Source organism: Coturnix japonica, chromosome 4 (genome assembly GCF_001577835.2).
Source record: "Coturnix japonica isolate 7356 chromosome 4, Coturnix japonica 2.1, whole genome shotgun sequence".
Lineage (NCBI taxonomy): Eukaryota > Metazoa > Chordata > Aves > Galliformes > Phasianidae > Coturnix > Coturnix japonica.
In genome coordinates this window covers 18,351,312-18,473,207 of record NC_029519.1, presented here as the reverse complement: position 1 = coordinate 18,473,207, position 121,896 = coordinate 18,351,312, and the positions used below count along the sequence as shown (strand labels likewise).

General features: G+C 37.3%; 2 protein-coding genes and 1 long non-coding RNA gene across 4 annotated transcripts; all 3 read right to left on the bottom strand.

The window, feature by feature from the left end:
• Positions 1–357: 357 nt before the first annotated feature.
• GUCY1B1 (guanylate cyclase 1 soluble subunit beta 1) lies at positions 358–33,765 on the bottom strand. Its single transcript, XM_015860954.2, has 14 exons — positions 33,660–33,765; positions 33,300–33,373; positions 24,651–24,751; positions 23,630–23,748; positions 18,739–18,936; positions 11,199–11,429; positions 10,279–10,395; positions 9,356–9,489; positions 8,364–8,561; positions 7,624–7,861; positions 6,579–6,719; positions 5,361–5,515; positions 4,924–5,050; positions 358–1,863 (listed from the first exon to the last, which is right to left on the bottom strand). Exons 1-14 carry the CDS (start codon positions 33,660–33,662, stop codon positions 1,840–1,842), a joined length of 1,860 nt encoding a protein of 619 aa, XP_015716440.1. The 5' UTR covers positions 33,663–33,765; the 3' UTR covers positions 358–1,839.
• A 4,461-nt stretch (positions 33,766–38,226) lies between these two features.
• Positions 38,227–66,247, bottom strand: GUCY1A1 (guanylate cyclase 1 soluble subunit alpha 1). Of its 2 annotated transcripts, XM_015860978.2 has the most exons (9): positions 66,086–66,239; positions 48,251–48,660; positions 47,423–47,484; positions 46,069–46,127; positions 44,318–45,027; positions 43,460–43,945; positions 42,775–42,918; positions 40,730–40,884; positions 38,227–39,426 (listed from the first exon to the last, which is right to left on the bottom strand). In XM_015860978.2, the coding sequence occupies exons 2-9, from the start codon at positions 48,497–48,499 to the stop codon at positions 39,225–39,227; spliced, it is 2,067 nt and encodes a 688-aa protein (XP_015716464.1). In that variant the 5' UTR covers positions 48,500–48,660; positions 66,086–66,239; the 3' UTR covers positions 38,227–39,224. The 2 variants fall into 2 exon arrangements, with proteins under 2 accessions (XP_015716464.1, XP_015716465.1); XM_015860979.2 differs by lacking the exon at positions 42,775–42,918 and having other exon boundaries at positions 66,086–66,247.
• Positions 66,248–72,879: 6,632 nt separating this feature from the next.
• On the bottom strand, positions 72,880–108,844 carry LOC116653423. The gene is made up of 4 exons (XR_004307236.1): positions 108,698–108,844; positions 95,440–95,568; positions 86,509–86,574; positions 72,880–74,920 (listed from the first exon to the last, which is right to left on the bottom strand). It is a non-coding gene; the product is annotated as an uncharacterized LOC116653423 (long non-coding RNA).
• Positions 108,845–121,896: the final 13,052 nt, after the last annotated feature.

The following is a 121,896-nucleotide window of genomic DNA, read 5'->3' as shown; positions in this document are numbered from 1 at the left end:
CTTCACAGTCTTCTGCAACAATTATTTCTATGCCATACAACCATATTTCTATACTGTTCTGTATTATTTCCATACAACCACAGATGTCACAAATCTCAAGTCCAGGGATCAGCATTAAAGTTTTGGTAGGCTTGATCTGCATGAAGGACAAAGAGCTGATGTGTAGACAGCAGAGCTTGGGCAATCTCTCATAGAGTGCTAGGATGTGCTTCTGATGCATAGTGAGTGATGCAAAAGGATGTATGCAGCTCTTGCTCTTCATTACCCATTCTTAAAGCTTTGCTTGGTAATGTACATCCTGATCAGAGTGGATACCCAATCATTTTTGACTGTTAAGTATTTCTGTGATCTCTTCTACTGTTTTTGGAGTATTACCCCACGCATTTTGAACACCACTTTAAACTGAGGATTTGATCCAGGAATCAGAACATGGGAGACACACTGAAACAAGGACTCAAGAAATCATTTAAACGCAAACCTAGAATTGCAGAATGAGGAATGTGCTTCTTTTGTATCAAATGCAACACTAAAACACAACTTTCATTGAAAATAAAACCCCAGAATTTCTAAAAATCAGTGAAAAAAATAATTTATTGCAATATCTCACATTAACATGAAACATTTATACACATATATTCTGTGCTGATAATGCATACTAGGTATAGACAACTTTTATACACAAAGTAATTGCACTATTATAATTTATAATGCAAATATTCAGAAAATGACAGACATAAGAATGGATATTATTCACACAAAAATGCACTGTATATTAAAACTGTGAAGCATCTGCAATCTCATCTTATTTTACTATGTCTGCATATGACAACCCCTAATTACCACAATGCCATGAATACAATCAGGTTCTCCCAAGGAATAAAATAAAGTCATTTCTGAAATTTAGAGACCAAAACAAAATGCAACCATGACAATCATGTCCTGGCAGCATGCCTGTCAATTCTGAAGGCTCTATCAGAAAAGAATTAGAGCACTACTGATGGCCTGAAATTGTCTGGCCATCTATTATTAACATGACAACTTCATTTAGTTAATATAAATCAATGCAAAATAGATTGAAAATGAAAAGCATTTCAGTAAAAGTACATTGGCACAAGCTTCAGATGGCAGCGTTGGACAAACAACTGCCTCCTTTCAATACAGAAAATGTTTACACAGCATCTACAAAGCCAAAATGCTGGATGACATAAAAGTACCATTTTTTTTTCTAAACAGAAGTCAACAGCTCATCAAGTGTTATTCACAATAAGAACAGGAAGCATGGTCATAGCAGAAGTAAATCTGATTAACAAGTTTTATGTAGTAGTTTCCATAATGATGCTTCATGTACTACTTTTTACAAACAGTTCTTTAAGTTCTTTGTTCTGCCAAGAAATTGAAATGCCTCCTGTCTTTCCAAAAAAGTCACTGATTTATGCAACCACTGTACTGCAGAGATGAAGATGAAGATGTGAAGCATCAGATCAAAGTGGTTGTGGCATGCATACTATAAAATTTTATTCAGTACTAACTGGTGGTAGGAAGGGCCACAGGACTGACATGCAAAAATAATACTTAAAAAAAAAAAAAAAAAAAAAGAGCCTGAAATACATGCCCATAGCAGAGAGAATACCGAATACCAAACACTATGGAAAAAGTAGCAAGCATGCCTGGAAGAAAATGGTGAGTATCATTTCAGGACAAGAGCAAAAGACAATGGTACTGCACATAACAATGGGAGATATGAAGTAAAGTAACATTCGTAACTCATCCTTACTGCCTGGCTCCCTATTTGGAGACAGTATTGCACCCTGTTCAGGATCCTTTTCTTCTTCCCTCAGCTCAGAATGTATCTTGCTTTGTTTCCTTGAATGCATGCAAGTAGAATTTGAAAAGTAAGGGATTTTCTTTGAAGCAACAACATAGTGGATCAATGCAGTGACAAAATATGTTTGACAACTTGCAACCAGTATTAGTAAATAACAGAGCAGAGCATAGGTAACACACACTTCCTTTGCACGTAGGAATGTAACAACTCCTACATTCCCTGATGGAACTACCCGAGATATTTTGACTTGCTCCCATAAGTAATTTGGGAGAAGAGAAACATATTTGGAAGTGGGGACAGATAGAAACCACAGTCAGGCATCTGAGGTTCTCTGCATGTTTTATGATTTATAACAAATCTGTTCCTCCTGAGAGAAGCTGCAGGTGAACCTCTGTTCATGCAAGCAAGCAGACAAGTCACGGTTGCTTTGGTTCTATGTACATTTCTGATGCGGTTCTGAATATTGCTGGAATGGTATTATGGAATAGAGTTCTTAAGAGGGAAAAATAGAGATGCCAACTTAGGAACACAGTCTGAAGTATGCTGAGTTGCTCCAACCTGATGATATTCTACAGGCCCAGTGAAGACACAGCATATTTTAAGCACTGGTTTTATATCTCTGTGCCAGTCATAAGCATTTTGTCCACTTCCCCTATCATATATTGATCACTGGGCTTCAGTATCTGTTATGCTAACAGATATGCAAAAGATAAGCTTGCCATTCTCTTAGGTATAACAGACAAAGGGAGAGTACCACTGATACGAACCACTTCTAGATTTAAACATTGTGGAGATATAAAACAATAGAAGAACAATCAGAGGAACTGTCTTCAAAGAGATTTAAGAAATATTTTCAGGAAGTGACCATTCAAGGCATTTATTTACCACATGGATTCATAACATATTAACAAGCCATATTAATTGTTACGAATGGCTCCAACTGAAATTAATCACACTGCAAATGAAAATAATCATAAGAATGCACGTGTGTTTGAAAGGCCAGATAGAATAAATATCTGAAAAGAAAACCAAAACTGTACCTTTGCAAAGTAATTACAATAAGGTAATCAAACATTAGAAGTTATTCATATGATTTCTGCTTTTGTATTACTACTATTATATGCAGTCTATAAAGTAACAGAAATAACAACAATTCAGAATATCTTAAAGGAAGAAACCTTAGTGTATCGTTTTGTTTGTGAATGGATGAAATGGTGCAGGGAGTGAAAAAGAATGAAAAGATCATAGAAGATTATCTTCTTTCAGTTTTCAAAATCACCTCTGAAAAAAATGGTTATCAGTGTCATACACTACATGAACTTATCCTTCTAGTCTCCTATTCTCCAGAACATATTATACCAAAAAAGAGATACCTGTGATGGGAGAAGTCATTAAGTGTATGAGAAATATATGTACGTCTAAATTTAGGAATATATAAAAAAAAAAGCCTAACAAAAATTAAGAGAGACTTTTCAAGTGTGCTTAAACTGTGACTACTATGTACTCCTGAAAACCAGACTGACAGTGTTTTTCTACCATGTTTACTACTGTCCCAATGTTCCCCTCTACAAAGCTGAATTATTAGGCAATAGTAACAGCAAGTATCTGTCAGGGCTGTTCTCATGATAAAGAAAACCAGCTGTTTTACAAGCTCTCTAAAATGAAGCTACAATATTTAAAATTATAAGCTTCTAGAACCCTAAACACATGTGAAGCTGAACTAAGGAAAATATGCACCTGACTCAACAGTCTTCTGAAGCTTTACATTTAACATTATAATATTCCCTGATACAAATGATAGGACATCATTTATAATGCAGAAAGAATAAGCCTAAGGTTCTCACTTATATGTATTTCATATAAAAGTGTGGATTTGAAAGAATAGTAGCCATGTGAAGTTACATTTAACCTTCATATAAAACAATATCATAAAAGTACGATCAAAAGTGGCAGCCAGAATGTTAGCGCAACTAATATAGACTAAAATACAGACTTCAGCGGGGTTAAAATACAGGCTATTCCCTGAAGTTTAATAGCGAGAGTTAATATTGAGGGTTACCATTAAACAGTCAATATTCATACACTTGGCTACCAGTTGTAGTAGATCTTTTCTAAAGGGCCATAATGATTTAACAGTCTAAATTTCATTTTCAAAGACACACAAGAATTCAGAAGTGCAATTAAGTCCCTGTGATGTGTATGTTAAGTGAAAGAACTGCTGACTTACACTATTCAAATCAGGTATATCTTAAATTAAATACATTAGCTTAAAACTTTTTGTATTTTTTTTGCATATTACTTTCACACTTTTTTTTCTCCGTTTGCAATAGGTGGAATGTATACACCTGCTAGGCTGGCATAAAGCAACGTGATTAAATGTAAAACTTCATAGTCCATTTCTGAGTCTAAATCTCATTGGCTTTCAATAAGATTCTGGTTACTACATGTGCAAACTTCTGAAACTGTCACATAAGCTCAAAGACCACTTAGTGTTTGAAGAGCTTTGCCCTACTGTCACATTCTGACAACAAGATTTAGTTCCATATGTCATTCAGAAGATATATTCTTTATTCCATTTATTTCTGAGGTAAGACCTTTACCACACAACAATTTCTGAGCAAGAAGATCCATCTGAGGTTAACAGAACACCCCATACATCAGGTGCGAACCTGCCTGTGTGCATTTGTTGGACTGTTGCCTAAATATCTGAAGGCACATTTATTCACTCACAGAAACGGTAAATTTCAAAGTGCTGATAACCAGACATTGGTTAAACATTATATTATGGCCTTTGTATTGCAAAATCTAGCACAGTGGAGAAATCTGTACATAAAGAGATATTTATATTTAAACACTGGCATTCCCTCAAGGACCTCTTAAAATATTCCTTCTGGGACTGCACAAACGCCACAGACAAATAATCAAGGATTTCAATCTGCTGTCAAGGTAGAAAATGCATTAACAAAAGTGTAGTAGAAAACCATTCATTTCTTTCAGGGAACATTTTGTTTGCAAATGTAATGGATCTCAGTGGTTTAGATTAAATTTGTCACATGTATAACTTGTTTAAAAGAAAAATACACTTTGGTTAGTCATACCTCTGTCTCTGTACTCTTTCGGGACAAAAACCAAACCTGCATTGGTTCTTTTTTACCCTTCATAGAAACCGGACCCCTGTATTCCAGGTGGAACTGAGGATCTGAATTTTCTGGTGTCATAAGACACCTGAAAATAGAAAAAGAAACATGTAAGTGTATGCATACAAACCATACACAACTTGAACTATTAAACATGTGCATGTGTGAGCAAGTTAATAGAAGCATCAAGTCTATCTCTAGATCATTTTTATATTTACAAACCATATAATACACATCATAATACAGTCTGCCATACAGTTTCATCAGAACTCATGCACTTAACTAACGCTGTGTTAACAATGCCTCATCACTATCTATTCCAAAGGCACATTGATTTTACATTGAAGAAGTGATTTCTTTTGAAATCTCAGCACCAGTTAAAATAGTGAATCACCCACCTGTACGTATACTCAGAGACATTGATCTTTCCCTTTTCTCCAGTAGTTTCTGTCCTGCTTGTTAAATTGACAGTATTGCCAAACAGGCAGTAACGTGGCATCCTTTGGCCTATGACACCTGTGACTACCTCACCGGTATGGATTCCTATTGTTATCTTTAGAGAAAAAAAAAAATCAGGTTTCAATATTCAAAATAAATGTAGTTAATCTCATGCTTCCAAATAAATACAGGTATCATGCAGTTTCTGTCTACCAGTTTCATTTCCAGTGCCTTGCATTTTGTATTGTGCTTTTTTGTTGTTGTTCTCAGTGGGTTTTTTTATTCTGTTTTTATTTTTTATTTTTATTGTAGTGCCATGACTCTGCTTGCGACACAAAAGAACAAACCTCATATTTTTCCAAGACGCACCAAACCACGCTACTATTATATGTCATGAAGTAAAAGAAAAGTGGAGAGAGAGGAATTAACTGTAGGTCTGAGTTCAATGAACGCTCAGAAGTTGCAGAAAATGATGGTTTAGGCTAAGAAAAGACAACTTCTCAGAAGAAAGGCCCCATAGGAAACCTCGCTTCCTTGCTCACTGACAAGGTGAAATAGACAGACCTAAGCCGGGTCTTTGAGCAATAGATTTCAGACAAATAACAGTATGTATCACAACTAGTTATTTTGTCCTCAGAGCTTTTTGATAAAGAGCGGTCAATGCAGTCTCATCAACTCTGTATTAATGTGACAGCATATTTAAAAAGCTCATAGTAACAACACAACTTGAATTAACATACACTGTTGTTGGAATCACTGCCATAACAACCTATGGAAACGTACTTTTCTATTTAATGCAATGTATTCCCATGCTGATGGGATCACGAGCTTGGCTGAAAATGTCAGTGAGGGAATACTACTGTTCTATTCCCTGAGATGAAGAAGACTCATTTAATTGTACTTGATGCATAATGCAAATTTGTTGAATAGATTCAAATAGATCAGAAAACAAACATACATGATGAGGATCTAATTATTTTAATAATTAAACAACTGTCTTTGAGGGTCTGGGGAACTGCCAATACCACATCTACATGAGATTCTTCATATCATTTATAGAGATCTATCTCAAAATAATAAAGTCTACGTGGAAAGGGATTTTAGTATTATCATATTTCAAAACATTATGATCATATTAAAAAAATGGGTTCTTCATTCAAGCACACACATTTACTAACCTGTACAGGCTCCCCATCTACTTGAACTTGGCCTGCTATTTCCATCATATCCAATGCTAGGTGGCAGATAGATCGCGCATGATGAATGCAAGGCTCTGGAAGACCACTCACAGTCATATACTTGTCCCCAACTGTTTCCACCTAGCAAGGTACATATTGTTCCATTTATTATCATGGATTTCAGAATACAATACACTTCCATGCCAGGCATCACTTTGCAGATTGTCCTTCTGCTGCATTCTGTCACATGGCATTAACACGTAACACAATGTTGGCAGAAACATTCAACCTGTACTGCCATACACAGAATCACAGAATCACAGAATTACCCGGGTTGGAAGGGACCTCAAGGATCATGTAGTTCCAACCCCCCTGCCTGGCAGGGCCACCAAACATACACCTTTACTAGATCAGGTTGCCCAGGGCCCCGTCCAACCTGGCCTTGAACACCTCCAAGAACGGGGCATCCACAACCTCACTGGGCAGCCTGTTCCAGGACCTAACCACCCTTCTAGTAAAGAACTTTCCCCTAACATCCAACCTAAATCTTCCCTCCAGCATCCATCTCTGATGTCATGGGCCAACATAATAAATAGAAGGCATTCCTTCTATTTGTAGCCCTCGTATATGTGGGCTACACACATATCTTACCTATCTCCTACTAGCCACATCTGCAACTAAACCTCACTACTGAAGGACGAAACCTAAATAACTGAATAATAAACCATAGCTTACAGCTAGGTTGGCCCAGGTTTATGACTTAAAGCATACTGCTTAAATAAATTTTTCCATCTTCTAAATATGAAAGCAAATTAATGTACCCAACTAACAAGTGACTATGCACAAACACTGCAAAAAAACTATGCGCTTTGAGTTCTTTCACACAGAGTTAAACAACAGACTCATCATTAACTATGTAGTATCAGGCAATGCGGTTCAAAGTCTGGTAAAAGCCTACATTCCAATGGATGGAAAAGAGCAACATGACAGTAAATTATTGATTTGAAAAATCATAGGTTAAACTGCTTGAAAATCTACTGCTTACCTTGTAAACAAATGGATTCCTTCGTGAATCAGTTAGAATATCAAATCTCGTATAAAGATCATTTAAAAGATTAACAATCTTCATAGCTCCCTCTCCAGAGGCATGCTTGCTACAGAAGGCATTGAATCCAACAATGCCACTGAAGAGAATGGTGACATTGTCGTATCGCTTAGCTGGAACAGGACGCTTGTGTCTCAGCTCATTTGCCACCGATGGTGGTAGAACAGAGTACAGTAATCTAAATTAGACAAGACAGAAAGGCACAGACAAAATAGAAATAATTTTGAGTAAGGTCTTTACATAACATAAACATATTATTAATTCTTCTAGCAAGATCTGTTAATAGTGTCTTGGATCATTTTTGCTTACTGCTTGAGCATTTCTGCCATATCTATTAAGTAGATGGCAGGTAAGAAAGTTTGCAAAACTATTTTAGATTAATTATCAAAGTAAAAAGGATTGCCGTTTCACTTCTCTAGTGTACTTATAAGGGAAGGATCCATCAAAACACCTATTTTGATGTAGGCAGCAGCCTACGCAGCAGATGACATATGACAATCTAAATTAAGAATAAAACCCTTTAAGGAACTGAAGTGAAAGGTTCTTTCTTGACTTCAAAATTACTGGCATTGAATATTTTTTTATGTTCTTCCAAGATTCTTTTATTTTATGAAGATGGTACCTATAAATAATATATTGCTGTGACTGTTTCAGCTCAAAAATCTGGATTTGTATCTTACGTGTCTGTCTTCTTCTTTTCATCTTCGAGTGCACGCAGTGTGTGCTGCAGCCTGTCAGTGAGGATCTCCAGCTCTTGAGTCAGTTTATATTCCTCTCTGAACTGCTCTCCCAAAAGAACCAGATCACGGGTAGCGTCATGCAATGGAATATCACTCAGATATAACCCTCTTCTAGTTAAATCATCCAAGTTCATAACACTGCAATGTGAAGAAATAGACAGACATGAGTAGGTAGACAGGGGTATAATTAAGCCTGCCAAAGAAGCAATTAAACCTCAGATGAACAGCAGAGAATATGAAATAGGAGAAAAAAAAATTGCTTCTAAAAATCTGATGAACTGTATAAAATATTCCTTCTGTAAAATCCTTGGAGTTCACTTGTGTTAAAACATAGCTCTTATTTTGCATTTAAATACAAAATTCTCATGAGTTCCATAAACATATTCAATGCACCTTCTTCAGTGCGCAACTAAAAGTTAGATTATGTTATGGTAGCATCTTTCTGTCTTCATCCCCTCTCTACATCACTTTAATACACAAGATTAATGTGCAAGTCTAGTATGTTAGCTCAATGAGCATTCAGCTGAAGCTCTCCATTCAATCCCAGATTCCAAACACTCTCTTCATAAACACCACTGCTCTATTACACTAAAATTACTAAAAAAAATATATATGAATCCACACAAGAAACCAAATCAGTGACATCTCTCAGCATTCTCAGAATAAGAAACAACATCGAGACTTGCTGAATAGAGGAATTTTCACTTGTCCAAACTAAGCCAGAGCATCCCAGTGCTTATACTGAATTATTTCATAATCATCCAAGTTCCAGTGTTCAAATGCTCCTCCCTCTTTTGGTATAAACACAACAAAATCAATTAAATCCATACCCGAGCCAATTAATCCCTGTAAAATTACTTGCATAGATATTCATAAAATCAGTAACTGTAAAATGAAAAGCAGTATTGTACAACTCTTATTGTTTAGAGTACCTTGGTGAACAAAGAAAGAGAATGCTATCTGCTTCAGGCAAGTAGATCATTTGCCCTTTCAGGCGTAAGCAACTGATTTCTGTGCCAGTCAACTCATCTTCACACTCCAGCTTCTCTACATCCAACAGCCCCTCCTGGTGAAAAAAAAAAAAATTACAATTATTTTATCATTGCATTGGTACATGTGTTACTTCGCAACATCTGTGTGAATACCTTCGCTAAGAAGGTCATTGTGATGTCTGAAACAGTTACACCTTATCTTAAAACCCAATTATCATTTGAACACCAAACACTGTCCTCACTTCAACACTGATTTTCTGCCTCAGAGATACAAATCAATGGCATCTTTCCTAATTTCAAGTTCAGAACTTCTTGTTTTCTTCAATAGTTTGACAAAAGGATTGTCTATTCTATGAACTTCATAGAATTCCTAAGAAGTATTGCTGGCTTCTCTCAGGAAGTTCTTTGGCATAGTAGGTGCAACTCTACATTCCACATTCATTGTTTCATACTGCCTGCATTCCCTCTCATGTTTTCTCAAAAGAAGAGGACATAGAACTGTGTATGAATATATCAGCCCAAATGGTAACACATTTCATATTTGCCTCCCTTGTCAGAATGAAGTAAAACTAAGTGCAAATGCCCTTCCTTTCCTTCAGTAAAATGCCACATATGAGTTTGGCCTCTTGCCAGGGAAGCCTCAGATGAGACATAAATGTACTTCACCATTCCAGTTTAGTAGTTAAGTCAATTTAACATGCTGAATTCAGACATGTGATTTTTTTCTTGGCTCAAGACTGATAAGGAATCAAGCTTACTACTATGCAAGAATGTTCTCTGAAGTCTTCTGCTTTTTCTACACTTCTTTTTCTCTCCAAAGCCTACTTAATTATAGAAATGCCAAGTGAATATTTTCCAGTTACCTTGGTCCTCAGTACAAAGACTGTATTGATGTGTGAGAGGATCCCATGGAAACTAATATCAATATGAGGCCTGACCAAGGAGAACACTGACAGAAGACTACAATTTCCTGGTTGCAGCTGAAATATAAAGAGCAAACGCAAAAAGAAAGAAACAATTGAATTATAATAAAAGTATACATGGAATAATTACATTCAATTTGCTTAAATTACAGTACTGAAAGGAAGAAAATATATACTTTATGCATTTCTTCAATAGAACACAAGGTTTTTAAATTAAGGATTTTACATCAGAAGTATCAATGACTTCAAAATGCAATTCTAGCCTGCAAGATGACTTTGTAAAATTGTGTTAGCTTGTTCCATATTCATTATCTGCAAAAGTATTCCCACCATAAAAACAGTAAAAAAGCTATTCGGTGTTTTCATAAATACTGTCCCTCAAACATTCTTTTCAACAATAAACCATTTTCTCTAAAGAGCTGTCTGGTCATAGAGATCCTGATAGCCACCCTCAGTAGGCTAAACAGTTATAGCTGTTCAGTGAATGACCTTGAGAAGAATTTACTAAGCTTTTCTTCCATTTTTTTTTCCTGCAAATCCAGAAGGAAATCACACACACATGAAAAAGGCAAGAAAAGTATTCACAGCTCAAGCATATTCCTCGGTCTGTTACTTCACATTACAGACATGATCTTTAAGGAACAGAGCTGTTGCAGGTTAAGGGTTATTTTTCGAAGTTCTTTTTCAAACAGCAGGAGCACAATACAAGAAATATTATACATGGGGATGTTCTCTAGACTAAAAATCCTAAACATGTTTTATTAATCTTCAGGGGAAAAGAAAAACAATTGCCAAAAAACCACCTGCACGATCTCGTATAAGAACTTTCCATTACTATTTATGCGTAAGAATCATCTAACCTGCGGAAGGACTCTGTATATTGCATTGCCACACTGTGTGACCACCAGATCTCTGTCAAATATTATGTGGAAAGGAAAAGCCTTGCAGAAAGTATATGGACTGATGCGAGACTCTTGGGTACCATTTTCTTCAAATCTGTCAAGGTCTTCATAGTAGTCCTCTTCTTTAGATTCTTTCTCTTCAATTAAAAATTGAATGTGGTCACATTCCTCATTCCGCTGTTGAATAACCTAGGAAAAAAAAGAAGGAAAAGTTGAGACTAAAAACCTTGCTTTTCAATATTAACCAGAATGCTACTATGAAGAAAGAGATGCATTTAGACCTGAAAGAAATCTAAGAACAGCATTTGTACCTTGAAAAATTTTGTATTCTAATAAGTATGTCTGTTTTAGAAAGTCTTTTTAATTCTAGGGGAAGAATTATTCCTTTGCTTAGCTGCAGTTGCTCTTTGCACGAACAATACATCACTGACATCTGTGTTGCCTGAGTGAAATGCACATCCTGAAATGGGGATTCAGGCTCAGGTTATGCTTGCTTTCATTGGTATGTGTCACACAATAAGATTCTTCCTCTCCATGAATGGGTCTGTTGCAAGTCTTGAATTTCACAAGGCACTTTAATTCTTATTTTAATGAAAGCTGTTTGCAAGGCCTGCAATGTAAGGGCAAACATTGCTTGACCAGAGGGTGGGCATGTGATAGCCAGCCAGAAGAGTAGCAAAGGGAGCAGAGGTCTGTACATACAGCCCTTGCCCAAGCAAGCAGTGCTGACCACAAGACCATGCTCAAAAAAAAAAACTAGAAGCAATTACAGTCTTCTCTGAGTTACACTCTGTATTAAATTCCAGGAAAATTTACATCAGCAAAATCATAAATAAAGGTCTTGAATACAGCATTTAGCTTCTGTAATTTTATTAAGGTTAGTCAAAAAGACAAAATTAAAAGGGATTATTTCGTTTCCAGGGAGTCGTAAGCTGTAGTATAATTAAAGCTAATAATAAACAGAATAGCACAATTTATCTTGAGAGGCCAAACTCACCTCTTCTCAAGTCTAATTAGGTTTAATGACTGGAACAGAACAATTCTATTTATACAGTACTGTTAAACAGCAACTTTTTGGAACACACTGCACCTTATTCTACTTCCATCTAAAGTCTGATCCTAAACCTACTGAAGCAAGGGGGAAAAAAAAAAAAAAAAAAAAAAGGACTTCTTAAAATCCCTAATGCATCCTAATTCTGCCTTTTACACATTATCTAGTCACAGACAATAACAGTTCTAATAAAATAAATAAATAAATAAAAAGTAGGTATGCACAAACACTGATGTTTAGACTTTCAAACACTTCCCCTCCACAGCTGTCAGCCATGTTAGCATGGGGAGTGATGACACTTTATTTCTTCCTATTCACATGCAGCAGCATAAAGCAACACAACAATATTTTATTGCTAAATGAGGCTTAATTTAAGAAGGTGGTGTTCCTTAATCCCCTATTCGAATATAGATTTGCTCTTCTGGAGGGAAAATGGGAGTAGGAACCTAATTTAAGTGCTCTATATAATTTGATGCACTAATTTTCCTATTGAGCATGTAACTTAGAGAAAGATCGGCCTACCATTTACCAACCAATGCAGGTACCTGAAGCTGGATGTAAGAACAAGTTCAAATGTTAATGATGATAATGCTTACTTTCTTTTAAAAATTCTGCTCTGATGGTAATCCATGTGGCAATGTGTAGCAAAGAGAAATGGGAAATTATTAGTTAATAAGGGGTAAGCCTCAGGAAGAGTATACAGTGGTCATTTGAAGAAAATAAATTACATGGGTTTATCTAGTAAAGCAGAACACAGTAGATAGTATCCTAAGTTTCTTCTGAATTCACAGCTTAAGGGTCTTCCATGTCCTCCTCTTCATTTAAATCATTATCCCTGAAATTGAGAGAGACTGTGGCCATACTGAGGATTGATAAAATGCAGTTAACATCTTAGTTCTTATTTTCCCCTCACTCATTAGTACACTTACAGGTTTTATTTCATTATTACTATTATTATAGCCAAGGGATAGCTGAGATTATATACAGTAACCTTTCTCAAATTCTGTAGAACTATCGCTAAAACTGATTTATGTTTACAGATGATTTCTAGTCTTAGGTCTTACTTCACAGAGTTGTTCTTAACAGTAAAAACTTCATAATTTGGATAAAAAAAGCTTCACCATCCAGCAATGGTGAAGTTAAGTATAAGTTCTAAAAATCCATTACTTTTCAGGAAATATTGACAATACGTGAAATATTGACATTCAGAGAAATTAACATCATCACCTAATGACCATATTAGTCAGTGCATACTAGTACTCTGTTATCATGCTGCACCTTTCCTTACAGTTCTTTTACTGCTACCATGCAGTACAAAAAGTAATTTTCCATTTCTACTTTTATTTTTTTCTTAGAATGAATAATACATCAATAAACAGAACTCTAGTGTTAGTTTAAAAACAAACAAGCAAACAAGAAACAACATTAAATTAGGCCAGCTACAAGCTTTAAGACATGCCTCGATATGACCCTCTGAAGTTATTGCAGCTTTCATGGGGTTGAAGACAGTCACCACCCAGGATATACTATTTGCCTAACCCGTATGGATAAAGGTTGCTGTCACTGTGTCAGTAACAGTAACAAAGTTGCAAGTCTCCCAGGGATTTTCAAGTTCATCTGCAACACTGTAGACTCCTAGGCATCAAGATAAGCTCATAGAATGAATGACAGAATGTCCCAAGTTAAAAAGGAACTTAACGATCATCCAGTTTCAACCCACCTGCCAAAGGCAGGTTTGCCAACCACATCCAGCCTGGCCTTGAATGCATCCAGGGATGGGGCACCCACAACCTCTCTGGGCAACCTGTTCCAGTGTGTCATCACCCTCTGGATGAAAAATTTTCTCCTAATAGCTAACCTATATCTCCCCTGTCTGTTTTAAACCATTCCCCTTTGTCCTATCACTATCTACCCTTGTAAACAGCCGTTTCCCCTCCTGTTTATAAATTCCCTTCAAGCACTGGAAGGCCACAATGAGATCTCCCTAGAGCCTTCTCTTCTCCAAGCTAAACAAGCCCAGTTCCCTCAACCATCCTCATAGGAGAGATGCTTCAGTCCTCTGATCATCTTAATGGGCCTCCTCTGGAATTGTTCCAAGAGCTCTGCATCTTTCTTGTACTGGGGGCCTCAGTCTGGACATAGGACTCCGGGCAGGGCTTCACAAGAGCTGAGCAGAGGGGAACAATCACCTCCCTCATCCTGCTGGCCATCCCGTACGTATTTTGCCATCCTAGAAGATGGAAGCCGTCCTAAATGCGGTAAGGAGAAAATAAATAGAATAACCCAGACTATCTACTCAGAAATACCACATCCTCTGAGCATATTCTTGACTTATCGTGACATCCACAGTAACTAAATTCTAGTCATGTTGCCTTGAATAGCTGGAACTTATATTTGTCAGGAAGTTTAAAATCAGCGCTTCTGGCCATAATTTAACACATTACATTTTTTTCCTTTCACTTCTTTAAGTCCAACCTATTTCATCAGATACTTACTTGGTCTAATGACCTGCCCTACAATCTATGAAATAAGCTTAACTAGGATGGAACTCTCCCATTGTCTCATTACGCCAGCCTAGTTTGCAAGCCACAGAATTTCAGCATCACTTACATAGTACTAAGGAAGCCTCTATTAAATGTCTGACAAATGAATGTTCAGTGACAGAACTGACAAAGCCAGGAATCAAGCCTATTTCTTTTTCCCTTCATCTCTGGTCTTAGCTGAAGTGACATCAGCTCACCACGTATAAGAGCACAGTCACCACAGTAACAGCAGTTAAAAACCGAGGGGAAAAAAATCTCTTTGCTGTTTTCATAGAGAATATCTTTCTGGTTATCCACCTGTGCTTTTCAGAAGATGTATTTTCATAATTTTTTTGTGTGTAGCCAAGTGAAAAGTCACTCAAATATTTCAGAGGAACGATTCAAGCAGCAGTTCTTTTAAAAATGACTCTGTGGTTTATTTGGTGACCTTCACACAAGATATTTAATAAAGTAGGACCATTGTGTTACAACATGTATACTGAACACTTGCTATCTGTTAGAACTTCCATTGATAGTCCTGCAAGAAATGACTCAGTTACAAGCAGATCCACAATATAGTCTTGTATTGCAGCATCAGGGAGAGACAGAATGTTCTTGGACAGGAGGCTTTTCCTTTGCACTGTAAAACAGGTTTTTGCCATTTAACACTGAATGCAGGATGAAATTCTTGATCCCTTCTAATCAGAACTGACCATGCAATGCCACTTGATCAGTTTCACTGCAGCTGTCCCAGGGAGGTCCTGAGGCAAATCAGTTTAGTGTGGAAGCGGCACCACTGTTAGCTTTGCACATCTGAGGTGAAAACTGAAGGGATGTCTGCAGCTGGCAGTTGGTTTCGAGGCGCAGACTGTCTCACTCCACTGAACCTCTGCATCTTGAGCTGGTGAACTTTCCAGGTGCCCTTGCATCATAATTAGCGGCTGATTATGCTCTGTGATTTCCTTATCTTCATACATAGGTACCCTTTTAATATATGACTAAGTATTGCTTGTTCTCAATGACAAGTACCCAACCAGGTTTTAGGTCAGCTCCCCAGCAAGTCACATCCTGGCTTTGCTTTTTGGATTGTCGCTAGTAATGACAGTTAGAAATTACCACCTTGACAAGAATTTTCTCTGGCTCCCTTTCATTTGCTACTGTAAACCATTTTTTCCTGACAGTCTGCAGAAGTCCATTTTCCCAGCATATTCTTTTGGCTTTGTAAGATTTTCCAGCATTCCTCATCGTCCTGTATCATTTGTAGCCCTGAGAGAATCTCTGCCTTGACTTCACCTTCACCTTTATACATGAACAAGCTCTGACAAGTGAAGCAAGAGAAGGTACAGCCAGAAGGCTGCTAATAGAGATCTTATGTGAATGTCAGCAACCAGCAACATGAAGACTTCTAGTTCTTATACTGAGACAGGCATAATACGAATATTTTTCATGCATTCTCAAAGTCAGGAACAATTCTTAGGACAGTGCTTACTGCAAAAAATTATATTCTTAACTCTATTTAGCTAAAATGGATTACCATATAGGGGAAGATAAAGCAAACTGGATTTAAATTAATCAGTTGACTATTGTCAAGCTCGGCTTCCCTAGTCTATTGTGTTGCAACTGTGAATCCAAGTTCAAAATCTCCTTTTCGTACTAACAGAGTTTAACAGGGAAAAAATCAAGACCTTTTTTCTTCCTTGCCTTTAGCATACACATACCTCAGATGTTAAAAGGCACCTTTCCTTAAGGATGTCATTCTGGAAGAAGAGCTACTGTCTACCACAAGAACATGCGTTTCTATGTATGCATGTCTACCGAAAATAGCTCTGGGTAAAACTGCAGAAGGAGGGTAAAATTAAACGTTCTTTTTTTTCTACTTGGTGTATTTGGCTATTTCTCCAACCAAATAAATAATCTAGGAAACAAAAGGCACAATGTATTCTTCCTCAATATTTATTTTGCTTCATGTGACCATGTAATTACTTAGTTTCTTATTGCACCCCATACAGCAGATACTGAAAATACCTACAAATTCATTCCAGGGTTGTAGAATATCTGAAAAACAAGCAAACAGAATAGGATTGGGCTGCCACGTACCCCAGGGATCAATACAGGATCCAATCCCATTCAACTTATTCATTAATATTCTGGATGATGGGTCTAGGCTGCTGATGACATAAAGTGGGGAAGAGTATCTGATATGCCAGACGGTCACACTGCCACGCAGAGAGACTGAACTCACTGATAGAAACTTAAATTATGTGCAACAAATGAAAGTACAAACTCTACACCTGGGAAGAAGTAACCTTATGTACCTGCATATATTGAGGACTGCCCAGCTGTTTGTTTGAAGAAAAGGTCCTCATGAACACCAAGCTGAGCATTAGCATTGGTTTTTTTCCAATACAGCATTCCCAAGAAAGTAACATTCAGACTGAGGACACAATTTGTCAAAAGTTTGTTCTGGTAGACGTTTTGCATAACCTGGATTTATCCCCTGCCCCACTGATCACTTTTGTCTCTGTACAACCCTGCGATTATGCTGGCAGAACTCTCTGTGATACATAAGAAAACCAAATACCATAAGGGAACAGACACAGGTAAAAATAACCCAGAAAAAAACAAATGTTATTTTGAACTTAGTTCACTTCCTCCATCTAGTTTATTTTATAGCTGCATAACAGCTGAAGGAACACAGGAGAAGAAGCTGGAATAAACAAAAATCTACAAAGAGGATTGTTTTAACTTTGCTGCATCCTTCCCTGACTACTAACACCTGCTGTAAATATGGATTTTTACCAAGCAGAATTTAAATAAAGGATGTAAGTATCTCATCATCACCGAATAGCAAAAGCTATTCACTATAAACCTGAGTTAGCTTATAACAAGAAACTTGAAAGGCAAATACTCCAGGATAGCAGTAATAACTACCATTGTCATGGGAGACTTTGTAAATCTCTTGCATAAGCAAGAAAATAATTAAACAAAAATACTTTACTGTAATGACTGAATGAACATTACATTGAAGCATTCTTTTGATTTTAGGCTTTAGCCAGATTAATGTTAAAACAAAACATTATTACTTAACTAAATTATATGACATAACTCTGCTAGAAAAGTAGAATACTTAGAGATAGCTGAAACAGAAAAGAAAGCTTGTTTTAAGCATTTAGATTCTTTTCTACTTCATGTAAAGTATTTAATGAGTTGTTATATTTCTAATGCCAAGAAGTGTTTATATTGTTGGTTTCAGCCATTATACCTGAAGCTAACCATGTGTTAGATCACACTCTGCTTTCATACAGTAAAGCATGCGAGGCCTGATGAATTAAATCTGTTTGTTACTCTGCATCAACTCAAAACAGGAGTCTCCCATTTCACAAGTGACTTATTACACACACATCACATAAACTGCATGACTGAGGAACATTTTTCCACTTCTGGGGCTGTAGTTGCCTATCCAGCCACATCATCACCCTGTGGTAGTATAGGAACCACAAACACATATTTGCCTGGGAAAGACCTGGAATGCAGGCCAGAAGGAGAACTCCGCCCTCCAGCATGGCATAATAATCACTGTATACCCACCTTGCAATAAGAAATACAAGCCACATTTAAAATAAAGTGGAAAAAGCATCCCTAGTAACTCAGTGCCTAGTTTCTGTATGTCATCTCCTTTGAACAATGGGAAATTGTTTTGAATTGTCCCTGACTGGGTCTGCCTGCAAATTAATGCTGGCCTTCTCAGCACATGACTGACCTGTCCTTAAAGCAGCTCAAACAACAGTGGCTCTTCTTGATTCAGTACTTAAAGTCATAATTTCATAGAGGACAGCAACAATTACAGTGACCATTTGCTATCACTTTTCTTGACTTTTATCTAATGACATAAACATTTAAATGTGAACAACTCTTCAGGCATTACCTTCATATCTATTTCTGTACCATGGATCTGCTGAGCTACTGTTTTGATGATTCCAATGACAATATCCTGTAGACCTTCCCTTTCTGAATAGTAATGCAGAATGAGTCCTTTCCCCTTCTCCGCATCAGTGCATCTGAAAGAAGGGGCTCGCATACCTGGGTAAATAGTAGCAAGATGGTCATGCAGAGCATCCAGGTTCTAGAAGAAGAAATTTAAAACATGATTATAAGACATTCACATATTATCTTTGAACAAAATAAGTACATTTCTTGCCTAATCTGACTCCATCCCTTCTCCTGTTGGTCACACTCTGGGCATTTGTACTACTTCTAAAACAGCCCTCAGCATTTCAGGTAGCTCAAGGTGTTCTTTTCATCTACTGTGAAAACATTTGGACACAAACAGCAGGACACAAATAGCAGCAAAACTAGCACTATAAAAATTACTCTAAGTACTAAGAATCCAAGCTCAACTATGCTGTATTTCAAAACTCTGTTGATTAAAGACTGTATGTATTTCTAAAATCCAAAGCCCATACATTTGCATCCCTTCCAAATTCAAGCCCCTATAATTTCTTTAAATTAAGGCATCAAATACAAATAAGCGTGTTTTTATAAACATCAGTCTTTCCTCTGTTGTCAGTGAAACAACAGGCTATTTCTATTATTGTAACAGTCAGCCCAAGTTTACAGGGCCTGACCTCAAATACAAACTATGTTTAAAAATAAGGAGAAAGATAAAACAGAAACAGGACTCATGGAACTTGGCTACTGTAAAAATGTTTCAGAAAATGTCTAGAAAGGGAAAAAAGGTATTTTTATTTTCAACTGATGTCTTTGACATCTTAAGTATTTTACTTTTAAATTTTAACAAGTCAAATTGACATCTGGAGAGGAAAAATAAATGTGAAATTGAGAGGCATATCTAATGAGGATAACAAAGAGAACAAAGAGATCAAAACCACACTAAGAATACAGTGACAGCTCTGACTTTGTTTAGGAAGCAATTACCATGGCTCCAGCTTGCCGTTTACTGTAAAGTGTTCAATACACAAAAAGCAATCTGGTTTGCTAAACAGTGTTCTTAAATAATTATTTATCTGTTGTAAAACATACACACTTCCTTTACATCCTAAGCCCAGATCATTACCATATATTTCAAACGTAGTTCTCCCAGTCCCTCAAACAACTGCTATCACCAGATTCTGCATATTTTCTTCTAGCACAATGGAAAGTAAGGTGAAAATATTTTCAGTGTGCTGGCTGGCCCATTTTCCACCTTTCAGGAGCATCTGTCAATCATCAAATCTATGGAACCATACGGAACTTGTTTTCATGTGAGCTGTGAAGCACTTAAACAGCTGCTTCTTCTCCTGGAAGGCTTCCAGAGGAAATGGGCTCATAGAAATGAATTCTGGAGGATGTACCCAGACTGGAACTTCCTCCTTCAGTTTTTTAGTTTGTTTCAAACTCATGTTTTTGTTGCTATATCAACACTTGCAAACTAAAACTTGAAGAGTCAACAGTGAGGGAGTCAATTTCTTCCAGCTGTTAATGAGTATTCAGATGCAAAAAGCAGAAAAATGTTTGAAGGCAAATTCTGATCATTACAGGGTTTAAGACAATTAAGTTGGAAGAGAGGCTGTGAGAGAGTCTGGATGAGAAAAGAGTGAGAGCTGACTCCAAGGAAGTGCTCATGAATCTCCTTAATTGCATTAAGAACTGTGTTTTTGATAAACAAACTAAAGAACCAGCTGAGAATTATTTTGGAAACAAGACTCTTCAGGAGATATATGGAAATAGAGGGTAAACTATCAAGCTCTACAGTCATCAACATGCTTCCAGAAGAAGTTAAGAACAGTATTTTTTGGTATGGCTGTCTCATTATAAACATTTAAGTCTGGCACAAGCATTGCTAACAATTGATGGTAGCCTTACTGTGATTGATTACTTTGCCACCCTACTACCTCACCATCACTGACTTTATTCAAGAAACATCAAAGGTGAATCCATGTAATTTGCTCCTGAAACTCCAATCATCTTGAACTGGGGACCTGTCCAGAATGTATTGCAGCAGCTTTCAAGTATCCACTGCATCTTTTCTCCCCCACGCATACAGACTACAGAGTGAGCAAAGTACTTATTATATGCAGTCGAGAAGCAGTAGAGATGTGCATCCAGATGCAGGCATCAAAATTACTCCTACATCCTGTCATTTAGATATCACATCACTGTCATTTCCAACAACAACCCCATTTTTTCTTGTGTTTGACCTATCCTAAAGTGAATGGCCTAGAAGACCATGTCTTTTTTTCCTAGATTGTCCACCTGCTGTAGGCCAGAGGAGTGCTTAGATAGAGGTAACAATTAGTGAAGTTTTCTACCTGAATTCTTGGTTACCAGATTACTTGGATGAATTCCAGAGCATGTGCTGCTACCAGAGACACTAACTCTAGAGCTTGTTCACCCCATTGTGAAACATGAAAGGATCTCCAAGCAGGAATGAGCATGGACAGTAATAATAAATCAGATAGATCCTAGATGGTCTTAAAGAGTTATGACTGGCACCTGATATAAAAGACAGCTCAGCACTGTGCTGCACAGAGCATGTGGAAAGTACTGTATGAGAGGAATTAATCCCCTTAAATTTAAAGCATTGAAAAGACAAACAAATAAATCACCACACCTTCTACATGAGACAGAACTAATCGCTTCTCCAGTGTTTGATTTTCTTATAGTAGAAAGCTACTGGATATAACAAAAACACACTTTTAGTTGCTTAGGAAGTTTTATCTTTTCACATTGCTCCCTCTCAGTACAGTGTCTTCTTTCAATATGATTTGCAATTCTTCCAGCCCTATGTTTTTCTACAAAGTATAAATATTAGATTTAGTTGTGCTGTCTTCTTCCTCTTTCTTGAAGCCTGAAGTGCCTGTGTTTCATTTATGAATAAACTAAATTCTCTCCGAAATGTCAAGGAAAATAGAATATAAACATGAAATTTATTTTCACACACTTAAAAAACCTGCAGCCCTCTATAATTTTCAAACAATCCTGGGCTTAATACAGGTTTCAAAAAGTTCTTTCGGCACCACATGATATATTTTAAGAATCTGACAAGAAGTCAGCATATCAAATTCAATCTGCACCTATTTTAGTAAGCATATAAATAAGCTTCCTGACCTAATGTGTCTCTTAGAAGCTGCAAAAACAACAAATCATGGATAATGTTGATTTTCCATAACAATTAAAAGTTGGAAAGTACACTGTGGGCACAATTACTAATACATCTGTCTTGTTAGAATTTACAGGAGTACATAATAACTAACATCATCTTCTAGCACTGAAATGCAAGCAAAACAGCCTAAAATACTCTAATTACAAGAATATAAACGTATGCACTTTGCACTTTTACAGGGGTTTGGTATGTACTACAAACGCGTCCATCATTATTCATATTAAGGAAGAGGAAAGGACTAACAAAGTGTACTCAAAGTGATGGAGGAACTGGATAGCTGTATCTCTTTTTCATGTCTTCTATTCTTGCTCAACCCTAACCATAATTTCAGTACATCTTTAAAAATTACACTGATCCATATGCTTCCTTTGAGGGCAGCCTGTGGATGGAGATATATTGAGCTATATACATATTATGGATGTCCAAACCCACAGACAGACAATGGTATACAGACCACACATTTGGTATGCATCAGATGGAGCATAGACATAATTTGTCTTTTTGCCCAGCAATTACAGTTTGTGGGATTTGTTAAAGAAGTCTGTTAAATATGTTCATGATGCTCTGCAGTACTACAGGTTTCAGAGCAAGTAATGAGATACACAAGTAAATACCTCAGTATTTCAGCAAAACAGGCACTTTGCTCTTTTCACATTCTATTACTGGAGAGAATTTTAAGGGAAAAGATGACAAAATGCTGCTAAATTTCCAGTGAAAATCAATACAGGTTTGACACAGCTATTGGGCAATCTCCTGCGAAACCTTCATCAGTTCAATGTTTTAAAACTCATTACAGAACACAGTTCACCCTTAGAGTGATCTATATAACAAATATGAAACTGTATTTAAAGTGAATAACTTTTAAGTGACAAAAAACAGAAGCCCATCTTTGCTATGCTTGGAAATCACACTTCAGAGAGTTCATTACATTTCTTCCATGCTACTGAAAAATTACTTCCAGTTTGTCTTGGTTTACAGCACAATGTCACAATGTTCTGAAGTTAGGAAAGCACAAAAAAAGGACAGCTGCTCTATCCCATCCTCAGCTGACATACAAAAACAATTTCCTGTCTTAGAAACAAGCTGTGTACGAGCCCTAGCTCTGTACATAATGTACAATTATAAATAACATCTGTAAACTTTGGATGAGAAATATCCTACAGGTCTGAAGACCACATTTTCTATTAATATGACCAACATAAAGCCCTTTTAATTAACATGTATATGCAGTCTGGTGTTTTTTTCTTGTCTTTTGTACTCCATACTTTTGCTGTGAAAACTCCTGTTTAACTTTTAATTTGAAGCTACAAAGAAAATTTCAGATGTATGAATGCTTCCATGAATGCCAGCTTACCTGCCCTCTCAACTCACTGTACATCAAACAAAGAAGACTGTTCAAAGGCAAAAATAGTACTTGAACAGGTATCTGAAGATTATATTAACCAAGAGGGATACAGAACAGCAATGCCAAAAATGCTAGGCAGAAAAAAGCTCTAAATACAAATACCAAGGCATATATCTTTCATATACCTCTACACAAATAACTGTAAAGCTACACAGTACAACTTTTATTTCAACATTCCATTCTAACCTGTTGGCTAGAGCATACTTCTGTCTGGTCCCCTGTACCTACAGTTTGGCATAGAAGTCTTACCTGCAAAAATTCTCTGACATTTGAGCCCAGAACACGCAGAATTGTATCATAGCCAGATTCTTGACAAAACACAAAAAACATCTTCCCAAACATCTGAAGAATTTCGCCAGCGTTCAGATCTAGCAAAAACAGGAAAATGTGATTTAGTTCACACATTAGCAGTACCTAAACTGTACCCAGATCCAGAAGGCCAAGAATATGAGGACAACAAGAGTCAGAGTGCATAAACAAGCAATGCATAGTAAATACAGGAATTTCAGGAGGATTTACAGATTACCTTTATGCATTTTGTTTACGTGCAGCAGTTTCGATTTTGATACAGATAAGGAAGCAGTACTTGCAAATAATGGAACTCAGCAACACCTTACTCTGGGGAGCTACTTCTGGTTTACAACAGCATGAAAGTATATCAGCTGCATCAATTCAACATGACAACTAGTTTGGGTCTGCAGATAAAAGAAAGCTGATGGGAATAATCATACCTTTTAAACCACAGGACAGCGTTGCAATTACTGAAAATGAATGCTACCCAAATAAACAGCAGATATTAAATAAGATGTGTCATAAATCATTTCATAACTCCACATCTTTGCTCAGCAGAGGCTCAGAAGGATGCAGAAGGCCGTGGACTGCTGCCACAGCAGCTGTTGAAATCTGGGCACAGTAGCAAGGTTGTTACAGTGATGCATTGTTACTTCCTGACCACTTTGTAACACTGATGATGCTTTGTGGATTAGATACATTAATACAATTTAAGATGTATCTATGACTTAGAATATTACTTGAAAGTAATACGGATCACTTAAAGAAATAAAAGGAATAAGAATATTTAACATAAATAAATAACAATAAAATCCTTTCTTCTGCTATTTTATTTTTTTTTTTAATCTCCGACCATCATTATGTTTTCACATCCTCTCTGCTAAGTCCTGTTTCTCTATGCTGTATGCACTTTCCTGTTGTTGGTGTTTTTCAATCTTATATATAATGAGTGGTCAAATAAGATATCCATATTACTCACTAAGAACCTTGCTTGCAGCTGCAACCAGGTCATAGGTTTTGGAATCATCATATATTATTCTGACAAGAAACTGTCCTTCTTCATCCAGCTGTGCTTCCTTCCTATAAAAAAAAAAAAACACTTTTGGTTGAGGGAGAAACACTAAATCTGTAAACTGGTTATACATTGTTTGGTATTACTCTTCTAAATAATGCAAATCTGCTAGTTATACACTTAGGAAATTACATAATAAGCAAAGCTAAAAATACATCTGCTTCACACCTCAGGGTAATTAAGATACAGCACCACTATCTTATGACCGTTTGTGCTTCGAAAATACTAATTAGCTATGATAAAATAAACATAACTTTTTGGTACAGAGTCTCACAACAAAGTTGAGGAACTAATAAAGATAGAATTTGTATTTTAAAAAGGGAAATATCCAGGAATAGAAAAGCCATCAAAAAAAGATCTAATTTTTTAAACAAAACTAGGCATGCCGTATGAATCAAGATACTCAACAATTCACCCTTGAAATAATTATTTCTCCAATAATCAAACAAATCACAAAGAACATTTATTAGTACCGTGATAATGAAGGGCTCTTACCACAATAAGACAGAAATGCATCTCAAGACAGATTGGAAACATACTGCTTAACAGCCAATATTCTAAATGCTCTAAACCTGTAACAATCACCAGAAGAATTTTAAACCTTTAAAAAGTGGATTTTTAACCTACTATCTAAAATCCTACAACATCTTTTACAATGAAATCTTTGTCTCTACCATCTACCCATTCATCAACTGGAACAAAATTCTTTAACTGATACTTCTAGTTTTATAGATGTTAGACAGCATTACTTATTTCAAAAATGAAATCATACAAACAAATAATGTCCACACAACAATTCAAGTTTACTGTTTCACTTGAATAACCCATCCATACAAATACAGAAATATTCTCAGCATTACTCAACAGAGAGAAGACTGAGGATTAACTGTTCTGATTCATGTTAAAACTGATAGATAACAAATTATACCGTGGATAAGGCCCGATTCCAATTTATTATGATATTACTCTATTGATCTAAATGAAATTAATGGTCAGTTAACCCTCCAGATAATAATTATAAGTCTTTGACAATCTGTCCACTATCAATAAAAGTCAAGAATGCACTATTTTCAAATCCTTTATTTGCTTCATTCTCTCACTTTAATCATGCCCATTCCATTCTTACCACTGACCAAAAACTTAGTATTAGATTGTTTTTGTATTTAAAGTATCTGTCTGAAGCAACTTTCCCAAAGCAGCAAAACGAGGCTGCAGTGTTTAGGTGAGACTAAAATTCCTATAGAATGGATGCAAAAGGAAAAACTTTTGTTAGTAATGGCATGAAAAAATATTAATAATCTCAAGGTGTTGTTCACAAAAGGAATGAAAGAACAGACACAAAAAAGATAAAGCATGGTATTATTTTTTATGAATAATTATTGAAATGATTTATTCATTATGTCAATAAATAGTGCATGAATAAAAAAGCAAGAAAAATGGTTTGTATACACACAGTCCCCTATGACTCTTATTTTCATATTTCATTCTTCTGATCCTCTCCTTCAGCCATTCTCTAAGGACTTTAAATCAGCCCGCAGGCTATCAAGTCCCACTGATTCCTGAAAACAGATGATACAACACAGATTTCATCTTTCCCTAAGAAGGAAGAGAGCTAAGGCTATTAGCACGCAACGTTGTCCTGAAATATATGAGATCAGTCAAAAACGAAAAAGTGAAGTTTATATTTTCTAACTACTGAACTGAAATAGTAGGAGAAAAAATCTTGGTTCTTTGATTCTCCTAACACGGAATGCAACTGGAAGTCAAATGCAGTTTAGGGAGAAGTTTGCACAAGGGTGAGCAAACTTTCCCACGTCCCGGATGCACACTGTGCCTTCACTTAGTCTCTCTGTTCCCAGTCAAACCACAAAGAAAAACATACACATCTGAAAAAGCAATGAACATCCTCTAAAGCACTGCATACTTGTAAAAGCCACTGGATGAAGTTTTTCTGCGTGAGAAATTTCTCCATTGAAAACTGAACCACTTTGATCATTCTGGTGCCTCCTTCAAAAAGCTTCCATCTCCTTTCAGTTATATTGGTTGGAACACTTCCTGCCTCTTAGTGCCAAGTCACACTTCGTATTTTACTGCAGTTACTGGGGGGGAAATACTCCAAACTGTCCTGCAGGATCTTCTTAAAACTCCTTCAAGGAGGTAATGTTGCCAATCCCCCCTCCAAAACCTTCTCAAGTCCCTCTAGGAAGCAGTGGGTGAAAACAGAGGTTTGAGGGAGGGCCCATCTTGAAAGGTAACATGCCAGAAAGCCCAGCTGAAGTGTCTTTACACTAATGGATGCAGCATGGGAAATAAGCAGGGAAATTTGGAAACCATGATAGGCTTGGAAAATTATGATCTGGTTGCTATAGTGAGAACATGGTGAGATGAATCTCACTACTGGCATACTGTGATTGAGGGCTATATGCTCTTCAGAAAGGATAGACAGTAGAGGAGAAGCGGAATTGCCCTCTATGTTAGGAAGAGGATAGATTGCAAAGAGCTGTGTCTAGTAACAGCCATGACCAGGTTGAAGGCTTACGGGTGAAAATCAGGGGTTGATTGACAATGCATGATGTAAACCTGTCAAAAGACAAACAGCTTGTTCATCCTCCCAGGATGACTCCATCACAGTTCTCATGCCAATACATGCCAATCATTTAGCCAGAAGATGAGATGACGTTTAATTCACCAAAGTATTTGTTTTACCAGCTTGTTGGGCTGTTATGTGTGTGGGGCTTTTTTTGTTTTTTTTTGTTTTTTGCTAGATGGGTTACCCAATCTGCTCCCTTATCAGTTCACAAAAGCTGCTGTGCACCTAGAACAACAGGCACTTCGGTGACATCAGCTGAAGCCTTGTCCCCTGTCCCCAGTGCAATCAACTGGATTTCTAAAGCCTTTCTTCTTCCCTTGGTAACCTGACAGCCACAAGAACTTGATGAAGTCTTTCTCTCAGAAATATTTGATTATCCTTAATGCTTCACATGATAAAGAAATGCTGCTGTACATTTATCACCAATGGCCAATGCAACATGACAACACTCATTTTTACAGAGGCATTTGTTCTTCAGCAAAATTGCAGGTCCTTTAATAGCACTGTTAGGCAGCGGAGCATCACAGCTATCAGCACTAGAGAGAGTAAACACAATGTGAATGCTAGCAGCCTAGGAAACAGGACAAAGCCATTCAAACATTCATTTAGGCAACGGGGCGACTACCAGATGGTTTCCCCATGACTGTAGTTTTCTCACCCAATTGCCTGAGCCCTATCTGATCTATTAGACCTGTCTGCATTCACACCTAAGAGCTGCTTCTATGGCAAGAGTGATATGAAGAAATACGATAACTGTAACAACATACTGTCAAGCAGGGATTAGAACAGGAATAATAAATGGCCACCTTCCATGTACAGAATTCCCATTTGCTTGGCTGTATTTCATACAAAACTTCATAATTCACATCCTTATGAAAAAATTGTAGCACCTCCCTTGAAACATTCTACTGCAGTATTTACTCTCAGATGTTTTTTGTTTTGTTTTGTTTTTTACCAGACAATCTCTGCAGACTGTTGTGCTTGATCACAGAATTATTAGCAGCAGTAATGTGGTAAATTTCTTAAGGGCTCAACTGGAAATGAACCAAAAGCAACAAGTCCTGGCAAATTCCCAATTCCTTTTCTTACTAATTCTTTAATGAGGCAGCAGAACTACAGTAGCAAGCTTTTAACTTTCTCACGTCCTTCCTTTCAAAATAATTTCTAAGTAAAATAAAGCATGATTTACAATTAATGTCTCATTTCCATTTCTAGAGGCAAAAGAAGGGTGTGCTTTGCTACCCAATACGTATATGCTCAAAAACACAAAAAATCCCAGTGGCCTGATGCTCTTGCCTGAATTGACTTCTGTTGTTAGCACACCAGATCTGCTATTTCATGGTTCAAAATTTACATCCCACATTATCTGTCCTACCAGCTACGCTCTGGAAGTCCTTTTATTCCCTCTGGGCTAATTTTGAATGATTACACAGAGCTATCCCAATTGCGGGAAACAGACTCCAGCCTCAGCTTTCCTAAAGTGTGTTTTCCTCCAGAATATTTCCATTAGCCATGTTAATCTGTGGAAAACTTGGGGGAAAACAATCTTAACCAACGCACCACAGCAAACAACACAGTTATTTGAGGACATTTCCTACGTACAGGTTTGACGTTGACATCATTCAAACCCACAGAAAAATTACTACAGAGCTGATCAAAGCAGGATCAAGTCCTGAAGGAGCTTTTCCTCTATCAGTCATGCTAACACACCCAAATTGCTGCTCTATCAGCATGGAACAGTGGCACGGGCAATCCTACATGCGTACAACTGGCCCTTTGAAAGTTTTTTCCATTGTGAAGCTAGTTTAGCATTTGAAAAATCACTACTAATGTTAATAATTCACAGAGATGAATGAGATGAGAAGTGCTAACAAATATTCAGGCTAAAACTGTTGTTTAAACAAGAACAGATCTTGCACTACAAATTGTTGAACCAGAGGTTGCACATTTTTCTTTTACTCATGGTCTTCAAACTGAAAAAACAATCCTCAAAAAGGCATGGTCTGGAAAAAAACCCATTTCTCTAATTACAGGTATTTTTAATTTGAATGCATAGGAAAAGACTTGCTATTAGCACTGATCTTTAAGTTCCTGGAAACACTTTCTGGTTTTAGTTGTTTTAAGACTCTCCTTCTGCTCTCGAGAGATCTTACAGGCAACAAAGTAAGACAAGATGCCATCTCAGCTTGGTCCCAGGTACATATTTTACTCATGTAGTAAACTTTTCACAAAGTGGATTTTCATGTATTTCTGATGTCAGAATATAGCAATTAAAAGTAATTTGAATCTGTCATTACCAAGTAGAAGGTTGCTGATTCCAGAACTTTAGAATTCATGCAATTTGCTATTCTACCTCTGTAGTTAGTCATAAAGCTGGAACTTAAAATAACAACACTAACACAATTTTTACACAACTATTTCATCATACAACTTTACACACAGTAAATATTGATAAAATGCAATGGATACTAACAAGACAGCGTGATGATTTGAGACAAGGCAGAATACTTGGTATTCTGAAGATATACCAAGCTTCTCCGACATCTATACTACCATTTAGAAAGCACTGGCATCACTTTCAGAAATCAGAATTGTAACTGGAATTCTTCCTATCAAACTCTGGCCCTAAAAGCATGTTCTGGGTGTGTCACCTTCAACACATCACAACAGCCACTTTGAAGACCACCTCTAGGACTTCTTCCATGATAGGCACTTTTTTTTTCTGGGACTTATGCCACCATTGTGCTTAACTATTCCTGGCATACCATGGATGGAAAAAGTGCCCATTAATTTGAAGAGACCAGTCAAAACAACCTTAATGACAAAATAACACTTCTGCACTTAGAAACCTAGCGTGATTCTGATCTCACTGATAAGAGTTTGTTGAGCTTAACTGCAATCCAAGAGAAACACTGTGAAACAGAATTACGTGTGTCAGAGCTAAAGAAGGTATTGGTGAAACCACAATCATCACCTTTGCACCTCTTTTACATTAAGATTACAAACTCACCACTCATTACATAACTTAACGTGGTTTGTGTTTTCAAAACGCTTACCCTTTTCCATGTGTTTCACAAAGATGCTTTGCTTAATGTATTTAAAATATTGATTCAATATTCCCAGTCTTCTCAATTAAAAAAAAAAATAAAATAGACTTGTACATGCTATGCACGGTCCAAAGATATTTTAAACAGCCAACTGGGAAAAACATAAATTATATTAAGTTACAAGATTAGGGGGGAAAAAAAAATGGGAATCTGTCCAGGAAAATGACGTCCTGGGTAAAGTAAATAGGTATATTTATAGACTTCAGAGCTCTGAGCTATTTCCCAGTTTTACAGGCTGGAGATGAGAATGTTTAATGTAGGTTTTCAAAACAAGATAATCCTAGAAGATACAGATAACAAACGTCCAAATTTTTTGTTACTAATACAAATACTAAAAATATTATGAAAAACACAAAGCTAGAAACATTTTGCTTCCTTTTCCATAAGTGGACTAAAAGGAATGGTATTTACAATACCATTTCTTCTAAAAAATTCATTTATAAGAGTGAGTGATATGTTTCTAACACCTGGTATCCTGACAGATCTAAAAGTAATTCGCCATTCTGGGAAAGCTGCTAAGTACCTGAAGAGATACTGCCTGCATACTTACATCATATTCCATAGTATGGCACTATTTTTTAGCCAGGCCTTTCCCACATTAATTATAGAACTGCATCTGCACAGTTAAAAATCCTGACCTCCATCCAGGTCTGTCTGCTGTGGGGAACTGAAGGAGCAGCACATGCAGTGAACAGACTGTACAAATGCTGTGAATCATAACCTTCAGGCCCAATGAGAATCATCTATTCTTTGTAATAAATTCGTTGTGGATTTGGAAAGGCAAATACAGAGGAAGCTCACTGCAGCTCAACAATGCAGGAGAGAAGATTCACGTGAAGTCACTGTGATAAACACTGTGATATATAGTTATATATGTCTACATGGTAAAATCCATAACCTGCTTGAAAGGAACCTGGACTTCTTCTACAGTTCTTGGATGAGAAGTGCATAAGAAAGGAATAGGAAATATAGCAATTAGATGGGAAAAATCCCAAAGGCATTGAAATGATAAAACAACAAAGATTAAGTCCTAGGCACATCCAAATCTACACTTGAGATGTCTAAAAGAAGTTTAGCAGCAAGCTTCTGTTGCAAATTAACCCTTGCTAAGAAACACTACCAAAAATAAATGGAAGGCCTATCTAACACTTCAACTGTATGTGATACCTAAGTATGGTTCATAGTAACATGAGTGAAGATCACTCAGAGAATGGTGACACACTGGAACAGGTTGCCCAAGGGGGTTGCGGATGCTCCATCCCCGGAGGCATTCAAGGCCAGGCTGGATGTGGCTCTGGGCAGCCTGGCCTAGTAGTTGGCAACCTCCCACTCAGCAGGCAGGTTGAAATTATGGCATTGCTACATAGCAGAAAGTAATTATATGTAACAAACAAAATGGTCAAAAGGTTTCATGAATTCTGGATGCCCAGTTTAAGACAGGTACTGTTCTTTTAAGGTACTCAGCACTTCAATGACCAAAACACAGCTCTCACAGCCTTTACATGCCACCATGATAGTATGGTTTTTTTAAAGGAAAATGACAGATATGCCATTAACTTTGCTACCTTAAGTTTAATGGTTTTTCTATCACGGCAGCTGAACCCAAGCTGAATTTAGGAGATAAGATTTCTGCTTACATTATTCAAAGATAACTATGTCATGATAATTACCCAGCTCCCTGTGTTTCACTGTTTTAACCATAACAGGACAGTTATAGCACATTCTGATGAGTGAACAAGCTTAGATGCTTGGTAGCTGACAATGCACAAGGTTTTGAACATAACAAAATTTTCTTTCCTGGAAGTACAAGTGATTGCCTTTTGCTCTCCACAGTGCTCACTACCACTCATTGAACTCATGTAAATACTTCACTACCCAGCTGGCTCCCTTGTTACAATACTGTTCTTTCCTTAAAGCCACCTTCTCTTTGAGTTAAGAGCAGAGCCTGCCTACTGAACACTACAAGACAAGGCTTCCCAACTGAAAGACAGAAGCATGACCCGTCAGCTTCCTGTACTCACACATTCACTCACAGTCAAACATTTTATACCTTTTCATTACATTCTTCCAAAACAATGCCTGAGTAATGCTGACCATAGGCTTTAGCTGATCTTCAGCACCACAGTAAGCATATGCAAAAATGAGAAGTAGGATGTGTGAAGACATCCATGCAGTACACAGAACTACATTTGCAAAGTACAGTTTATAGATCAACAGACTTGGATCCCTGGAGCGGAACAGTGGCTACCTGCTGAACCAGAACTATGGAGTCTCTATCTCTGATGGTTAGACAACCTCCACATGCCCCTTCCAACCAATGTTTTGTGATGCTCTGATAAGATTAATCCATTTCAATGAATGGATTCATGAAAAAAAGCCAACCATTGCGGTCAAAAAAACCTCCCACTCAAGGGCACCCAAAAAACTGTGTCAGATCAATAAGACAGCTGTGTTGACAATTAAAACTGGCCCAGAATAAACAGGATAAAACAGTATAGAAAACATTCAACTGGAAGAAGGCTGCCTTCTCCAAGTTAGATAATCTGCTTCTCCCTTAAAACGTACAATATCAAAAGACCACATGAAGCTATGTAATCTAACTATGTAGTAAATTGAGGCCTTACAATATTAGCGTAACCACTTGTCTTTTTAAAATATATTTTATACTTGTGGCTATGTATCAGTACTACTTATTTATGGTAAATAAACGAATAGCACAAACAACAGTCTCAGCATGAGGATGCACGAAATCCCAGTCCCATCATTTATCATTACTTAAAAATGAAGACAGCCATTGCTGTATCTCATGGGTTGTACCCAGGACCCAGAGAAGGCAGGCAAGCAAACAGACAGACTTACTTGATGTCCTCCCAGACAGCGGGCCCGTAGTTCCGGATGACGAGCAGCTCCAGGGCGTGATTGACGAACCCGTACTGCAGGCAGGGCAAGACGGCAGCACGGTCAGACACCGGACGGACCCCTTACACCACCGCCCCAACGAGCCCACCCCAGCGCCCCTCACTGCCGAGGGAAGCGGCCACTCCGCCGTGCCACCCCCGCCCCAAACCCAAAACGGCTGGGGCCCAGCCGCCCTCCCGCTTCAACCCCCACAGGCTGCGTCAGACCATTCTCGCCACGAGCCAGGCTGGGCCCGATCCGACCAGTCCCAGCCACCCCCTGCCGATGCCCGGCTCCCGGACAGGGATCCTCGGAGCTCACCATGATGCCGTCGCCGCTGCCGCCGAGCAGAACAGAGATGCCGACAGCCTCGCCACCTCCCCTGCAGCCGGCCCGACTGGCACCCCCCGACAGCCAATGGGGAGCGCGGCCGTCACCCTAATAGCCAATGGCGAGTGCGGCAGCCGTGATTTCCTCTAATCGGAGGCAGAGGCGGGACGAGAGGCGGCTGCGGGATGTGGCTGCGGGGAGAGAGCTGGGGATGGGAGGGTCGGCATTCGCCGTCGCTTGTAATTAACCAGCGGCTGCTTCTCGTTAACGATCGCCTCCAGCTGACAACCGCCCCGCCGCCATCCCCGACAAGGGAAGGCTTGTGTGAGCAGGATGCTGCCGAACTGTTGCTAACGCGATGCCTGCGAAACATGCGAACATGCATGTTGTTTTTTTTTTGTTGCTCCCGATGCTCTTTCCTCAGGGAACCGTCGAAATCTCTGCCCGACAGCGATTAATTTCATTGCAATTTCATTACAGTTTAATTGCAGTTTCATTGCAATCCCTTTTTAAAAGCTGGGAAGACGTTGAATTAAAAAATTCAATCGAGTGATTTGCTGAGTAGGGTCATTTCCCATTCCAGGTGCCTGCTGAGTCAAGGCTGTGTGATAAGTCTTCAGGTAACATTTGGTTTCACCCAGGGGTTGACATGCTTTAAATCAACATGTTGGACAAGTTGGAATACTGGGCTGCATTTTCAAAGTCCAGCCCTACCAGTTGTTAGGCATTAGGACGCATGTGTTATACTTATCAAACAACTCGTATTTGGGCTGTGCGAGATGCACTTCCCTAAAGGTTGCTGTCCATGTACTGTGGCATGCGATCTCATTCCTATTTGGGGACCCTTATGCATTTGGTTTGTGACTTGCTGCCTAGCTACATCTTGGTATTAAAAAGCAGGAGACTGTGGTACTGACCACAGCGGTGGAATGCTGGCATGAAACGCCTTCTAGAAAGAGCTCTCATAATAACAATTCCAAGAAGGCATCTTCTCCCCTTTGTGTCCCATTGAAGCCTTGTGAACTTAACATGAGTCTTCCATGTTGGCCACTAGAAAGGCCAGGAGAGATGCAATGCACAGGACAAAAGCTGCTGCACCTTTCAAGTGGTACATGCATTTTTGACTGATGTGACATGCTGACTTCATCTGGGAATTGTTGAGATCCAGGAAAGTAAAAAGTAACATAGGATCCTTTTATTCTGTATACAAGGCTAGTTGCTGAGACAATAGCTTTGGGAGAGCCACTAGCTGGCCAAAAACTTTTACACTTATTTCAATGTGGTTTGTGTTAATATACAACCAATGTAAGCCACAGCATTTTATTATTAAGTTGCATTTTTTTCTTTTTTACTTCAGATTTTGCTCTTAACATTTATATCATTACTGTCAAATTGAATTAGAAAACCCTTTATATGGTATTGTTGGATTTCAGTTAGGGAAATGGACTTCACTGACAACAATCTGAATTCCCTTTGTCTGTTTCAAATCATAATGATCTGAGAATAGGCATTTGGGATTTTCATCATGTACTTGTGTTGTGCAGAAATATGAATCCATTTATTTTTAAGATTCCTTCAGCAATATTATTTTTACTCCAAAGAGCGTATCTTTAAACTGCTGAGTCTAGATGTAGAACAGGTTCCAGAACTACTGATTATCACCCTTCTTCTACTTGTGCTTCAGTATCAATTGCTGCTGAGTGACAGAAGACTGTGAGTTCTATTCTCTCCTTTTACAGAAAAGGATTGCCAAAGAACTCATGCAGATGAGATTGGGAAAATAAACCAAACAAACAAACAAACAAACAAAGTCTTATACCTGATGATGAGCACTGGAACAGGCTGCACAGATGGGTTGTGGAGTCTCCTCTGGAGATATTCAAGACCTGCCTGGATGCCTACCCATGTGACCTGGTGTAGGGAACCTGCTTTGGCAGGGGGGTTGGAGTAGATGATCTCTGGAGGTCCCTTCCAACGATTCTGTGATTCAGTAGATTCTTATACCAGAAATGTTGTTAGAGGCTTCTAAAGCATTTTGTGGCCCACATCTTGAAGATTCCATAAGTGGAAAATCCAAGCTTTTATTTCAGAAAAAGCTTCAAAGTTCATTTTAGTTTGTGCCAAGCTGACTTCTGATAAAGCTGAAGCACAGCTTTGAAAGCAACATAGTCCTTGTATGTTATGTGGCAAATAGCCACAAAAATTACTGCTGTTCCAGGAAGCCAAAACTCCCCTTTCACTGCTTTTGCAGAACAATGAACAGACTTAAAAAAATGGCAGCAGTTACAGTAGCTGCTAGGTTATAGGATGGGTGGGGTTTGAAAGTAGGTCCCCTTGCCAAGATTCAAGAGAAATTCCCCTTAGTTCTGATGGCTTTCAGCTGGAAGTACTGATTTTCCCTCTGTACTTGTTCCTGTTTCTGCAGAGAATGCAAAACAAAGGAATGGGAGAAGTAAACTGCATATGAGGAGGTCTGAATTTTTCGGTTACAGCATTTCACAGGCAAGTAGACCTGGCCTCAGGCTCAGTGATCTGTGTACTTCCATGTTTTGCCACTTTCTGTGAGTTCACAAGGTTTGTTTTTGCACAGTAGCTCAGGGCAGAAGGAAATCACCACTCCACACTAATTGCACTTCCTCTGACACCAGCTATTAGGAAAAAATTTCCAACATTTCTCTAAAACCATATCAGGTCTCTTTTACCTTAGCTATATTCAGAGGACCCAATTCTCACTTATTCCATGAGCTTCTTGCCTAAGGAATTATGATACAATCACACAATGTAAACGTGAGCAGGATTCAGCTTTTCAGCTGATGAGCTAGTGAAATAATTCACATAATAACAGAACTGTTTCTGGACATAATACTAAAAGATTCACTTTTTTATATCAGTAGCATTATGTAGATATGTAGGCTTTCTTTAGAACAGATATGGACATAAGCATGTTATAAAATACCTTCCCAAATCGTTTTCTAAATAATGTCCCTGAATTGTATTTATCTCACTGAGATTAAAGCACAAGGAACTTGTGGCACTTCATGTTTTAATGGTTATGGTAGTGATGCATTAACAGTTGGACACAATCTCAGAGGTCTCTTCCAAGCTTAGCCTCTATGATTCATTCATATAGGTTAATGTGTATCCTTAAGCATCTTATCAGGACACTTCTGGGAACTAAGGCTGAAATAGACATAAGAATGTTCTGACTTCTTCATAGAAGTTCAAGAAACAAAAAGAATTTCACAGCAATTTTATCCTAGCTGATAGTGTTGCCTGGGGTATATTTAAAAAGAGTTATAAGAAGTGACATAGGAAGGTGAATTAAATCGGTAGTAAGATCTTTGGTGTAGGGGACACTGTATTTTACAGAGCTATGCATAGGGAGGGGTCAGAAGCAACTAAGATGAACATCCTACAGAATAACAGATGTATATGGAATCTGGCTTTCAGAATGGCCATCCTCCAGAACAGCAGTAGTTCTCCCTGTGGGACAAAAGGAAATTTGCTCCTAAGAGTTCTTCCTAATTATAAATAAAGAGAAAGACATTACTTTTGTTTAGTCAATAATACAATTCTTCCACACTTTTAATTCCAGGAACACCCGTATAGGACTGCTACCAGTCACTGGGTATTGCAATGATCAGTCACCAAGATCTGCAGACATCTTGTTTCCTTGAAATGCTGCTGTTAAAATTTACAAATATAAATGGATATATATTTATCACATACATATAGTCTTTCAAGGATGGTTTTTTTCAGTGTGAGAATTATTTCTAAGCATCTTAGATAGATGTAGAACATCTCAAGAAACAGCAGGATGGAATGCTTCAAGTGTTGGTCAAATGATACTTGCAGGAAATAGGAATAAAAACATGCTTTTAAAATGATTGTAACGCTAGTCCCATCGATTCTTGGGTTTCTGATAGGATATACTCTGTACAAGTTTCTACTGCAAAACAGTGGGATTAGAAATATATCTTCAGAATGAAGCACTCAGACTCAGAAAATGAATAGTCTAATTGAATTGTTCCCTGTAAATACTCAGAGAGTAAAATCTGATTCAGTGAGAGGTACCTTGAAAAAGAATTCATTCATGGTTTGATATGCCAAAACTCAAGAGTATAAGAGGTCAGAACAATAACAAGTATTATTTGATACTACTGGAAATATTTGTGTGTGTAAGCAATGCAGCTCTCCAGCCTGCAGCTGGGACCAAACTGTACAGCACAGACATTTCTGTGCAGATGAATCTGCTACTTACAGAGGCAGAATCCTAAGCCCAGGACACCGTCACTGTATCCTGCCTTTTCCCAGAGGCAGACCCTTGAGAGCTCTTCATTCCTGTTCCATCATTCACTATAGAAAGGCCTTCACTGTAGGAATACTAACACATTTCTTTTCATGTATTTTAAAGCATTTCTGTTTACCTGTAGGTCCTTCTTACATCTTTAAAGTGAGTGTAGCTTATGTGTTTCACTTAACATGTCATATCCACACTGGCTTTAAACCAGTGTACTTTTGTTCCATGTCATACAGTCCGATTGGAATTTCTTATGAGTTAACACTCCAAAGCACATTTTATTGCACTCTTTTTAAAATATTTCAAATTTAAATGACAACAACAACAAAGAAAAACATTTATTGCTCTAATACATAATAGCAAGTTGATATTATTTTTATAAAGTATTTTAAAAACCCCATGAACTAAAATACTGTTTGATGATTACAGAAACTTTAGTACGTGATTATACAGTGATTATACAGAATCTATATTCATTTTATACACAGAAGAAAGTTCAGGAAACAGTAAGCAGGAAACTCTGCTATGTATATGTGTATTAGCTACAATTAACAGCCCTATCCAGAAGATGCTGAGCACACTCAACAAGTTGACTTCAGCAAGTGTTAGAAGATGGTCAGCAACTGTAAGGATGGAGCCCAAAAGATGTTCTTGAATGAGTATGTGGTAGCAGGGATGATATTTTTAAGACAATTTTTCTTATGGAATCACTAATAAAATAAATTTTTAATGGTCACTGATAAGCACCAGCTCACAACACTGCATGTGGCTGCATCACTTGCACATTACATTTCCTGACACGCTGCATATACAATACACCTAGAACTCTCAGTGCAGAGAGAACTGAGAGGGTTGTTATGTAGCACTCACAAATTACCACAGGGAACATGTACTTTTCAGTGGCATTTGAAACAGTGAAGTTGCAATATTATTTTAGTGACTACATTCCTTAGAATCATAGAAACATAGAATCACTCAGGCTGGAAAAGACCTTAAAGATCATCAAGTCCAACCACAACATAACCACACTACCCTAACTAACAACCCTCCGCTAAATCATGTATCCTTACGTAAAGGAAAAACATAAAGGAGTCAGTTACATACTTCCTGGCATTTTAATACTGGCTTTCAGGTGTTCTCAAACTAAAGTGCTTTCATGTTTCATATATTTTTAACATTTTTCAATTTCTACAAAAAAAAAAAAATCCAGAATATGTATACATTTATTCTATATGCTTGTGAATGCAGTAGATGATTTAGTCTATTCTTGTTTCCTCACCCAAAAAATTGGCATTGCCATCTCCCAGATCTTTCTTTTGAAACCAAGTCTGTGAGTTTGTTCCTTGAATGTAAGCATCCAGAAAATAGCAAATTCCAGGGATATCACTGGGAAAATTTGGAGGAAGTTCTTCTCTTGAGCGCGACGTAAACACAAAACCTGGATACTCCTTTAACAATCTATAACAAAAAAAATGAATTGCCTCAGTTAAAAAGGAATCAATCACTAATTGTTACTATACATTAATACATTCAATAATTATTCTTTACAAAATGGGTCAGAATTTACTTTAATTTCTATGATTTTTACTGAAAAGTTGAAAAAAACTATTTGGTAACCTTGATGATTCATTAAGTCAGACCCCAGTACAAAAAGGAGTGTCACCTCTCTTTTTTGTCTTGTCAGTGCTTTGAATATAGGTGCTGCATTTGTTGTAAGTTCATAGTTGATTCACTGCAACCTATTCATTCATCTTCCCTAATCAAAAGAGAATGGGGATCTGTAAAGTGATGCTTAGCAATTGTTTGATTAGTTTGTTATTTTCAAGGGCATCTGCCTAAGTTTGGTATCCATGAAAATAAGTTAGATTAACTGTTATGTGCCTTCATGAGATGCTGAATCGGCAGCTACAGATCTGACCTTGATAATCCAGGTTTTGGCTGCCAATAACAGACGCTTTTCTACAGACTCAGTGCAGACAGTGGGTCTCCTGTTTCTCTAAATAACATTGTTAGCTATCCTATCTCTGGAATGCAAGGTAGCAGGCTCAAACAGTGAAACCACAAATTAATGGAGAAGCTGTGGACTGGTGAACAGAGCTGTAGCTGACAAGACTACTGGACAGAGCAAGTCAAACATCCTCCAAATTGAAAGTACACAGCAAAAAAGACATCTGGCCTTCCTCAAAAGACCACCAGAGGAACACTGAGAGATAGCGTAAGAGAACTAAGACTTGGAGCGGGGAAAAAATGTCAGTCATTTTGGGGACTTATTGTAACAACCCAACCTTTTCTTGGAAATCTAATGCATATGTAAGCAGCTTGTTCTTTATGTATGTGCCTTTCTTGCTCTCTGGTGTGGAGGCTTGGAGGGATTACCCATCTGCACCTGGCATGTGCGCAGCACTGATTAAACATACCTGCTTTATAACTACTCTGTGGTTATAGAGTTTGATTTCCACACATCATCCACTTTACAGTGAAAGCCACCAACCTCAAAAAATAAGCTAATTTTATGAGAAGCAAAAAAAGGCAAGAGATGTATAGTTTCAGGGCAAGAAGCAACATTGCCTCAAGTCCTCCATTTATTTCAATCGTAACATCTAAAAAATAAATATCAGCTGTTCCATTTCACTCTGTTGCTGCTGCTGGCTGCATTCTGAGTAAAAATATCCATTGTGCAACCATGAGCGGTCAAGACAATGAATGACTTTTACATTAACTACTTCAAGTGGAAATTTTACTGATATATAAAGCACTGTACCTGTAAGTCGTTGGGCTGACATTTATTCTTCGAGGTACACTGCAAGATTCAAACTTGTTGGCAAGGGTTACATTGTTTCCAAAGAGACAATAACGAGGCATTTTAACTCCAACAACTCCAGCAAAGACAGATCCAGAATGAAGGCCAATACGCATCTTTAAAGAAAAGGGAGAAAATATCACAATTAGGTAAGACAAATAAAATGGTTAAAGTTTTAAAATTCTTCCTTTTTAAAAAAAAAAAATTATGAGCTGCTAATAAGAGTTAGTACAGACTCCTTAATATGTCTGTATTCTGGTCATTACTGTTTGTAGAGTGGAAAGTAGCCCAAGTATACCTTGCATTGCATAGTAAATCACTCTTCATCTGATATGACTGAAATAAAGTTGGTCTTTCTGGCAGTAAATTGATCTAGAATCACCATCAGGAGTTACTACGACACTTGAATGTTTTCCTAGGAGGAACTGTGTGGCACAATGTTAGACTGATGTAAGTTATTAAATTGAAATTGTAATTGCTTTGCTGTTAAAGTCAGAAGACAAGCCCTAGGGAACAGTGAAGAAAATATGTATATGCTGTTCATCAGTAGAAACATTTTGATACATCCTATTCACATTCAGAGTTTGAATTTTCAGTTTTGTTTAGTTGGTGCTGCTTTCTGTGGTCCTTTAAAAAAATCTTCTGTTCATTATAAAATATATAGACTTTAGAGTCTACATATAAGTATGTTTTCATCAGAGCAGCACTCTGACAGAACAATGGCAGAATGTTGAGAAATCCACATATCTACCATGTGTGCTACTCTTCACATATACAGAGAATACCATAACATTAAGAAGTCACAGCTCTAGTTTTGAGTGAAAAAGCAGAAAAACCTGCAAGAAAAGCAAAATCCACCCTCACAGCAAAGATGACGAGAATATATACAATGATATAGAAGTCTGATTTAAAGTAGCAGTTTGCATTCATGGCTTTTTGTTTGACAACTAGTATTTGAAATCACAGTGGACTGTGACCTACTTCTTGCTTTGCTAAACAGTCAGTTCTTTTGTGAGGCATCTCATTAAAAAATGCATACTTTCATTAAAAATAGACTCATTTTTCCTCTAAGAAGCATCTAGAAGTTGTTTATTTTTTCTCCCTACTTTAAAATTACTTTCAGAATGTAATAACATTCATCATTCAAAACTATACAAGTATCAGTTGCGTGGAAATTATTAACATTATAATATGTCCTAAATATATTTCCATATCTTCAGGCATAATTTAATTTCATATTGTGAAATACAAATATAGTGGTATTTATTTCCACCATTTTTAATACTGCTGTTCTCTATGATAAATGTGGAGTCTCTAATCCTTATAAAAAAAAACCCATTTTCTTGGCCTTAGAATACAAATTTTCCCTAAGCCAAAATCTAAGGAGTCTGAAGTTCCTTTTTGAAAGGGGCAAATGACCAAGCAAGTATTAAAAATAAGCAGTGAAAGACATAATTAATCAAGACACCTGTATTAAAAATAACAAGACCACATTTCAGGTGGAAAGTTCAGTACATGCTTATGTCTCCACTGAAAGGAGGTCATAAATGTAACTAGCACTGAATCTAACAGTGGCCTTGCCAGCATTAGCACCATTCTTACAGTGACCAGCACCAGAATCATTTAAAGTCGTGTGGATTACTGCAATTAGAGCATGTCTTTGATGATTCATGTTAATAACTGTTGCCTCAGAACACTTTTATGTTCTCCTAGATTCCTAATTAGAAAATAAGAAAACTGATTGCTAAGGAGACAAAAACAGCAGCATATCAATGTGCACCTATTAATTTAGCAGCATTTGGGTTGATTTTAAGACCTCTGCTTCATCTTTACTTATCCTCAACACTCATATTCATAGAAATAAAATGGTCAGCCTCTCCACCTATACACACTTGATTCCCCAACTTGTCTGAGTTAATGCAAATTTTCCTTGGAACAACTACCCCTAAACCAATCAAAAATTTCCCTTTTTACCGTATAAAATATTATAAAATAAAATATATGACCTTGATAGGCTCCCCATGGGGAGACACCACCTCGTCTGACAGCTCCATCATCTTTAGGGCCATCAATGCTATTTGGACAGCATGAGTTTCACTTTCTTTGTGTAGACCTCCAGCGACACAGTAGGCATCTCCAATAGTCTCAACCTAAAACAGGTATATTTGTTCCTTAATATTACAGTACTTGACATATAAAAGTATAGTCTGTGGCTTCAATCTGCTATCTGCATATTGACTGAGTCCTATTTGTCCTGCTAAATTATTTAAGTCTAAGTTTTAAGAATAAATCCTGTGGTAACCTTTAAAAGACAAAAATGCACAACTAATATGTATTGCTGGGCACAACAATAGAATATTTTTCCTTGCTCTCCTACTGTCAGACACCTGTAGTTACATTAAACACACTGATTTACCCCAGATTCATAGCACTGTAACTGAAATCCACTTTAGAAATGACCTCTTAGATTTTGATGGGTTTCACGCTTGGCTGCATATATTTCTCACTTTGTTTATATACTCTCTTTTTTTTTTTTTTTTTGCTTATGTTTTATGATTGATAGTAATATTTTTTTCTTATAATGAAGTTTTAAGGCAAAATATTCTTTGTACTTCTATTATTCTTTGTCCTATTTTGTCTTTATTTCCTTTCCTGCCCCATGGCCCCATACAAAAGCAAAAAATATTGTACCTTGTAGACATCTAACTCTCCACATTGGTAATCAAAGCGAGTATAAAGCTCATTAAGCATGGTTATAACCTGCATAGGGGAGCACTGGGAACAGATGGCAGTGAATCCAACAATGTCAGAGAAAAGCATTGTGACATTATTAAACTTCTTGGCTTGCACCACTTGTCCCTGCCACAGCTGCTGAGCAACTTCTCCAGGAAAAATAGAAAACAGAAGATCTACTGTCTTCTTCTTTTCCTCTTCAAGTGCTTGATGGGCCTGTTCAAGGGTCGCTTTCAGCTTTCCTAACCTCTTCTTCAGTCCATCCTGAGCTCTGGCTTGCTCTCCAATCAGAACAACATCTCTCAGTGCATTGTGAATAGGAATATCTGAAAGGTATAATCCACGTCCTGTAAAATCTTCTAGCCTATCCACACATGGAGATCCCAAGAACAGGATTGCACTGGATTCAAGAATATAGATCATTTGGCCTTTAAGATCCATTACCTGAAACAGTTAAAGAAACAAGAATTCATGCACACCATGCAAGGCAAGTATTTAGAAAAAAGAAACACATTTTGCTGAAGCACAGGAGAAGTTTCCCTCCATATTTCCAATGACTCTTTTTTAAAATCAAATTAATAGTCAAATTTTATTTGTGTTGTAGTTCAAGAGGACAATTTTCACTGGATGTTGGTTTCAAAATCTAAATTACCTTACATAATAGGCCATCATTATCAATTTGTATTAGAGGTCAAAAGATAAGTGATGTAAAATATGACATTTTGTTTTATGGCTTTTTAACTCCATCTATCTTGCATGTTTCCAGAGAAGAAAACAAATTACTCATTGAAGTAAAGGTTATAAAAAGACTCTTACCATAGATGATTTCAGTTCAGTATTATCCCATCTTCTCACTCGTACTGTAAACTGCATATTTAACATTGTCATTATTCCACTAAATGTGCAGCTTATTTTAGGGGTAAGAATTTCAAAATATTCTTCAAAATTAGGCTTAGCTTGAAATTCTCTTCTGGTCAAAAGTCTTCTTATCCCATTTCCAACTTGTAGAACGGACATATCCTTGTCAAACATAAAATGAAATGGGAAAATCTTACAGAACACAGAGGCAGGTATCACAAGTGAAGACTGAGGTTTACATGGAGATAAAGATGGTTTTGCACTCTTAACTTGTATAGAGTACAGCAAATAGGGCTGATTAACAAACTCAGCGCAGTCATTGTGGAAACAAGAAGGCATGAGCATGACTTCCACCTCAGTTTCATACAAAATGTGAGCTGCTGCTTTAATAATGCCAGATAGAATAAGACTTGTGATTTTCTTGGGAAAGAAATAATACACATTTAAGAAGTCCTGATCTTTCTCCAGGCATAATATGGACACTTCTTCAAGTCTGTCCTTTTTTCCTGCTTCCTGACTGTGGCTACTTTGCTTCAGCAGAGTAGTGAAACTGTTCAAGAAGTCCTTAAGGGTTCCTCCAATAACCCCCAGTATGTGTTCATCCTCTTCATAGCATATTTTGAATAGCTCTTCACCAAGAGATTCTCTTAGAGACTCCACAGGAACACCTGAATGGAACCACATTTAAATCAGAACTATACTCGTCATCCTGAATTTTGGGCTAGCCTCTAATTTTTTCATCCTAAACCTAATTAAATCAGCAATATCCTTCACTGATCCAGCACAGACAACTGAGGGTCTTCTTACTTAGGAGTCCTGCCATGACCAACTAAGGTTGTACTACGTGGTGCCTGAAAAACATGGAGAATGGCTTGTAGTCTGGAATGATCCAGACTCATTACTCTGGGGTAGGAATGTAGACAGAATGAATACAGATTTTGGAGCATGACTTAAACCAGTTGCCTTAGCTTGATATAAAGAAATAAACTAAGAATGAAAAATAATAATAATAAAAAGAAAGAATAAAATCAGATCAGTGCAGATATACATACTATGCTAAATCCAGTAATTCAAATGTCTCTAGGAATATTCCAGGGCTCTGAGACTAGTCAGCACAGAACAGCTCACATCTTCACAGCAAATTCAGTTTAAAAGGATAGCTGCATGCAAACTGATTGCTGGGAACATCCTAGCTCCCCAGCTGTTATGAGGTATCATTTTGAAAAGGGTTATCTGCCACATGGCCAGCTTTACTGTTTAAGGTTACAGAGGACAGTGTTTCACTTCGAGGAAATGTTAATTTACTAGCTTCAATAAGTACTAGCTACTACAGATGTAGCCAGTTCCCATATTCCAAATTAAAGCGGTTGTCATCCCATAGACTAGAATCCTTCAGAGGATGTGAAGGATCAAACCTCGTCTCACCAGTATAACACCATAACATATTACTAAAAGTATGTTACAACTCTCTCTAGATGTTGGATGCTGGGGGTCAGCTCAGACTTGCTAAATGTTTTAACTCAAATTCTGACACTCTGAGCTGTTTGTTGGCCAGAAACAATTTACTCTATGTGATGCTGGCATTACTTCAGCCATCACGAGGAGGAATTTATCAGTAACAAGCCAAATTTATATACGAATATATATATCATTTTAAATAAATATTTGTACACGTAATATATGTGTACTATTAAACAAGCATACATTACCTGCTGCAATAGCGTGATCACTGATTATTTTTTCAAAATCTTCTCTTTCACCAATTTTTCTGCAAAGATCATAAAAATACAAATAAAACTCCTGACAAATGAGGACAAACGGGATAGAAATAGTATGCAATAGAAATTACCCGCTCTGTATTTGCTCTGGAAAGATCAAGTTTTGCAAATCAAATAGGCAGGTTTGCTTCTTTTCTCTTGATCTAAGATCTAAGATCTTAGATTATCCTGTGTGCTCGTGATAAATTTAAGATTTAGTTGGATAACAACTTATGGATTGAGGTCAAATGCTGCAGTCTGTCATTGAGTAGAGCCTCTTACACTGCAACAACCCTATTTTTTGTTTCACTAGTGTTTTGCTATTTGTAGTTGTAAGTGTATTTCATGTTCACAGATAAGATATACAACATATAATAAGTATTATATATATATATATAATACATATACAAACAAATAGATAATTTAAGTATACAGTCAAGCATTTCCTGGAATTACATCCAGTTAAAGAGAGGTAATAAAGTATTTGTTTTTGATAGAAAATACCAATCAACTCTATTTACTTCAAAATTACTTTTCCATTGGTAGAAATCTCAATTTTTGTGTTACAAAACAGCAGCCCTACAAGTTCAGTGAGGTTGATAAATATCGACCTGAATGTCAGACACAAAATGATGAGATGTAGCTTAGATTGACCTTTGTACAAGCTGTGAGCCTTTGATACAGGTTATCTGAATTTCCTTACTTGAAAAAACTTAAATATATATACCTGCAAAAGCAGTACAAATGTTTAGATTTGTTTGATTTTTGCCTTAGTATGCTGTTTGGAATAGTATACTATATATATATTTTTTTGCTTCAAACTAATTCCTCATATTTTAATACATAATAAAGACAAAGAAAGCATTTCAGTCAGCAATTATAATAAACGTCTGACCAGCTATCACGAATGTAAGTATTCACACACTAGAAACCACAATTTTTTTTGTATGATCTTTGGAATTTAAAATTCTTTTCCGAGACTCTTAGAAATACCAGTGCTTTATTTATTATTATAAGGCCATACAATTCTGAATTAAGACAAACATATTCGTCTTTCTATCTATTCTGAGTATTCCCTGAGTTCCGCCAGAACATCTGCTTACTTTAAGCAATGTTTCCCTGCACAAATAGGTAAATTTGCCCATTAAGCAAACTCAGATTGCATGAAATGTCACGCACCAATTTAACAAGGTAACAGAACACAGATTCCAGACGTCCTGATTCCTAGTCAGCACTCCAGTCATTATGAACTCTGCAAAACATTTCTGCTGCATGGTTTAGTTGCAAGCCTATTACACATACATACCTGGTTTCTTTTATCCTGTGCTTTGCTAACGTTCTCTGAAGTGCAAGATACAGTCTTTCAAACTGGGGAAAAAAGAAAGCTACATTGATTAAATATCATTGCTGAAATTTTAATCATAACATTTTAGACAGAGAAGAATTACTGTGCTGTCCTTGGGACCATCTTTTTTTCAAGATGGTATAGCTGTTAGAAAGAGCATGTCATTTCTGTGTTTGGGGTTTAGATCATGTTGATGCCTTCAGCTCCACAGAATCATAGAATCATAGAATGCCTTGGGTTGGATGGGACCCCAAGGATCATCAAGTTCCAACTCCCTTGCCACAGGTAGGGCCACCAACTTCCAGGTCTGGCACTAGCCCAGGTTACCCAGGGCCACATCCAACCTGGACCTGAACACCTCCAGGGACAGAGTGTTTATATTTTAAAGTGAGGTAATTAAGCTCATAAGTAGTCTAAATGATTTAAGGACCAATTTGATCAAAACATTATCCTAATCACAGTATATCATGGATTTCCATGATTCTTTGGAAATGCATACTCTTAAGAGGAACAATCAAAATGAGCAGTGGGAGACTGCAAATACAGGGCAAAATATAGGGAAATACAGTGGAAGGGACAGTTTAAGCGTAGACAAAACTGAGTGTAGGAAAATTGTATAAAAAAGGAATTGGAAAAGATGAAATGAGGATTTAACCTCTGTTTACCTACATAATACTACAAACTTTGAACTCAGAACAGCTTTCAAAAGGCTTACACCTAAAGGCTTGCATAAAATGCATTTTAACGTATATAATGAAACAATGGTATTAATACACAGTATCCATTTACCTCAGGAAATATTAGTTTGCAGATGCTTTCAGTTAATGTGTGCAGGTACACTCTACTTCTGCTTGTTTTCCTTTGTGGAAGGTTTCCTTGAATGTCTTTTTCATGGACTTCTTTGCAGACGGGCAAAGCAGCTCTCGAGCTGTTTTCTGTGCAGTCCTTCTCATGTTCATCAGCAATATGACTTGGAGTCAGTAAGGAGAAAGGACATTCCCCTGTGATCTTCAAGTCTTTCAGTTTTGTACAGAACATGCTGTACAGTCTCTCTATTGAGGGTAAGAGTACTTGGCTTGGTATTTAATAGTATTCTTATGTTTACTAACAGGAGAAGAAGATGCAAGACTATTTGATGAAGCAACCTCTGTGGAAGATTATTGGTAGCTAGAAATCATCTCAGGAACAGATATGTGCCCCTGGAAAACAAGAAAGAAAAAACAAACATACAAACACAAATGTATTATTTTATTTCCTCCTTTAAAATGAAGTGGTAGTTTTTACCATGCATGCATTAGAATAATGGCTTTCCTAAAGCTTTGCTCAACAAAACACTTACTGCTCATGCAGTATTTTAAACATGTAATCCCTACTGACTTGAATGCTTCAGGTAGTTAAAACTGTGTGCATGGTTAAGTGCTTGGCTGAATTGTGGCTCGAGCAATTAAGGCAGAGGAGCTGTTTTATCTCATATATCTTTGCTCATGGTGATGGATGAGGTTCCTGAAAGAGCAAATAGCAAAGTTCTAATGAGAAAATCCTTTTAATTCTTCGTAAGCAGCTATTAAAACTACTTGATGTGGCACAATGAAACTGATTTGTAATGGATGCTTAAATCTCAACTTAATCAATGCCAAAGGTATCTCCCTTTTGGAGCAGAGAACTATTTGACTGAAGTTAGCACTCAGCTGTCTGGAACAGCAGACTATCCAAGACCATGGCATAGTGCCTTCTGTAAAAGCCACAGCTCCTGTCCACAACAGCCAACTGTCTGGGACTGTCAACAGGTGGGAAACAGACAACATAACACGTAGTTGCTTGGAAACACCAAGGGATTTTATGCTTTTAACAGGTGATGTCTTTCAAACAAAGCATTAAAACCAGAGTTGGACATTTCAGTTTAATTTGTAATTAATTCCCTGTTTGTTATATTTATTTCAGTAAGACTTAATTCATTTCCCATTGACCATACCTCACTTAATCAGATCCCCTCATCCTCATGCAATACTCTAGCAAGATAACCCCTGAGAGCTTCCGGCAACTCTTGAAGCAGCTGAAGTGTTACATTTCTCTCCCTAGAGATACAGCTCAATAAGGTTTTCCTTCAGAGGCACTGTAGCTTTAATTGGCCTATGCACTGCACTGGCACTGCACTGCTTGTTCCTCTCTCCGAGACAACCAAAGGGCCACTGGACCAAGACAAAAAATAACTAATTCCCTAATACAGGTTATGAACTGCTACTTTTGAAACAGCTGTAATGAATGACACAGCAGGGGAGTGCTGCAGAGCCAGCACAAGTGATGCAGATAAAAGTAGCAACAAGCAGAAGGCACTCTGGCTGGACCCCCTGCTGAAAAAAATACCTGGCAGAAAAGGCCCTTTTGAAATGTGCTGTAATGCTGATGATGGCAGGCCAGCTTCTAAAGCATATCTACTGAAATTATGGAAGCATTATTTTAAGAAACAATGATAAGAAAAATAGGAAAAAGAACGTTTGCATAAGATTTTATATTTCTGATTTTGATGCTGAAATTTACTTGTTTCTACTACATGTACTTTATTTTTTACTGCTGCATACTCTTGTGTAGCAAACATGCCAGTTAAAAGTTCCAAGCAAGAACCACACTCTCTATATGTACATGAACATATATTGTTTCCCATTATTGTACAAGCATCATTTTATATACATAAACATTTTTCTTCAGGAGCCGTTATAAAACCTCATATTACATTACTAAAAGAGAAAAGCAAAACAAACAAATAAAACGTCACCTTTCCTGTACTTAATTGTACTTCTTATTGAATTAGTGTATTGAAATACTGTTAAGAAAAGTGGTAACATAGATATATAGTTATTTGAAACACTGTCAAATGATAAGAAGAGCAATGGCTATGACAGAACTTTGTTTTTTTTCCCTATTGCTGGTGGAACTATTTTTCTGTTTCTAGAAGCCAGTAATCTGAAATTATCTGGGGAGGGGGAGATCACTGGCATGTTAGGATGGTATATTAATTAGTGTATTATTAGTGTAAATGTCCTGAAGTTCTTATTTTCCCAGGAACAAAGGGAACGGTTCCTTGATAGCGTATATCCCAGCTCAAACCAGTATCAACAGGCACTACAAGTTTAAAGTGGTGACCAAAGCAAGATTCTGCACTTGGCCTCTAAAACACATATTTGAAGAAACAAAGTTGAAGCTTAATGCCATCACATCTTCAGAGGATTTAAACACTGAAAATAAAAAGTATATATACACTGAGTCTTCCATAATTGAAAAGTCAAGTTTCCATTTGGTATCCTAAGCATACCTTGCACTTAATCTAACTAAAATTCAGAAAAGCACATCATTTTCTAGGAAAACCTGCCTCACTCCAACTGTAATTGGGCAGTGTTTTCTTAAATGTCTGTTAGGCATAGGACAGTGAATCGTTTCTGTTGTGTTTAAAGAAGAAATTCCAGCAGTGTGATGGACTTTAAAAAGTTATAAGAAAGATGAGATATGGTACATGTCACAGATTGAATCAAACATTTGCAAGCGTGTTTCAAGAATTATAAACTCCAGCCCTCACATTTTTCATAATGTTTAAAAACATTTTCTGACCATGAGAAAAAAAAAAATATGGCACTTGAAAAAAGATGGAAAAAGTTTCTGGTTTTGATCCCTTTCCAAACATGCTCTGTGAGAGCTTATCCCACGGGAGCAGTGGTGTTTTATATGAATTCTTCATCTCTGCTGTATTAATTGCTGTCATATTTACCTTTGGAAGCAAACTGAAAAAATGAAATTAAATAATCTGTGGCGAGAACAAACTACAAGCAACACATTTATTTAGTGTCTGGCTGAATAAAACATGGCACTGTGCCACTCAGAAAAACTAAGATGACTTTACACAGTATAGTCATAGCAGTAGAATAATTTAAAAGTGTTCAAAACGCTTTGTGCAAACATTTCATTGTGTATTTACATCTGTACTTGTCTTACAGCCAGAAGGTCTTCCTGTATGATTATTTGTACTAGCTGCTTCTGAATATTTTCCTCTGCTAAAACAGTTCCTTGACGATTGCATGAAATACAGCACAATGAATAAATCACACTGTAAAATCGCCTTATATTAATGTAGTCATTTATAAGAATTAAGCAATAACACTTGCTAACAGTAGCTAAAGTTGTTATTTAATCTTAAAGACATTGGAGGAAAAATTAGAACCAATGTTAAATACCTTTTTCTTTACCTAAGCTATGTCACTAGATCAGAGTAGCATATGTTATGCTATAGTGTTACTTCTTATTTTTAGTTAGACATGTCAGTTAGGTGAACTTGCACACATTGAGCAATGATTTTAAAAATATATATTGACTGATGCAAAAAATACCCCTCAAAATATATTACTGCCTGGATCTATCTTTCTACAGCTCAAGAGCAATTGCAGTGCTTGAAGGAGCTTAGTGTGGTCTGGAAGTCATTGCCTGAACGGAAATAGTTGTTAACATCTGTCTTGTCTTTATGTAAAATGGAGACTTGCAATTCCCACCAAGCTTTAATCCTTGTGGGATTCAGAAATCACTGCCTTTTACCCCTTGCTAGTAGGCCTATGCACAGAGCAAGGCAGGATCTTTACAAAGTCTGGCTCTTTACATACAGGAAAACCACATGTAAATGCTAGTAAGACAGATTAGAACCAATCACCCCATCAGGAACAGCTCAATGTGCATTTAGCTCTTTTCAGCAAAGAATCTCAAGGAATAAATAAATTTTGTCTTAAAAATCTGAAATGCAATAGCAACACTTGACTTTTTCTACTTAAAGAGCCATGTGTGGTAGCAGAGTCAAAGCTTTAACTTGACCATTTCCTAAGATTTTAAGGAGTCTTCTAAAATGCTCAGAGAAAATTGATCAATTCTGCATCAAAATATAAGTTAATCTTTTAAGAAGTCAAAATAAGTTTTGTTGTTCTTTTTTCAGTCTCACTAAATCCTGCACAAGTAAACAAGCCAACTTACTTGGGCTGCTTCATTGAACGCATTTGGAGAGCATATACCTTCAAAAAGTTAATTTGTCTGGATATGGTTGCTTTGGGAAACACAAGGTATACGTAACTGGAGGAGACGGGCAAATCTGTTTCCAAATATCTGAGTGGCAGAAAGTCATTAAAAAAAAATAAATAAATGCCAGTTACTGACAGTTGTTGGCTTAAATGGAGGGCATCTTGGAAGACACATGTCCTTGTAAACACCAAGTTGTTTCTCTGCAACTCTGCATTCAGAGACTAAACATTCACTGAAATTTGAGGATGCCTCATTAATTCCTTTCTATTAAGTTAGTTCTGTCATTAACAGAGTAAATACATTTGCTGACCTACCTGAGGACAGCTGTGTCATTGGCCAAGAATATCATGCAATGTACACATTACATGTAGTATATTGTAGGGATAGGATTTTTAAATCTGCAGCAACAAGACAAGCTTCATTAAAACATTAATAAGACCAATTGGCAAAATGAACACAAGTGTAAAAAGAAAACTGCAAAACCAAGGACTTGAGTGTTAGGTGACCACTGAATCCTAAATCATTACTACACCTGTGTAGATACAATAGTACTAACACTACAGAGTAATATCCAGTTTTTTCCAGCAAGATTCTAGGCTCTTTCACTGCGCAGTTGCTACTTGAGCAAAGGCCATAACTGAAGACAAGACTCTTATCCTTCATATAGATCAGGGGAGATCTGATGATTTTTAACAGTGGACTTCACAGTAAGTCAGTGGTACCCCAGAAATGACTAGATCCAGCAATCTCAGATTCTACTCTGTCTCCAGAAAGGAATATGCTTTGTCAGGCATTAACTCCTGCTTTTTCCCTGATAAATGTCCATCCCCCTTTCTGACAAGTTCTCCCTACTTCTAATCTGTCTGTACATCAGAGCCCTTTAGGGAAGTGTTATTTTTCACTTCAAAGCACAAAATGCCATTTTGTGCTGTGCAAGCCTAATTCTGGCGTCCTGACTTTCAGATTTAGCTCTGTTTGTGGCTACTTCTAAAAGAAGTACACTCACAACAGTTCTGTTAATCGCAGCACACCTTTGATAGGAAGGAAATGTCACTGCCCATACTTAACTGTCTAGCGAAATTGCAGTGACTACTAAACTATGTTCAAGGTAGTAATGCAGTTATGATACAATACTACAAGCCACAGTAATCAATTGTTAATTTAACAGACCAAATATTTTACTAAACCCAAATTCAGTGTGGTGACTCATCCTTGTGCCCTGTATAACACCTCTGTACATTTTTTTTCCTTCATGAACTGCTTTAAGAAACAGAGAAATGCAATCAGTTATTTCCCAAGTGATATACATCTCATGAACCGTGATCTGCTGCAAAAATGACAACTTCAAAGCTAGGAGATGCAGAAAATAAGAACACTGAATTATTCCTTTGTTCTCATGGCAATCAGCAGGAAATAACTTTCAGGGAATACATAAGTAAACTTCAAAACTTCTAATGTATGTCATTTTAAGGTCATCCTGAGACATACGTTTCTTCTGCTTTAACGTTTTTATAACAATTTCTGAGCCCTGGCATAGAAACCAATAGGCTTGGAGACAGGCTAAATCCCTAATTTTAAAATATCACTGAATTTCTGATACTGATGAACCTTTTTCCTTCCAGTGGTCTACAGCAAATCCCTGGATCCAAATATAACCATAAGAGAGGCCTAGAGTGGTTTCAATTAAACACACATAGGAAATCCTAATTACTGCACCCATGTTTTGTCATGTAACTAAAGGAAGAACTGATTCCTAAATGTAACTAATAAGACACATCTTTGTCATTTTAAGTATCGCATGCACTTTCACAGGGTAAATATTTTTCCTATGTTAGGACTAAGTAACAGGGAGGCATGCTGAGAAGATAGCGTGGGAAATTTTTTCTCTTCCTGTTAGTCAAAGGCTATCCATGAAAACATTCCATAGCAAGCCCAGCAGGCAGCCCCAGAGCACCTGATTCTTTGCTCTTCCATCGTGCTCTTAGGCAGAAATAGCAGTTTTTGACTGTGATGCATCCTCTCAACTCCACTACAGGTCCAAAACATGGGTATTACCATCAGCTAAGTACTTATAATGGAGGTGGTGCTCACAAAAACTCCAGCTACTTTAACTGTGGGAGTTCTTAAGGTTGACTGCTCATGTGCCCTAGTTCTGAGGAAGACCTAGAGATATTTCATGAAAGTACAATCTGTTGTTTACAACCACAACTCGTTATTTAAATGTTTTCAGAACTCCTGATAATGAAGTGACGTAATTGGTGACACCTTAAGTGATCCAGGTACACAGTGGGGGAAGCGACTGAAACAGTGAGGACAAACATTAGCAAAACCTATCCCAAATGTCCAGAAATAATTCTCACACTTCTAAAGGAATACATTTTAAATATAGCATTTCCCTTTAGTCTGCATTTGCAGTTCACAAAAGTACAGATTTTAGTGAGCACTAAGAAGAAAGTATATAAATAAATCGATGTCTTCAGCACTCTTTCTGCCATATCAAGAATAAAAGCTTGACTTGCAGAAATACGATGTTCTTAGCCGTGTGAAGGAGTTAAACACAAAGATCAAAGTCTTGCCTGTAGTCAGTGGAATGTAAATTAGAATTCAAAAAAGGCAAAGGCAAAGCATTGTGATTCTAGAACACGAAGTAGTTGTCAACTGTTGTGGTTAATGATTCTTTCCAAATACCTACTTACAGCTGTATCTCTCAAACATACCTCTGCATACTTTTTTCCTTTGAGTAGACTATAACTCTGTGTGTCTGAGAAATTTGATTTTTGTTTAACTCATAGATTGGAAACGCTTTCTAGAGACAAAGAAAGTAAAAAGCTATTGTAACCTGCTGTAATAAAAAATAAATGAATAGCTTTCTATCTCTGAGTATGTTTCACTGCAATCTTTAGCTTGTATTTATGATTTAACCAGGACTGCTGCATCTTCTATAACAAATGAAACAATAAACTTATTAAAACTGCCAAATTGCTAATGCATAAAGTTATTTCTCCTTTAAGAATTACAGTATTAACTGTAAAGCATCCAGAGATGACCAAATAATTCTTCCACATCTTCAGACACTTATCTTGATGAGTCTTTTATCTACATGTATTCATCTGCTTAAAGTTTAATCTGAGTGACTGTATACAAAACTGGCCCACAGGTTTTCCTAAACACCATTACTGTATTCCAAAGATACTGGAGTGTCATGGAGGAACATAAAACATTGAGTACAGTGTCTTATAATAGCACATGTGTTAAAATACTCACTTTGTGTTCAGAGCTTTAAAATATAATGAAAAGCAAGATTTAGAAATGATGGAGTACTAAAAGCTTCCTTGAACACTATAGAACTTACAAAATTGCTTGAAAATTAGGTCTGCAGAAAGCAAAGTGTTTCACTAGTAGCTTTCAAGTGCAGAGATTTTGAATGTAATGTTTGTCACCTCTGACTTGTGTATACAATGTCTACAACATCATTTTCACACTGAAAATCACAGACAACTGCCTTTCATATTTATTCATATTTAAGAACTCATGCCAACTCACACTAAAGTTAATGGTTAATTCTGGATATAGTCGGAACAGGATTAGTCTCTATCAGTTCTGCCACTGTTGTCATAAAATCACTGGCTTGGCTGTTTTCTTATTTTTGAACAAAATATGCCCTTGGCCTTTGTTGTTCCAGGTTTTTTGCATGTTGGTGTGTAGATGTGATAGCAAACATACAACTGGTCTCATCTGAGATCAAACATGATGCATGATAAGCTAAAAGCCAGAATTTCTAATTAGTGAAGATAGTTTGTCCTGCAGCAGCCTTCTAATTTTTCAGATAGGAAAAAAAATAGATCTATGAAACAGGTATATTCAATTAGAATAGGCAGTAGAAGAGATGTTTTCACAGCCATCATGCAGCTACTGATATTGCTTTACCTACAGCATGAGGTAAAGAAAACAGCTCTGAGGAAAAGATCAGCCGCTTTCCTAATTGTTCTCTGCCATTATATCTGCAGGGCTGGAACAGAAGGCATCTTTCTTTTCAGTTTAATAGTTACAGACGTTTTCTGCTACAAAACACAATTTAAAACAAAACAAAAAATAAACCCCAACAAGTTCAGGTACAGATTCAGGTGGGAGCTGATTTCATCAGAGGACTTGGATTTTCATGAGACAAGGATCATATAATTAATACTTACCAAACAATATGCTTGTGATCCAAATGCTTTTTTACTAATAGAGAGCCTGAATGCTGCAGAGAGTGAAGCAAAGTTTTCCTAAGTTATTCACTGTAGAGAATATACAACTGTCCACAGTTCTTGATCTCACAACAATGAAATAGAAAAATTCCCAAAGGATCGTACAGTTCTTTTACTCTGATACTTGCTTTTTATCCAGGTAGGAAACTGTATCAGCATTTAGTCTGTAGTTCAAGGTCTGTGGCAGTTTATGCTTCAGTGCTGGAAGCCTTGGTGTTTCAGTCCTCAGGCAAAATGAACAAGCAACAGCTTGAGTGTCTTGCTTTAGAGGCTAGTGCTCCAAATCGGAGTGTCAGCAAAAGACGTAACAGCACACAGGTATGTGGAAATGACAGCTCTGCAACAGATGGGAAGTCCTTCATCCTTGAAGGCTGAAGTCTGAGCCTTAAAGTGGTAGGAAAGGGCTTCAGAGGATCTGGGCTGCATTGCTTTTGCAGATGCAATGGGTTCATCTCAGATTTATTTCATTATGAAGCAAAACTAAGATCAAATGTAACTGTTAAACATCTCTGTTGCAGCAGGTTGACTTGTGCAATGATAGATAAACTACCCAGACATCATAAAACTCACATGGAGTGTGGGAGCTGTCCCACATTCAAGGCCCTTTAAAATACTACTTCCCACTCAAATGATTTACAGCACCCACTGTATTTACTATTCTCTTAATCTTTAAAATGGCATACGAACTATGAACACCTGTTCTGCTGGGTGGGTGTTTTTTTTTTCCCCCACTATGTTAAGGAACCACATCATTTTCATAAATCTTATCAAGATGGAGACTGGAATAAAAAGTGCATCTCTATTTATAACTTTGCCTAAATGGTTCCGCAAGCTGTCACAGACTCTCCTTGGCTTTTATTGAAGCTCAGCTTTGAGGCAGAAACACTTTTAAAATAAATAATTATGAGGGTTAAGCAGGGGCCACACATTAGAGTATCTCTAATTTGCAATGCTACATACTTGTGCTTTGAATAAGAGCTCTAAGCCAGCACCAAAAATGGCTCTCTTATTTCAGACGTGTAAAGGCATGGAGACTGGACAGTAAACCAAGATAAAACCCTAAAAATAAGCCAAAAGCAAGGTCCTGTCCTGGAGAGTTCATACGTACTCAGAGAACTACCTCAAACAGATAATGAGTTATTATTATCATGAAAAGAGATGCTCCTCTGACTGGAAAGTTATATTTATCATTAACTGGGTTCTTTATCAAAGAAATCCCATGACAAGGAATAGGTTCCATCTCTATGTGTAAATGCACAGAAAGATGATGCTTTATAAGCAGTTCTCTCTTTTTTCTAGGGATATATGAAATTTCACAAGGAAAAGGCTAAGAGAGCTTCTTTATACTCAGGGCAAAGGGAAAGAGTGATAGGCAAGAGTTCCCTGAGGATAAAACGAGATGTAAGTTTAAGGATAAAGAAAGGTATTACACCCTCTATGAAGAACTTTGTGCCAAGGCAAAAAAAAATGTCTCTTGGTATTTTGGAGCACCTGGAAATATCATGAATCTTGTAGAGTTTGTACTCTCAGGATGTTAAACACGGAGAAAAAAGAAAATATACTGCATTGTTTTATACAGTCTTCCTTTGCACGAAGTCACAAACCTTGGATATTTTTGTTTACAGCTTAGGTGATGCTGGAAATTCAAAACATGCTTTAAATATTTGCACCTGGCAGTTTCTAATGTGACAAAGGCACCAACTGTTCTAGCATTCTGTGGTAATAAAGGAATGAAGTTCCCACAGTATCTTCAAGTATCTGTGCAGCATATTTACATTGTAAACCTTTGTTCTGATCTTTCAACTCTGTTTATAACTAGCATCTAAATTCCATGTTGTCTATTATATATCAAACTAACAAAAGAACAGTGAAAAGTAATGTAGCTTCTTTGTTGAAAGCAGAATTGCCTAATTTAAATTTAGACTTAATGTTCTGAATTAATTTATTAATATTTGACTAATGATCACGAGAGTTTTCCACAGTTGTAGATCACAGGGAAAGAAACCAATGAGAATAGGTTATTAAAATAGTAGCATAAAAAATTATTTCTTGCATATTTATTCCAATGTTAAATAGACTAGCCATCTACAATACAGTATGATGCAGCAAAAATAATAAAAACTGCATTTTTTTTTCTTAATGCACCAAGCCTGTAAGATGTTTTCTACTCTCAGTTTCTTATCTCATTTTTTCCCTATTACAATATGTTGCTAACTAAAATGTATCCACAGCACGGGCAATGATGGATGTTCTTTTCTAGCTTTTACTACATATAAATCATAATCCTGTATTCATCCAGTAATCCTTGCTCTTTGCTGCTTCAAATCCTATTTCAAAAGATACTATTACCATTTAGTTCCCTTCTATCATTTAAATATCTTTTTTGCTTAGAAATTACAATGGCCTAGAAGTGGAAGTTATTTCCAAAGAGAAACAGGAAGGTATGAAACCACATTTCCTACGCTACACCAGTTAACAGTAAAAAACAAATTTTACTTCCTAGTGCCAGTCTCTACTCTTCTGAGGGAATAACAGGTATCTTGTCATGATGTCTCCCATTCTCTCAAGCCTGGTAAACTTCTGCATTTCAAATTCTGACTAAGTGTGACTCTATTAGTTCTAAAATTTGCCATTCATGTGGCCAGTGACTTTTTCCACATTACTTGACTATCATGCTCCATCTCTCATGATCTGGAGTACGTGACATGCAGACTAAGTGCAGAGCTCATCTAAGCTGATGCTAATTTTCAGAACAGTTGGAGATTTCAGTGTCAAGCAGTAGATGTAGCCTCTGTCTCACACACCTATTAAAATGTTTTGCAAGCCATGCATAACTCACAACTGAAAGATGCATCTCCTACACGGTATTTCATTTCCACCACACAATCCAATGTTTTTGTCTGAGAAAGGAACTACTGAATGACATTTCAGCAATCAAGAAGGCCACCGTTCAATTAGTGGGACTGATACTTGGTCAACACATGAAAATTCCTATGGAGTCTTTGCTACAACTGAAATATTGTTATCCAACTTTCTGTCTGGTGGGTTTATCCTTGGACAGAATGCTTAGCTGAGAAATTGTGCCAATGCAATCTTGCATTCTGATGGAGTTACTGCTTTTTCTCTACCACCGTTGCTAGGTGAATTATTTGTTTAACTTTCCAAAAGGCCCAAATTAAGATCAGGGACATACACAAATATATAGTAAAAGATTATTATTTGGCTTGAAGAGCTTGTCCTCTGAATATCAAAGACAGACAAATGGGATACAAAGTTTTACTACAACTCTTTTAAAAGTGAGGCAATGAGATACACCAGTAATCACAAAACTGCATTTGAACTAAGGAGTGAATCTGTCTCTCCTCAACCGACTTGCACAAGTTTTCCTCAGTAGAAGTTCATTAAATCTAAAATTAATTGTGATCATTCCTGTCATGATTTTTTGGCAAGCCCCAAAACTACCCTTCCCTTCATGCCATTCTTCCCCATAAGTAAGTTTTAAAATCCCACTTTTCAACATGCTTTGTGAATTCTGTGGACTAATAGCTATTTTCACCAAAACTGGAACAGTTTTTTGATTAACTGAGCATTTTTCTTAGCAAGAGGCCAATGGCATTGCACTCACAACTTGTCTGTTCAAATGGAAAACTATGAAGGCAAGTTAGGCAAAAAGAAAAAACAAAAACGTTAAAGTAAAAGTTAGATTGATGCATGCTTTCTCTAAAGACATGGAAATTTTGCCATTTTTAGCAGTTCTATTTAAATCAACAACTGCAATGAGTATTTTAGGCTCCAGAGCGCCTGCAGCCAAGACTACAGAGCCACACAGCTTTTAGCAGATACCCCTCCCTACTAGGCAGGACTGGGTACATCATCCTCTGTTTTCAAAATGCATAATAATTGTGAGGAAATGCAAAACCTCAATTTTTCCAAGTAACAAACTGGAAATCTTGCTGAGGTGTCCTGCCAGTGCCTTTTGCAATGCTCTCTCATGTGTGAAGGGTTTCTGCATTTGCCGAAGAGAGAAATCCACTCTCCTTGAACAGCTTTTGTCACTTTCTGTCTGTATCAAGAACCAAGTGAAACGCAAGGTTAAAGTGAAATTAAACATTTTTACTTCGTACAGCATTAGAAAGGCAGTTTCCTCCACACAATGTATTCCTGTTTAATATACCATAAAGAAAATCCCAGCACACCTGTTCCTGGGATCTCAAAACCCGTACTATTGCTGATTAAAAGTGGAGAGTTCAGCATCATCTGAATTATGTGGCACCACAATAACTGTTTTTTACTGCACCCTCTGGGATCCATGACATTCTAGAATTAAACTGCACTAAAACCATCAGCAGGATCCCCACAAAATATCATTTCGCCAAGAGACTGATATATTTTCATTCTGAGTGTCTTACAATGGGACTAAAGAAGAGGCTTGCTTCATAAGCATATGTTTGTTTCAATTTCCACTTGTGGGGGGAAAAAAAAAGATTTTAACACAGTGCCTTACAGTAAGAATTTTTTACTCACACTGAAACAGTTGGATGACTTGCATGGAATATTCCCTGTAACTCTATAATACAAATAGCTGTCTAAGTGCAAGATTCCACAATGCTTGATAAAATCTTTGGAACTGCCTCCAGCCTCTTCCATGATAATGCACACACCCTGCTTTCTATATTACATCCCACACAATTAAAGCTCTATTCCTGAGCCGCTGCATGGCTGACCTATTTTCTATATGGACTTAGCTGAAACAATCAATGGGCATAGTCATGCATAAAGTGCAAGTCACAGGCAAACAGTCCCAAGAGACAGCTTCAGGCTGCCTTGTGCCCCACAGCCACATGCTGTGGTGCAGTCCTTCAGGTATTTTTCCCCTTGTCCAAAGGCGGAGAAAAAATATCTGGCACTCAAGCAGAGAGAGCACAGTGAGAGGTACAGTCACAGGGGGGATGGTGAAAGAACAGCCCTCTCAGACATAGCATGTAAGGCTACTGCTTGCTTATCAGCTCGGTTCAGCCTGTTGCCTGTGGGAAAACAGACTACTGGTGCTGATTTGCATTTGTCTGAATGCTTTTACTAGCAGGGTACCATTCTCTTGGAACAGCTACTTTTGGAATGAATATGCAAGAAGAGAATCAATCTATGAGTTAGAGCAATGAAATCAAGAACTATGTCTGTAAATCAAGAATCATGAAATCAAGAATAATGATAATGCTGCCAGGTTCAAGAAGCAGGGAGAGTTCCTAAAAGTAGCCTTGAGACTATGAAGTATGAAGGGGAGATTTCAATAAAATGAGAGTGCTAAACTACCTTGCACTTAAACCTGAAAGCTGTAATCTTAGCAGAGGCATTGACTCAATTTAACCAAACTATCATATCATAAGAAATATGAATTAAAAATAAGTGTGAGCATCCCAAAAAATCTACACTGTCATAAAGTGAAGTTATCCCAAAGACTGAAAGCAGGTGGAAGCATTACACCTCAAATTTATTTGGGGTCTGCAGCAGTGAAGAGGACACAGCAAGACTTCTTTATAGGAAAGTAAAATTAATTCCTAGAGAACATCTTTGTTCTGATTTAGGTAATGAAGCAGCAGAACATCAGACAGCAATGGAATCTGCCCTCCACAACAAATGAATAAGTAAAGACAACTAAATAAGGAAATAAAATAAGAGTAGAAGTCAGATTGCTCTGAACTCCACGTGTACAAAAATGTATAATGATACTCTATGAACTATAGGGCATAAATGAACTAAATTGCCTAAGAAACACTATTACTGACTGAGCAGTGGCATCACCTGAGTAGGACAACCTAAGAATTGGAAGAACAGGATGCTACTGAATTAATAGCAATTTATATTTTGTTTCAAGTTAAAAGACTCTTTAAAGATAACAGCATGGTCTTTGCAATTGATTCATAGATCAATAAGCAGAAACGTAATATAAAACCTGCTGTCTCTAGCAAATTTTCCCATCTTCATTAGAGAAAAACAAAACCAACCACATTAAAAAAAACGACCAACCAAACAAAAAAGAAACAGTTGTTTAAACCCCAGCCTTATCCCATTTATGCATGTGCATAAATCCGAGTGACATTTTAAAATGGAGCACATATTAATACTCTGTACCAAAAAGTGTTTTATTCTTGTACAAAGACTTATACCTGAACACTGATAAGATAAACTTGATTCTCTATCAACTGGTACAACTAGTTGTGGAAGTCTCACTGAATACATAGTACAAATACAGCTCAGACACTGAAAACCCAATGAAAATAACACCCAAAGTAATGTCAAAGGTGAGATTTGACTCAATTTAGACTTCAAGTGCAAAAAACCATAATTGAAATGCTAGGCATCTAAATGTAATAAATACACTAAGACATTAATAAAGGAAATGCACAGAGTGCACAAGGAACTCCAGCAAGGAAACTCTGATGCAGACTCCAAATAGCTCAATTTCCAGTTACTAATAAAATAGACAAGGTGAAACAATGATGTCTAGATATCATTATTAAAAAAAAACAGATAAGTAAAATAAAAATAAAGTCCATAAAGTCTATTCTGTAGTTTCTTATAACTATTTTAAAATCTTTTTAAAAACTATACAGAAGTTTTCTTCACTAAACAAGTTTATACGAAAAATACAAACCTGGTTGTCTAGAGAATAGACAGAAAATAGTGGCCAAGTACCCTGTAAGACATATTTCCTTGCTTATAACTTAGAATATTGCAACTGGTTATTGCAGTGCTCAATATTCTTTTTTATTTTTCTATTTTATTTTTAATATAGTTTACAACATATTTTGGTGAAACAGATTATTTCAATTAAAAGGAAAAATAGCTTTGTTTCTACAGAATCTACCTTGAGTTCTTGCACTGCTTCCTTTGCTTCTTGATGTCAGTTTAGAATTTCAGACACAGCATTCATCTTCATAGTTGCTGTGACATAACCTTTTATTGTATGATACATCCAGGTTTTGATTGCTACTGATGTTCTGAGCATTATTTTTTATAGACTCTTATTTATGTTTTGATTTCAATAGGGGGTCTGCTCTGAAACAGAGTGTCATAGACATATTTTTAAACAAACATTCACCAGAATATGACAAATACACATGACTTTAGTACTTGCTTCTATGGACACAACATGAATACCAGCCTTAACTTCTCATTTTTCTTTTCATTTCATAGTTCTTTATCTACTGGACACTCAGACAGGAAACTGAACCAATGGGATAAGTGATGGTGAACAGTTTTGTTGATTATGGCAAAAAATAAAAATAAAATAAAATAAAATAAAATAAAATAAAATAAAATAAAATAAAATAAAATAAAATAAAAGGGATTAAAAATAACACTATACAACTAAATTCAGTTTCCCCTGCAGTGTTTGCCTCATAATCTTGCACTGCCATGAGTCATAAGAGCTGTGGGCTACATAATTCCACAAAACAAACAAAAACAAGAGATCTCAAGATATGGTTTCCCTCCTCTTTTCTTACTTTCCCTGGATAATTTGAATCAGCATGATATCAGCAATTGCTTTTCTCTTCTGAGATTGTACAATGTGAAATCTTTTATATCACCATTATAGTATTTCTCATGTTCCCTTAAAATCATCTAGTTCATTTAAGGTTCTTGCTACTGGCAAAGCAAAAGAGTACTCATCAGAGCTATGAGTGTACATTCAGATGTAGTGAGAGAGCAACACAATCCAAGCAAGAAACTTCAGTGAGGAGAACATCCCATGCATGCATTTGTAACATTTTTTCACTTGTTCTCTGGATGTTTCAAATGCCTAATTTTTCTGATTAACTATGAAAAACAGCCTGGAATCTCTTTCTAGTATGGGCTGTCACCATCTTTTGCTCCTTGTGCAAGAAAGGAGTGGACCCATTTATGCGATTTGAAGTATACATTACCTTGCTCCTACTTTCTGCAATACATTACCTTGATCCTACTTTCTGCAATTTGGAAACAAGTTATCTTACCCTTAACTACATGAAAAGGGACTGGCTTCCTTGGGAATTCTGCCTTAGGAAAATCTAAAAGATTATGCCATTTCCTAATAAGTAATACACTGTCTTCTACTAACAGCAAGATAATTGAACACTTGCACTTGTTCTGTTGCGACCTACACTAATGAATAATTGCTCCATTACAACTGTTGATTGAGACTTCACAATTGAAATTCCAAGTGAGCAAAAATGTCTTTTTCCCTTCTGATATTTCAACAATCAAAAGTTTCACCACATCTCTTTAGACCAACTTGGACATAGCACATTGTAATCCATACTCCAATGGAAGCGAATGAGCTCAGAACAGCATTCCAAACCAGTTCATTTCACACCAATACAGCAATATCAATATCACATCTTCGCATAGGACATTTTTCCCCTGTCTGCTCATCTTTTGTGCATAATTAAGCCAGCTCACTATGTACACAGCAGAAGCAACTAGCTCCGAGAAATAAACCCATTGTAGGAGTAGCATTGGATGAAGCACAAGAAAGGACAAATGATAGATGAAGGTATTCCTCTACATTTGAGAGAAAAACGTCTCAAGCATCGCAAATGTTAACAGATGATTTTATAAAGGGACTACTGGCCCTGGGCTAGTCATGTTCACTGAGCCTGAAGCACAGAAACAGCCAGCTCTAGCCACTCCCAATTGCAATTACAAGCCTCGACAAAGTAGGAAAAATAGTTAAGCTACGGAAATCGACTGCAAAAAGTGAACTGCCAATCCTGAGGAATACAATACAATAGGAAATACAATGAATAAATTAGGAATACGACAAAAAGAAAGCGCTCAATACACGCAAAAGCGAAGTTATTGTTAGGGTTTAACTACGTGATTCAATGTCAGGCTTGTGTCAAATTCATGAAGTGCAACAATGTGAATCGCGCTGCAAACGAGATAAGAGAGCTCGCCTAATTGTGAAGCAGTACAGCCAGTCCGAATGGCTGCAATTAGCTCGGCGGGCACTGTCAGCAAGCGAATTCTTAGAAACCCACACAATGCACAAAGGCCCCCGGTGGCTCGAGCCCCGCACAGCCCCTCCGATCGCTCCCAGGGACGAACCGCACCGTACTGCGCTCCGGCTCACGTTTGGCCGAGGGGCTTTGGCCGAGGGGCTTTGGCTAAGGGGCTCCTGCCGGGGGGGCTCCCCGCGCCCCCCGCTACCGGGGATCGGCTCCCGCCGCCGCCCTTCCGAGCCCCCCGGCCCAGCCGTTCCCGTCCCAGCGCTGTCCAGGGTCCCCGCCGCGCCCCGCCGCGCCCCGCACCGCGCCCCGGCCCCTCCGAACCGCCGCTAACTCACCATGGCGCTCGGGCTGCTTACGGACGCGCGGCCCCGCGGAGGTCTCTGGGCACGGCTCCGCTGCGCTCCCCGGCGCCGCCAACATGTATTTGGGGAGCGGGCGCAGCGCGGAGTGAGGCCGGTCCGGGCTGGGGGGTGGAGGCCCTGCGGGAGGGGCCTCCCCGCGGGCCCAATCAGGGCGGTCCGGGCGGCCCCGAGCCGCGTCGGGGGCGGTGGCGGTCCGAGGGGACGCGTGCGGTCCCCAGCGCTGAGAACGTCTCCCCTTCGCGGCGGCGCGAGGGCCTGGGCGAGGGGAGAGATGTCCGGCTGCGCGGAGCTTCTGGCCGCGGGTTGTATCGCAGTAGGAGGTGGAGGGAAGCTGCGGCTATTGGATATCTTTCCCACGCGAGTGCCTTTCTGAACGCTCTCCGGTGTGACAGTCGGGTGCTGTCGTCTTTGTTTTGTTCGTGGTTTGCTGGCAGAGGTTAGAATTACTTGTTGCTGGTGATAGTCCATATTTTTATGTATACAATGTGCACATTTTCACTATAGCTTTGATGTGTGAGCATTGTAACCAACAGTTAAGCGGTGAGGATAGGACACAGTACCTCTCCCAATAAAACTAAGCATTTCAGAACAGTGGCATGCCAAGTCAAGCTTGATTTAGAACGGAAATTCATCACATACTTCTTACAAAGCTACCCAGGTCTGAAACCATATTCTTAACTCTTGTCAGCAATAAAGCACAGCTTTGCAAGTTTGAAATCACCAATGGAGCCCAAGAAGCCCTGGTTGGAAATGTTAATCATGTTGGGCTGGGACAGTTATCACTGACCAGCCTTCCGGGAGGATTATTGCTCTACAGAGTCACATGGGAGAAAATGGAAGATTTCACCAAGAAAAGCAGCCATGGTGCACTGAAAGATGGGTTTTGAGGAGCTGCATACCCACAGAAAACCAAAGGGAATCATCTCTTGTGCCTTAACGAGCTCATGTTGAAGACACAGCTGAAATCAACTTAAACAAAGCTGGCATATCCCTTGGTTTTGAGCACAGCACCTGTATGTGAGGGAAGGACCAAATCTCAAGGTGTGGATGACTTTTTTTGCCTTCTTGGCTATCAACTGAAAAATGCTTTTGTAACTATGTCTGCTTCACACTGTTCTTCCCTCCCTGCTGTGTTGACAGAGGACAGACCTGACAGCTGCAATAAAGCAACTGATGAATTCCTTCAACAACCAGCTAGTCAGTCAGTAGAAAATAATCTGTTAAAGCCCATTTTCTTGCTATTTCTGCAGCTATCAACAAGCAACATGAAGCTTAGTTGAATGCTTACTGCACTGGGAAATATTGTACCTGATAAAATTACTGGGTTAATAAATAGTGCATTGATAGTGTTTTTTGCCTCTAGAAACAAAGGGTAATCTCATGGCAGGGTAAGGTCATGCTAATGTTTGCTCTCATTTGCAAATGTCCTCCTGCTCAATGTCAGCTTCCTGATCCCGGGAACCAGCTTTTGCTGTAAGCAGCTGATACAATTGATTTCCACTACCAAGTTCCAGTACCAAAAGGGATTAAGAGATTCAGTGCAATACAAATTTAGAGGTGATTATCACAGTAGCATAAACCTGTGGTGCCTGGTGAAAGAAAGGTGGGTTTGGATGTGAGACAAGCACCTGTAAGTCTTCTAGTGCCCTCAAAATGCTGATCTTCACCCCTATAGCACCACTCACTGTGTGTACACCAGTAATGACTTGCAAACACGAGACAAGGAAAAGACTGATGAACTACATCTTTGCAGTGAGGATTTGGAAGAAGAAAGTTGTATTTCAGATTATATTAATTGAAATACTAATCTAGGACAGTATCTTTTTTCCTTCAGTCACTGAAAAGTTAGTTCCTTAAACAAAATTAGATTTGATGAATTAATTTTGTAAGATCTTAGGGATACAAACAGCAACAACAACGACAACACAAACTTTCCATAAAGAAACTTTTCTGTTATACTCCAAAATGGCTGCATTTTCTTCAGTTCCTTTCTCAAACTAAAGGTCACTTTCTGAACATTAAAATGTAAACATTAGCTGTAATGCTGCTAGAATGTAAGTAGAATCGAATGGGCATCATTGTTCAGAGCAAAATTAACACTCCTAAACTGCCATTTAATGTTATCTGCTGTATTTAAACCAAGTTCTTAAAATTACATCTTTGAAAAAGTGTATCCCAAATTTATCATCTCCTCCATGGCAACTGAAATTTCTGATACCAGCTGAGAGAAGGTATAGAAAGCTAAAGCCCAGAACTGTGGGGATGAACAACCATGGCTTAGCCTGCTTGGCTTCAGATAACAGAACTGAGGTGCTGGCAGGCCAAAGAACTGCAAACTAAGGTTGGAAGGCGCTTTTGCCACAGATCCAGTGCTTCAGATTTATTTGCCCAGTGCTGAGCAGAGAGGAAGCTCAGCCTGTTGGCATGGCCCTTCCTCAAAATTTGTTGCAGCCCGAATGATACTGAAGCTGTACCTGTCAGTTAGTAATCCTTTATTTATCCGAGAATAATATTAACGTGGATATACTACCACGCACATTTTGGTTTTCAGCTTTTGAATCCAAGCTGGTCAACCAGATTCTTCATTGGCTCCCTGGCTCAGTTCACCTCTACTCTGTGGATTACTAAACCCAGGGGTAATGCAGTCACACTGTTGTGTATTCACTGTAGGCACAAACTAACTTGCTCTTTAAGTGTAATATTTTCCTTTGTAACTTTTTTTGTAATTTAAACTCCACCATTTAAATGATACACATTCAGTATTGCCATGCAATGACAAATACTGGAGACTGATGAGAGGAGCACAATAGCTTTCCCTTCCAGTGCAAGGGAGGTGCACGTGACACAGAAAAGTGACAGTCACTTGATCTGTGGTACTTGTTGTCAAATTAGGCTTTGCAGAACAAGAATGATTCTTAAAGGTGGATGAGCACATGAAAACCTTAACCAAAAAAAAAAAAAAAAAAAAAAAAGTAAATAATCTTATCATACAGTATATCTTTTGAAGAACCTTCTAAAATCAGTGCCAAAAGTTGTGCTCCAAACTGGAGAGTCAATTTAACTTTGTACTATCTAAAATACATCCAAACTTAAATTAGCTGTGGGTTTGAGCTCTAACTTCTACCTGGTTAGTATTCTTGTATTGCTTCACTTGTTCTCGCTATAAGGAATTGGAATCTGAGGAAAATATACTACTCATGGTGTTCCTGAAGGACATTTAATTGAAATTATATCAAATTCAGAAGAGTTTTCGATGATTTATCCACTTCTATCTCAATTTATCCTTTTCTGGACATTGTTAAATCATCTCAGATATTACTTATCTGAGTAAGGCTTAAGGCTCATAAATACCCTTTTTAGGAACACTGGTCTTGCTCTTTGGACATACACCGAGTTTCAGAAGGGCACCAGTATTAACATGCTTTTTTCTTCTCCATCTTCCACTGAAAGACACCCACTTATTTTGTCCTTTTCGAAGAGTACATCATACACAGCTTTGGTCAGTGAGATCTGAGTATCAGGAGTAAAGTATACAATTTCACCAAAGATTGTTTATTTGCAAAGAAAATTTCCAGTCTGTCTTGAAGAAAGGTTTTGTTTCACTGAACAAATGAAAACACAGGTGGTTACACGTTTCTTCTTAGACTATGTATACATGCATGCAAGCTGTCTTGGGTCACACAGTTTCCAAGAACTGAAAGTATCTTTGTTGCTATTGCTGGTTTTCTTGGTAAGCTACTCTTTCCTGAAGACTGTCCAGATTTACTATTTGGTCTGTGACAATATGTCTGTAGGTTGTATAGAAATACAATTCTGGGAAGTTTAGCATTTACCATGAAGAGTCAAACACTGTGATGGCTCTAAGTGCAGTGACAGATAAATCGGATTCTCAGTCTTCTTCGCTGGGAATTACAGGTAGTCAGACTTCCTGGGGAAATATCTTCCTTCCAGACAGATTTGCTTTCTTGCACAAAATTCTTAAGTCAGAAGATGGATGGTTTGTGCTGATCAAGTATTAGTACCTGTTTTTAGGCAGAGCAGCAATTACTCTTGGCCAGGGGATAAGTTTCTTTTAGTTCTGAAGTCATATTTAGAAAGCTCTCAATTTAAAATGCAAGTTCCAGGTTGGGTCATTGCAAACTCCTTGCATCCTCCTCTAATTTAAATTGTTAGGGAATCCTTCCTGTCCCAAGTGACTTGTTATGAAATACTTGTCATGTCTTGTACTAAACATTAGCTATGCCTATGCTGTGTAATCCAAATTCATTTTTTACCTCCTAGCTCCATGTGACACCCTGACTTTCTCTTGGATGAGCTCTGCAAATTCATTCTTTTCTATTTTGCTTTGATTTCCATGAGAAGGGAGCTTGGGCAGGCAGGCAGGCAGGAAGGGAGCTGCAGAATGATCCCACAGAGAGCACAGAGCTCGAGGAATTAGGGTTGCAGAAATTAAACACCGTAAAGTACATTTGTGCTGCAGTAAATTTTAGCATGTTTCACATAAGTTAATTGATTCTTGTAGGTACAGCAATTCAAGTGTAGCAAATGCTTTGGTATCTGTTTAGATGACGGTCAACATATAAAGAATAGACCTATCTAATGTATTTCTTACAGCTAGGAATAATATCAGTATGTCAAATTGTGGTGGGAAACTTGTGCTGAAACAATACTGTTATTGCAGACTGTTCTTCACTATTGAACAGCTTTTTGCTGATTCAGTAAGTCAGCTATTATGCAGAACAAATATTTATTTCTAAACTGCTCATTTTTGAAAAACATCTGCTGTATGGAGTGCTGCATGCATCCAGTCTCTGGAAATCAGTTTCATTCTGCTGTTAAACTGGCTTAAGAAAAAAAACCTTTGCAGAAGCTGGCAGCCACGTCTGAGGCACTCATTTTATCTGCTGTCTTAACATTACTAAAAATTAGATCAAGTATTATTCTTGTGCACAACAGTAGTTCTCATTCTGTATTTTAGTCTCTGATCTTCTAAATTAGATAAAGTTGTGTGATTACATCATTAGAAAAATTATTCCTTCACTCTTTGCCAAGGATAGTTTGTTTTTGCGCCAGGTGCAATGGGTTCCACTCATTTTTCATACATTCGGATGCTATGATATTGCAGGAAGTTGGTGTATAGGAATATACACACAATATCTCAGTTTTACAAAGAAAAATTCACTTTTTAAAACATTCACCAGCAAAATATTAAAGCTTCTCTTGTGGGTTGTTTTGAAAACATCTGGGTCCACTCCTGATTTTATAGCAAACTGTGATGAGGAGTCTTACTGTAATTACATATCATGACAAAACTCCTACTGACCCACTGTAAACAAGGTAGGGTTTCCAGTTTTCTATGCCTACTCCACAATTCCCTAATTATTTTACTTTGAATCCTCTTTGATCCACATGGAGTTAGAATGAATGGTTTACTTATAGAGCAAAGGTAATACCATCAACAGAATCTGGCTCTCAAGCGTTGTTACGGAGTGCTGGAAATGTTTGAATAGGCTTGGCGTATTGCAAAGAACTGATTGGAGTTGACTTTCTAATTTATCAGTAACGCTCCCACCCTCCAGCTGAACTGGGTAGTTCAATTTTAGAGTACCTAACAGAGAGCTAACAAAGAAACTGCCTCCCTCTAATGCAGCAGCAGAGCTGTTCCTAGGAAATGACAATGACAGAAATATATTCTAATATTCTTTCTAAAGCCCAGAGCACTACGCAGCTGAGCTCTGAAAGAAGGCTTCAGACAAGCACATATTAATTACATCAAGTCTAACTACAGATAAAAGAGCATCAGCATCTGAATTTGACATATGAAGTACATTAAATTGAAAATGTGAAAGATGCAAAAACTTCCTGTTGGGCATTTTGTAAGACTTCATTTTGTTTACTATGGGTTTAGGTGTTTGAGAAGGTAGATGAGAATGAAAAGTTGGTTATCTGCCTGCTAAAATAATGAGCCCATTGGAGCTATCATAGGCAGCATCACTGTGGACTGTTATTTACAAAACAGTACAGTTTTCAGTTAGCAAGGCACTATATAAATACCATTACAGCTTAATTAGCATCAATTGTAGATGGCATATGAAATCTTGTCTTGTAAATACCTTCTTAACCTCACAAGTTACCATGGAGACACACACACTTACACAAACAGAAAAAAGTAAGGGCCAAAGAAAATATTAATGAAATTGAATTTACGAACCTGGTCAACCCCTAACCTGTACTCCCCAGGTGTAGGACACTACGCTTGCCCTTGTTGAACCTCATCAGGTTCCTCTTTTCTCAGCTCTCTGGTCTATCCAGATCTTTTTGGATGGCAGCACAGCCTTCTGGTGTGTTGGCCACTCCTCCCAGCTTTGTATCATCAGCAAACTTGCTGAGGGTGCATTCTATCCCTTCATCCAGGTCCCTGATAAAGATGTTGAACAAGACCAGACCCAGTACCGTTCCCTAGCTACATTCTAGTGTTGGACTTAAATAAAACATGGGAAGAAAAATATATTTATTCTTAATTATCCTAATACTCATGGGCTTAATTACTCTATTACTCCTAGAAGTTAGCACTTGAGACACTGGGGTGAAAGTCTCTTTACTAGGAGAGTGGTGAGGTCCTGGAACAGGCTGCCCAGGGAGGTTGTGGATGCCTCGTCCTTGGAGGTGTTCAAGGCCAGGTTGGATGGGGTCCTGGGCAACCTGATCTAGTAAATGTGGACGTTTGGTGGCCCTGCCAGGCAGGGGTTGGAACTTCATGATCCTTGAAGTCCCTTCCAACCCGGGTCATTCCATGACTCTGTGATTCTGTGAAAAAGTCAATATCTCTGTCTCTTGCTAGTGAGCTAGACTAGATGGAGCAGCATCTATTGTTCAAGTCAGAATATATTTTTTTAAACAGCATCATTTTGGAAAAGGCTGATTGAGAAAACAAAAATAACAAATCTCCCAAATTTCTCTTGAACTGTCAGTTTCCATTAAACTGCTGATTGCATTATAAACATGAGTTTTTTACCCAGGGAATTTTGTCACATTAAGAGTGACAGCTCAGTATAGGATCCCATACTCAGCAAAACAATGCAGCAGGAGCATACAAGGATATTTTTGTCCATCACTATGGAGATTCTGTGCCTACAGTGTGTGCAAGGATTACTCTCAATAACAGCTTCCTTAGTGATGTACAGGTATACATCAATGCACAAAAGATGGTCTATTTTGTTTTCTATATTCTTGCTGTACCTGAGGAATATCAGTATCAGAAGAATTAGGCAGATGAGATCAGCATCCACAGAACTCGCAAGTTTACTCCGGTCACATGCAGTTTCCATGCCTCTTGTCTAAAAAATGCCTCACCTGAATCTTGGACTGATGCATTAGTTCATTAACCTTGGTTGTGGTCCAGTGAACATATTTTCCTATGCTCTCTTGGAATAAATTAAGTGGTTGAGATTGGATTATTTTTACTAGTTAAAAGGAAATAAGCCCAGCAGAAAAGTACATTTAAAAAATGTAATTATCCTTTTCTATGGGAAATATATGTCTTTTTGAGATAGACAATTTAATACACTAATTAAATTGAAGTATTGATGGAGCCTATTTGAAAGCTTAATATGCAATTTCTTTTGAAAGAGAGATAAAGGCTTTTAGTCATGAGCAAATTTCTTCTTTTCTTTAGCATCTAGGGTGGCAGTACTCTTTTGTGCCTGTCACATCCACATCTGTGTTTAGGAGAGTACTGCACAAAATATTCAGCTTAGCACAATGAAGAAGCTTTTTCATGAATATTAACAAAAGACAGATCAAGACTAACCCAGCACACCGGGGGGGGAACCCTCTGTAACTTCTTTAATTGATAGCTTTCAATTGTCAAATGATTTTATGACTTTGGGCCCCGAATTTCTAGCCACTAATATTACTAGTTCTATTCACAAGTATGGAACTTAAATGTGAAATTTGAAGAGCTTGCTGGTAAAGGAATTCAGCACAAGGCTATCACCAGGCAAGAGTTCTATTAAGTCTAAATTTTGGCCCTTCCTATAAGACCCTAGAGAATGAAGGTGTAAGGAGAAAATTATAACCATTACATACATTATTTTCTCTGTATTACTTCTAAGGAACACTGAGTTTTATAGAAATTAACTGTTTTCCTAAGGAGTGGAGCATGTTCTGTGTTTCTATAAGTAATATATATCTTTTAACCCATATGATCTTTGTTATCAGTGGTATATCAGTATAAGATTTAAAGAAAACAGGCATAGATACAAAGCCTAGGGGGGATTTTTCATATATATTTTTTTTAACTTTCTGGTTTAGTTATACATATAGGTTGGCATCTTTTAAAATGGTTTTGAAATACATCCACTGAAATTCTTGTTCATTGAAAGAAAATTCAGCTCTAACCTCCTGAACGGAGAATATGGGCATGATTTTTAAATACGATTAGGGAAATGCATTCAGTGGTGTCATAAAAGCTTATGAAATACAGTTGCGCACCTGGGGCAAATTCTATCTTTTTACAAAGCAGCAAAACAGTTAAACCACGATGACTGGCTTTTTCTTGTCCTGCCCCGCCATATCTTGGACCTCTCAAGGCTTCCTCTTAGAAGAAGAAAAGTCTTTGTTAATGGCCTTTCGTATGGATGAACCAGACCCTACATGACGAGTTTTGCTTGCTGCTTTTTCAGCATTTTTCTTACTGTTGCAGCTCCTTCAGCTTCTTGTAGCAACAGTAATTGTCTCTGTAGCAGGTCAGCTTTAGGATAGTGTTTGTGTCCAGGTGTCCAGGCATCTTGCAGTGTAACATAGCCACTAGAAAAAAAGAAGTAATTAATATCATTAAGTCAGATGGATTTCTACAAACCACTAGTGACCACAGTGGTTCCTATACTGTTGTTTGGGAAATTATGATCCATGAAACATTTTGTGGTCTGCCCATAAGAGATTTAGCGCAGAAATATTTAATTGCATTCAGTGGGAAATCTACCTTTGATCTGAAAGAAGGTATTTATTATTGTGCTGGTTAGAGAAATCTTTGCTGGAGATTATGCCAGAAGTAAATTCTACATGGCCTTGCACCACAATACAGCATGCAGTATATCAGGTTTCAAGTGAAACTGTTATTTTCATACTATTTCTGTATTCTGAATGGTGATTCATCATGTCCCAGTCTGATATGCAGAGACATGGAGTAAAGTTTACATTTCTTTTATGGATGAGAATAAACTTATGAACTGTAATATTCATCATAAAAGAGCTGTTTTTTTGTTTAAAGGAATATATTACAAGATTGAATGTACTTTTCTTTACATGAGGTTTGACAGGCACTAACTAAAGCTATTGAATTTTCCTTTTCCTGGATGATAGCAGAACAATGAATTTACTTGTACTCTTTAAGGAAATATTTTTACTTTTGCAGCCTCTAACATTTATACGATAAACCACTGAATTTGTCACATACAATGGTAATTATTTTAACTGTATTTGAAGTACTTGTGCTTGTATTGCTCAGTATTTTGTTATATGGGTTGTGTATATGAAATGCTTTGATATTCCTGAAGTGCATATGCGGGTATTTACAGCTGTAGCATGGGCTGAGTCACATCACAATTAAACGGTAACCACGGCAGATTAGTCTTGCACCAGGAAAGACAATAAAGCCTCAGTTTAGAAATGCTCAGGCTGTTTTCCCACTTGTTCATCCTCATAACATGGAGGATACACTGGCACTATTTATCAGCAAGCTTATACTTCATTGCTGTAATTATTTTGTAGCATCTTACACTGCATCACATTCTGAAGGACAGATACTGTCACGATAAGAAAAAAAATACTTGCTTATGTTGCCTCATAATGTACTACCTTAGTTAATATTAAATATTTTTCCAACATTTTTCATAGGGTTTTAAATTAATTTATTTATTTTAAGAGAAAGACCCAAATCAGCATCAACAGTCATTCCATATTAGCAGTTTCAGGTCTCAGAGACTTCACATCTACTTTTTTTTTCTCTATCCAGAGCTCAGGTAACTACAATTCATACTTAGAACAACACAGCCTGTTTCACACCATTCATTTGTGTTGTCTTTTCTCAAGAAGTTCTAGGAATTGTAGGCACAGAAAATGTGGTTTATATATGTAGAAGAAATGCTAAGTCATGGCTTGAACCAATGATTGTGTGCGTAGTGGGAAGGCAGGGCCAATCCAGGTCAGCTCAGATGCATGGAGTACAGCTGAGTGTTCCAAAGGACTGGATCCTGGCTCTACCCTTTCCCAGATCTTGTTTAAGGGTTGGCAGTGGAGGCAAGGGTATCTCATTATATCTTATCATTATATCCTTATCATCCCAGGAAATTCTATGATCTTGCCTGATGCAACATGCTACAAGAGGCATTTTAAACATGTTATGTGATCATGGTTATATACTTCATCCAAAAAAGGCATTTCTGCAAAACATTCACAAATTACAGAAACAAAAATTGTTCTATTGTGGGAAAATAAAAAAATGCATAGTTTATATCTTGCCCATCAGCAAGACAGATTATATTCAATTTTAGTACAAAACTGTTTATAGTAATGTGAGAGTAAACACAGTCTTTATACCCCTTTTTTAAATCCAAGGTGTGGCAATATACATATCTTCTGAAGCTGAAGAGCCTTCACAGGGAATGCCTGACCTACTAGACTTTTCCCATATCTGTGACAAGCCACCTTAATAAACAGTACAATGTCTAAGGAATAGTTTGCTTATAAGGGCAATCATCCAGGCTATCCAGGAATGTTGCGTAGTTTCTGTCTTTTAGGTTTTTGAGATTTACTTGGATAATAAATTCAGAAATGAGTTATCTATTTTTGAATTTACATTTTGAGACGGAGAGATGACAGACTTGCACCAAAAAAGACTTAGTAAAAATGTAGTTTTCTGCATTTCGATCTCAAGGTTTCTAGGTGTAACAACCCATATAAAATAGGATTAGGAAATTTATCAGGATAAAAAAGTGAAAAGAAACAAGAGCATAGATGTAGAAAAGCACATCCTATGATGCAGCTGCCAGTGAAGAACCCTAAGGATTTAACACTTGACTTATTCCCTTCTTTTATGAAACTAGTCAATATCTTGCCAGCAGATGCTAATATAGCTCCATCAGTGTGAATGACAGTTGGCCCCACTCAGTGACACTGTTATGGTTTGCTGGTTTTAGTTCCAAAGTAAGTGACATTCAGCTGATGCTTATTCATTTGCCATATATGGATAGGTTCAAGGCTGTAAATCTAGCCTGGCTGATATTGAAGTCACTAGAATGAAACTACTATGTACTAGCTAAACAAAAGGAAACAGCAGACACAAGAGCTAGAGATAACTCTTAGATTTTAAGGATTAATGAATATTCACTTTCCCTTTATTTGATAGATGACTCAGATATAATTAGTTTAATGATTAATTATCATAATCTCACCTATTTTAATGAGCCAATTTAGCATTTGCTCAGGTGCCACACGTGTTTCTAATTGCCTTGCATACTGGACTCTAAATAAGTTGTTTCCAGCATCAAATCAGATTTGGCAGCTGTGACAGACTTGTCAGATTTCCATCCCTTCTGGGAGATCAAAGGAACTGTGAGCTCCTAATCAATGTCCTGCCAAAAAGGAAAGCTAAAAGCTGGCTTCATCCAAAATCTTGTCATTGTCATCATGCTTTCATAGAGCTTGTCTTCATGTATCGCTCTATTACCTAAAATGAATAACAATACTTTACATAAACTACTACTTGATTTAATTTGTTAAATGTAAAGGATTCGATCATCCATATATTTTTATCATCATATAATATGGTGATAAATTGCCCAAAATACCATTTACAGGAAACAGAGCTGGAGATTGTTAGTTTGAACTCTTAAGTCCTGAGGAATGTGCTGGTGTGATAGGCTTCATCTTTCTCCACTTCATTACACTTATGCTTCTCTCTCTTTACCACAGCAGAGGGAAGAAATAGAGAGAAGGATGACTTTTTCTTGGGGTGAAGATGTGAAATGAGAGAAGAGCATCATATTAAAAATACTAAATACTTAGTGGCTGCCAGTGTTGTATTCTTTTTCTGTTTTGAGCATTTGGAAAGTATTATCTAGAAAACAGTTACTAAAGGTCATCAGTAATTTCCATGAAGGCAGGAAGGACAAATATACTAATGTCTGCAATACATTCTGTAAGGCCTAATAAATAATAATTTAAAAAAGAGTTAAAAATGGAAGTTGGTTTTTTTTTCCTTTCTTCAGAATTATGGTAGCATCTGCTATTCTGGTAAACCTATTTGAAAAGACAGCAAAAAATTAAGGAAAAATTCCACATATTGGAGTACTTCAGTGGATTTAAGGAGTGTAGTTTTTCTTAAGATAAGTGTAATGTTTACTATGTAATGGAAATATTTCAGCTCAGACTATTCCTTTTCTTTTTCTTTTTTTTTTTCCTATAATAAATACGTATAAGGAAAAAAGAATGAAAGTCAATAGCTGAGATATCCTTACATGTTCCAGCAATACACTGAAATAAAGCTTACAGTTATTCTTCTTACATCCTGCTCAAACAAATCTTTATTAATTCTCTATTTAAAATAGAACACGTTGTGTGTCCTCCTAATGGGCCACATCCTGCTATCAATATTTTAACAGATTCCCCCATGGACTGTAATGTAGAGTCTGCTAAAAAAACTGATGGTGCCATTATGTTCAACAGTAAGTTTATTTAAATAAAATTATTTTTCTTTATGTTTACTCAGATTTCTGCTAATGAGAGGCAGTAGTTCACTGGTTAAACTAATTATTTGCAAACACATTATATTTCACTTATTTTTATAAGGATTGATTCAGTCTGAAAACCTGTCAGGAACGTTCATTCTTTCCTTCCATGGATTAACACAAAAGAGCTCAGTAGCTTAGAACAGATTCAGAAAATGTCTGTAGAAGCCATTTGCCACAATTTAGGAAGAAATCATTGCAACATTGTGTGATATATGCGCAGTTAGAGCCTTGCTGGAAAAAGAAGCTGGGTTATAAGATGAAGAGCTAGAAACTGCAGAACAGAAAGTTCCACATAAAAACTAAAATACAGGAATTTATAAAACAATTCTGTATGTATTCATCTGACTTCTATTGGGATTCACAAAGCTAAGGAAATTCAGTAATTTCAGAAAGTTACTGAAACTGGTTTCCCCTGAAGAACTGTCTTCAGAAAGTATTCTACCTGAAATTTATACCTAGTGTCTGGATTTAGTATGAAAATTACACTGATTTATTTAAGATTGAAGATAGAAAGAGGCAAGAACTGCATAAAGTGGGGACAGTCGCCACCAGAATCCCACAGCAGTCCCATTGCAAGCCGTTCTGATGGTCTGAGGCAAAAGCACAGGGGGAGAGCAGCAGCAGCATGGCCAGTCTTAGGCAGCAAGAAGGTGCAGGTACTGGGTAGGTCCAGAAAGAAGTCTGGAGGGAAGCAGCAGGTCTCAGGTAGCAGGCCTTGGAGAGTCTGTCAGTATGCAGGCATTGTGTAGTGAAGGATCTGATGGCAAGCACCTCTTCTTCAGCATTCAAGCATTGCACTGGAAGAGAGCAGCAGCAGAGTGTCAGGCCTTAGGCAGCAAGCAGGTAGAGTACAGAGCAAGTCCAGGAGGGAGAGGCAGGTTGTGAGGCTTCTCATGTCAGAAACCTACTTGTTCATGAAGAATGTGTTGTCAAAAACTCCTGACTTCACTGTTTCTGATCCCTCTCTTATCCTCCTTTTTTCCTGCCTACGTGACATCCCTAGGTGCCTGGGTGAGAGTCATGTGCGGCACCCCCTGAGACGGCCATGTTCCTTGAGATAAGCCCACACAAAAGACTGCTTCCTGGACATTAATCTGCAGCTTCTCTCTCTCTCGTTGCTCCTGGCATAAAAGAATAATCTCTTACATCACTCAAATCATTGTTCAGTACATATTACTGAATATATACCAAGTAGAAGAATTTCTTTCAGTGACAACATGTAGTTTCAGTGTTCATTATTTACAATGTGAATGATTCGCACTGTGTACATGTATCCATTTGGCAAATGATTTGCAGAGGTCTTTACTTCCAAAATCAAATCTTACTTTTGTATGGCAACCAGCTTATTAAATTATGAGAGAACTGGAGACGAACAAAATTTTCTTGTCTTCTCATCAGTAAGCCAAAACCACATGCAAGTCTAGAAGGTGCTGCTTTTGCTTTTTACCTTACCATAGGATCAGCGCAATCAGGTTCAGTATATTCATGTGCTTTTTTTTGGTCTTGTAGTACAAAGAAGAAACCCAGGAGTTTAGCCATGTTACTTATTATATAGGTAAGTAAAACTATGATATGTGTCCATAGGCACTTGGTTACAGAAAGTCACCTAATCAGTATATCTCAGGTTACAAATAAACACTATTACCAAATGAAAGAAACCAATATCCTACAGCATGGGACAGATCCTGCTGTTTACAGTTGCACACACAAGATGTCGGTTGCTCAAAATGACTGGAAAGAAAAAAAGGGTAATTCTCTATTCTCCATGCCCTGGCACATGAGAAGTGCTGCGGTGTGGGTGGTGCACTCTTGTCTTGTACTTTTGGGCCAGCAGTATGAGACACACATCTCTGAAAGTCACAAAAATATTTCCAGCAAGATCTTTTTTGGGAGTTTCTATCTTTACATAGCTCTTTCAGTCTGCTGGTTGATATAAAGGTACAATCTGTGAAAATGTCTTGGAAAAACTAAAAAAAAAAAAAAAGAAACAACCAAAACCAACTTGAAGAAGTATAAAAGCTGCTTCAAATGTAATGCCTCCTATTTTACTTTGTTGGCTTATGACAGCAGAGCTGGATGTTGGTGGTACAGCAGTAGAGGTTGAACCTTCCTGACAGTATTCCATTATATGTTGTTGCTGTGTGACAGACAGCAGCAGAAGGGCAGTATGACAGAATGGTGGCTGACATGGAAGTGCAGATGAAGCCAACATGCGGTGTTGAATTCCTCCATGCAGACAAAATGGTACCCACTGACATTCATCGATGCTTGCTGAATGTTGATGTAGACCAAGCAGTGAAAGTCAGCACAGTGGATGGTATGTTTCAGCAGCGACAACAGTGGGTCATCTCCACTGGTGCAGATTTTTATGAGCGTGGCATGCCATCTTTTGCTCATTACTGGTGAAAATATATAGTTAATGGTGGTAACTCTGTCAAAGAATAGTATTTTGTAGCTGATAGTTTGTTCTATCGATTAGAGTTATTGTACTCCATATCAGTTCTAGTTTCCATGAAAATAAAGAGGAGGCACTATTTTCAGAGTGACCTTTGTAAATTTATGCAGCACAGTGTAAGTGGATGTGCTCAGTCTGGTTTTGCTTGCATTTACTGTCAGGAGATCTGCTTATAATTGCCATATGCTAATACAGAATCATAGAATCACAAGGGTGGAAAGGACCTACAAGATCATCTAGTCCATTTGTCCTCCTGTCACCATTACTACCCACTAAGCCCCTAAACCATATCTCGCAGCACCTCATCCAAGGGCAGGACATGTCACTTGACCTTGTTGAACCTCATCCTATTCACCCATTCAAATAGGTGAAGACACAGGACAGTAATAAACAGATTATGCATGATTGTTTATGATTATTGGAGGCTTGAAATTAATTTTGTCCCTTTAAAACCTGAAGATCCCATGTGGTTTTTATCTCATGACATAAAATTAAGTAAATAATAGGCATGTTGATTAGTGTCTACTACTGTTTCAGTGCTGCTTTTGCATAAGTGAATGTAAAATACTTGAACATGGTCTTTAATATTATTTAGGAACATTTTATATTTCACATTAATCTATTAGATTTCTTAGCTTTAATAAAGGAATAGAGTTTCTATAAAAACACTGATCCTATTAGCTACATAACGGCAAGCCTTACTTCAGTATCATTTAAATAAACAAATAATAATTAGAGCTGATTTAAATACTTATCCTACCTGATTAGTATACAACATCAACAAATAAGTTGGCTTCAAATGCATAAAATTAAACCTCTCTCATCTTCCAAAACTGACTACTACAGAAGAACTGTGGGAAAAGGAATATAAAATAATTTAGCGATCTTTGTTGTAATGCAATCAATGAACTGACAGTTCAGCTGCTCTTAAAATACCCTTATCTGGTATAAAGCAAAGGGATCTGGTTCTGCACGTTACTTGGTCCTCTTTGCCAAACAAGTTTGCCACGTCCTACACTTTTGTCACACTTGTGCAGACAAAGCTTGCAGAGGTAGAAGAGAGCACAAAGAAACCCTCCAGTTTTCAGATATTTACAGCCTCACTTGTGGTAAAGGTCCTGAGATGTAATTTAGTCCCAAACTGTCAAAAATCAACATTTCAGGTTTTGATAAGTAAATTAGTAAAAAATCTTGTTGTCTTGTTCTGGTTATAAGAAAGCTAATACATAGTCACCTAGAACATAATGTTACTTTATCAATAATTTACAATTTTAATGCACTTCTTTAAAAATCACTTTGGGGCAGAACTTCTTTGTACTAATCTGATGCAAATTTTATATATAAATCATGTCCTAAAAATGGATCCACCTAATCAAAGTCTTAGGTTCACCTTGTCATCTCTTACTCAAAGCTTAGCATTCAAGCAATGCAGCAGAACCACCTCTGTTCTGAACTCAGTGGGATGTGAAATAGCAATATAGCAAGCAAGCACCATTTCTCTTTGTAGAGACAGAACACCAAAGATGTCAGGATTAATTATAAAATGGGCTGTCAGAAGTACCTACTAAGAAAACAGACAGCAAAAAGAGTTCAAGATGAAAGTCATCTACTTTTTTTAAAAAATTAACATTAAACACAAAGTTCATTTCTGTGTCATGAGACAGAAACTGTGCCATCTGCTAGCAGAAGAAAGCTCTTTGGGTTCTAGTCACAGTGAATACTGTGGGCTCAGCTGGTGATTATGGCTATACTGTGTATTCTACTAGAATTGCCAGAGACAGGAATAAATGGAGGAAACTGAATATCAGCAATAGCTAAAACATGTTAGTGGGAAACTCTGCTTTTCATTATAGAATTTGTGTATTAAAATCCCAATTGGATTAGCCTCAGTACAAATGTTGCTATACTGCTTCTGATTTCCAGTCTAATGTTGGAGTGACTTTGTATAAATCAGCTAGAAGTATATCCCAGACGAGAGTCAACATAGTTTGTTAATTTGAATACACGTTAGTCTGTTTGTGAGTCAATTTACCCCTACACTAGGAATATCAAGAAGACCGGTGCTTGCCACAGGGCCAGAGCTGAGATTGTTGCATTGAAATTGCCAAGGCTGTGTCCTAGGGACAATTACCTTCAGCTTCTCACCTATGTGATCACCAATAATGTCCTAAGAAAGATAATGGAAATATAAGGAGTGACTATGGGACTTTGGAGTCCCATTAATGTTTTCTGTTCTGCCACCAAAGGATATGAGGTTCCATAGGATAGGACATAGCTTTGTGGAAGGTGAAAAATGCAGGGCTTTTATGACTCTCATATCAAGTGCCTGTACACAGGCCCACTCCTGATGGGAAACGAATATGTCAAGTTGAAGATTTGTGCACAGCTGCTACTGAGGTCAGAGATGCAAGATAGCTCACATCACAGGGATGCTGAAGGGGATGGAAGTGTCCTTTTAGGAAAGCCAGGGTGGGAGAGCAGGAGGGTGGTTGTTATTATATACAGAGGAGAGCAGCTCTGCAAAGAAATGAACAAGGGAACAGCTGAGAGTTTGTGTGCCAGGATCAGTGAAGCTGTTAATTTGTGTGTGCCATGCTAGGCTTCTGCCCAATGAAAACAATGGTAAAGACCCTCTCCAAACATCTGGAAGAATCTTAATGGTTTCAGGCTCTGGTTCTCCATAAGGTCAGTATATGATGGAAGAGTAATATGGCAGGGTGCAACCTGTCCAGGAAACCTGAGAAGTATGTTGATGCGTAGCTGGTGAATAAGATGATAAAGGGAGGTGTGTAGTTGTCTTTAGTATCCTACAGAATTCTGTAGGGAAGATGGAGCTAGAATTTTCCTAGTTTGAACAGCTAAGGTTGGCAAGATAATAGAAAATGCAACAAATTCTGACTAATAAAAGAAAAAATAATACGAGGGCAATCAAACTCTGTAGCAGTAGTCCAGGGATGCTTCAGAGTCTCTATCCTTGAAGATGCTCAAAACACATGTGAACAAGACCCTGAGTAACCTGATCTTACTATGAAGTTAGCCTTAATTTGGAGCAGGAGTGAATCAGGAGTTCCTTCCAAATGAAGTTATTCTGTGATTCTGAAAAGACCATGTAATTTTCTCTGGGCCTGAAATATCTTTATGCCCATGCATCTAATCGCTTGTAACAGCAGGAGATGACCACATACAGACTGAACACTGGGAACAGTCCTCAGCCCATGCTGTTAACTGAATCATGTGGGAAAATGCTTCCCTGTAGCAGGTCTAAACAACGCTGGGGAGTTTGCTAACATTTTAATTATGGAAGTTGATTAACCATTACTCAAACATATGGTCTGGCCCCTTCTTTAATTATTAGTTTGTGCATAATCATACTAATGAGTGTAAACTGTAGTTAATAATCAGATGTGATCTTCTAAATGTCATCCCATTTGTAATATATAAAACATTTAAGCAGTTACTAGAATGTCTCAATTCCTCTGACAGACTTTATGCTATCAGAATGTAAGGATAAATTTACTAAGTGTTCTGTAAATACAATTATTTCCTACATAACTGAAAACAGACTTGTAGGTCACAGAATTACTCTCATTTTGGAGTAAAAGGTGTTTTAATACAAATATTTGATTTTCTGATTTTCCCAAGACTGACTTTATTTGAGGAAAGTACCATCTAAAAAGAGGGAGAGAGTCATTTTTGTTGAAATACAAAGGCCTTTGGTACAAAGTAATTATCTACCAACTGTTCAAAATGCTTCTTTCTGTTTTTAAGTTATCATTGAGCCAAATTCTGTTTTCAAAATTCATAGAAGCATCTTGCTACCCTGCAATCAGCAGAACTGAAGTTGTTTGAATCTGTATGTGAATTATAATGGTATGATTTGGCTCAAATTTTATAGTACTTCTGTCTCATCAGTTTCAACAAATTACTCAATCTCAGTTTATGCTAAGGGCTTTTCAATATATTTAATACAACTCACTGCTGCTGAAAATGTGATAGTAGTGAGCAGCTGACCTTGCAGTATGGTCAGTAATCAGTTTTTCTGAGCTGAAATGCCCTTTGGGATCAGCCTCACACAGTGCATACCATTATGGTTGCAGTTCTGCCAACGTGTTCAACGTATGCTTGGCATTAAACATCTGAGTACATAAAAGTAATTAGGTTGTTCTTGAATTCAAAGATAAACGCATAATAAAATGCTTCCTTCTTTCCTATGCATATTCCCACAGGGCTGGCTTCCTATCTTGCCAACTTCAGAACTATGGATTATAAGCCCCTTTCAAGACTGTATATTACTCTTTGCTAGGTTAATTGAAAAGGTTGTAACTACAATTGATACTGATGTACGGGCATAATAAATTGTATGAACTGTAGACTCATACAAGTCAGAGATCATTTCCTGATCACAAATAGCTGGTAGCCCAAGTCTATTTACAGTTGCAGCAAGAAAGATCAAGCAAGATTAATTTTGCTGCAGCTATAGTAGTAGAAGTATGATATCCACAACAGTGCCAGAAAGTTGCACTTAAAGTTTGCCCAGTTCCAACCCTCTCTCAAGGCCAGGGCTGCTAATCATTAAATCAGGCAATAGATCAGGTTGTGCTGGGCCCCATCCAGACTGGCTTTGAGCATCTCTAGGGATGGCATATCTGCATCTTCTCTGGCATCCTGTACCACTTGCCACCTTCCCAGTGAAAAATTTCCCTCTGACATCTAATGTAAATCTCCTCTCCTTTAGTTTAAAACATTGGCCCTTGTCCTGTGGTAGTCTGCTTGTGTAAACAGGCGACTTTTGGCTGATTTCAGGCTGACTTTTCAAGCATGACCCGATCCATCTGAATGGTGTCCCTTCCCTCTGCCGTATCACCTGCACTTCTCAGCTTGGTATTATGTCTGCAAACTTGCCGAGAATGCCCTTTACATTTAACATTTTAATCAGTGACATAGATAATGAGATATAGTGTACTAGACTTGATATAAATCCGTGGGGAGCTGGCCTCAAACTGCACAAAGACCGTTGGTTAACAACCCTCTGGCTGTGACCATCCAACCAAATGCATTATAAATGCATTTTTGTTTTTGAAGAGTATGGTAATGGATTAGCATTTTCATTATTGACGAGATTGCTGACCAATAATTAGTAAGTCACAGACCTTTACTGCTATCCTGTCATCCTTCAAGGAAACTGTTGGTATCGCTCTCTGTCATTTTGAAGTACACTGTGGGAAAGAGAAGTTCCAATTTAAATTCAAGCCAAGTGAAACAGAGGAAAAAAAAATGTTGTCTTTTGTGAACTGAAAAACTGGGTTGCAAGTTTGCGTAGATGGAAGGGAGTCCAAAGGGTCAAACTTCTGAAATCCTTCATACTGTGTGACAAATGACTAAAAATACCATCAGCTTAAGACTTTTTTTGTTAACTTTGATATTTCTCCCGTGGTTTAGGAAATTTACCATTTGTCACAAGAAGTAATTTATCCACCATATCATTTTTTTCCTTAAAAGATATACATATATATATATATATATCTAAATGCATTTACTGGTTTCCACTTCGCTTAAGCATATTTTAAACTACTAAATATCCCTGAGTGTGTTTCTGTGCCCACACAGGAACTGATGACAGAGCTTGAGAACAAGTACTGAGCACCTCCCAGCAGAAAAATGCTAACATTAAGTGATCTGAAACAAACTACAAAACCTTGTGGATTACTAGAAAATGTTCTATAGAGATTACCAAAAAAAGTGCCAGAAACACTGTAACATATAGCAGTAACGTGTTTGAGTCATTCCCATTTAATCATGTGCACTCCAAAACCTTTTCCTGCTATTTGCTGTCTTTAATTACATTCACTAATTGCATAGCAGCCTTATATGCTAGTTGCAAACAAAAAAATATGGCTAGGTAAGGAATTCAGAAGCAGCTGCTGCTGCTGAAGTTAGGGGGCAATTTAGGGTTGCAAGGACAAGGGAAGTACCTGCAGCTTATTCTTCTTTTTTTTTTTTTTTTTTAATTAATATGTGTCAGTAGATCACAGTTTCTCATTTATCTTTATACTAACAGCTACGACTCATCTTAAGTTCTTCTTCAAATCCACACTCAGTGATCAGCAATATTGCAAGGATTCCTCCACAGTGACCCTGGAAAACTAGCTTTGTTTCTGGTAATCAACAACATTTGTTTCTACCAAACATTTAAAGGTGTACCTGTAAGAGCTTACTTGAGCGCAGGAAATTTTTAAGTATTAACATAAAAGTTCAGTAGCCCTCTTGGCTTGCAGTACATCTGTTCCCTACCTGAGGTCAGCTGATTGTAACTTCAGTGTCAGCTAGAGAGGCTAAGCATGTACCGTGGGGCACATAAACAGTGAAAACCAAAATCAATTCATGTTTATTTAAAAGTTGAGCGGTTAAAATGTAAAAAAACTTGAAGTTCATTGTGCAGCTGATCTTTAATATGTCTTGTTTACTGGTGTTGTGACTGTCCATCCCATAAGTATCAAGTCTTTCTCGTATCAAGAACAATTTTCTTATGTAATTTTCTGGGAAACTGTGTTTTTAGGAGACATTCAGTATATAGTGCAAGAGCTACATGTAAAACAAAGAACTGTGCATGTAATCAACCTGCTGAGTTAATCTGACCAATCCAGAGAGAGAGCACCAGAGAAGCTCAGGTCTGCCGATCACACCTGAGGATTTCAGATATTTGTGAAACTCTTTTTAATCTTTAAGTAATTCCAAAAGTCTGCCAGTATATCAAGTAAGTGACAAAATATGTTTCTTTCCCCAGAATGGGAATAGTTGATTAATATTGTTTCTGCAGTCAAGTTCTTTTAGCTAAGTTTGGCTCCATGTGTTTGACTCTTGAAAACAACACTTGATGTCTACTTAACCTCAACCAAAGCTTACTACCAAGCATAAAGGTTCTATATTGCAGTAAAGCAATTATTAAATGAAACAGCCATCCAAACCTGAGATTTAACTAGAAACATCTATGCAAATTTCCACATCTCACATGTATTTTATGCCTCTAGGATTTCATGTTGACTTTTAACTGTATAGGTTTAAATTCATGTAGCTTTATACTAGGAGATGAACATATCAAACAAATTATTAATAGATCAGAAAAAAAAGAACTTCATTATGTGTGAAGTGTGACTCACGCTTATCTATAAAAAGTTCCATCATGTGATTCATTGGGGTATGTAAGAAAAATATTTATAATCTGTTCAAAGGGTACTGCCTCATTAACAGAACTCAATTGGTAAAAAAATATATATTATTTATAAAAACACTGCAGAGCACCCATAATTTGCACCTATGTTTACTGTTTTACAGTTCTCCATTATTTTGTAACTGTCACCTTACTGAAAAAGGAACTCGAAAAGTGAGAGTAATAGACTATAAAGAACATACAGTAAAGCAATTAAACAACGCACGTTAAAACAAATTAATTTCCTTTGCTGGTTTCCTAACTGAGACTAAATATTAAAATTTCCTACCTTAACAATAGCATAAAGCATTTAAATACGTGTGGTTTCAGAAAAGAGGGGAAAAAAAAAAAAGAACTTGGATTTTGACAGAGCAATGCAATGGGTATATCACTGTGCAACTTGTCTCAACAAAGTTCAAGAGCCATTTGGGAACTTTTAAAATATCTGTAGTTCTTACGAGTTAAGAGCATTGTTGGCAGCTATTCTGATCCAAGCTATATAAGTGAAAAAAATTACTGTTGAGAACTGAAGAAAGATTCTCACAATAACTAGATGTTATAATGGAAGTTACTGGCAGGGCAATACAGCATCTTTATTTCCCTAACAGTTCTTCTTTGTCTTAACTGCCTCCCCAGACCAGCAGATAATAGTCAGATCCAAAAGCAAACAGTTTACCTCTACTGAAGCCAGGATATAAAACTGGCTATTTTATGTGTACTGTTGTTATTTAAGGTCTGACAGCCGTAGGGGAAGCATCTCTACCTGGAGATTGTTTCCTTTGAAGTGTTTGGTGAGCCCTGATGCTCAGAAAAGGGTGATTCCTTCTTTATTACTGGATTGTGAACTCTGCCTTTATTGGGTGATCAGAAACTGGCCTTCCAGAACTCCTTTGTTTCAGAACTTATTTCTTTAAATTTGTTTTGGAGGTATTCAGTGATTTTGTGCGGTAGCAAGAATGAAGCCATAGGATAATAATGTGATGTATAAAGTCATCTTTTCAATTGATGAGCCTTTCCAGAGATGACTTAAACACAATATTTTTGCCCCAAGAAATGAACATTCGAGTTGACCTGGGTAAATTTCACTTTTGCTTATATGAAGTAGATATTTACGTGCTTTACAGCAGATTATTTTAAATATCATTTGGACAATGAGTCTACTTATAGCTCACCTGGTCCCCCATATGAAGAAAGTACTCACACACTATCTATCAGTTTGAGCCTAAATACTTGACAGTGGTTCGTATACTTAAGAAAAAGAGAAAACAGTAGTTCCATTCTCAACCAAGGAGTGAGTAAATTCAAACTTCATTCAGAAGGATCAGTAAGGAGTTTGTGCTCATTGTGAACTCATGCAGCTAGTAGCAGCTAACAACCTATTCTGTCCTTTTAGAATCATGTTTCCCACATTATACGAAGAACTTGCTATAAATTACTTGGACTGACTTAGTGGCTGAGCTGTTTCCCAGTCTTACACAGTATCTTAGAAACTGATTGTGTGTGACAAGTTGCACAGCAAGATTATAGGCAGTTGAGAGCTGTACAGAGGCTTTTATTGTTGCTTCACTGTGAACAGATACAGTTTAGAAAAAATACACCATTTGGTAATGGAATTTTCTTATTGGTGGGGGTGTATAATACATGTCTGGTGATAATTAATCTAATATTTAATTGGATGGGATTTTTGTCCTTGTTTGCAAGCAATTAGAATCTCTGCCAGAAAAAAAAAGCTCTATTTTTACCCTCTGTAATGACATGGAGAGCTGGATGAGATAAAGAGACTGAAAGACTTCCTCTTGAGAAATTATGAACCCACCACTTCTTTTGACATCTCACATTGTCATAGTTCTGAACAAAGCAGTTCATTATGTGCTGTTCAGGTAGTGTTCAACGTGCGCCGTCGTTCAGGAAGTAGTTCGCCACAAATTTCCCTGAATACTTTGCTTCATGTGGCCTATAAACAAATTTAACAACAACTTTAAACAGAGTTCTGTAACCTCAACCTTCTCAAGCATGTATCCTGCCAACTTTGAAAAAGATCACTCTGGAATATATCAGCTAGCAAAGATGTAAAGCAAATCCAGTGTGCTGCATATTTTTGACTACCACAGAACACCTAGAAGTTTGATAATAAAGTGCAGTGATAGGTGAGTGGATGTGAAATAGAACCAAGCACGTAAATTCTATTTAAATCCATGGCTGTTATCTTCAGACTACTTGTTCAGTGCCTCAAGTCCATTGCACATCACTTTGGACTTTAAGGTCCTTGTAGACACAAGCATGCCCCCAAAAGCCCAAATCGATCCCTGTTTTTAGTCTTGTCTCCTGCAACTATTTTCATGTATCATGTGACTGATGATAACCCTCCTTTTTGGAGCCAAGGTGCTAGACCAGAAAGTCTGACCTAGTGTCAGATCTTTGTGAGCCTGGAGCAGTTCCAACTCAAGCATTCCACTTTGCATTATCTGTTTCCAAAAGCTATATGGTTTGCTATTCTGATGGTTTGCTAGATGCTTTTTTCTCACCCTAGTTGAGCTGTAGCACAATGCAAAGAGCTCTTCTGGCTTAAAGAGTCCCAGGTTGAATGCTGTTTTACATAAAGCAGTTGATTAATGTAGGCTGTACTGAGAGCAGGGGCCAGTAATTTAGACTGTACTGCATTGTAATCACAGCTCACGGCTGCAGTTCTGTGAATTGTTTCTCTGGATTCAGCTCAGACACAGATGTTTGAGTTTGTTTTTTTTGTTTTGCTTTGTTTTTTGAAATTCATGGTTTTGACTGATCTCAGTACAAATCTGTTGTTAACATTTCTCACAGCCTGTATCTACCCATAACAGCGTTAGGTAGTTATTTTTTTAAAGCCTGAAATACTGTTGCATTTAAAACTTTGTGCAATGCACATGGTAATGGAAATTGAGTGATTTTTGTCACAAACCTGACCAGAGAATTTGATTTTAAAACTTCCAAGGAGACTTAAAAAAAGTTTTTAAACCACACTGTAATAAGATTGTAAGTTCTTAAACATAAAGCAAGTAACATTTTTTTTTATTATTACTATTGTTGTAAATTCATTTTCTAGTAGAAAACTAGATGATTCCTTTCCTAGTGAAGGAGGGATTGTGTGGTCCAGGATCTCAAACTTCACTGATACCATATTTCAGTTTTAGCTTCAGGGAAGCTGCAGTGTTTGAAAGAACCCAAGTGTGATGCTTTCTGAAGAATTCTTTCATTAACAGCAACCATATATAATTCCTAATGTTACAAGTACAGAAGGATTATATGGAAGGATGGGGAAAAGGAACAATTTGATACATATTCAGGCTCTTGTATTACGGCTGTGGCTCTTGTATATTTTCTAATGTAAGATCTAATCTAGTCTAGTACAACCACTAACTCAGATTTCTCGGGGGGACATCTATATTAATTTGATAACACATTCATTTTCCAGTTAACTGTTCTGCCACGGTCTGGGCAGGAAAATTTGTTCTCCAATATGGAAAATAAATTGGAGCATAAAGATATCAAGAGATCATCATATATTTCATGCTCAAAAAGAGTCTTTATTTGCATTGATCAGATTATTCATGAGTCAAGTGTTGTTTGTTGCAAAATCAGTTTTTCTATCTGTGTAATGGATCACAGTAGCAGGAGTCACTGGGCAGAGTCAGGAGCTCAAAAGTAGGTTTATAAACTTTATGGGATTTAAAGATACTTTCAGAGCTAGGATTAATGAATGCAATTTCAATTATCACCAGTTCTTTTCACTTTTTCTAATAACAAGACCATACTGGTCTATCTGTTTTTTATGTGTGTATGGAGAGAGGGAGTGGAAAGACAGGAAGGATTTGATGCTCAGTTATAAAATGCAGCAGAAAGTGAATCATTAATTTTCAAAATTAATTAACACTGCCAACCTCTGTTTATACCTCTTAGTCATCTTGAGCACAGTCCCTTCTTGGAGAAAAAACAAAATAACTTGGCAGTTCCATCAAAACATAACTTTTATCCTCTAACTTTTCTTCCTTTAAGCTCTCCTGTCAGATTTAGATTTTTTCTTAATGCCATATAGAGAAGAAAAATGAAGTCTCTTACCAAAGAAAATAAGACAGTGTCCTATTAGACATCATGGTCTAGATAGAAGAAAGGTATTGTAAATGTTGGAAGTCTGGAGCAACTTTTCTCCAGGTGCTTATCAAGATGAGCTTATGGAATTCAATCAGTAATTTAATATGGCACGAGACAGAGTTTCACTGAAGACCAGGCTTGGGTAGTTTAGGAGCTGACACATGACTTCTGTGACTCTAATGAAAGTGCACAGTATCACTTTGTATATGCAGGAGCTGTATATCTTTTAAAATCTGCAACAAAGTGCTTGTTTATGAATGCATTTAATTGACATTTAATTGTCAATAATTTTAGGCACTACCTGCCCAATAATTGCCTAAGGTTGGAAAGGCAATCTTTCCTACTAGTTGTCACTTCCTAAAATCTGTGACTGTACAAACTGCATACCTAAGGATAACAGGGTAATATTTAGAATGGAAAGTAAACAATCATCCTTAAATAACATACAACACTGACTGGGGAGTTCTGAGATGGTTCCCTCGTTTCTGTGGTAGGGGAGTGCCAGCTTAAGCGTTACCACTGCATTTCAAATGGCAGCATCTAGGTAAGAGCTCTGCAGTACCACCTCCAAATGAACTGTCAGCCCTTGGGATGTGGTGGGGGAAAATCTGGGACTTTTGTTCTAACCACCAGGAACTGTTTTTAGAGGTAGCTGTAATTAATTACATCTTTCTGGCATACCTACTTCCCTGTGGGCTGTATAGGAAAGACTCAGGGCCTCACTTAGCTCAAGGCACCAGGAGAGAAAGTAGGTGCCTAAGTGAGCTACAAGCACCAAAATAAACTAAACTAAAATAAACTCAGATATTCAAACATTAAGATTAAATGCTCAAATTTTAAGTAGTTTGTGAGAGTTGTGGTTGATCTCAGTATGTTTTGTGAGCTGCCAGAAACCAGCCAGAAGAGCAGTCTGTTTGTATCTGGGTCTTCTGTGTTAGTACACAGTAAGTAAGTACTTGGTGTGATGCTGTTTCTTTCTGGGATGCAAGGGAAGTTTGTTAGCATTTTTCTAAAGGGAGATGCAACAAAACTAATAAGCATTTACAGACAAACTTGCACCAGTTAAAATAAACCATCTTAACATTACATCTTTCATTAGTTCACTACATCTACTCTGTATACAGGTTCCCAGTCAGGTATTTGTAGGAAACTGAAGATATGTTAATTTTGTTAACTGTTCCATATAAACATGCACTTGAGAAATAAGAGAGAACCGTCTCAGATTGCCCTGTAAAATGAATACCATTTCTTCTAAGGAAAACTTGAGTGTGTATTTTATTGGCATTGTAAACGTATGCTGACGTGATCTCAAAACGATCAAATTAAGGAACATGCAGAAATCACTGTCTTGCAGAGCAATGCAAGCCATCCAACAAATACTCATTTTCTTTCAAATCCTAAATTGTTCTGTCTCATGCAGTCCTTGTTCAGGCTGTGGTAGTGGCTACCCCTGAAGTAATTATATCTGACTTGTGTTTTGTTTTTTAACTACTTATGTTTCCCTGGAACAGTTTCAGACCTAATCTGATTTTGAGTTTAAATCTGTAATGTCAAAATTCTTCTTTCAAATAAACACTGAGTTGACAGGCATCAATAATTTGGCAAATATCAGAGAAATATTTAAAGTTATTCAAGTGTCACTCATTGTTCAGTGTCTCCATAAATCCCAGATGGAGGGGAATATGACTTACTGAAGATTGAAATGATGAGTTATAAGAAGGTCAACTACGTTAATATTTGTTCTGAGCAAAGTATATAGTCATTCTATTTCAAATATTCAGTACCAAAATTGTATTGTTTCCATTTTTATTATAGGACAGGACAACATCTTCTTCACTGTAGTTCCATAATCTGTTTAGAGTGGTATATGAAGTACTCATCAGTCTTAGTCTTTGATATTTCCGGAAGTAGTAACTGAAAATAGATTACAAATAGAGTCTTAATTACTATTATAATGCCCTTTTTTTCAGGCTAAATCCTTTAAGCATGTCAGTATAGTTTTTCAAAAAGAAAAAAACAAAAAACCAAAACATTAAAAATATAGGTTATAGTCTTCTGTATACAACAGCATACTGAGAAAAACATAAAATCAACAGCAGAGAAAAGTGAGTTAGAGCTAGCATGCCTATTAGTCTGATCTTTTACAGTAATGTGCAAAGAAGGTTTGGGAGCTGCTGCTGAAAATTAGATTGAATTGCTTTGTATCATCAGTCTGCAAAGACAGTTTTGTTTTTTATTGCTGGTAGATCTGTCTTTGGAACAACCATAGAGTCATGCAGGTGTTCACAGTGGAGATTAATAGTGGGGAAAAATGAAACGCAACTAAATACATTTCAGCTCACCAAAGCATAAATATATTCAGTGATGTCTTTGTGTTTACATTGAGATTCTTTATACTTTCTTAATTCATAATGTTTTGGAACCCATAGACAGTACTGTGTTTGTTTTCACATCCATTATTTGCACAAAGAAGTCTTTCAAGGTTAATAAATGTCTGTGACAGTGTTAGACTAGTTGCTTTCCCTATCATAACTGTGTACTCAGACCTGCCTCTCCTCACCGAATGGAACTTCTATGATTCATTTAAGGGCAGTAAGAGGAAGAGCATGTAACTTTCCTCTCCACTTTAGTTTGTCTTCCCTTCTTATTACTCTCCTACGGATGTTTTATCTGTTCTATGTCTGTCTGAAAATCCCACAGTCTTCTAGCTGTTTGGCTCTCTGTATTATAAAAGTCAACTTAATCTTACCTGTTGTTCCAGTGGAAGAAGAAAAACTTTTTAATTTTTCTAGTCACTCAGCACAAGATGGAACTGCTTCTTCATCAAGACCCATCTTTTTCTTCCCCATCTGTGTGTTCTGCTTTCTGTGAGAAAGAACTAAGCAGATTGGAAAGATGTCACACTTCAAGTCACCCTGCTGCCCATGTAAACAAATAATGGCAAGGAACACTTCGGTGCATTGCAGAGCTGACCTTCAACTTAGTCTATCCCATTTATTATTCTCCTTCTTAGTAGCTCTTTTGAAGCATATTGTGATAAGCACAAACCACCCATCAGTGCAGGGGCAAAACTGCAAGGTTGGTTATTTGATGTTAGGTCAGCTAAATTCTTGTCAGGATTCACCTGCCATGCTTTGAAAAACATTGTACATCTATATTTCATTTTAAAATCTATATTTCATGTTTAAAAGACAGAACAACATGTTCACAGTCACTCCTGAAGCTAACAAACTATGAAAAGCAGCCACATAAGTTTAGAACTACTCAGTCATAGGAATTATGCAGTCTTTAGCTTTCTCTTTTGACACAGAAACCCTCTTTGTAGAACCAACAGGTTCAATTTACCCATTTCTTGGTGAGGAAGCCAACAAAGGGAAGCAAAATCCTGGACCCACTGTTTATTAACAGAGGAGGTCTGGTGGGGAATGTAAAGGTTGGGGCATAGTGATCATGAGATGCTAGATTTCTCAGTCCTTGTTGAACCATGGAGGGGAGTCAGCAGAACTGCCACCTTGGACTTCTGGAGGGCAGACTTTAACCTCTTTAGGAGAAAGAAAGAAAGAAACCTCTTTAGGTTGAGAGGGTCTCTTGGGAGGTAGTTTTGGAGAGTGTGGGAGCCCAGGAAGGCTGGGAATACTTTAAGGAAGTTACTTTAAAGGTTCAGAAGCTGACCATGCCCAGGTCATGGAAGACAAACTGGAGATGAGTCCAGCAAGGAGGCCAGACTGGCTGAATAGAGACCTTTGGTTGGATCTCAGCCATGAGAAAAGACTCAGAGGTGATCTTATTAATGTTTATAAGTATCTTAACTGTGGGAGTCAAAGAGACATGGCCAACCTCTTTTCAGCAGTCTGTGGGGACAGGACAAGGGGAAATGGCCATAAACTCGAGCATAGGAAGTTCCGCAACAATAAGTGAGGAAACTTTGTCACAGTGAGAGTGATGGAGAACTGGAACTACCCATGGAAGATGTGAGTTCTCCCTCTCTGGAAATGAATTAAAGATGTGATTGGACATCTACCTGTGCAGGCTGCTGTAGGGGGCCTCCTTTGCAGTGGCATTGGACTCAGTCATCTCTAGAGGTCCCTTTCAACCCCTACAATTCTGTGATTCTGTGATTTTTCCCTTAGGGCTTATTTTTAGCAAGGAATTTCTAATTTTAATTTCTAACTTGTTCAGCAACTAAATGTTTTAAGTGTTATAAATATTTCTACTTATTTCCTGTGATACTTGAGCACCTGTCTGTTGTCTAATTATAAAGTGGGATATTTGATTACTTTTATGAAAGCTGTCATTTACGTAAATCACCGGTTGTACCCAACATCTGTTTCTTCTTATTTGTGTTGTTTCTAAATTGCATGTTTCAGATTCAATGAAAAGTATACTTTGTCTGACAGAAGTTTTCCATTAAACAATAACATAGTTTGTTATCTAGATTGAACTTACACAGTAAGGTTCATTAAAAGGATAATTACTAAAAAAAAAAAAGCAACACACAAAACCAAGGCACAGTACCATAGAAACAATGTTATCATCTAGTATGTATTAATATATGAGGGCTGTCTTTTAAGAGATTCATTTTTTCTTATTTTAATATAATTTTGAAGTCTAGTTTTGAAAAGTAATGGATTCATTCTATTCCTTTACATCAAATGCTTTAGTAGTAATTCTTTTTGAGGTAGGACCCTCTAGGTTTTCAAATAAAAATTACATTCATTTAATGATCCTGCCTCTCAGATTTTCAGTTCTAATTGGAGTGTGACGTAACTCTTGAATTTAAAACATACTTTTAACCCCATAATTTATCTTTGGTATCTCCCAATTTCTAGAGTTATGAATAACTCTTACACTTCTTTTGGTATTTATTCCAATACATGAGAGCAGAGACACCAACTGTGTGACCTTTGCTTGCTGATTCCAGTAACAGTAGTTATTAGTGAGCTTTATGACCAGGAAGTCATTTTCTGACAAAATTCTGTCTCCAATTGTTCTCATTCCATTTTGAGAAAACCCTTCACCTAGTTTGAAAGAAATAAAGTAATAATCATACAATGTGTCTGATGGGTAAAGATTGTCGTGAGTCTACCCAAAGTGTATATTCTACTAACTGTGTATAGAACGTTGTTTTTCCAGATGAGTTTTATCTTTCCTATGTAAATGAAAAAAAAAAAAAAAAAAGAAGAAGAAGAAGAAGGAAAAAAAAAAGAAAAGAAAAAAAAAGAAAAAAAGAGAGGAATGTCACATACTTCTCTGATTTCAGGTGTTCAAACACAGATCAAATAAGGAAAAAAATAAAAATAAAAAAATGTACGCATAATCTCAGTACTATAGTTCTGTAGCTCCAATTATCTAACTGGAAGAAGGAACAATGACTGATAGCTGACCTGATTTCTTTTTTGTCATTTGGTAACTTTTGGCTCATGTTGAGCTTTTCATCCACCAACACCCTGAAGTCCTTCCCCATGGGACTGTCCTGAATGCTTTTGTTTCCCAACCTATATTTGTGTTTCAGACTGTCCCGACCTAATAATATAACTTCACTTTGTGGTCACTCACAGCAGTGGCTTTTCACAGGATCCGTTTATGCCAAGCACAGAACAGGTATATTCAGTCTGGGTATAGACTGAACAGGTATAGATTTCAGTCTGGGACTATTCTATTTTTGAATACAGCAGAAATGAGTTTTGTGAGGTCAGACTAACATTTCCACACAGATTACCGTGGCAGGGATGGTTACACCTCTGCTAGGATTCTGAAGTCTATACTTTTGGATAGTGTTAATGTATCATTTTAATAGCTATTGCATAAGAACTAAAAGAGAATATTCAACAAAAAGGCCAGGAGAATAAGAAATGTGTTAGACAAAACTTAGCAGGATAACTAAGTTTGTCCATCACAGAGGTAAATATATGTATCTTGCTGGATTATGTATTTGGTCAGAAAATTAGAATTGTCTATCTGGCAGTCATTCACAGTTTTTAATATATTTTTCTCAATTACCTTTCTGAAAGAAGAAAGTGATTCTATCCCAGTACACACAGGAACTGGGACATAAAAAAAACAGGATTTTCTCAAGATCAGAATTAGTGTATATCATTCAGGCCATGTGAAATCATTGCCTGTTATATGATTCAGTGCTGAAGCAAGAAGACAATGGTAGTAATATTAATATTTTCTGTTGTTTTAAAATTACATTTGTTGGTTTCTAGATTTTTTTTCTACGAGATCCCACGTACTTGGAAACTTCATAGATTTGCTTTTTATTTTTTTTTTTTTTTGGATGAAAGTATACAACCAAATAATAAATTACTTAAAATAACTGACTGTTCAGTTTACTATTATACTTAAAAGTAATGTAAAACTGTCATATCAACCATTAAATATAATTATTTAATTATCTGTAATTAAATATATGCCTTGCTCATTTGCCAACAGTGACAAAAGGGAACTTCTTTCTTTCTTTATCTCAAGATAACACAGATAGATGCAAATAAAGACAATAAAGTAAATTCTGCTTGAGTTCTATGTTATAAAAAAAAAGAAGTAGGAAAGAAAAGCAGCAGTAGACAGTGTTTTCAGGACTTCTTTAAAACAATAGCAGTCTATATTCACATAATTCAGCTCTGAATATGACATGACATATTTATTACTCTATGATTTGTTCCTTTACATTGCTTTGGAGCATTTATAAGTTTGCAAGACACATTGATGGATGTGTTACTCTGAAATGCTGTCTTGAAAAGTAGCAGCTGCAAAGCTTGCTCTGGCTTTTTTCACTAAATGGAAGTGAAGGGACTGATGAACTATGTTGGTTAAACAGGATTTATTAATGTGCCAAGGGACACTTCAAATTCTGAGCTCTCATTTTTCTTTGTGCTTTAAAATACAAATATATCTTCTCTATATTTCTAGAACAATGAAGACAAGTTGGAAAGGCAAACCAGTTTTTGCCTTTTCTGGGTTTGGAGACCCAGGAAAATCTTAGTGTTGTCAAAACTCTATGAAAAGTAGAAGACAAATTCAGCCTTTGGCTGGAGCAAAGTTCTGCTCCCATGTGCTCACTGACGTGGAAAGCTCCAAACACATAGGTTTACTAGGCTCCTGATGGAACTAGCAGCAAAATCTACTCCTGTATATAAGCCTTTATCATGCAGATGAGTGCTTTCAGCTTTAGAGGACTAATGTAGAGTGGAAAAATGTCCTAGATACTGCTTGTGCTCTTTGAATTTTGTCTCCCTTTCATTTTATTTTCTCCCTCTTTTTTTGGTTCTCAGAATAGAGTCCTAATTTTTATGTACTGTTTTTGGTGATATATACAAGCAAATAACTAAAAGCCATAGTCTTATTTAGTTTCCCTACCGTAGTAGCAAATGGGCTTTGTTGGAAGTATGCACATTAGCTTATATGAAATTTAAACAGGTTTTAGTGCTAAAAATGTGGGTCATTTTTATGCATGCAAAAGACAAGAACTGCAAATTATCTATTCCCGTCAGACTCCTACTTCAGTCAAACTGTTAAGGATGATCAGTTCCGAAACATTTTTCTTTAACTTTTCTAAACATTATGTAAAGACCAAAATGATCATCTGCAGCTTCATTTTTGTGTGGGTAGAACAGGAGGAAAATTTTTTTAAACTTAACTATAAACTCCTTTGTAGGGTGTTATTAAGCAGGTTAATTACATACTGATTTTCTATATACAAGCAAGCTTGAGATGGAGAATGTAAAATCATTTTAGAATATGCATTTTGCTTTCATTTAAGGCAATGTCACTTCAAAGTCATAAAACCAAAAATAGTTTGCTGTGCAGCTTCTCCAAAAAGATCCTTTGCTCTGAGAAAAAGACTTTGGCATTTACCATTTTTAAGGAGAACAATTACTTCTCAGTTGTCTTGCTCGTTAGTTTGTCTTGAGGCACCCTAGTGATTGCACAACAGCTTGAATTTCAAGTGAGAGCTGCTGCTCATTTCCCTGAAGTGCTGCTGATAATTACATTTGATCCTATAGCATATGTGAGTTGCCATGATACTCTAATTCTCTTCAGTTGCACTTTGGATCCTTTATGGGACAGTCACCCCAATGTAGTATCTGTTTGAGAGGAGGTGGGAAAGTGAGACAGAAAGTTCTTTTCCTTGAAGGAAAAGGAAGCTTGGGATTTTCTCTCTGGTTTCCGTGGACAGAATTCTTTTGGCATGTATGCAGAAATGACTGCAGCTTGCAGATGATAGATGATTTCATTATGCATCCAGAAAAAATAATACCATCACAGCTGATAAATATTTGAATATATACAGGCCTCCAAAGCGATACATGTGATAATTGAGATAAAAAGAAGTAACTAAACTTTTGTTGTTAAATTTATGATCATCCTTCAGAGGATTAACTTCAGATTGATAAGAATTTGTTGGTAGAATATATCTGCTTGCTTTCTAAACACTAAAGATTTAAATTTAACTGTCTTGATTATCTCCCAAGATAATTATGTAATAAGTTTGGGCTCCTATAAAGTCATTTTTCTGTCTGATTGTTTAATAGAAAATATTATCTTTTTACTGACAGCAGTCATTATTATAATCAAATTAGCAACATTAAATTCTGTTAATATTAGATCTGTAATTTGGAGAACCTAAATAAACATACTTCATAGCAAGCTAAAATTACAAGGGAAAGACATTTACATAGAACAGTACAAAATATCATGTAATTATATTATCACATAGTTTAACACATGCAAACCAGACCTGAGCCAGTGGGAAGTGTGCTGCCTTCCTGGGGCCCAAGTCAGGAACATAACCAGGAAACTCCCAAAGCTGGTTAGGTTCACCGATTATTTTCCACTACTCATAGTTCAGGTGGGCAGTGATGAAATTGCTCAGAGAAGCCTATGAACTATGAAAAGAGATTTCAGGAATTTAGGCCATTTAGTTCACAAAGTGGGAGATCAAGTGATTTTTTGTTCTATACCTTCATGAGTATCTGTTATTATTTCTTAATTTTTGCTGGAGCCTGGTTGGACCTTCCTTTCAAATACTGCATTATTCTAAATATTTCATCTATTCCTTGTCAGGAAGTAGCTCTTAATTATGAACTTGTATTATGATTATTTCTGATATTCTATACTTTTTCATGTTTTCTGTTGCCTACTGGAAAGGTACCTACATTAATAATCATGCTATTTTACTACTATTATCTTTGTCATGTCAGAGTGGAAAACCACAAGGAGAGTGGAAGAAAAAGCTCAACTACAGTAGAGTAATAAAGTGATTCAGAGCAGCCTGCCAAAATCGCTCTAAACTTCTTGTTTTATGTCTACTGGGTCTGTTCTGGCAGTAAATTTCAAAGACACAAACAACTTTCCCTTTGCTGTAATGTCCAGCCAACTGGAGACTCATGCCCTCTGGACTGCTCTCAATTGATCTTAAATGGTTTCTGTTAAGACTGTCTTGATATATTTATAGTTTTGAGATACAAGAGTTTAACAGTTTGAAGATTTTAATTTCATCTGAATTTTAAAAAATAACATTCATTTAAGATTATACTGCACAAAAGAAACCACAAAATGAAATCTACTTAACAAAATCATCTGTTTTTCAATAAAAAAAACTTTAATTAGTACTTTATAGTACAATTAAATGTTGCAGAATACGGGGAAATCAAAACCTGTGAAACATATCAAAGGCAACAGAGCATTTGGGAATATTTCTTCCTTAATATTTCAAGGAATCTCATACTCATAAAGAATACTTACAAAGTTTTGGGGTTAACTCTTCTTTTGTGAAGGGGCAGAACCTGAATTGACAAAAATAATGAGCAGGTAAAGTTGCAGCCCTAGGGTTTATTCCAGATGTAACCAATTTGTCTCAAGTCCACCCAACTGACTTCCAGGTTATTTCTTGGGTGAGTACAATTATGTTTGTTGATGAGCATCTCAGTTTGGAAAATCATATTTAGAAGCAAAGATGGATGTTTATGATTGCTATCTGCATCCAGTGTACTCTACTGAATCAACTCAAATTGACAAGAGAGGCTTGATGGACCTTAATTTTAACTGTTGCCAGAAATATCTTCCAACACTTGATCAGACTGGGTTTAGGTGAAACTGCTACTTGTGAAAACAATGCTGATTTTCACTGGAGCTGATATGGTGATCTATTATCATAGCCTTACATTGTGTACTTGAAAAATGCCTTTTTTTAAAAAAACAAACAAAAAAAAACCAACAACAACAAAAAAAAACAACAACAAAAAAAAAAACAACATTGTGCATACTCATGTCTGCTCAACTTAGCATGGGTTGTTTTATTGGATTCATTGGGTAGAAGCACAAGGTTTTGTAGTGGGCAAAGAAGCAGGATGTGAAATGACTTCTAGACAATTCTTTCCCATTGATCCCTCTACACAAGTTAATTCCCATCAGCTGGGAGGTGCCTCTGGGATAAAATTCTATCACAGCTGTGACACTAGGAAGCAGCAATGAAATGGTGTGACTCTGAACAATATGTGTGAATATAGAATCTTTGAATCATTAAACCATTTCAGTTGGAATAGAAACCTGAAGGCTATCTAGTCCAACTCCCCTGCAGTGAACAGGGACATCTACAGAAAAATCAGGAGCTCAGAGCCCTGTCCAGCCTGACCTTGAAAGTCTCCAGAAATTCACTACCTCTCCTGGCAGTGTGTTCCAGTGCCTCATCACCTTTAATGCAAAAAACCTCTTCCTAATATCCAATCTAAATCTACCCTCTTTTAGTTGGAAGTCATTTCCTCTTGTCCTGTCTCAACAGACTTTGCTAAAGAGTGTCCCCTTCCTTCTTATAGCTCCTCTTTAGAAACTGAAATTCTGCCTTCAGATCTCCCCAGAGCTTTCTCTTTTCCAAAGTGAACAGCCTCCACTGTCTTAGCCTTGTCCTCACAGGGAAGGTCTTATGATGCTGTCTTCTGAATTTTATCAGGATCTGTGATTTTGGGGATATATGTGCCGTGCATTATTTCACTGGATTAAATCTTTGTCCTGGTCCTTGGAGAACTTGGAAGAAAAGCAAAAAAGAAATCCTCAAGGAATTTTTTCCTTCTCTCACTGTTCATTCTCTCTAGAAGACAGCAGTTGATCCAGCTGTTTATTTTGGAGCCAAATATAGAACTGCATTGTAACAAAATTATCGAAGGGGATTTCCAATAAAAATGTGGAAATTCTGCAGCTCTTCATCTTTAAGAAATTAGTTTGTGAATGACTAGCTGAAGCAAGGGAAACAAGGCATATTTCAAAATTATAGTACTCTGATTTGAATCTAAGGGGCTTTATTATTTGGCTTAGTAGGAGGATTTTGACAGAAAGCATGTCACTCTGTGATTCTTACTATGTCTTTTCTCTCTCTCTCTCTCTTTTTTTAAATACAAATATTTGCTTAGGTTTTCTTTTTTCCTATTTTGTTTTTATCACTGGAGCCTGTGAAACCTAAATAAAGCTGACTCACTGGAAATTTGAGAGTATGAAATTTATATGAAATCGAAGGTCAGAACGGAAAACATTGCCTGGAATAAATAGTAACAGCATAGCAAAGTAAAGCTGATAGCAATTTCTGGAACACACATTCCCAGTATATTGCTTCACCTTAATATGTTACAATTAATTATTTCACATAAAAAATAAAATGCTTGTGTATCCATGTCAACCGTAGGTATAATAATGAAGTATATTTGTTATAATCATATTCTCTTTTCTGAAAAATACTTAAGGCCTTTTGCATTCATGAAACCACTGTATGAGTGCTGCTATCTCTTATTTATCTTAGATTTTGAACCCAGTTCTAGCATAAGAAAAGCATCAAACATGAAGGAATCTACCACTTGGGGTTATGGACCCTGTAGGGTTTGAATCAAAACCTTTCTTCTAACTTTTAGTAAAAAAGGTTGTGCAAAGCGGGAAATTTACTTTAAGTAACCAAGAGGCTATTTGAAGACAGTGTATTGGAAACCCTTATTGGATACATGCTGCCTATCCTAAAAGAAAAAATTAACACAACTAAACTGGAGGTAAAGTTTAGTTATTAAGAACAAGGCTTCCTTCATAAAGCTGTAGTTCTGTCCAACTGATATGATCAGAAAAAGACACAAGTTTTGGCAGGTTATCTGTGAAAAGTATGCCAAAGTGAATTTTGGAAAAAAAGAAAAAAAATAAATAAATTGGGGAGGATGTAAAAAGTAATAATAAATTCTTTTTCAAACACATCAGGAGCAGAAAGTTTGCCAGAGAAGTGTTAGAGCCAATAGATAGGCAAAGCATAGAAACATTTGCTATGGACAAACAGGGAAGTTTCCACACTCAAACCCTTTTTGTTGGAAGAGATATTAGAGAATATGTCACAGGCTGGAGTGTCAGTGGAATGGATTATGGAACGAATAGAAAGGATGCTCCAACCACCACGAGTGGCTGGCATGTGCCCAAGATCTGAAGGAGCAGAAATGCAAAATGGCTGAACTGTCAGCCAGGGTTGGTAACTTTTCTCTTAATGAGGTGCTGATAGAAAGGATGAGAGAAGTTTTTTTGAACAGGGACCAGTGAATAACACAAAAGTAGAGAGAAGGATCTGAGCTTTAAAACAGCTTCCATGTGATGATCATAATTACCTTCCTGGGCAAAGAAAAAACTATCATACCACTATGCAGAAAGAAGCGCATTACAGAAAGCATTAGAAGTCACTCAACCTCTTTTCTGTTTGAGTGAGGAGACAACAAAATAAATAAGTGGCAGGCAGATACAAAAGAAAAAAAGAGGGTGATTCTTCAAGGATTATTTGTTTAAATTGTGAAACTCTTTGTTATAGATTAATTGGCGTGTTTTAAGGATAAATGTGTTCATAATCTCTCCAAGAAATTAAACAGTAAGATTGACTTGAGTGCCTCACTGGCCACGGATTTTAAATTTATTACCTGTGTTTATTTATTACCTGTTTATCTTGTTCTTTTTTTTCTTATTCAGGGCATCTAGCCCTGGCTTATTTTTGTTAGACATAGAATAAAGGGCTAGATAGATCTGAAGTCTGGAATTGTACAATCACTTTTATGTTCTGAAGAGCACTCTAGAAGTTAAAATACTAAAAAAATGGGAGAATCAGTAATTCTTACGAGGCCATTCCCAAACTATGGACAGTTCACATTTACTCCTCTCAGTCACGGTGGAATAATACTAAATACCTGTTACCTCTATCTCAGAAGAAGTACAAGTGAAAAGGATGACAGTTATGAACTAATGAAAGATGAGCACAGAATGTGTGAAAACTGATATCCTCATCTACTCACAGACTGGCATCAAGGAAAATGGATAACAAGGATAGTGAGGAACCTTATAGAATTAATAGTCAAAGGCAATACATGGTGTTTGAACCACGGCTTCAATTTTGGAGGTCCTGGAAATGGAAGACATAACTTCCTTTTTTCCCCCAGTTTTTTTCCTTGATTAACTTATATCTATTTAATCTTTCTGTAGTAGGAAGCCATTATTTTGTTAGTTTGCATCATTTTCTGTTCAGGATGCCTGAAATAAGTAGGGGGTTCTGCTGGAGACTTCCAGAATCATGTTTTTATAACACTGCTAGAGGTACACATTGTCTACACTAACGTACTAGTGTCTGATGAGCAGAGTAGTGCTGGGGGGGCTGTAAAGGAAGTGTAGGAAGAGTTTAAGTTGATGCAGCCCAACCAGTCTTTAGGAAGTGGTACCAGCAGGAAACTGTCCCACCAGTTTCTTCTGAGAAAGAACTGTTCTTTCTCATTTACTTTGGCTATTTTTGACTATTCTTTCAGGTTTCCAACCCATTTATAAGAGATGGTGCAATACATAGTAACTAATTAGTTCCCAGATCTGAAAAAGTATGCATGATCCATGAATGTTCATTAAGATAACTATATATAACTATTATCCATACCTGACAGAAGCAATTTCTGCAATCTATGTCACGCTGAGAAGGGGCATTAAGAAAAGGATTCACCAAGCCATCCTAAATGGTGAGGAAGTATGCACTAGTCAGATGAGTGGTTTGGCTAACCACCTTTGCACCAAGCATTCTCAGAACTTTCAGGAGAGTTTTGCTCACTGCAATGAGTGCGTGTTTTAAGGCAAAAAGTCTAATGTAGTTTCAGAAAGCAAGTAACATAAGAAAAACATTCTGAACAAAGCATTTAAAAATTTGGACTGAGATTCTTTTTAATGTCAAAAGTGGTTCCTAATTTAGCCCCCAAAATAGAATGCAAAATATTTCCATTTCAAATAACCTGGGTTTGACAGGTAGTCACCCCCAGGATCTGTGAGTTCTGTGAGGGAGGTGAAGCCTGATCAGGCACTTCTAAACTAGGCATCTAAATATGGATTTATCTGCCTCTCTTGAGGCACCTACATTTGAAAATGACTGGCTATCATCCCAGCCAAGATGGCTCACGCCATCCTCTACACAGCCTGTGTGCCATGCCTCTAGTAGCAACTGTTTTATTTGGAAAGACTTAGTTTTCATTTTGCTGTTGAGAAAACTGGCCAGTCCCAATTATGGAAACAAATCTTCAGCATAAAACATTTTTAAAATATAGAAATTCTCCTGGGGAAGTCAGAGGCAGGGCATAACTAGCTTTTCCAGAGGAGCCGACAGTTGTTTACATTTTAATGTGGAGGAATCCAGCAAGTCTGCAAGTTTATTTTTAGTAGTTGTAAACTGAGTTATTTAACTCCCTTTTCTCTGAGGCTGGAGTTGAGACACAAAAATGATTAATACGATGACAATCTGGTGCCTGACCTCGAGCTAAATGCTGCATTGTGATGAATATTGTGTTGATCAGAAAGCTGTAGAATTCTTTCACATTATATTTCTTGCAGTGTTTCATCTAAATATTTGCAATCTGACAGCTTCTGTGCTTAGAATAGTTCTAGTTGCCACAAAAGAACACTGTGTGTATTCCTCCTTGTGTAGCAAAACTGATTTCTGTAAGGTGACAAACTTGTAAAGTTGATGTAAAATTGGAACTGCTTCAATTATAAATCAGTCCAGTCATAGGAATTCAGCTCAAAGATCACATTTTATAAAAGAATAGGAGGACCAGGAGACAGCAGAGTAACAAAATAATTCCACCAAGGGATTGTGGAAAAGGATGTAGAGCTGGGCTTTCAACAACACATTATTTGATGCACATTGCTTAAGCTTGGAGTGTTTCCACAAGTGTCTACAAAGACATGCAATTTATTTAGCTAAACTCCAAGGAGGCTGGAAATATGCTTATAAAATATTTGCAGATGCTTTTAATCTGAAAAGCACTGTGGAAGGGCAAAGAAGCATCACATGGCTTTTGACTATAATTACAAACAATTTTATTGTTTAGTTTTAAACTAGAATCCAAATAATGTTACAAAGTATTTAGCTATTCTGGTATAGAAAGCACAAGAGGTATCACAGAATCATAGAGTTACTCAGGTTGGAAAATACCTCAAAGGTCATCAAGTCCAGCCTCAGTATCTAGTATGTTTGATTCTTTACTGACACTGTCTCCTACAATGTCCTGAACTGTTCTCATCCATCTGATATTTGTCAGAAAGAAGTGCATTTGAAACCATATACAGATTATGATAAAACCCCTTTGAACTTTGGACAAGGAAATACACAGTATTTTGCAGGGAAGCCCCTTGTCTTTGAACTTAATATAGAGATGAGAAAGACAATTGAAGGATTCTCAGTTAAGGTATTCAACAGATACAGTTTTCTCTTTCTCTGCTTAACCAAACTTGTATTGTTTGGAATTGCCAACAATTATGAATGGAATACTTCCACATAGTTGGTCAGATACTAGAAAACCACTCCATATAATCACTGTCAGGCTACTGTATTAGGACTGCCATCTTACTCCTGGAGTATAGCTTCTTGTCAATAGTAAGTGGGTTTCTAGAGATCTTTGGTTAGCAGTAACATAAACGTGCACCTTCCCACAAAGCTACAAAGGGGATTTATGTACTAAGTAAGGTTAAATTACCTGCCCAAATATCAGTCAGTCCAAGAGAAGCTTGATGGAGCAGGTCATCATATCACAGGCCCATCCACGTGAATCAACCTCTGAAGACAGGAAACTCTGATCATATTTAGAGAAACTGGCACATACATAGTCAAACTATCTCATTAGTTTAAAGGAGTTCCTTGGGCTTCCTAAGATACTGATCATGGGTGACAAAGGGTAAGATATTACTGTCTAAAGATAAACTGGCAAATAGGCTCTACACAATTTTTATTAGGTCTGATCCTATAATGTAAAAAATGACAATGCAAATTCTCACGTATAAAGCTGCAGTTATGTCAGTAGAAAAATGCAAAGAATAGGGATGACAATTGTACTATTAAGCTGTAAACAAAGATCAGAGGGAATAAGCTATGCCAATAAAAATCAAATGCTTCATATTTCCTTGTAACTCCCATAATCATGAGTACTGCTGATGTTCATTGCCTAAAAGCTCCACTGGGTAAGAGCCTGGCTGTGTAAGGCTTTAGTTAATCACAATTTTAGACAGTTTCTGCCCTGCAGAGCTAGTCTGTTTAACCAGATTAAATACATCTTGCATTCTCTTTAATGTGACCTTTCTTCCTTTCTTGATACTTCGTGCTTGTGTAATGTACCATGCTGGGGACAAGTCTCTGTGATATTTTTATTCTGAATCAATGTTTAAGTGAGGGATTGCCTTTTGGGTCTTTGGAAAGGATGACATTCTTAACCAATGCATAATGTGTGAATTTTTCATGATTCTGCAGCAAGAACTAGTGTCACATGTTGGCACAGATATTAAGCAGTTTTCTTTTGTTTAAATGTGTGGACAAATATCAAGGTTCTCCCGAGACAGAAAAAACACCATTCACTCTCTGTTGCATCTCCTAATGATAAAGTAAAAGCAAAAAGGATTCAGCAGGAGAATTGGTTTGTTAGTGATTCCAAACCTTCAGCTTCACCAAATGAGCAAGTAGTATCTTTTAGATGGCACAGTGCTGATATGTCACTTCTCTGATAGAAGGTTAAATAACATTTGATTTTCAACATCTTAAATGAAAGCACTTTAGACATAACTGAATCTCTTATATGTATACTTTCAAAACAAAGGGGCCACAGGGGAGATAGCTGTGAAAAACTCAATAGATGTACACCAAGCTTTTATGTAGTGAGAATTTCATTATACCCTTCAGCATATATATGTGCTGTCAGAGATATGTGTAATGATGAGGCCATAAATTGTTAGTAAGATCTTGCTGTCAGGATCTGTATTCATTGCTTCATTTCTCTTGCCCACCAGGATCACATGCCATCTCTCTTCTGGTTAGCAGCAGGGTTTGCACAGCCTTAGGTGGAGATATGTTGTAAGAACAAGCACAGCAGTAACTGGTATCTAGAAATAGGGAGTGAAGTTAAGAGCGCTGATTTGGTGGAATTATGTTCAGTGTACATTGTAGCATAATTGGGACTCAAGGGATGAACTAAATACCAGAATATGTACCCTCAGATAAATCCTGAGAATTTCAAGTTCCAGTGAAATCAGAAACTGATTTCTTATACATAGAGCCTGGTTTAAGTCCTTGATAGTTTCATATTCCAAAGATCCATGGTGTGAGATACGTAAGCATCTTTACAGTTAAATCATATAAAAGATTCAAAGACATTCAATTAACTCAGCTAGAGACTGCCAATTAAAATTCTGAGCAGCAGCAATCACTGTTAAACTTGGAGAAGTCTAAAAAGGTACAACATTTCTCAAATGTTTTCTTCTTGTACCAGTCAAGATTTTGTCAGTGTTAGCCAACAAATCCTCTGTTACTAGAGACTCGTCTGGAATGAGTTCTTCATTGGTGGAAAATATTTTTAATCTACTTAAAGACTTAAAAATGTTATTCCCTAATCCCACCATTTCAATTTAGTTCCTGCCTGTATCCTGAGGGTTATGTTCCTTTGGAGAACATAAACTTCTGGAGACATCCTAGAAAGACAAAAAATCATAGAATCTAGCCAAAAGACACAGGACATCTCCTTTTCTTGAGGTATTATTATTTATTTATTTTTTTGCACTAACCTGGAATATCTGCTAGAAGTAGGAAATACACAAATCTACTGTCTGCCAAGCCTACCACTTGCATGCAAATCAGACTGAGATTATTAATGTGCCTCCTAGACTTAAAATTGTTTTTTCTGATGTCTATCTGGCTGAATTTAAAATTAGGTCTTTTCTTTTGCAGTCAAGTTCTTGTAATATAAAAGAAAAGGAAAGAAAATTAGATGGAAATTCTGTCAGGTGTGCATGATAATAATTAGCTGCTCTCTGGGTACCCTCACAGAGACGTACAGTCCTCACCCACAACCATCCACTAGGAATGTAAAACTAGAAAATGATTTTTAGGGAAGGGTGCTATGATACCAGTTTAAAAAGGGTAGTATCAATATAAGTAAGTGAATGATGAAACATCCACACCTTGGGTATTATTCGGCAATAACTTTTTACTCAATTATGTTTTATCATAGTGCATATATCTCCTTTAATACAGGACTTCTCTTGAGCACATCATACTGACAGCTTGGTGTTTGGGGTGAGAAGAATCAGTGGGCTTTTCTGCAGCCCACAGATGAGCAATCCCTGGTTATTTTCTTATGGTTATCATTAACCAGATGAAGCTATTTCTGTGCTACTCAGCTTCATGCTACAGCCTACTTTATTGCTGTATCTCTAGCTTGAGCAAAGTCTTTGTAGCATCTTTGCAGCCCCTGAGCAAAATCCTCATTGGGTTGCTTGCCTCTTTTCCACCCTTCTTGTTCCTCCCTCCCTCTGACCTTTCTTCTTTTCACCCCACTCCGCTTGATGCTTGATTCCACAACAAACACAAGTTTATTGTGTTTTTTGCCAGATTGTCATGGTTTTGTAATTTTCCTATAGGTATTCCACGTCATAGCATCACGTAAGGCACAGGTAATTATAGAGTTAATACTCCAGTTCCATGAACTGATAACTTTCCAAATACCTGGTTCTCAGGAGAGAAAAACTACAAATCCGAGGGGACCTTATGGTCAGAGGGGAAGATATGTCACAGAAGTCATGGGAGCTCACTCTCCCTCTCTCACTGCCTGGCAGAGGGTGTCTGTGTGCTTCCAAGCCTTGCACCTTCAGTTCAGAGTAGGCTTCCTGGTTTCAGAAAACTCTCTTTCTTACTTTATTTGATTTATTAGCCTCAGTTTCAATTACATTATATTATATTGTGTTTTCTTGTATTCTGTTATCATAGTTAGTAAAGTAAGTTTTCCTCCTTAGATCACTGCTGCTGTTCTGTTTTTGTTTGTTGTTGTTGTTGTTGTTCATTATTGTTGGTTTTTTGAGCCCAGTTCCCATCTCCCTGCCCTTCTTCCCTTCCCATTTTTGGGGCCAGGGGTGTCACAGGCCTACTGCCCCCCATCATGGACATAGATTGATCTAGATAATTCCATGACACAGATAATTCTACATGACAAAGACAAATAAGAAGACTTTCAAAACAAAAGCCTTTATCCTGCAAGATGCTGTTTAACCCTTCTCTATATGTCTCTCACATGTGCTATCAGCTTCTGCCCCAATCAATGACAGGACAAAGTCATTACCTTTCATAACTGGATGCTCTGCACAAAAGGCATGTTTTCAGTACTACAAGATTTAAATCAGATTCCTATTGAAGTTCTTCAGCTTCCAAATTGTTTATAGAATCACAGTATGAAAAATCAGCAAGGATAACTGAAATCCTCACAGATTTCAGTTTGCTCTTTAGTTTTTTTTTTTTCCATTTTGTAATTATGCCTTCACTTTGAATCATTATTTGGGAAGGACAGTAGCTTTCTTTCCCAGAAGTGATCAGAGAGCCACTCCTCTGTGTAGCAGGGTGTCAGCTTTTAATTGAGGAAGTTTGATTCCCCTCTTGGATTTGCAAACTTTGGTTTCTGAATGGCTCAGAACTGATCTATCAGACCACTAGGTATGATCTAGGGCTTGGATTTAATGATTCTGCCACACTCTTTGGCCTAGGAGCGTGGGACAAGTTCAAGACCTGAAACTGAACCCCTTCTGGGAAAGTGCATTGTGTGAACTAGGAAGGACTCCTGGGACAATCCACTTTAAATAGCATTTGTTTCTAAGTGCGATAGTTCATGTGAAAATGCATGCAGCACTGGTTCTTACAAATGTTTCATGTCCATTTTAGTCTGCATAAAGAACAGTCTCAAGCAGTTCCTAAATTTGCAGGATGTGAACAGGAAGAATAAGAAAGGAGCAAAAGTTCAGGTGTTTTAAAACGTAGGTAGAGAAGCTGGATTTTCATTGTCTCCCAGCGCTGCCTCTCTCATTCAGTGCTGCAAAGGGTAATGCCTGGGAGAAAGCAAGGCGGCAGCTTCCCAGAACACCACAACTAAAGCTTGCCAGACACATGGTGACCATCAGAAAGTTGTAGTGATTAGACTGGCTATATAAATAAACATGGTTGAATTCTGCCCCAGCAAAAAATAAATAAATAAAATTGTTTGCTCTATGTGATACTGCTGCATGAAATATCCTTAGGTCAGCACTGCACAGAAAAGAAAGAACAAGAGATTGAACTGAAAACTTTCCTGTACTGCAAAAGACAAATGGAGAGATATTTTAACTAGACTCTGTTCAACTACAAAGGGCAGAAAGAGGTTTAGCCAAAGTGTCAAACTAAACTGGGGGGTTTGCACTTTGTGTGCTATGCTGGGCTTTTATGCAGCATTCACCATGAGGATGACAGAATAAATGCTAAGGTCAGTTTTCATGGATCTCTGACCTGCCTCCTGCATTGCTCTCAGATGCAGAAACAAAAGAAAATGGAGAGAAGCAGCCTTGTTGGGAGGGACACTGAAATGTTGTACTTTGACAGATGTATTTTTAACATAGAACAGATCCAGTGTAGGATTAGAGTGAGGCCACCCAAGGGGCTCCATATAAACTCATTTATGTGATGAAAGCAGTGAGGCAGGAGTAACATGAAGCGGAGTTTATTTGTGGTGGCGCAGAATCACAGTGACGCAATCCTGCTACTTCCAGGAAGGAAGCCTGTATCTCAGAATGCATTAGAGCACTGAAAGTTACTTTGAATCAGGACAAGACTGCCAAGCAGAACAGCAGATTCTTAGAACCTGTGCTAACTGGCATGGACTGAGCTGACAAGGCTCTGTGTAGTGATACGTTTTATTACCAAGATGCACTTTATTGTATAAATGAACCAGCTTGTTCAGAGCTAAGCTTTTGTACTCAAAAGATACTCCATTGCAAAGCTGACAGATGCCTTAAATCACACTTTTAAACCACCTGATAGTATATTTGAGTATATTATATTTGTAATACTATTTATCAGCAGAACCTAGATTCCCCCATTCCAAAGAATTAAGATTTCAAACCTGAATCTCCTTTCATTTCCTAAGCATATGACGTAGCTTCAGGAATAGGGATTCTGGAAATAAATATGTATTTAATCATAGAGAACCATAGCAACAATAGCTACAGTAAGACTGGAAACATTTATCTAGTGGAATGTATTAAATAACAATATTCTGAGTATTTACTTCAAGTTGCTCAATGCCAGGTTAAAGCCAGCTCCACTCTGACTTATTTATTGCTTTTTATAGTGAAATAAGGGAAATGTCATTGTCCTGTTTAAAATCTGCTTTCTGATAGAGGACTGCACCTTGTATGTCTGCCTGTTTTGAATGCAATGAAAAAGACTTCACTGCACTGACCTTGCTTTAGGACTAGATATTTAGGATTTCTCCTTGTTGTGGTATAATTTTCTGTGCAGATTTTCATGGCAATAGCCAATGTCTAGACGAATGCCTGGTAATGGTACAAAAGAGATGAATAGCAAGTCCTGCTAACCCAGAAAGGAGGAGCACACAAGGCCAGCTTTGCTTCTTCCAACAATGTTGGCTTCAAAGGCTCATTTAAGGAAAACACATGACATCTAAATAACATACTGTGTTTTATGGTGAAACATACCTGCTTTCCAGTAGCACAAAGTAACAGTACAATTAGTTGAAGTTGTCAGTGGAATTTCCTGTCCTGTGCAGCACAGACCCTCCTTTCACTACCCCACATACCTGCATGAATTCCACACAGTGTGTATCTATCTAATGCAGCTGCAGGATACCAACAATGGTTTTGAAAAAGGAAGAGTATTAAGGTAGTCTTCTGATACAGGAATATCTTAACACTGGTGCCTTCTAGCTTGATATTCTCGAGATTGACAACTACTGAAAAGTATACTGTTAGCTTTGCTAGTTCATCTCAGTAGCTTTAACATCATTCTGCGCAGATTAGCCATGCGGCACAGCATTTTATCCTAACAGTGTTAAATTATGGGGCTTATTGTAACATCAATCAATTATCAACATCAACTATGCCGAGAAAGTTAAATACAACCTTAAAAGAAAAAACCCCTTTTACATTTTTCACTAAGTTGCACACTGCTTTTGCCATCATGCACACACACCACTACTATTGTGATCAATAATTAACAGACCTCTTTGTTGTTCATTAACTAGCCCTTTCAAGTCCACAGATAAGAAGAAACACAGACAATTTCAGCCTGTTTCATTCCAGGCACCTTTTTCCTGTGTTCTTATGGCAATATGCATATGGATAGATTGATGGAGGCTGAAAATTTCGTAGGAAGCAACTTGTTAGATTGGAATTGTACCCTCGCAGGAGAAGCCATACTTCCAACGCTTCCCCATGCTTAGCTTTAAGATTAACACAGTCTTTGGGTTTTGCCACAGCATCCTTTCCATTTTACTGCAGCCTCCAGAAGCTACTGCTACCTTTATGACTGCGACTGCCCTGAACTATTACTTACAGTTATTATGCTTTGATAGGACAAGCACTGTGCTACATTCAAAAGCAAAAATAAATGTATTACTACTAAAAGTGGCAAAGCAGAAGCAAAATTGTTTGTATCTGCAGAAGTAAAACTGCATGCTAATTGGTTGCTTTAGTTTTTCGTCTAATCATAGAATCACAAGGTTGCAAAGGACCTACAAGATCATCTAGTCCAACCGTCCTCCCTTTACCATACCTACAGAAGACCACTAAACCATATCTCCTAGCTCCCTATCCAGAAGGATACTTGAACACTGCCAAGGATGGCTACTCCACCATCTCCCTGGGCAGGCCATTCCAGTGCCTGACCACTCTCTGAGAGGAAAAGTTCCTTCATATGTCCAGTCTAAACCTCATTCGTATCTCATTCATTCCAGTTACTTATATAAAGATTTAAAAAGGAATAAAATAATGAGCATAAAATCAAGATGTTTGCCTGGGGAAATCTCTCTTATCAAATAGTACTTAACAGGTACACTAATAATTCATTTAAACCTGATGTTCAGATGCTTAAATGAAGGAAACAGCAAAAGCATAATAAGAATAATATTAGCAAATTCACATAAAAATTGTAAATTCTCTTGGATGCTGGTGAACTCTGGTTGTCAGGCTAGATGTAGCAATGAAACTTAACAGATTCTAAGTATGTAAAATGTTTTATGTAATCTGCAAATTTTTTAAATGATTGATGGGTTGTGAGATGAGACTCATTGTTCCTGAAGACTAAACTTTTTCTAGCAATTATCACCAGGAAGGGATGACTAATTGCAGTACTCAGTATGCTGAATGATATACATAGCAGACATCTAAACTTTAGAGTTTTGATTTAGGTGTTCTGTATTTGGTAGAAGGAGTCAGCCTATTTTTGGATAGAGACTTATGAGCTTGAAGGCTGTAGGCTGATGAAAGTCTTCATGCTGTGCTTTGTAGAATCAAAACATTTTCTGCTGCTGCTGTAAGTCAAAGTCAAAGCTTTTGAATTTAATACAGTATGTACAATTATTCAAAGTGTAATTACATTATTAAAATTGCTGTCATTTTAGTTTAGCACCACAAATGGTTGGCATGCAAAACAGCAGACGGAGGTTCTTATATCACAAAAGATATGTAACTTTCAGCCACGGCTGAACACAGCAACACTGCATATTTTCATCCCCCTAAGCCAACATCTCTTTTTCAAGAAAATTGATCACATGAAAAATATTTTTAGAAGTCTGTTCTATGCTCATAATTAATTTTGTCTCTACCTCAAAGGGAATTACAGTGTAGAGTCTAGAAAAAAAACCCAGAACCATAGAATCAAAGAATGATTTGCATTGGAAGTGGCCTTAAGGCCAATTTAGTTCCAGTTCCCTGCCATGAGCAGAGACACCCTCCACTAATACATGGCGCCAAAAGGCCCATCCAGCATGGTCTTGCATGTGTGGCATCCAGAGCTTCTCAGCACAGCCTCTTCTTGAACCTCTTGCCACCCTCATAGTGAAGAATTTCATCTTCATGTCTAATCTAAATCTCCTGTAGGCCCCCTTTTGGTACTTAAAGACTACTGTAAGGTCTCCCCAGAGCTTTCTCCTCTTCAGGCTGAACAAGCCTGGTCTTTGTAGGAGAGATGCTCCAGCCCTCTGATCATCCTTGTGGCCCTTCTCTGGACTCAATCTAACAGATCTACATCTTTCTTATGCTTGGGAGACCCAGAGCTGAACATAGTACTTGAAGTGGAATCTCACAAGATCAGAGTAGGGGACGTTTATCATTTCCTTTGACCTGAGAGACAGATTACTTCTGATGCAGCCTAGGATAGAACAGGCTTTCTGGGCTGCAAGCACACATTCCTTGCTCATATTCAATTTTGCATCAACTGATACCTACTATGTTTTTTCCCTCAGGGCTGCTCTCTATCCACTTGCCACCCCGTCTGTATTCATGTTTGGGATTGCACTGACCTATGTGCAGGAACTTGCACTTGGCCTTGTCGAACTTCATTAAGTTTGCATGGACCCACCTCTCAAGCTTGTCGTGGTACTTTTCAAGTGTAGAATCTAAACTGCCTTCCTAGATCAACCCTAATGTAATGTAACCAAACAAAGCAGGCACATTTCATCTTTCATTCTGGTAGCATGACTGTTGCAAGGGTGGTGTCTGTGGAAAGTGGTCAGGGAGTGGGCACAGCTGTTTTCAACCAGCTCCACAGTGAATCCCCACATGGCACAGCTGAGCCCATCAGTGAGGCTAGTAGCATTTTGGTAAAACCATATTAAGGGAAGAGCCAAAAAACACCAATGGGAGTGGGAAGAGACAAGTGAATGAGAAGTAGCTAGAGGGAACATTATGGCTTAATGGGTAGGAACTGCTCCATGGTGGAGCAAGTGTACTTCCAAAGGGAATGCAGTCACATCAGCACATAGAAAAAGTGCAAGGAGCTACAGAGTGAAACTATCGTAACTTAAACACAGCCCCACTTTTCTTATTGCCTCCCTGGAAGGACTGTGTGTAACCTGTGGTGACAAAAATCAGGGAGAAGAGGAACCCAGACTGATGCTGAGCCTGGAAGAGGGAAAAGACATTCCTCACTACCCAAATGGGTAATTAAATATTTCAGGTAATTGTCAATTAATTAAGTTATATTCCTCAAATCCAGTCTGTTATACCCATGAGTATTTGGTAAGTGATTTCCCTGTGTTTTTTCTTAACCACAAGTTTTATTATACTTGTTCTCCCTTATTTTAATATCTTTATCCCTATGGAGCAGGGATCAAGCAAGTAGTCAGGTGGGTGCTTGGCTGCTCACAGGGGTCTCCACACTGACAAGAGCTCTCTGAATGCAGACTAATCTTGCATTTTAGACTGCCTTTAAAAAACACTATTTCTTTTCAGCAGAAGTGCTATGAAGGCTCCAAAACCTAGAGTGAAGAGGCCAGTGGTTTTGAAATGTTTCATAGCCTGAGACGTGTATTCATTTTTATAATTTTGTTCTCCTGGCTTTTGTTATTTTCAGATTTAAAACCTCCTCCAGATACTAAAATTAAATAAATCTGATGAAATACTTTGTGAGATGTCTTAGAAAAATCATGGTGAGATAAACTGATTTTAGAAGGATTAGGATGAAAAAAAAAAAAAAAGGAGGAGAAAAGAAGCTGAAATGCCACTGTGAACTATTCTCTTCATCTGAAAATGAGAACAGCTTACAATACATACCACTGTTTCAGAAGGGAGGTTTAAACTGACAACAGTAAATGATGCTTAACATACTGGGCTATAAATACTCACAAATCTTTATCTTCTTCTGTAAAGACCATTCATCTTGTTGTGTTCTTGCAGATATAGTAAAAACTTTTCTTGTGATTTCCTAGATATATTTTTGTTTTCACTGCTTACTAAAGCTTTCTATTTATTTTATTGAGGATAAGAAATGAATGTTGAAAATGAATTTAAGATTCAAGTGTATTCTTATAATAGAGGCTTACTGAATTCTGCCTGTTACATTTCAAGCACAGTACAGAATTTGAATCCTCTCTCCTGTAATATATAAACCATAACTTTTCACTGAATTCTTGATTCATCATCTGCTGTAGTTAAGTGATGAGTGATAGGCAATGTGTTCTCCTCTTTATCTGTTCCTGTAATGTGCCCTTGTATAGAAGATGAGGTGCAGATAAAATTCAAACAGATATCTCTGGTCCTAGTGCTAAAAAGAGTGCAAGAAATGTTACTACAGTGAACTGACTCTGCTCAAAATGTACAGAAATAATTATGATTAAAGACAGAATCTGAAGAATTTTCAGAGCACCAGTGAAAGGTTTAGAAAAGCTGTAGCAATTATTGCAGTTGTTGTTGGAGCAAGGACATATTTACATATATATGCATATATATTCCAGACATATTTACATATTATCAAAGGAAAAGCAAATCTTTTACTCCTTTGAAGAAATCCTACATTTTTTTCTCATAGTATTTTGTCCAGTCTACCAACAGAAAAATGTGACATTTATTTTCCCTTCCTTATGGGTTTTCAACTTCATTTAAAATCTGGAATTTTAATTAAAATCAACAGAGAATGAATTCACCAGATGATCATTTTTTAATTTCCATCCCAATGCTCCATAAGGATATTCAGCAAAGCAAATTTACTGCAAGGTTGCTTTGTTTTGTTTTGTTTTGTTTTGTTTTTTTCCTCTGAAATGTTTATTCCAGGGAGAAGTGAGGAAAAGCATTTTTGTTCCTTTAAAGAATGAACTTCCTATAAAGAATTACTTCCAAGTTCTCCTTCTGTCTGTTTTCTTTCCCTTTGATATGCATGCTTTGTTACATTTCAAAGAATATTTATGGAGTGGTATTAAAAAGTTGTGGCACTCTTTGAAAATGTCCAACTATACTTAGTGGTTTTCCTGACTGTAATAAAGTAAAATAAATATGATTTCCTTGAGCAGAAAAACATAACTTCATAGCAGAAGCCCAAATCAGAGGGTTGGATAAAGTTCCAAATACTCCAGGAATTCAGAAAATATTGCTAGTTATGGTTTTCATTATGGAGTATTTTCCTGTAGACATTCACCTATTCAGGAAACTATTGGGCCTAAGAACATATCTTTCCAAGTCATTCTTGCTGTGATATCAAAGTGGAAGTAAGCCTATTTCAAATTATGGTTCTAAGATTCAAAAACTGTACCAATATTTATGAGTGGCTGAGAATATGATAAAAGGAAGCCTGTAGATTCCATAATGTTGCTTAGTCATGCAGCTTGGTCTTGCAGTATTAGGTCCATGTGCTGCTCCTAGTTCTCTACAGGATGGTTATTACTTTTTGTAGGTTTTTGTTTTGTCTTTTTTCTGTCTCAGTTCCTGTAGTAATGTGACTACTCAGCCCATCACAGTGATATTTTTCTATAACAAAATGAAGAATGTACATACTTGAAGGACATTAAGAGTACAAAACATTCTCTGGTAGTGTTATACAAATTTGTTCTCATTTCTAGTAAGCTAGCCAGTCCATTTAAAAAAATAATGCAATACAATACAGTAACAATTAAAGCAACTGCAGGACTATATTAACTGCACTGCAATATTTATTCAGTGTAGCAGTGCCAGGAACAGGACTTATAGTGAAGTAGGTAGTTAAATTGTTTATCTGCGTATATTCTATGCATGCATGATACCCTTCATAATCACTCTTACAATCATTTCCAGCAATAGGGCAGTGTGCCTACATCACTACTTTTCTCTTCCTTCTTTTTATTTAAAGGGCAGCGTTTTCAGTACCTCTCTATGGTAAAAGGTGAGTATGGAGGAATATATATATATTTTTTGCCTCAGAGTACTGATAATACATTTTTAGTCCTTCGAATTATTCATTGTCCATATGTTTTTGGAGCACAGTGTGCTTGGACAGTCTGCAAATTTCACAAGGATTCTTTTGTCGCTAATCATAAATTCTTGTCAGTTCATACTACTGTGTGGCACTCTTAGGTTGCTTATAAAGGCTATCATACATAACAGACTTTTTCTTCCCGTAGTCAGTTGTTTCTTTGGCGTAACTTCCCTATTATGACAAAGAGTCAGCATTTTAACTGTGACTTACAGTTTAGATTGACCTGGCTCCTTTAGATAATTATATCCTTTATTCATAAGAAGCTCACTTTTTTTTCAGGGCACTATTGTTGGTTTTTAAGTTTCAGTATGGGTTAGAGAGTGTTTGGAAATGTTTAAATCACTCTAAGCTGAAAACCTTCAAGTATATTTGGCTCCTGGCACACTTGTATGGACTAGTCTGTGGGTGACATGTTCTAACTATCATAGATATTTGGATCAGCCATTCTCAAAGATTTACTTACAGCAGGAAAAGTGCTGTAATACATTTCCAAATGTTTCACTAATTTTGCTGTCTGTAGTCGAAATTGTTCTATGGGTTTTGCCTACTGGGTTAGTCAGTGCTGCTAATGTGCAAAATGAATGTTTTTGCTAAACAATATAAATCAAGCTATGATATTTACATATCTGTGGCTTGACCCTGATTATCTTTGTATCTCACACTTTTCTCCCTCATTCTACCAGAATCAGGCTCTGCCATTAACAGAAACCATGGAATGTTGTTCTAATGGTTTACGAACACTTTGCTGTTAGCCTATCTTTTTTTCTGCCTGTCAGATGTAATCTCTCCCAAACAAGTAAAACTTTGCAATTCACAGTTCCTTGGGTGGCAGTTCACACAAATAGGCATATGTATGTATGAAGATCCAGCTTCTGCAAAGTGCTTAGTAACACAGAACTTAAAACTTGCTTTCTGGTTCCATACTGATGAGACAAA

Excerpts from the sequence above, each read along its gene's own strand:
- GUCY1B1 (XM_015860954.2), bottom strand. Across the intron at positions 24,752-33,299 it reads GCTGTCTGGGAGGACATCAA|GAAGGAAGCACAGCTGGATG; the intron begins GTAAGTCTGTCT and ends TTTTTTTTATAG. Across the intron at positions 5,051-5,360 it reads GTCTCTGAGTATACGTACAG|GTGTCTTATGACACCAGAAA; the intron begins GTGGGTGATTCA and ends TTCTATTTTCAG.
- GUCY1A1 (XM_015860978.2), bottom strand. The coding sequence starts at position 48,499 with ATGTTCTGTACAAAACTGAAAGACTTGAAGATCACAGGGGAATGTCCT. Across the intron at positions 46,128-47,422 it reads CACAGGATAAAAGAAACCAG|AAAAATTGGTGAAAGAGAAG; the intron begins GTATGTATGTGT and ends TGATCTTTGCAG. Across the intron at positions 40,885-42,774 it reads CCCATGGGGAGCCTATCAAG|ATGCGTATTGGCCTTCATTC; the intron begins GTCATATATTTT and ends TTTTCTTTAAAG.